The following is a 144,179-nucleotide window of genomic DNA, read 5'->3' on the forward strand; positions in this document are numbered from 1 at the left end:
TCAGTGCTCCCACTGGTAGAAACGAGCCAACGCCTGCTGCCAGGGAGCCCGGGAAACGTCATTCCTACAGCGAAGGGAGGGGAGACGCTGATAGCCAATGGGCACTGCGGGCGCTCAGGTGAGTGGCTCCAGCCCCTGCCTCCAGGAGCTCCCAGGCTGAGTGCGACCATTGCAAGGATGCCTGCAGGTGAGCACGCCCCCACGGCACTGTCACCCTACCTGAGTGTCACAGAGAGAATGTGATTGGGAGAGGCCATCTCTGGGTCTCTGGAGTGAACGGAAGAAGGAAGAGGGGAGGGATCATCATGAACTGACCCCTCCTTGTGCCGCACAATACACCAGGTGCTGTCCGTATGTAGACCAGTCTCCGAATCCTCAACACAGCCTTGCATGGTAATACCATCCCCACTTCACAGAGGCTTGGCCAGTAGGGAGGGGAAACGTGCCCAGGGTGACAGGCAAGACATGGCAGGGCCAGGGTGTGGACACAGCCTCGTGGAGCCCAGTTTCTTGCTGGTGTTCCCAGTGCAAGTGGCTGCCTTGCCCCAGCCACCATCTGTCTTTGGGTAAATGTGACCCTTTTCCAATGCAGACAAACCTGAATCCCAATCTTAAGGGACACTGAAGTTAATAAAAGAAAGCACTTATTGAATCAGAACAAAACAGACTGGCTAATTACTTTTAACTCCTATTAAGTACTTACAAGCTCAATGGAGATGTTTTATTTTATTAAAGTTCATTGCTTGAAGCTTATAAAGCACTGAAAACCTCTCTAAAACTTCAGAGCTCAGCTCCTCGGCCAACCGCAATCCCACAGGCCCAGCCCCGGGCAGATGGTCTCAGCTGCCCACGGCTGGGGGTGCTTCTGTGTGAGGGATGACACCTGTGCTTTGCTGTAGTGTTCACACTTGCAATTATTTAAAGATTTGTGACTTGTGCTCACTGTTGTTCCCCCCCTCCTGGACCACAAATTCCACAAGGACAGAGGTGACATTAGTTGGTGGACCACTCTCCAAAGCATCTGACACCTGCTGGTGCCTCTTTTCCCTGCCTGACACAGTCAGCCAGGAAGTATTCTTTGGGAACCTATGGGTGCCAGTGCCTGTTACAGATGCCAGACATTTTCCTCCACTAATCTATTCATCCAAGGAGCATTTATTGATCATCTACTATGAACCAGTGACCAGGCATGGAGGAGGTAGTGATAAGCAGAGCAGGTGTGTTCCCTCTCCTCAAAAATTTTGTTTCTAAGCCTCACAACCTAGCAAGGCAGGTATTCTTCTCATTTTATAAATGAGGCTCAGAAAGGGTGAGAAGGATTCTAAAACACGTTCCTAAGAAGTGACAGAGCCAGATGCTAATGATTTCCCCTTGCCAACACTAGCCCTCCTCCTTGCTGGGTAAGGTGGGAGGCAGAGGGAAAACCTCCAAATTCACTAGAGAAATCAAAAAACCCTGTTGCTTTATGTGTTTCTCATAACAAGAGAAGAAAATAAAAGGCCCTTTAATCCACTGGTCACAGTAAACAAGATCGTGTCGGTAAGGCTCTTAACAGTGCCCGGCATGTAACAGTCACACAACAAAGAGTGGCTAAAACAACAGTTCTTAAGTACTTTTTTAAAAAAAAACAAAATGGGATTGTTGGTTTTTTTTAATAAGACCATTTTGTCTCTAGGGGACATTCAGCGATGTCTGGAGATATTTGGAGTTGTCATAACTGGGGGTGGGGTGCTACTGACCTCTAATGGGTAAAGGCAGGGATGCTGCTAAACATCCTACAACACACAGCATGGCCCACAACCAAGAAGGACCCAGCCCCACATGTCATAGTGCAGAACAGGAGAAGCTGGTCTAGGGGGGACTTTTCTTGTGTCATTAATTATTCTCTTATAACATTATTTTCAGTGGACACAGTAAATGACCACATGGATAATTACCTAGAATATATAGGAAGACTGTTTTTTGTTTTGTTTTGTTTTGATTTTTTAGTAACCCAAGGATAAGATTAATCTACTTATCCGAATTTCCTCTGAAGTTCCTTCACAGACCAGCTTTGGGGTGCTGCCGCTGTTTGGCTCATCCCATCCCTCTCGGTCTGGTTGGTTCTCTCAGGAACATGAACGAGCTAACCAAAACCTACCTGCTTCTTTGCAGAGTCTGGATTCCAAAGATTTTATCAATATTTTTAAGTGATCACCCTCTCAAAGTTTCTTCTCTCCCATCACAGACCTGGAGGTCCCTTCTTAGCCCCATCATGTCATCTGGGGATGTTAATACGCTTCCAGTAAGGGGAGCTCTGGAGCCAGGAAACAACCGTGCTCTTCGCTCCCCAGGGTGAGGTTCTGGGGGTGGCAAAGGCATGGCCCAGAAGCAGCTACTTTTCTCCAAGTCAGAACCCCTACTATATTGTACGCCGATTGCACCTCAATAACGCTTTTTTTTTGGTCAAGCCTACAGTGGGAACCTGGTTATAACTCTGGCTATAAGGGTAAGGAAGGAGTTCAATAAAATTCACAGAACTAGAGCCAGGAGGGGGCTTAGTGGTGATCCGACCCCTCCCTGCTTTCTGCTTCTAGAAGCCAGAGAAGGAACTTGCTAAGATCACTTAGTGATGGGGAAGCTGGAACTCAGACTCGGGTTTTCCTGATTTTCACTCCAGAGCTCCACCCGATTACGATGGGCCTATGGAAAATAACCAGCCCACTGAAAGCCATGCCCCTCCCGGGGCCTTACTTCCGAGTGGGGAGCAATGACAAAGCACAGCAGGGGGTTAGGGATCACTAGAAGAGTCACCTTTCCATTTATGACATGATTTCTAGTGTGCATGGCGTTTTCATACTTGTTAGCATCTGTAATCTTCATAAAAACCCGGAGAAAAGGCAGATATTATTAAAATCCCCTTGGCAGATGAGGAAACTGAGGCACAGAGGGATTACTTGGTTTTCCCCAAGTTGCCCAGGTAGCTAAGGCACAGCAGGCACTTAGCCACAGTTGTCCTGACCAGTGGACAGGACAGTGTTCCAGAGCTCCCCCCACAACCCTGGGACTCACATTTATTGCAGATCCAGGAATTCCTAAAGGCAGAAAAACATAGGGTATCTAGAAATCCTAGTAGGGCCCACCCAAGTTTGGAAGACTCCCTTTGAAAAAGGAGAGAAGGGGCCTGGCCGGTGTTGCTCAGTGGTTGAGCATTGACCGGTTCGATTCCTGGTCATGGCCCAGGCCCAGGTTGTGGGCCTGATCCCCAGTTGGGAACATGCAGGGGGTGGCCAGTCAATATTCTCTCTCATTGATGTTTCTATCTCTCTCTCCTCTCCTCTCTCTCTAAAAATCAATAAAGAAGAAAATTTTTTAAAAAAAAAAAAGAGAGAAGGAAAAGAGCAAGACACTCAGGTGGACCCTGATGCCACCTATGCCTCGTGGGCCTGGAGGGTGGCATCACAATGGCCAGAGGGGCCCACGCCTCTCACTGGCCCCTGGGAAGGGAAGCCTTCTGGACTCTGGTTTCCCATCAGAATAAGAAGAGAGAGGAAAAGGCCACATCCCCCCATCTCCCTGCACCCCTACAGGAGCCAAGGTTAAGCCCCACCGGCCAGCAAATGGACTCTGCCCCTTGGCTACTTTGAAAATCAGCTTGTCTGGAGTCCTATTTCCAGTCCCTTAGTTTGCACCAAATAGCAACAAGGAAACTTCTTGGAAGGAATCCCATCTTCCAATGGACAGATCAGTGTGTTTGCCCAAAAGGAGTTCCAGCTGGCAACACCTGGGCCGTCCTACCCAGGTCTGCTCAGATGGCTTCACCACCATGTTGCCTCTGGGAGCTGCCACCCCCTCTCTGCATAGGAATGTCCTTCCTCTCTCCCTTCTCCAAGTCCCCTGCCTGTCACACCCACACAGGGAGGACTGTGTCATTAGCTGATAACGGGAAGGTCTTGGGACAAAGGTCACATAGAAGCAGGAAGGGAAACTATGAAAAAGCAGCCCTGTGGGCAGGAGGCAGGGATGGTGGCGGGGAAAGCTGGTGCCAGAGAGCAGCTGGTTGGTGGCTGAGGGCTGGGCCTGGGGGGCAGGGGGGAGTCGAGCACATTGCGGGGTGGTTCCTGAGTGGATTGTTACATAGCACTCCAATCACAGACAGAACAAGCAACTCAACCCCTCCGGGCCTCCGTCCTGCCCTCTGGGCCTCCATGGGATTCTAGACCACAATTCAGCTCTGAGTGGGTGGGGAGGGGGAACAAGGACCTGCTGCTGAGCCTCTGCCTGTGTGATCCTGAATCAGTTTCTTAACCTCTCTGAGCCCTTTCCCGGCACGTAGACAGACTAATCCTTGTCCACCTCTCAAGGTTGCCATGGGTCTTCAAGGAGCTCGAGGATGTCGCAGTCCTGCAGACGTGGCGTGCTTCCCGTGTGCTTCCCGTGTGCAGTGTGCGGTGTGTGTTTGCTGGGACCTGCAGAGACGTAGCTCGCGTACCCAACCCACAGTCTCCCCTGCTCCAGAGGGAAACCATGTCATTGGTCTGGGGTGTCCTAAACTGCCCGGTCAGGCTGGAGGGAAAGATTCCCACTGCGTGGTTGGTGAGAGGTCTCTTGCGCTTGTCCCCCGCCTCACAAGGAAGCAGGTACTTGCCACTTTCCCTGGCAGCAGTCTTGAGACTGAAGAAAAGCATCTTAGGAGGGTGTCCACAGTGAGGACACAGAGCTGAGACACAGCAGAGCCTGCTTTCTTGATGACGCCATTGGGCCATCTACAGTCCCCACCGTGGAGCCTGCCTTACTGCTGACTTTCAGAATTGTGAGGGAAAATGCTCCTATTTTTCAAGCCCATTTGAATTGGAGTATAACTTGCAACCGAAGTAACGGAACTGCCTATGGCGAGGGTTTCTTCCTTACACCAGCCACTGAAGCCAGGACAGGTGCTGCCACGCTGCTGGTCACACCGGGAAGAGAGGCAGAGAGAGGTCAAAGTCGGCCCCCGCCCCGGGTCAGTCACTCGCAGTGCCAGCTGCCACGCCGGCCTCCTCTCCTGCCAGCCTGCCTTAGGTCTGGAAATGCCAATCTGTTTCCTTTCTGTCCCCGAGTCTCCCTAGACCTGGATGGAACCCTTACCCTGACCCATGTAGGCCCCAGACCCTTTCCAACCTTACCTCCGCCAGGTGGCTCAGAGGGACCCTCTGCCAAGCATGAGGCCCTGCTGATGTCCCGTTGTCAGTGGCAGCCAGTCAGTGGCAGGCAGGTGGTACGAGAGAGATGCTTAGGGCTCCGTTTTCAGAAAGACCTCCTGGAGGCCATGTGCAGGGCGGGTCATACCGCGGGCCCATCAGCTGTGCCTCCGGCGTCTAAACTGAGCAAGGCTGAGGGTTTGACAGATCTTCTCTGGAGGCCCAGCATTGACACTGAGCCATCCTTTTGTAAAGAATAATAAGTATATGGTAATAAAAGCTACCAACTGTGAGTACTTCCCAGTGGTAGGCCCCTCCCATGCATTTCCTTATTTAGTCCTTACAATGTCTTTATGGAGAAGGTACCATTTCTATCCCCCTTTTACACACAGGCTCCCTGCTGCTGAGAACGTGTAAGTACCCCGCCCAGGTCCCCTCTGTAGTGAAGCAGCAGATCTGGAAGCCCCTCCTCCCCCTTAAGCAATCATTGGTTCACGTCCTATAATACGACTGTTAGAGACACCACATGTCGCAGTGCGGGGGAGCAGAGTGCTGGCCAGCGGGGCTTTCTCAGGAACACCATGTCCGATAAGCTCGCATCTGTTAAATGTTCACTGGGCGCGGAACCCTCCCCGGGCTCTGGGATCTGAGCTGCCACGAGGCAGAAGGGGCCTGTCCGGGAGTTCCCGGTGCCCTTCAAAATCCTGACTCCCCTTGGCCCCTTCTTTCTGAGCTCAAGGATGTGAAAATAATCGTGTGGGAACCGCGGGCCCCACTGTATTGAGGGTTGTGCTGTCCTTCTGGGTGGGCAGTGGGTGGGCATGATGCCAGGAGGGAAGAATGCCCAAGAAAACCGAGGTTCTTGTGCACCCTGGAGCTGGGCCTGAGCGGGCCAGCAAGTCAGTCCGTGAGACTGGATACTTAAAAACCAGGAGGAGGAAGGAGAGTTTTCAGGTTCTGTTCCCGTCTTGGATGTCTGGGTGCCAGCAGGAAATGCTGACAAGACCCCAGCCAGACCTCAGTGATGTTGAATCTTTGGAGCCTGAGGTTTTGCTCATTTTCGCTTGTCTTTCATTTTTGCCCATACACCACCCTGCTTGGAAAAGAGACCTTTAGCTGATTGCACGGCGTCCTGGATGGAGCCAGCCTTCCTGGCCTGCCCTGCCTCCCCCTGCAGTATGTCCTCAGATGCAGAGACCAGGCAGGCCACCCGCAAGCCTGAGAAATCAATGAAAAGCTTGTCTAGCTGAGCCCCCAGCTTCCAAGCACATTTTCCCCCTCCCTCATTTCAACTTTGTTAATTAAGGAAGCACACTCAGGCTTAGTGTGAGGGACACTATTGTGCCTGCCTCTCCAAAGCAAAGGCACCACAGTAAGAATCAGTTGGCATCATGACCAAGCCAGGAGGATGCTTTCAAAATGGGCAATTTAATTTAAAACGATCATTGTGTTTTTAACTGAACATCACATTCCCATAATTACGAGGACAGCTAATTGGGCAATTAGTTGTTTGGAATCTTTTATTTCTGGTCTCTTATTCCACTTAATGTGAATGCATGTGCCTACACACACACACACACACACACACACACACAGTCGTTTACACTATGAGCCAAGTTACTAGGTTATCAGTGACCAAAATTATGAAGAGCTTGGTTTCAGTGCTTGACCATTTGGAGGTTATTAATTCTTCAGCATCATCACTTCCTAATGGTGTTCAACCCATACAACCCCCTAGAAGCTCTCTCATTCCCCTCCTCCCACACAAAGGATGTTTGTGAGGGTCAAGATGTTGCCAAGGTCCCCCAGATGTACACCCACCTGACAGAGGTGAAATGTCCCTGGTAGAGGGACTCTGACTTAGGAAAGTTATGACATGGATCTTCATACATTGTAAAATTCTGAAGCCTTTGGCCTAAGCACAAGGTTCATTTGTGTATCCATCTTTTCTAAACATTAACCTCAATGAGAAATGCAGACGTCCTACAGAAATACAGATGTGATCCGAGGGAGAAATCGACTGGACTATGTGCAGACATGTTATTTGTTCTGCTTACTCCTGGATTCCATGGCCACATGTTTGGTGCCTGAACTGGAACTCAGGTCTCTGAGTTCACTGCTTTGACATACCAGTTGGCATAAAATATTTCTTATTTTAATTGTTCTTTCCAAAACTCAGATCCAGCGAGCAATCTCCTTTTGCTGGGTTCCTGTGTTAAGTTGACTTCAGAGAATGTTTCCATCACACCCTAGGACAGATGGTCCCTTCAAACACAATATGAAGGGCTGGTTCCCTCATCTTAATTTTTCTTTAAAATCTGCATTGCTGTACTGAGTGAAACGGAAGTAACCAAATGTGCTCCACTTGCCTTTCGGCCCAGGACAGCGGGCTGACTGCTGTTGAACTGAGCTGAAACCAGGGATGAAAAGCTGGAAACCAGGGTCCGTCACCCTGCAGGGACACGGAAACCCTCTTTCAGTCTCGGATGAAAAGCTGGAAACCAGGGTCCGTCACCCTGCAGGGACATGGAAACCCTCTTTCAGTCTCGGATGAAAAGCTGGAAACCAGGGTCCGTCACCCTGCAGGGACACGGAAACCCTCTTTCAGTCTCGGAGGGCAGCTGCCTTCTGACCTTTCTGCTGCTGATTGCGAACCTTTTGAGTGTGAAGCATTCCCTTGTGTTCTGATTTTCTGACAACTGTTTAACCACGTTCTATTCACAGGAACAGCAGTGGAAGTCTCTTGTTTCCCACATATCAAATAAGATATGCACCAGGAAATCAAAGATCTGGACACATATAATTGAGTTGTTAGACTCCCTCCACGGGTGAGATCCTGGTGTGTGGAAGGCTAAATGTGTGGGTGAGGACGAGGCCCCAGGGAAGCATTTATCTTTCCACAAACATTTCCAAATAAGTTTGCCCTCAACCTAAGTTTCAATCATCAATAAAATGAGAAATCTAATTTTAACCACACAAGGGAAAGACTTTGAAGAGGGAAACTGAATATCTTTATAAGATATTTATCGAATATCTTTTACATATATTATTTTATCTGATCCCTATAATGTAAGTTTCACTCACTCTATTTTATGGACAGGGAAACTGAGGCTAGAGGGGTAAATAATTGCCTGAGATGGTCTGGCCAATAAGTTGCTGGGCGCTTACTCTTCTATGGCCCCGCTCTGCTTTCCAACACAATTCATCTGCCACAAGTCCAGTGTCCCAACAGCTGCCTGCCCAGCTAGCCATTAGTAGCTTCAAGTCAATCGGCTATTGCTGAGACTCCCCAAGGGCGTTGCTGAGACTTCCCAAGGGCATGGGCTACAGACCTGTCCTGAGGCCAGGTGTTTGGCCACTCACTACAAAGCTAATAGGACCTGGTTTCATTCCATCTCTTCTACCTCATCCCAGAGTACTTCAGGTACTTTGCAAGGCCCCTGAGCTCAAAGAAGGCAAAGCTTTTTTGTCTCTCTTTTTTTAAAAAATAAAATCAATACATATATGATGTTTTTAAAAGACGTCAACTCAATACAGAACAGTTTAGAGAAGGGTCAAAACTTGGAAATCCCATGAAAAGACATAGGAGCCGTTGCTGACGTCTTGAGAAAACACTTCTGTAGGAACTTTTATGCACAAAAGCACATGATCACAGGTAAGCAGATCAGCATCAAAGGGGTGTTCCTGTATGTGTTGCTCCATAACCTAATGATTTTTACTCAGAAATAGAAAATGCTGGTCCCAATCTTCATTCTCAACACTGCATGGTATTCCAAGACATGAATTTCTACTGTCTGCTCAGCCAATCTCTGACTATATAAACCTCTTTGTTTACTACTGTAAACAAGAGTAGAACTAATATCCCTGAACAGACATCATTTTTTATTGTTTGGGGCACGCCTTCGATTTTCTTAAGCGGTAATTCCCAGAAGTAGAGAGTTAATCAAAAATCCAAGGCCTTTTCTTCCTTTTCTTTTTCTTTTATTGCTATGAAAAGCTGGTGAATAGCTAACTAAACAAAAACATCCTCGGAAGGGCCAGAGGGAATGTTCCTTTAGTCCTTGGGTTTTCTTCGCGGCGGCGTCCCTCGTCCGCCCTCTGCCTTCCGCGTATTGCTTGCTTTCATGCTTCAGATGAATTCATTTTTATTTTGGTCGTTATAATGCAGGTAGCTCTGAAAAAAAAACTTTCCTTATGGACTCTGTCCCGCTGTACCCCAAATCTATTTGTCTTCTCCAAGCTCTGGAAGTTGGAGTCATGCAAGTCTTTCCAATGTTTTATATCCTGAGGGTGCAGTCGGCGGAGAAGGTCTCATGTATAAGTCATGTGAAGCGTGGAGGACTTGGGCGCTCTCCGCTGGGATTTCATTAAAGCCACAGGCAGACCCCATACGATGTTACAACAGTACCCACGTTTGGAAAGGAGCCCGAGGAATGGTGAGTCCTATTGCCAATGAGACGTTTCTAGGGTAGTCTGGGGCTTCTGCTTGAGGCATTTTCATTTTGTTTAAAATTTTTAAAAGAATATCTGCTCATTATCTCAGTGTTGTCAGATTTAACCAAAATAAAATAATAATCATAATAACAACAATACCAGGACTCCCAGCTACATTTAAATTTCAGATAAAGAACAAGTAATTTTTTAGCACAGATATTCCCAAATACTGCATGGGCATACACTAAAGAAGTATTCATTGTTCCTTGTTCCTCGAGTGTCACAAAAGTAGGGTCTCCCTTGCAGTGTTGACAAGTCGGGGTGAGGCACCCAGAACTGCTGCAGCCACAGGACCCTCATCCTGAGGCTAAACCCACGCGTGGATTTGAACGGAGCAGAGGCCTCGCAGAGCCGCCAGGTGCCCTGATGAACTGGGCCAGGAAGCACCTACCTGTGGAATAAGTCATGTGAACGAATACATTTTCCTATTTCCTCAGTCAGTTTCAGTCAGGATCTTCTGTAATCTGCTTCCAAAAGCATCCTAACTGATAGCTACTGAAAAGGCGTTACAAAGTACATAGTATAAATACTGTTCAAAATTTATCCACTCATCAGCTTTGAAATGATGGAAATTGTGATGATGTACTTACCGGGGACATTTGCATTGTTTCAAATTTGGTGCAAAATTAATATAATTGTATGACACCATTTTAAATTCTTTTAGCTCAAATTTGCAAAAAAAGAAAAGTCAATTGTTCTCAAACTTGAGTGTGCATCAGAATCACCTATGACTTATTGAAACATCCCCGGGCCTCCCCCAGAGTTTCTGATTCAGAAGATCTGAGGTGAAGCCTGAGAGTTTGTACTTCTCACCAGTTCCCAGATACTGCTGCTCAGGGTACAACACTCTGAGAACTGTTGGTCTAGTAAAATCAACCTTGTTGCACCCCAAACAATCTGGTATATGCAATCCTTTCCTGTGTTTGGGGTCTACAAACAATCGTAAGAATAGTCCCCGTTTATGGAGCACCCACCACGTACAGAGCACCACTTTTGTTTTGTTTTTTTGTTTTTTTTTATCCTCACCCGAGGACATTTTTCCATTTTTTGTTCAGGTAGAGTGGGAGGGAGAGAGAGGAACAGAGAGAGAGAGAGAGAGAAACATCGATGTGAAGGGACACATCGAGTGGTTGTCACCCGCACGACCGACCAGAGCCGGGGACAAACTGCAACTGAGGTACGTGCCCTTAGCGGGAACCGAACCCGGGTCTCTCAGGATCGCAGGCCGACGCTCTAACCGCTGAGCCAAACCGGCCAGGGCACAGAGCACCACTTTTGTGTTAATTTCTGTTACTTCTCCCAATGACTCCTCCAGGTGGGTTTATCAACCTCAGACGAGACAGACACACAGAAGCTAAGGCACTTTTCTAAAGGAAAAGAATCGGGATCTGAACCCGGGCCTGCGTGACTGTGTGGTATTTTGATAAAATATGTGCCCATCAGAGACAAAATACAGATCTAGTTGAACTGGGGACCAAGGCAACAGGCCAACTTGGAAGTTACTGTGTATCACAGCTTAAAGGAAAGGGCTTATCTGATTGAGGCCAATCACCCTCAGCTCAGGGGGGTGAATGTCCCTTCTTTGGCTCTTTTCTGCTCAGCATCCTACTTGGAGAGTCTCCCAGGAGGCTAAGGTCACAAGATAGACTAGGGTGCGGTACTGTTTCCTCCTCACACAGCGGGTGCTGCTGGCCAGTGGGGGCCGAGGGCCATGCAAGAGGCCTGTGCAGCCAGCCACATGCCCAGGGATGCTGAGCTTGCTCTGCCCTTCGCTGCCACAAGAGTTGGGGCTGGCACCTCACTTTTCACTGCAGAGACCGAGCACTGCTTCCTGGGGCTGACAGAGGACCGGAGATCTGGGAAGGCAGACCCTGTCTGTCTGGTGAGTCCCCGGGTCTGGGTCGCTCCCAGAGCAGCAGCTTATTCCCACACGAGATGTCTGAGTTGTCCTGAGGACTACAGCTGAGGAAGGAGCCACGTCTCCATCGGATTTCCCACTCGGCAAAGACATGCCAAAAGGTGTAGCACCCCCCAAGAGGAGGCAGCTGAGAAGTTAGATTGGTTTTTGTTTGTCCATTTGTTTTCTTTTTACTGCTTTTGTAGCTAAATCATAAGAAAACTGGAAATCCAAGAAGATGGGATGCTTCCAAGTGCTATTGTTCTTTGGAAGCTAGTGATGAGTCTGCTGTGCCGGGGAGGAGAGCAGGTCAGCATCTCAGGTTCAGACACTCAGCCCCCTTCCTGGGAAATGATTTTCCTCTGAGAAAGGACAGCGCCCCCACCCACCACACCACGCTTTGCTGGGTGGGGGTTATGTGGAAGGGAAACAGGAACCATTCTGAAGTCACCATCCCTCTCCTCTAGACTCTAGACCGACTTTCCAAAGGTCCCCTTTCCACTCATGGCCGGACCACAGGCCCAGGCCAGGGCCCCGGTGGACCTGTCTTCTCTCTTGAATGTTCATGTGCACTGCTTCTTGAGTTCTGCCATTTCTTCATTCCTGGACTAGAATCCTGGAATGAAGGAGTTGAATTGTGGCCGTAGCAACCATCAGGCCCAGAGAAGGGAGTTGACTTGCCCAAGGTCACACAGGATGTTGATGGCCAAGGTGTGTTGAAGAAAGACCCAACTGAGGGCTGGTGTTGGAAAAAAGCTGACCAGAAGACACATATTGACCCAGCTTAGGTTTGTGCTCACATTTCTTACAGAAGAGAAGCAGAGGGAAGCGGCAAGTCACATGTCAATGGGGAAGAAACCAGCAAGGAAGGGAATTCATCTTCATAGAGCTCCATTTCTGTTCCATGGGAGACACCTCACCTATGCCTCCAACGTGCCTCTCACTCTACTTGGCAGTCGATATTTATCCCTATTTTACTGATGAGAAACTGAGGCCCAGAAAGGTTAAGTGACTTGTCCAATGCTTCGTGTTCTCTCTCTCCCTTCCCGTCTCTCTTAAAAAAAAAAAAAAAAAGCAAGCTACTCCAAACAGATTTCTTAAATATTCTCACATATTTTCAATGTTTACATTTAATACGTTAATGCTCTCAACCCAAAAGTTATGAAGGTACAGTGATTGTAAGTAAAACCTCATTTGTTCAAATTATTTCAGGGTCCTTGTGGACAGACCCTATACCAGCCTGCCCCCCCTCATGCCTGCTTCCATAAGCCAACTTCTAGCTCCCTAGGGCCTGAGCTATCATGTCCACATTCTCTGAGCTCCCCAGGGAACTGATGGTCTGCAGGGGCTCACAAGATGGCCCTCAGCACCAACACATTGGCTACTGTTTGTGGCAGGCCTGCCGTTTTGCCTGTAGGTATTACCATATCCATATTAGATGGCATGTACAAATGGAACATTTGACTCTTGCAACAAATAACATGTTGCTATCCTCATAGTTGCAGAAACTGAAACCCAGATGTTTTGAATTCCTTAACCAAGGTCACTGAGAGATGAAACAGCAGAGAAGCTGGGATTTGAGTCCAGACACACAAAGACCAGAACTCTACACCCCACCCCTGACCATCTCTCCACAGATCCAGGCTTCATACTTGTGCTCCCACTAATGAGGGTTCCTGAACCCCTGCTTCTGGGATCATTGAAGCTGAATAGAACTGACTTTTGTCGTTTTTATGAGAATAAAATGGAGGCCGTGCTTCATATAAAACAAGACTCGAAGACTGTAAGGTAATTCTTCCTCAGGCTTTTTATTTTGGAAAAATGTAAACATACAGAATACTGAAAGAGGAACAGTGTTATATTATCTAGATTTAACAACTGTTAACCTTCTGCCACATTTGATTTACTCTGTAAACTTTTTTCAGAATTATTTGAGAGTACATTGCAGACATCAAAACACATCATTCCTAAATTCTTAAGCATGTTATCTCTTAAGAACAAGAATGTTCTCCTATAGAATGATAACATCCTATCACATGTAGGAAAATTAATAATTCCCTGGTGTCTAAATCCAGTTCAAATTCACATCCCCTCGATTGTCCCCAAAATGACTTTCATAATATTTTTAAAAGCAGGATTCCCATCAAGTATCAACACATGTATTTGGTTGGTTTGTCTCTTTGGCCTCTTTTAATCTATAAAACCTTTATCACTTTTCTTTGATGCTTTTATGACATTGACTTTGTAGAGTCCAGGCCAATTTTCTTGTAAAATTCCACATTGTGAGTGTGTCTTGATGTTTCCTAGTGATAGTCTTTCACTTATTCCTTCTCTGTAGAGAAAACCATTTTCTGCTTAGATGTTCTGGCTCTTTTAACAAACCTCATTTTCTTTCAAACCATTCCTGCATGAATAAGAACTAGGTTGCACCTACACTTTTAAATTTTTATTTATCTTACTTTAGTTTTTAATTACAGTTGACATGCAATATTAATTTGTTTCAGGTGTATAACATAGTGATTAGACATTTATATACCATATGAAGTGACCACGCCCGTAAGTCTAGTACCCATCTGACACCATACACAGTTATTACAATATTATTGACTGTATTTCCTATACTGTATTTTATATCCTCATGCCTATTTTTATAACTGGCAATTTATACTTCTTAATCTCTTTCACCTCCAACTTTTAAAAAGCTCTAGCTGAAGAGTGAGATCTCAGCTTACTTTCACAGTAGTATAATAATATCAATAACAGTGACCTATAGATTTACCTTCCCTGACGGCCTTCCAGGGGTTAGGGAAAGACGCCCAGCGCCACCAGAGAAGGCCGCCCATGGCACGTGGTTCCGGAGCTGTTAGGCAGAAGTGGAGAGAGCCCTGCCTGCTAGCCTCTCGGCCAACCAGTAGCCAGCTGTGCCCTGGGAATCAGAGGGATGTGTGCGGTTACGTGAATTATGTGAATTTCTTGGTAAACAAAAATTTTGAAATATGGAGAGGCATGGTGCCTTAGCAGAGAGCAGAACAGACATTCAGACACTCTGAGCCCAACCACTCCCGACAGCAGTGTGACCCTGGACTTTTCCCCCTGTGTATAGTGGGATGTGCCCAGGTGATCGCTATGGTTACCAAGTATGACCTTATGAAAGGGATCAAGAAAGGATCGGGCACATGACAAGACACACAGCCCACTTGAAGTCAATCCCATTACCAAATGGAACAAATTTAGAAAAAAATAATATAAATATTGAATTATAATCCATAGTGATATAAATGTTTTACTTGCATGCATAAATGGGGAAGAAAGAAAAGTTCTTCTTTACAGAACAATTCCAATATGTAAAAGTAGAAGAAATTAGGAATATAAAAAAATCACCATTAGGGAAACACCACCATAATAATTATTACAGGCAAACTCTACTGATGAGTGCTCAATTAGTGTGAGAAAGTTAGAGGAGAAGCAGAATATTTGCACAGTCTCAAAGTATCTTCTTTAAGATATTTATTAATTATAAAGGGAAAATAGCAATTTCATAGTGGAGAAACCAGCAGGCATCACCTTAAACAAGTGATCAAGGTTAATTATCACCAATAATAAGATATATTTGACATCATGTACCCCCTGATATATATGCTGCGAAGGTCACATCACTCTGTGGTATTCCTGCCAAAAATCCATAACTCAATCTAATAGTGAGAAACATCCAACAAAACCCAACTGACAGATATTCTACAATATATCTGACCGGTATTCTTCAAGAGTGGCAAGGTCACCAAAGACGAGGAAAGACTGAGAACTGTTACAGATTGGAGGAGACTAAGGCGGTTAATGTAAGGTGAGTTCCACATTAGTGGAAGAAGTGGTAAAATTCGGATTAGGCCTGTAGTTTAATTAATAGTAATCAATAGCATTAATAGTAACAGTCATAGTATCAATGTTAATTTCATGGTTTTGAGCATTGTGGCTATGTAAGATGTTAACATTAACACCAAGGAAGCTGAAAAATTGGCCCTTCAATTGCAACTCGATGCTAGCTTTGTTACAGTGGTCTGGAGCTGAATCTGCAAGATCTCCAAGGATGTCTGCACCATTCTCATGAATTTATATGTGATGACTCAGTCGAGCCCAACCCTATGAGGTAAGGTACTATTACTGTCCTCTTTCACAGGTAAGGAGACTGAGGCGCTGTGGGTTTAAGAAACTTGCCTAAGGGCTTCCAGCTGGCATGTGGTGGCGCTGGGCCAGGGACCCAGACAGTTTGGCTCCTGAGTCTGTGCACTAACACCCACACTCTGACACCTCCCAGAGCTAAGGGAGGACACCTTAGCACAGGGAAGAAGAGTGCCACAAAGCCAGGACCAATGCCATCTCTGGGTCTAAACAAGCAAAAATATTTCCTGAACCTTATTTTGGATGAGTGCCTCCTATGTATTGGGCATAATACCCGGTGCTTTCCATGTATTAAATATGTAAGTCATATTTTTGAGGTGCTATTTTTCCCATTCTACAGATGAGAAAACTGAGGCTTAGAGAGATTAATTATTTTGCCCAAGGTAACATAATTTTAGTAACAGGTGAAGCCAGGATTTAGCAGACTTGTGGAAAGTTTTAGATTTGGCTGCCTCGGTCTCACCCTTGGCCTGCACTAAATAAGGTATTTCCCTCGCTCCCTCCCTCCTTCTCCCACACTAAAGTTAATTATTTAATATATAATATATAATATATATCTTGAGTATGGCATTTTGCAGCACTGAGCTTTAAACAGTGCACATTTAAATACATTTAATCCAATGAATATTTCAAGGAAATTAATCTCCACGGGGTAAGGGAATGCTCAGATTTCCCAGCACATCATAATATATCTGAATCAGCTGAGGAAATGATTTGTACACTCTACAGTAGGTTGAGAAAGAAAGATTCACTTAAAGACTTTTAGATCTGACTCGTGGTGCTAGCTAGCAAAAATGATGCCACTAAGAAGAATTAAGGCACCGCCTAGTGGATGAAGGTATTTATGCAAGGAGAGAGTATGGCGAACTATGGGCAGGCAACATACCTAGTTGTTTGGGTTTTCTGGAGGGAGTGCCCTGTAAATGTGTGTTGTGTGTGCACTGCACACACACACACACACACACACACGCACGCGCAGGACCCAGTGAATTTCCTCCTTCACCTCTCCCTTTCTCTAGGAATCCTTTCCTAATTTCAGAATCTAGAAGCTTTCGGATGGCTTCAGTCCAATCGCATGAAAACACCAGACTGTCATGAGGAACATTCACCAAAACAACTGATCTTTGGCAATGTTAAGGTCATGAAAAGACAAAGAAAGACTAAGGAACAATTGGAGCTAGTTAGAGAAAAGGGAGAAATGACAACTAAATACAATGTAGGTTTCTTGAATGGAATCCTGGAACAAAAAAAGAACCTTAATGGAAAAACTGGTGACATTTGAATGGGATCTTGAATTTGGTTAATGGTATTGGTTCTGATTATTGTACTATGTTTATACAAGATGTATACAAAAGATGTTTACAATTGGGAGCATATAGGTGAAGGATATATGAAAACTCTATTATTTTGCAATTTTTCTATAAGTCTAAAAGTAGTTTAAAATAAAAAAAGTTAAGTAAAAAACTACTTAAACTTCTAGGACAGTAGTTCACAATGAATGCAAGTTGTTTTATAAATAATAAAATACATTATTTGTACAAAGTACTGATATTTTTCATTAAAATTTTTCTGTTAAGGTAATTGTAAATTCACTCCTTGCCAGTTTCCCCCAATGGTAACATCTTGTAAAACTATAATACAATGTCACAACTAGAATATTAGCATTGATACAGTCAACATACAGAACTTTGCCTTTACCACAATGATCCTATTGTGTCCCCTTTAAGCCACACCCTCCTCCCTCTCACCCATGATCTCTTTAACTCCTGGCAACTACTAATATATTTTCCATTTCTAGAATCTTGTTTTTTTCCTACATACATATGTAACCTTTGGGAATTGGCTTTTATTTTTTTCATTTAGCATCATTCTCTGGAGATTCGTCCAGGTTATCACCTGTATCAATGGTTCATCCTTTTTTATTGCTGAGAAGCATTCCATGGTATGAATGTGCCATGGATTGTTTAACCTCACTTGTTGAAGGACATCTGGATTGTTTTCAGTTTCAAGTAAAGCTGCTATAAATATTTGTGTATAAGTCTTCATGTGAACGTAGTTTGATTTCTCTGGCATAGAAGCCTAGAAGTACAAAGGCTAAGTTGTATGGTAGATGCATGTATAGTTTTTTAAGAAGCTACCAAACTGTTTCCTGAATTGCCTTACTATTTCACATTCTCGCCAGCAATGTATGAGTGGTCCATTTGCTCCACATCTTTTTCAGCATTTTAATCATTCTGATCAGTGTGTAATAGTATCTCACTGAGATTTTGTTTTTAATCCTCACCTGAGGATATGTTTTTATTGAGTTGAGAGAGAGAGGAAAGGAGAGAGAGATAAACATCAATCATTCAGTTGCCTCCCATACGCACTGGACTGGGGATTACTGTAACTAAAAATAAGCTTTAAAATCAGATAGATTATTCTTCTCACTTTATTCTTTTTTTCAAAATTGTTTTAACCATTCTAATTTCATTGCCTTTCCATACAAATTTTAGAATAAGCTTGTCTATATCTACAAAATACTTTGCTAGGATTTTGATAAGAATTGCAAATATATACTAATCTGTATATCAATTTGGGCAGAGTTGAGTTCTTTACTATCTTGAGTCTTCTATCCATGAACAGGATGTCTTTTCATTTATTTTAGATCTTCTTTCATTTATTTTATCAACATTGTATAGTTTTCAGCATATAAGTCCTGTACGTGTTTGGTTCATTTACATCTAAATATTTAATTTTTACGCAATTGTAAATGGTATTATATTTTTTATTCCAGTGTTCATGTATTCATTGCTAGTATATAGCCATATATTATTTTTATGTGTTTATCTTGTATTTTTGCAACTTTGCAAAACTCATTTATTGGCTACAGTTTTTAGATAGATTCCTTGAGATTTTTCTGCACAGATAACCATGTCTGCAAGTAGAGATACTTTTATGTCTTCTTTTCCCATCTGTATGCTTTTTGTTTCCTTTTCTTGCCTTATTGCATGAGTTAGAACTTCTATCACTATGTTGAGTAAGAGTGACAAGAATGAATAGCTTTGCCTTCTTCCCAATATAAGGAGGAGAGCATTCAATCCTTTGCCATTAAGTATAATGTTTTTGTAGATTCTTTTTATCAAGTTAAGGAAATTTTCCTCTATTTCTAATTTTCTGAAAGATTTAACCACGAATAGGTTTTGAAATTTGTCACATGCTTTTTCTGCAGCAATTAATATGATCATATAATATTTTTGGTTCATTAATGTGGTCGGTTAAACTGATTGATTTTCAAATATTGAACCAACCTTGCATCCTTGGAATAAACCCACTTGGTAATGGTGTATAATTATTATTATATATTGCTGAATTATTTGTGCCAATATTTTGTGGGAGTTTTTAAATTAATTTTTGTTACAGATGTTTCTCCTTTTTCCTTCAGACACCCTCCTCCCAATCCCCCACCCTCCAAGTACTGTTGCTTATGTCTATTGGTTATGCATACATGCATATAAGTTCTTTGGTTTATCTCATCCCTCCCCCCTTACTCCCCTCCTCTGAAGTTTGTCAGTCTGAATTGTACTCCTTTCTATGTCTCTGGGTCTATTTTGTTCATCAGTTTTTTTGTTCATTATATTACACAAATACGTGAGATCATGTGGTATTTTTCTTTCTCTGATTGGCCTATTTTGCTTAGCATACTACTCTCTATGTCCCTCCATGTCATCTAAAAGGATAAGAGATCTTTCTTTCTTACAGCTACATAGTGTTCCATTGTGTATACGTACTACAACTTTCTTATCCACTCATCTACTGATGGACACTGGGCTGTTTCCAGATCTTAGCTATTGTAAATAGTGCTGCTATGAACATAGGGGTACATATATTCTTTCTCATTGGTGTTTCAGGCTTCTTAGGCTATATTCCTAGAAGTGAAATCACTGAGTCAAATGGCAGTTCAATTTTTAATTTTTTGAAGAAACACCATGTTGTTTTCCATAGTGGCTGCACCAGTCTGCATTCCCACCAGCAGTGTACTAGAGTCCCATTTTCTCCACACCCTCGCCAACCAACACTTGTTGTTTGATGGTTTGTTGATGGGATGTGCCAATATTTTGTAGAGTATTTTTGTGTCTACATTTATAAGAGATATATAATGGTCAGCAGGGTTATTTTTTTTTTTTTTTTTTTTCATTGTCTTTGTTTAGTTTTGGCATTAGAGTAATACTAGCTTTATAAAATGAAGTAGAAAGTTGTCTCTTTTCTTGCTTGTAGAAGTGATTGTGTAGAATTAGTGTTAATTCTTCTTTAAACATTTGGTAGAATTCTCTAGTGAAATCATTGGGGCCCAGAGATTTCCTTTTTAAGAATTTTAAAATTACAAACTCAATTTCCTCAATAGTCATAAAGTTATTCATATTTTTTGTTACATATTAGGTGAGTTGTGTTAAGTTGCATTAGTTCAAAATTGGCCTATTTCATCTAAGTGGTCATATTTATGTAGAGTTGTTTATAGTATTCCTTTATTATTCTTTTGATGTCTGCAGAGTCTGTAGTGATAACCCCTAATCATTTCTAATACTGGTAACTTTGGTCTCCTCTCATTTCTTTCTTTGTCAGTCTTGCTAGAGGTCTTTCTATTTCATTGATCCTTTCAAAGAATCAGCAGTTTGTTTTATTGATTTTTCTCTATTATTTTTCTGTTTTTAATTTCATTGATTTCAGCTCTTATCTTTATTATTTTTTCCTTCTGTTTATTTGGGTTTTATTTTGCTCTTCTTTTTCTAGGTTCTTGAGCTGGGAGCTTAGATAATTTATTTGAGACTTTCTATTTGTTAATGTGTGCATTTAGTGCTATAAATTTTCTGTGGGCACAGCTTTAGTTGCGACCCACAGATGTTGATATGTTTTGTTCTCATTTTCATTTTATTCCATGTATTTTTTTTTTTTTTTTTTACATTTCTCCTGAGACTTCCTCTGTGACCCATTGATTATTTAGATGCATAATGTTTCGTTTTCAAGAGCTTGGAGATTTCTCTCTTATCTTGCAGTTATTGATTTGTAGTTTGATTCAATTGTTGTCAGAGAATACATTCAGTATTATTTCAAATTTTTTTCTTTAAAATTTTTGTTCTATGACCGAAGATATAGTTAATAATGCTATATATTCTGTGGGCATTTGGTAATAATGTGTGTCCTGGTATTGTTTGGTGGAATAAAATATATATATTGACTTGATCCTGCTTGTTGTCAGTGCTGTTGACTTCACAGAGTTCTTCTATGTCCTTGCTGACTTTGTCTAGTTGTTTTATCAACTGTTGCAAAAGGGGTAATGAAGTCTTCAACCACAATTGTGGATTTTTCTAATTCTCCTTTCAGTTCTGTCTGTTTTTGCTTCACATAGTTTGTGGCTTTATTGTTTGATGCATACACATTTAGGATTGCTGTGTCTTTTTGATGGATTGATCCTATTATCAATATACAATGTCCCTCTCTGTCTGAGCAAATTTTCTTTGCTCTGAAGTCTATTTTATCTGATATAATATAACCACTTCTATTTTCTTCTGACTAATATTTGTATGATATATCTTATTTCATTCTTTTACTTTTAAGCTGCCTATACCATTATATTTGACATGAGTTTCTTGTAGATAGTATATAATTGAGTCAGTTTTTAATCCACTCTGCCAATTCTTGTCTTTTAATTAGCATATTTAGATCATTTACATTTAATGTGATTATTGATCTAGCAAGATTTAAGTTTGCCATTTTATTTTTTGTTTTCTCTTTGTTCTGTTTTCACTTCTCTGTCTCCATTTTTCTGCCTTACTGTGGGTTTTCTAAACTTTTTTTTTTTTTTGGTATGTGCCCCTAGCAGGAACCAAACCCGGGACTCTCTGGTCCACAGGCCAATGCTACAACCGCTGAGCCAAACTGGCCAGGGCGGTTTTCTAAACTTTTTAAAGAATTTATTATGGTTTATTTATAGTGATTTTAGTATATTTCTTTGCATAGCTTTTTAGTAGTTGGTCTAGGTATTACACTATGTGTACATAACATCACGGTCTACTGATATCATTATTTTACCAGTTCAAAGTTAAACATAGAACCTTTATCTTCCTTTACATAATTTTATCCTCTCTCACCTACAATGTAATTGTCTTAACTATTTCCTCCACATTTAGAACCATATCAGACAGTGATATAATTTTTTTTCTTTAATTATGAAACATCATATAGAAAACTTAAGAGGAAAAGGAAGTCTATCATTTTGTTTACCACATTCATTTTTCTTTCCTGATGCTTCAAGTTTCCTTCTCTTATCATTTCTTTTCTGTTTAGAAATATGAAACAGTTAGTCAGTGTTTAACGACAATAAGGAGAAAAAAGTTGAGAATGGCTGTTGGGTCCACCACCCTGCAGGTTTGCCATACTCATGACTGTTAGCCAGGGACGCCTTCCCTGTACAGCCTGACCCAAATCTCCAGGCAGTCTACCTCATTTCCAAAAGGCATGTGCACTATGCTTCCATATTTGGAAGCTTTAAAAATGAATGAGTTTAAAGAAAATTAAACTTAACATCTATTTGACATCCGAGGATCTGTGAAAGATGTAGTGTTTAACCTATGGGATGAGAGAATTTTTTATATTTAACTAAAGGGGGCATGAATTTATACAGGTTAAAAAAAAAAAGCATGATATCAGGAAGTGAGCACCATGGACACTATTAAGCGACACTACCTATATTAGTCAGGGTTATTCATGAAACAAAACCAATATAAAAAGATTTATTATGAGGCTCATGCAGTAATGGAGGCTGAGAAGTCCATGATCTGCTGTTTGCAAGCTGGAGACCCAGGAAAGCCAGCGGTATAATTCAATCGGAGTCCAGTCCCTAAGAACCAGGGGAGCCAATGGTCTCAGTCCAGAGGGCCGGAGATCGATGTCCCAGCTGAAACAGTCAGGCAGAGAGCAAATTCTCCCTTCTTCCACCTTTTTGCTTTTTCTACTCACATTGGGGAGAACAATCTGCTTTACTTTTCCAATCCAAATGCTTATCTCATCTGGAAACACTATCACAGACACCCCCAGAAATAATGTTTAGACAAAAGGCTGGGGGCACCCTGTGATCCCATCAAGTTGACACATAAAATTAACCATTACATTATCCAATACCCTGAAAATTACAGGAACCCTAATAACCACATATAAAGATGAACTGACCACACTCTTGGTCAGCGTCAGCTAATCTATTGAAAGGGGCTGGTGTGTTCTCTGGCCTGTCTAGAGTCAAGTTGTGGTAGGGAGAAAGGAAGACACATGCCGCCAACAATGACCAGGGCGATGAGCTTTGTTTGGCTATGTTTTCTTTCAGGGTCACTTGGCATCCGGAGCAGTCAAGCTCAGGTAATTTGAGAAAAAGATCTTCCACTCCACATGATTAATTGCTCAGGGAGCAAAGCGCAGTAGAAATAGCAGGCAGACATGAAATTCCAAATGTTGGTGAAAACTGTATTTAACCTTTCCTAAAGGAACATTAAAGATGCTTTAATACTTTGGTTGGGGGAACCCCAATGTGTGAAAAAAGAAATAGCAATTGCTGACAGAGTCACTTTCCACTGAAGGAACCGTGCCAGAATCAATTTCTAATAGGAGGGAAGGGTAATGAGAGTTCATTGTGGATTACAGTCACATTTTACATCACATTCTACATCTCTAAAAGTTTCTCCGAACAGACTGTAAATTACCTTGACCTTAAAGAAAATGTGCACAACTAAGGTTTTGGTTTTTATGAACATTGCACCTGGACAGTCTGATCTGGCTGTAGATAAAATAAGAAATGAGCCAAGAAACCAGCTGAGCTACACAGAGCCAAGGGTCAGGCCTTGTTTGATTATTGATCTTGACTGTTTTCTTACCACCCATATATCTAGACAGAAAATAGCATGAAAATAACCAAACCCCAGGCCAATTTGGAATGGTTATTTGCTCTCCCCAACTTGCTCTGGCTATTGTCAAAATCAATGTAACGTTTGTGGCTTTCCTTCAGGTTTCAAGACTGCAGTTGAGAGCACCACACCACACCATCTTCTGTTTGTGGGCAGGTTACTGGATACTGTGCTAGGCAGAGCTCTTGATTGAAAACAACAGACAGTACCTCTAAGTACAATCAGAAGCATGTTGGCTGGGGAACAAGCCTAGCCATGATCTCACACAGCATCCTGGGCACTACAGGTACCATGGGTATCACTGTCCCTGGATCCTTCCATGGGCACTACTGTACTTCATGCCCTGGACATGCCCTCTGTGCTACTGGACTCCAATGCAACTTACCACCAGCTGACCTGCCTCTCAAGTTCAGTTCAAACAGGAGCACCCTGTAGACTGTGTTGAGGCCATATGGCCATGTTTAAACTCAAGCCACCAGGGAATAGGGAGTTCCCCCATATAGGAAGGGTATACTTGATAGACTGGGCATCCGAAACACTACCACCCACTGTAGATGAGCTAGAAAAAATAAAAATAGCCATTCCCATGTGGTAGTGATATCCAAATTTATAACACACACTCTATTATATATATACATTTTATTAGTATTGTGTATATCTCTATATCTATATATGTATTTTCTAGAAATCAATCAACAAATATGTATAGATGGGTTTGAGTATCCCCGTGAAGATCTTATTTTCAATTCCGCAGTAATAAAAAAACCAGCTACAAGTCTTTACATGGGATTTGCACTGGCTCCTCTTCCAGACGGGCAGGCCCCAGTGATCTGTACCAGTTTCCTGCCCTGCACACCTCAAGTCCATCCTCCAGCCCATTTCTTCCTAGCCCTTTTATTAAACATTTACTGCTGAGCTACTTGCTCTAGCGGGATACAATATAGAAAGAAGGGAAGGGAACTGACATTTACTAAGTGCTCATTGATTATTGCGTGTTCTGGGAGCCTAGCTAACATTATCCTTATAATAGGCAGAGCTGTTACCTTACAACACCCATCTGGGTTTGAGGCCCAGCTCTACCACATATTGTGGCCTTGACCAAGTTATTTAATCTTTGTGACCACCAGATTTCTCATCTATAAAATGGAGATATTCCAGGGTTGTTGGATGAAGCACCAAACTCTGTGGAAATGGCAACTGTTGTCATTATCAGCGTCAGCTGGAATCCAGCCCACTCTTAAGTGCCTCCTCCTCCAAGAAGCCTTCCTCAATCTTCTAAAGCAGATGATGTCTCACCCTCCTCCTTTTGTCTTTGGTTTTCACCTTCTTCCTAGAGCTCAATACTGGCAGTGAAGACTGTTGGAAAGCAGGAAGCTTCATTGTGTCCCCAGCAGCCCCTAACAATTCCTTGCACACAGTAGGTCTTCTATAAAAAGTCGTTGAATTGAAATAGCCAAACTGAATTTTTCATGGCAAACTACCCATTTAGCACCTTAAATTTGCTAGTTAGTGTCTAAATTGCTCTTCCTCAACAACAACAACAAAAAAGAGATATTTTACATTTATAGTAGAGTCACACAAGCAAGGTTTGGGTTCTATATTTAGTATATTATACAAAATCATGACAAAATAGCCATTAAAATGTTCTTAGGGAAGGAGCCATGATAGAGACTGGCATATTGCCTTTCAGTAAATCCAACACAGCCCTTTTCCTTCAAGTGTTGATTCCCGGGTTGATACCAGGTGGCACAGATGGATTGCTTTTGGAGGTGTGTGATAGGAAAATTACCTGTTTTTAAACCCCAGCATCTCATTCAGGTTGTCATTATTGACGGCACAAGGGAATTGAAGTGTTTTGAAAGAACAGCAGATTCACTTCTACTTTGTGTTCATTTCATGAGAAGGAAAAAGATACTGTTAATATTAAAGTATTTCTTTATTTCTAAGCTCAAATAGCTGAATTTGTATCAATTTAAATATATTATATGATTCTGCTACATAGTCATAAGCTAAGGAACTCACCTCACCTTAGCTGCTGGTGAATCCTACACAGGACTGTGTTGTACACACTAGCTTTTCAGCGAATTGCAATTGCGAGTAGGCGGGGATGAGACAAGGGGAACATCTGATCTGTGGGAAATCTTCTAAAGCAGCATTCCGAGCCCTCTTCCCAGTAATCTTGACTGTTGGAAAATGAGGCTAAATTTCTGGTCCTTCTGCCTTCTCCCCCCAGTGCCAAATGCAAGATTGATGTTCCTCCTTATCCAGGGCTCTTAAGCGGTAGAGTTCAGCTTGCATATCTCTGATATCCCGAATATGCTCTCTTACTGCCATTGGCCCAGCTCCCTGTGGGAACAGGGCCCTCCATGTCCAGGGTCCTGGGGGAGGGGCCCCTAGCGTAAGCACTGCTCACACCTGTCGGGTGACCACTGCACTGACCTTCATTCCTTACTTGTTTGGCCATGTGGCTACAGGTCACTAAAATCTATAGCTAGCCCCCCTGCTTTTGCTGCAGTTGGAATTTATAGTCCATCCAAACTTCCTGGGGTTTTAGGGGGGTGGTTGTTGTCAATTTTTAAACATGCAAAATAATTTTATAAATGTTACTCTCTTCAAAAAGTAATCATTATGGATATGTTTGTGAGGACAATTTTTTTTATTATAGTATAATAAGCTCAGCACCTTTAGGATAGAAATAGCGTCTTTATCTAGTTGCAGAACTCTACATGATTCATAACACATAATAGATCATCAGGAAATGTTATTGAATTTAATGGTATTGTCTGCATAACAGGCTTGGTGCTCGGGTTTTTAACATGGATTCCAAGAAGTCTTAAAATTGTTTGGAAAAGTATATGAGTATGTGCCTTTTTTCCCGGGAAAAGATCCTGCTCTGATCTGGGAATACGCGTGACTGCCGAGAACCTTTCCTTCATATTTTGATCCAGGTGAGGGTGGCAGCTGTGGTGGAGAGACTAGAGGGAGAACTTGAGGCTGTTGGAGAGCAGGGATGAGAGAGACTGGGAGAAAACAGACGTGTTAAAAATAAAAAATAAAAAAAATAATGCTGGGTTTGGTTCAGTGGTAGAGCGTAGGCCTGCAGTCTGCAGAGACCCGGGTTCGGTTCCCGCTGAGGGCATATACCTTGGTTGCGGTTTGTCCCCGGCGCCGGTTGGGGTTGTGTGGGTGGCAACCAGTCAATGTGTCTCTCTTACATCAATGTTTCTCTCTCTCTCCGTCCCTCCCATTCTATCTGAAGATAAATGCAAAAATGTCCTCGGATGAGGATTTTAAATAAATAAATAAATAAATAAATAAATAAATAAATAAAGAAAGTGATGGGCTATGGGATGAGTTCATCAGACTGGTGTCTGAGACAGTTATAGAACAAGGCCCTGCAAAGGCACACAGAGTTGGTGGGACAGGGGGAAGGAGGACCTGAGAGGTTGGAACTGGCTGCCAAACACCAACCAGGCCTACCTTATAATTTGTCCTACTCTGAATATAGCTTGTTGGTGGAAAACCCCTGCATTCTTCTTCCATCTATTGATGCATCAAGGACCAGTTCCATATCCTACTCTTACAGGCAGGGTTGATAGAATATTTAACAAGACTAGGGCACCTGCACCCATCGGTCAAAAAATATTCCCACTGTCAGACCAGTTGCTGGTTGTTGTACAAGATCAGGGTCCTGGAGGCCCCGAATGTGTAAGATGTCATTCCTTTAGTGGCTAGAATATGGACAAGCCCAGAAGAGGGACCTGATCGCCTAGGATGGCAGAGACATTCAAGGCAGCAGCTATCTATCAATTGGTGTTTTAATACATGTGTTAGCAGTACTAATACATATCCACTGAACATGAGCCTTGCTTACGGCCCTTCCACTCGGCTACTTGGCAGCTTTCATTCTTCCTCTGTTCCCTGGTCACTGGTCACCTTTCTGGGACCCTTGCAAACGTAAACCATCCAACAAAGCTACTTCCGTTCTAGTTCTACCGGGAATACCTTAACAAAAAGCCATAATACATCTTCCTAGCTCAAAATCTGGCCCTGAGTTCCCTTGAAACACTCAGACAGATACTACATTCTCTTTTGCCTGTTCCTGGACATAACTGTTTCATTTTGTTGCACCATAAATGGGCTTTATAAAATAAAAATCCAGATTTATTCAGGAATAAAGAGGCATTTCTTTGCTTTATAGTCAGATTCAAAATACGCTTCCTTCAAATGACAGGCTCCTTTGCTACATTTTATAGTTATAAAATAATTTATTTCCTTTATTACACAGTATAAGTTTATAATAAAAAGCTAGAAAATACAAATAAACAAAGCCTCTGTAATCTCCTTCTACTTCCCTCAGATATTGACTTTACTTCTGTGTGTGTGTATCTGATCCAGTTAACTAACACTCACTTTGTATAGAAACCTTTTCAGGATAAAGTTACATCTGTATTCATTGTCAATGTCATATGTGCCAAGGTATGGCCATATTTAGCCAAAGAAACAATTTATTCTTCCTGGAGACAAACCCTTTATTGGATTCGAGGGAATGGATCAAGCACTATCAATGTGAAGTTGCTTTGACATCAAACAAAACATCCTGTAGTACTGCGACTCAATATGATTTGGATTATCATCTTCAGTTACAAAAACATATCAGAAGTTCAGAGCCCAAGGACTTCATTTTTAAACCTTGAGGCTTGAGCTACATTTGAATTCAAAATCAGTAATGCCTTTAGATCAACTTGAGCTGACAAATTCTTTAGAAGAAAGTGGAATAAGGCAATTTGATGGAAATTATATTGTGCGGTGCCTTGTCACTCCAGATATTTCACATTTACATCAAATTTTTTTCAATTAATTTGAAAAAATAGCCAGATATACAGGCTATTTGTCATTATTATTCATTTATTTATATGCAGCACTGTCATTTGCAAGGACATAATTCTTGAGGAAACATAATTGCTCTAAACCTATCATTTGCTTATATAAAACTTTGTAAAACCTTTTCTCTGGAAAGAAAGTTAAGCATTGGTTGTCAGAGAATGTTCGCCAGGGACCTCAGCATACAATGCACCTTGGGCCTCTGCTCCTGGTGTCCTCACACTCAATAGGCTCTTTGCCCGGAGGCCCAGGATGATCAGGTTTATACACTATTGTTCCAAGCATAATTAAGCCTCAACAAAAATGATCTTTTTTAAGGTGGCTTCCAGAGAAAAAGAGCAATGCATGCTGGGGAATATATGGGAAGAACAACTGTGTCAGCACATGAATGAAGTAAAAACAAATGTCTATTAATACATCCTGCAGCCACTCCCTTCGCCCATGTCATTTAACAAGAACATGGAATCACAGACTCAAAAGTCTAAAGAAGTTTGGAATAGAAGAAGACTTTAGAGTTTATTTTATCCAAAGTTATTTTGTAGGCAATGAGACTGAGACCCAGAGAGGTCATTCCATGGACAACCCTGGGAAAGAGAAGTCTCCAGAGCCTGCTGGTCATGACTTACCATGGGTGGTCTTAGCATCCCGTGTGTGAAGAGCCAGGTGAGGAGTGTGGAACACTATGGAGGTCACTGAAGGACAAACTCCCCGAACCGTACGGCCTGCCATGTTTCCATCTGTGAAATTATCTCCATGTCTTTCAAAGCTCACTTTAAACTGTGCCTCCTCTAAAATTGTTCATTAAGGCAACATGAAGTTAATGCAGTTTTTTAAAAGGTAAAATTATCCCCACACCAAAAACATGATGAAAAATCTGGATTTTTATGCTTTTAGGTAAGCAAAAGTGAAATTCCCTCCATCCCGAATCCCACATCAAACTCACATGGAGTCGATTTTTGTTAACAAATTTTAAATTCTTAGAAGGCAATTATATGAATTGCGCAGCACATTGTACTTGATCAGTGCTTTTGCGATCGGTCAAAGCTTGTGCCTCTGTGTCGGGCAACCACAAGCTTCACTCTTCTTGGATGACAGCTTAGTAGTTCTCCAACTCAATTTAGTCTGCTGATGGTTGGTATGTCATTATGTGGTCAAAATTCTCACTTTCATTCACTGCATGTAAAAATCCAACTGATAACGTTAACATTTCCTTTAATGGGAAAGTAACTGACATGCAATGATGAATCAGTAATGGAGCATAAAGATCACCCTACTTCACAGTCTTCAATGGTTCCCTAGAGCCTTCGGGGTAAAGTCTAAACTCCTTAAACGGGCAGTCATGGACCGCCAGGATCTGAGCATCATCTATCTTTCTACTTCCATTTCTCAGTCTTCTCCCTCCTTCTCTTTGGCTCAGGCATACTAAATTACATTTAGTTCTCTGTAGAAATCAAACTCTCACTCTTCCCTCTTCTCAGAATGCCCTGCATGTACCCTCCTGACATGCGTCTGCTCAGTTCCTACTCACACTGTAAAGGTCCATTTAGTTGCATACATCCATTTGGAGTGTTATCATAAAGTAGTTAATGTCAACTATACCTAAATATGGGAACAATCAATCCACTTTCAGTGAGACATCAACATTTGCCTTTCCTTTACAAATCTTCTGGTGAAATAGTTTACTCTCACCACCTCTGCTTCTTGATCATTTCAATCATTTCTTAATCCCTTGCAAATCTGCTTTCCCTAGCATTATTCAACCGAAAACGTTTTGAAGGCCACAAGTATCCTCACAACTATTTAATTCATTGGCAACAGGTGGTGTTTTATTTCCCCCCAAATAACAAGCCTCCTTAACTTCTCCAAAGCCATCTAGACTTCTAGTCCCCCTACACAACAATGTCCTCCCTCCCTTTTCCTTCCGTGGCACACAGTTCTCTTCGCTGTCCTACTCTAATTGTTCCTTCTCTGTATCATTAACTGGCTCCACTTTTCCCTCTAATTAAAGATATTCCTCTGGGTTCATTAGATTCAAAACATTAGCATTAGGACTCCTTCCAATCTCTTAACTCCTGACAAACTCAAATGTTTGTGTATCCTGTTGATTTTAGCTGCTCAGTGAAAAGGGAAGTAATCACATTCTAGTAAAAGAGTGTTAATTTTGGAGATTGACTTGGGTTCAGATCTCCAGTCTGTCACTCGTTCTTAAGTAGTGTGGCATGGAGCATATTACTTAATCCATTGAACCTTCATTTTGCATCTATAAGTTGGAGAAAATACCTGCCTTTTAGGATTATTATATGAACTGCAGTATGCAAAGTGCTGCTAGGTACCAATGCTGGGTACATAGTGGGCACTCGATAAAAGTTATTCATTATTACTGTTATTTTCACACCCACTCCCCCTAAACGTGTATAGTATTTCACTGTCTCAATCTGTTTCTTCATACACATCAACAATAGGTACATATGTCTTACAGGGTGCAAATATGAACGGGTTTCTTTTCTGGCCTAACGGTTTCCAATTACTTACCGAAGCAAAACCCAAGTCCTCCCTATTTAAAAATCTTCAGGCTTTAGCACCATCCTTCTCCAGCCTTCTCCCTCACTGTCCTTCTCAATGAATACCATTCTCCAAGCAAACTGGACTTCTTCTGGCCCTCAAATATACCATGTATTCTTCAACTCAAGGTCCAGCTTAAGTTGTGCTTCCTTTAGGAAAATTGTTACCTCCCTGGCCAGGTATTTTATCCTGAGTATTTTATTGGTACTTCTCTCGGGGTCCTCATATTCTATCTGGTATTCAGTTATTTGTGCAAAACCGACCTTTCCTGCTTATAGATTGTAACCTCTTTGAAAAAGAAAAGCTAGATTCTTATGTTCTTACTAACCATTTTGCTAAGTGATATGTCACATATGTATTTTTCTTTAATTTTATTTATTGATTGATTTTTGAGAAAGAGAGAGAGAGAGAGAAACATTAATTTGTTGTTTCACTTATTTATGCAGTCACTGGTTGATTCTTGGTTGTGCCCTGACTGGTGATCGGGATGATGCTCCAATCTACTGAGCTACTCAACCAGGGCTGTATATATGTATTTTTAAGTACCAATTAGACTTTTCCTTAGAAATTATTTTCACCTCTTTAACTTCTTATGAAGGGGTGGGAATAGAATGAGGAGTGAAGGGTGTATATTGGGTACTGATAGAGGCACTGCTGGCCGAACTTCCACTTGGAATTCTCCCAGGAGCAGCAAAAAGGCAGGGTTGAAACAGTCATCCTAGAAATTGATCAGATAAGACTTTAAGATCTGTGGATCAATTGCAATCAACCTCTTGGGAAACCCTTTACCAATCTGCTGTGCTTGTGCATATTTCTTTTCTTCCCCAGAGCTACTTTCCTAAACTTTCCATCTCCTCTAAACCAGAGTTATCAAAACAGTTTATTTTAAACCCACGATTGAACACACAGAAATATACACACATATATTTAATGATATTTTATGTAGTAGTTCATATTTGAGAATTCTATTTCTTTAAAATGAAATGTCTTTCAACCAAAATCCAAGACTAGATTTTTATCGGTATAATTTTCAGGTAGCACCTAGTGTAGCACTTTAGATATAGCACACATTCAGTATATAATGGTTGAAAGAAGAATGAATTTACAGTGCACCACTGCAGAACTTAATGTTGGTTAACTGCAGTGGAAAGAAATGAAAAGACACTGTCGTGAGTGTGACGCTTGGGGGCTCAACCCCTCTTCAATACCAGCTAGACAAGTATTCCCAATTGAGTTCCTTGAGAATAGAGATGATATATCATTTCATTTTGCGTTACTTGGTACTCTGCCAAGTCCGAAAATACTTGTTCAAGTGCAAAAGTATCGAGGAATCGGAAATACTGGAAGCTTCACTATTCAAGCATATTAAGTATAGTTCACATTCGTATAATTTTCAGCTCTTATGATGTGATCCTCAATTACTTCGAAGCATAAGCAAAGCATTCAATTAGTCTCAATTTACATGCCGTAACATCACACTGCTGGCACTAAAATCCAGTTCCAGACCCACTCTTCTTTCTGTTAATAAAAATCACAGAAACACAGATTGGTAGAAAGGGAAGATTTTTAGAAATTATCCTACTTAATCTTTTTTTTTTTTTTTTTTTTTAATAAGGACAATTGAGGCCCACAAAGAGGTCACATCAGCAGCAAAGCTCCTACTAAAGGGCAAATTACTTGATGCAGCATCTAGTTCCTCTGAATATAATTTTCAACACACGTTTTTTTATTTTTGCTTTTCTGAAAATCTAGACATCTAAAAAACTCTAAGGTTTCTCTCAGGCCAGAGGTACTCATTTATAAGTAGCCAGAGGGCAAGTTTTATTTGGCCTACAGTGTTTTGATTTTATCTTTTTCTTTTTTTAAAAGCAGAGATGTAGAAAAGTGAAGGGTGGTAGGCAAATGCTCTCCTATTTTATTTTGTAATCCCTATGGCACAAGTCCTTTATTCTAAACTACCTTAATGAAAAGATGTTTTGATGTTTTAAAAAGAGCACAGGACTTTGAGGACATGTATTAACAACGTAAGAAACATTCAAACCTGTGCAGAATTTTTGTGAGTTTATTTGAGCCAAAATTGTCGACAATTGCTGAGAAGCAAAACCTCAACAGATTGAGATAATACTCCAGAGAATGGCAGTTTTGCACCTTATTTTATACATTACAACCAAAAGAGAAGACATAAGTTGTTTACATGAAATCCATTGGTGATAGATTAGGGAGGTGGGAGAAATCGAAGCAGGGGTGGGGGGAACCTCTGGGATTGGATAAAAAGTAAAATGATAGACACATGCATCTTTTACATAGGTGGGTACAGGGTAGTTAACAATTAACTCAGTAACAATGAGGGGCTTCATGGTCTCCACAGAGTGGTGCCTGTGCTTTGAGGGATCCAGGGAGGAAAATTACTCTGACATTCCAAAGATGTTATCGTAGATGCAAAAAGACAACCAACAGGCTCAGTTAAGGTAAAGACTGATCTTTGTCAGGGAAGATGCTGGCCTAAAACATGACTACATGCAATAAAGTGCTTTCAGTTAAAAAGTTTTTATTTCAGCCCTGGCCAGTTTGGCTCAGCAGTTAGAGGGTCGGCTGTGGACCAAAGAGTTGCAGGTTCAATTCCGGTCAAGGGCATGTACCTTGGTTGCAGTTCCATCCCCAGCCCTGGTCAGGGTCTTGCAGGAGGCAACCAATCCATGTGTCTCTCTCACATTGATGTTTCTCTCTCTCTCTCTCTCTCTCTCTCTCTCTCTCTCTCTCTCCCCCTTTCTCCCTCCCACTCTATCTGAAGATAAATGGGGAAAAATATCCTCAGGTGAGGATTTAAAACAAAAATAAAGTTTTAATTTCAGACCAGCCTTTGTGCTTACTTTAGGTCTTTAAGTTTACAAGGCCTCCATGCAGGCCTTCCCTGAGCTTGTCAGGTTAGCATACAGCTCCTTCGTCCACACATCCATCTGGGATCAAATCCTGACACTACTACCACTTAATATGCAGCCCTCGCCAAGACGCTTAACTTCTTTAAGCCTTCGTTTCCCATGAGTAAAATGGAGATAATTTAGATTTGATGTGAGTATTTGAAAGAAAAGTATGTCTGGCACACAGCTGAAGATCCATTAAGCATTTGTCAAATGAATGAGTAACACAGTGGATGCTCAATAAAAGGTAATCATGTACAGCAGGGTAGTCCCATCTTCCGGGGGAGTCTGGAACTGAAGGCTCTTGGCTCCCTGTGACCTCAGAGGCCTGAAGCTCAGCCCAGAGTAGGGCCCATACCTTCAAGTCTCAATCAGTGCCAGGTCCAGGGCCCGCAGGGCTATGCTTTCTAGCCCATCAGAGTATTGTAGGCTGCCCTGCATCGCCTTCTATCCTCCTCCCCCTCTCCTTAGAGTCAGAGCAGGCCCCAGAGCGCTTCTCAGCTTCTGCACACAAATCCTCTTTGTGGGGAGCGCCTTCTGCCTTAGCGTCCAGCGGGAGTTAATCTTTTCATTTTCCCCATCCTTTCTATCTCTTGGTTTTCAGGTTCTCGTTCCCGATTAGCAACGCCAGGCCACTGCCCCCGGTGGCGGAGGCCACACCCCGCCTGCCCACAGGGCGCAAGGAGCGATGGATGCGGGTTGGAGGGCTATGTTGCCTAGGAAACTGGGGAGGGGCTTGGGAAACGTCAGTCGTGCGCCAGATTTGCGCAGGCGCTCGCGTCCTAGCCTCCGCTATCGCGAGAATCGCTTCCCGGAAGTTCCACGTCAGTCAGTCGGTCGGTCCGCAGGTCGGTGGGGCTGTTTGGGAACTTCGTTGCCGGTTGCAAGTAAGGGCATCTGGGCCCGGACCGACGGAGCCATGGTAGGTCCAGACCCTGCAGGAGGGAGCGGAGGCCCCTTCGGCTGAGGCCAATTTGTGGGACTCCTGGACTGGGGGTCGCGGTTCCCGGCGGCCGGGGGACCCGCAGCGGCCACCGCCTCAGGCCTTGTGGGGTCCTGGTGCAGTTTGAGTTCGTGAGCAGGCGGTGGGACCTGGAGTCCGGGGTGGTTTGGGGCAGCCGTACTCGGAGTTGCGAAGTCCCTGCCCCCTCCGGTGCCTAGGGCGTTAGACCGAGCTCCTGAAGGCTGCAGCGGGATCCGCGGTGGGGACTTACAAAAGGCCGACAGCCGACTTCGTACAAGGCTGTGGCAGAATTACCTCGTTATGCCCTTAAACGGTGGCAGCTGGTCTTGCACTCAGGTTGCATTTGGCCCTGGTGTGGTGTGCTGACCACAAACAACGAACTTAAGCAAAGAAGTCAGTAAATAAAGTGCATATGGAGTCAAAAGTGGAATTTCAAATACTTTGAGATTCTAGCTTAGGTTTCTAAGGAGGAAAGGAGGGTAAGAGAGTTGTTCATAAAACTGGCCTGTTTTTCGGCATTTGCAAATATGGTGGCTGGTAAGAATGGCAGTCACGAGAGCACTTTTTTAAATCCTCACCCTCAAAAATGCCCAGAAATATTTAAAATGCAATAGTGTGAAAATATCCTTTGTGGAAAAATAAATGTAAGAAAGGCAGTATTTTATATTTAATCATTTTCCTGTCTTTTTATTTCTCTCTGTCTCTTTTTGGGGGGCGGGAGCTTGTTATGAAGCACAGGTTCATAACAGGTTCAACGATTTTGGAGCTTGAAGAGCTTATGAAATCCAGGTTCCTCATCTGGCAGTTAAAAAATGAAACTTTTTAAGTCTGTACCAGGTTAATTTAGGCAGTTAGAACTACAACAGAGATTGCTTCCTTGGGTAACCTGGTGAACGTTCTGGATATTCCCAGAAAAAGGCATAAACAGTGTTGCATAAAATTTCATTGGGTTCACTCACAGACACCCTATCCCCCAAGCTCATCCATGAACTTTCTTGGGTCTCCAAGGTATGAGCCCCTGAGCAAGACTCTTTAATTATACCACCTCACATTACCAACGACCTGCTCTGGTCTGGGGTCTGCTGTGCTCTCAGTAATGGAGATTTTTGGAAAAGATCCTTGGCTCTGCCTAATTTCGTTTTCTTTTGCAGTCTTTACATTTAAGAGTGTATTTTTATAATGAAATATTTCCTTCATTCTTTAACACATTTTAAATCTTTTGTGTGTGATACAAAGTGAATTTATTCATTCATTTATCATATAGTGTGTACTATGTTCCATCTACCTTACTAAACTTTTGCCTCCTAATTCCCATAACACCTGAGAGAGTGAGTTATAAATAAATAGGCCAAGCACTGTTCTGTTTAATACTGAATTTATTTCTCATAGCACTAAGAGATAAGTAATGTGTTATTATCACTCTTCTACCTGTATTGAGCCTGAGAAAAGTTAAGTAAACTTGCCCGCTGTTACACATTTTAAATGAATGGTGGAACTGAAATTTGAATTCAGCATAATTCTCTAGACCTGGATTGTATTGTCTATCCTTAAACCCCATACCCAGATACAGGCATACCTCATTTTATTGTGCTTTGCTTTATTACACTGCACAAAAACTGTTGTTTTTTTTTTTTACAAATTGAAGGTAAGACCCTCCATCAGCAAAAAGATTACAACTTGCTGAAGGCTCAGATGATTAGAATTTTTAGCCATAAAGTATTTTTAATTAAGAAATGTACATTGTTTTTGAGACAGTGTTGCTACACACTTAATAGACTACAGTATAGTGTAGACATGACTTTTACTTGTACTGGGAAACCAAAAAATTTGTGTGACTTGCCTTATTGCAATGGTCTGGAACCAGACCACCATGTCTCTGATGTATATCTATAAGGTGCTGTGGAGATAAAGACAAGAGTAAGCAGTAACCCTGCCCGTAAGGAGCGCTTACTCTAAAAATCAAAAAGTGAGATTTACACATTTTCAAAGGTTAAAATTTAATCTGCAGGAACCCATAGGAAAGGATACTTCTGGCTAGGGTAATCAGAAAGATCATATTGCTGGCAATAGCATTTTAGTGAGTCCTAAATGAATCCAGCTTTTGGAAGATGGAGAGAGACACTTAGAGTTGGGGGTACAGTATGAGTGTCTTAATCATCTTTGTATTCCAGACTGCCTACTACAGTGTCTCATTCAAAATAGTCACTTAAATGTTGGGATAAATATAGCAAGAGCTCTTGGCTGTGCTTTTGAAACTAGGATTTGTTCATCGGGGGTAGGTAAAGGTATAATGGGGATTGCTCAGTCCCCTAGCCCACCTTCCTGGAGCATCACTTTTGTTCAGTAATCAATTATTTAAAACATTTTATGATCAAATTTACACAGTTGTAAGTGTCCGATTTCCTCATTTAGTGGAGGAAAAGTATGAGGTGTGCTGGCTTAGTGAAAGCCCCCATCATGGCTCCTGGCATATAATAGACATTTCATGTTTGTTTACTCTGAAGAGATCAGAAAAAGTAGCCCATACCACAGGTTCAATTCCAGTCAAGGACACATACCTTGGTTGCAGTTCAGATCCCAACCAGGGCTGGGGTCATACGGGAAGCAACCAGTTGATGTGCTGTCTCACATTGATGTTTCTCTCTGTCTTCCTCCCTCTCTCCCACTCTATCTGAAGATTAATGGAAAAATATCCCGGGTAAGGATTAAAAAAAAGAGAGCGATCAAAAAAAGTTAAAATTTAGCCCTGGCCGGTTTGGCTCAGAGGTTGGAGCATCGGCCTGCGGTCCCGAGAGACCCGGGTTCGGTTCCCGCTAAGGGCATGTACCTCGGTTGCAGTTTGTCCCCGGCCCTGGTTGGTCGTGCGGGTGGCAGCCACTCGATGTGTCCCTTTTACATCGATGTTTCTCTCTCTCTCCCTCTCTCCCCCTCCCACTCTACCTGAACAAAAAATAGAAAAATGTCCTCAGGTGAGGATAAAAAAAAAAAAAAGTTAAAATTTGAATGTGAAGATGATGGTTTGAAAGTAGAAAGTTTGAGATGGAGAAGAAGGTATGGCAGGGAAAACATTTTTTGTGGTGATTGTAGAGAAGAGCCAGAAACCTCTGATCATTTAAAATAAATTAAGAGATATAGGTTGTTGCTAAAAGTAGGGGAGGCATGTACAGAAGTAAGAACAAGGGTCAAAGTAATCAGTGACCCAAATTTGACACAGATGCAAAAAGATGAATAAAAGCCCTGTGAGGTGTTTGCTTTGTCTCAGGAAATTATCTGTTTAAATTATCTAGTGATCTTCATTTTGTGTTGAAAAGTAACCTTAAATTTCTGTCCCATTCATGAACATCATGAGAGTTCCCCAAAATAAAAATATGAATGACGGTAATTCAGCTTGCCAGATAAATTTTTAGTTTGTGTTTAAGACCTGTTGAAAAGCCCTGGCCAGTTTGGCTCAGCAGTTAGAGCATTGTAAGGGCATGTACCTCAGTTGCAGTTTGTCCCCTGCCCTGGTTGGGTCATGTGGGAGGCAACCACTTGATAGTGTCCCTTACACCTAGATGTCTCTCTCTCTCTCTCTCTCTCTCTCTCTCTCTCTCTCTCCCTCCCTCCCTCCCACTCTATCTGAACAAAAAATGAAAAAATGTCTTCAGGTGAGGATAAAAAAACAAAAAGACCTGTTGAAGGGGAAATAGGTTTTAAATAAGTCTTCCTCAGTTTGCTTTAAAGAAAGAATTAAGACTACTGCTGTAAGGCATCATGTATATAATGAATTAACTTTTCTCCTAGAATGTTATCTTTTGGAGAATTAAGAAAATCGTTATTTAAATCATTTTCTGTTCTGTGGTTTAGATGAGGAATCCAGGTTGAAAAATGCAATTTTAAAATTGTATTTTCTGGCTTGAGAGAGTATTTTAGTTCTTGTTTAAAACTGTTTTACTTTCCATCAGGTTCCTGTAACTTGAATTCATTTAAATAATATAAATACTCTCATTTGACTCCAAAGGCCTTCATGGACACAGATGTGGCCTGTATTCATCATACATGACATTGCCTAGCATTATTGCCAAAATAAATGTACTTTCCTCTAAAGAACTCAGTTTATTTTTGTTGAGGTATAATTGACATATAACATATTAGTTTCAATATATAATTGAAATATAACAATAATTACAATATAGCGATCAGATATTTGTATATACATATTGTAAAATGATCGTCACAAAAAGTCTAGTTAATACCCATCACAATATACATGTGTAAAAATTTTTTTCTTATGATAAGAACTTTTAAGATCTCTCTTAGCAACTTTCAAATATGCAGCACAGTTATTAACTATAGTTACCATACTGTCCCCATGACTTGTTTTATAACTGGAAGTCTGTAATATTTGACTTCCTTCACCCATTTCACCAACCCCCATCCCCTGCCCCTTATAACCACCCATCTGTTCTCTCTGAAAAGATCTATGAGTTCTAGTGGTGGTATTTTTTTGTTTGTTTGTTTTTTAAATTAAATTCCACATATAATTGAGACAGTGTTTGTCTTTTTCTGTCTGACTTATTTCACATAGTGCAATGCCCTCAAGATCCATCCATGTTGTCACAGAGGCAAGGTTTCATTTTTTTTTTTATGGCTGAGTAATATTCGATTTTGTGTGTGTATATGTGTATAATATTTACCCATTGATGGGTGCACATATCTTTCTGAGTTGCTGTTTTTGTTTTCAGATAAATCCCCAGAAGTGGAATTGCTAGATCATGTGGTTCTAGTTTTATTTTTTTGAGGAACCTCCATACTGTTTTCCATAGTGGTTGAACCAATTTACATTCTCACCAGGAGTGCACAAGGGTTCCCCTTTCCTTATGTCCTCACCCACACTTGTTATTTCTTGTCTTTTTTTTTTTTAATTGTTTTCCCTTTATTGATTTTAGAGAGAGAGGAAGCAAAAGGGGGAGAGAGAGAGAAACATTGATGAGAGAGAACATCGATTGGCCGCCTCCTGCATGCCCCCCACTGGGGATTTGGCCCACAACCTGGACATGTGCCCTGACCGGGAACCTCTTGGTGTATGGGTTGATGCTCAGCCGCGGAGCCACACTGGCGGGACATTTCTTGTCTTTCTGATAGTCATTCTAACAGGTGTGAGGTGATATTTTATTGTGGTTTAAAAATTTTTTTTTTCTTAATTCTCACCCAAGGATATGTTTCATTGATTTTTCGAGAGAGAGGGAGAGATGTAAGAGAGAAACATCAATTGGTTGCCTCCCGTACTCACCCCAGTTGAGGATTGAACCTTCAACCAAGGTATGTGCCCTGACTGGGAATTGAACATATGTGCCCAGAACATTTTGGTGTATTGGATGATGTTCCAAACAAATGAGCCACGTGGCCAGGGCTCTTATTGTGGTTTTGATTTGCATTTTCCTGATGAGTAGTGATGTTGACCATCTTTTCATATACCTGTTGGCCACATGTCTTCTTTAGAAATGTCTGTTCGGATCATCTACCCATTTTTTTTTATTTTATTTTATTTATTTATTTATCTATCTATTTTTTATTTTTATCCTCACCCGAGGACGTTTTTTCATTCTTTGTTCAGATAGAGTGGGAGGGAGAGAGGAAGAGAGAGAGAGAGAAACATTGACACGAAAGGGACACACCGAGTGGCCGCCACCCGCAGGACCAACCAGGACCGGGGACAAACTGCAACCGAGGCACGTACCCTTAGCGGAAACCGAACCTGGGTCTCTCCGGACCGCAGGCTGATGCTCTAACCGCTGAGCCAAACCGGCCAGGGCTATCTACCCATTTTTAAATTGGCTTGTTTTTTTGCTATTGAGTAGTATGAGTTTTTTATGTTTTGGCTGTTAGCCCCTTATCATATGTATGATTTGCAACTAATTTCTCCCATTCAGTAGGTTGCTTTTCCATTTTGTTGATGGTTGCCTTTGTTGTGGAAAAGCTTTTTAGTTTGATGTAGTCTCACATGTTTATTTTTACTTTTGTTACCTTGCTTTGAGTGTTAGATTTAAAAACAAAAATAATCTCTGCCCTGGCTGGTGTATCTCAGTGGTTAGGGTACCATGCACCGAAGGGTCTTAGGTTCAATTCCCAGCCAAGGGCACGTACCTGGGTTGCAGGTTGACTCCCAGCCCTGGTTGAGGTGCGATTTGTGCAGGAGACAACCAATCAGTGTGTCTCTCACATCCATGTTTCTTTCCCCTTCCCCTCTTCCTCCCTCCTCTTCTCTCTCTAAAAATCAATGGAAAAAAATATGCTCAGGTAAGGATTAAAAATATATATATATATGGATGTCAATGTCAAGGAGCTTTTTTCCTGTTTTCTTCCACGAGTTTTATAGTTTCTGGTCCTATTTAATAGTTTTTATTTTATTTTATAGTTATTTTATAGTATTTTATTTTATAGTTTCTGGAACTCTTTAATCCGTTTTAGTTAATTTTTGTGGATAGTATAAGATAGTTGTCCAGTTTCATTGTTTTGCATGTGGCTGTCCAGTTTTCCCATCACCGTTTATTGAAGACTGGCCTTTCCCCATTGTATATTCTTGGCTCCTTCATCATAAATTACTTGACTACATATATGGGTGGGTTTATTTCTGGACTATTTTGTTCCATTGATATATGTCTGTTTTTATGCCAGTGTCATACTATTTTGATCAATATTATAATTTAGAGGTACTAAGATGTCATGAATAACTCTTCTTAAGAATATTTTCTTATGTGATACTAATGACATGGACAGAAATTTTGATTTGGTAGATATATTATTTAACAGGTAGTTTATAAACCAAGGGTCTGAAAATGTGATCCACCATCTTGGAGGAGTTCCCCATATTTTTTCAGGAGGTCCACAAAACTATTTTCCTGCCCCGGCTGCTTTGGCACAGCAGTTAAGAGTGTCGGCCCAAGGACCAAAGAGTTGCAGGTTCGATTCCAGTCAAGGGCACGTACCTCAGTTGCAGTTCGTCCCCAGCCCTGGTCAGGGTCATGCGGGAGATAGCCAGTTGATATGTCTCTCTCACATCTATGTGTCTGTGTCTCTGTCTCTCCCTCCCACTCTATCTGAAGATAAATGGAAAAATATCCTCAGGTAAGGATTAAAAAAACAACAACTATTTTCCTAATAGTGAGATACTATGGGCCTTTTTCACTGTGTTGATATTTGTACTGATGCTGTAAAAGTAATGAAAGGTAAAACTGCCGGCACAGTGTCACCAAGTTGTACTGGTAGTGTATTTTTTTTAAAAACCAGTTTCATTAAGAATGTCATTGATGAAGCAGTGCTAATTTATTAATTTTATCACATCTCAACAGTTGTGTATACATCTTTTAATTATTCTGTGATGAAATGGGAAGTAGGCATAAAGCACTTCTGTTGCATACTTTTGTTTAAGGTGCTAGCTTTACTTGAAACAATAGCTGACAAACTGTGGTTGTTCAGACTTGATTATTTGGCAGACATTTTTTAAAAACTGAAGGAATTTATTTGGCCCCTGACAGTATTTGTTGCTGATAATAAAATTAGAGCTTTCAAGTGAAAGTTAGAATTTTAGAAAACTTTTATCACTGACCTTAACAGATTTCTAATACTTAAAAACTTATCAGTTAAGATTGATGGTGATATTAATGAAGGTGGTTGATACTGTGTAATGAAATGTGTCAACATTTGGAAGATCTGCATAATTCAGTGAACCAACAGTTTCCAAATGACCAATGCATGATGTTACAAAATGATACATGGATCTATTAAAAATACAGAATAGCCCTGGCCAGTTTGTCTCAGTGGTTAGAGTGTCGGCCCGCAGACCAGAGAGTCAGTCCTGAGTTCAGTTCCCGCTAAGGGCATGTACCTCGGTTGCAATTTGTCCCCGGCCCCTGTTGGGATCATGTGGGGTGGTAGCCACTCAATGTGTCTCTCTCACGTTGATGTTTCTCTCTCTCTCTCTTCCTCCCTCTCTCCTTCCCAGTCTATCTGAAGGTAAATGCAAAAGTGTCCTCGGGTGAGGATTTACAAAAATACAGAATATACCAATGGATTTTAAGTAACAAAGAAAGTATAAAAAGTTCATTTGTATGGTTTCAGATTTCACATTGCATCTAACCTTTAAGAAATTACCACTTCTTAAGTTTTGGTGTGATATCAAAGAAGAATGTCCACAATTATTTGGGGAAAAAAGTTAAAATTTTTCTTTCTAAGTACATATCTTTGTGAGACAGGTTTTTGTTTTTGTTTGTTTTTATCCTGTACATCAACCAAAACAACATATTGAAGGCCGAAGCAGGTATGAGAAACCAGCTGTCCTCAGCTGTCTCAGTTTTATTTTTTAACATAGTAAATATCAATAGATATAACCCATATAAAAAGCTTTTCTAGGGCCCTTAGAATTTTTTAATAGTATAAAGTGGTCCTGAGGCCAAAATGTTTGACAGCTTCTGCTATAATTAAATTTTTTTTTAATAGTCATATTTTTTGTGTATGTGAGTGAAGAAGTAGAAGACCTTACCTTGTGAATTCCTTTGCTTTAATGCAGGTAATATGCATTCTGGGTTTTGTTGTTTTTGGTCTACTCCATCCAAATGTTTAGACTTGAAACTGTCTACAGTTCAACAAAGCAAAAATTGAATTGTTTTGTAGACCTATTAATAGGCTGTTTTTAGTTATAATCTGAAACATTTTGTTTGGCATACCAATTTAATTTTTTTTAATGTTTCTCAGCCTCTACGACTTGATATCAAGAGAAAGCTAACTGCTCGTTCTGATCGAGTTAAGAGTGTGGATTTGCATCCTACGGAGCCATGGATGTTGGCGAGTCTTTACAACGGCAGTGTGTGCGTTTGGAATCATGAAACACAGGTAGGAGTTTTAAAGGACTTTATTAGAAATACTGTGTTAGACAGTGTTTATAATGAGAGAGAAGAAATATCATAACAGAGTCCAATAGCTATATACAGGCTGCTTTCTCAAATTGGTACAAAGAACTTTCAATAAAGAGGAACATAGCCTATGAGAAACACTGTTCTGGTCTTGTATTATACAGTATTTAAATGTTAAATTCTGATGTAAGTAGTAATAGCTTGTCTTTGAGATTAAGGAAACCGACACCAATATAAGATTACTTGCTCTAGTGCAGTGGTTCTCCACCTTCCTATTGCCGCGACCCTTTAATACAGTTCCTCATATTGTGGTGACCCCCAGCCATAAAATTATTTTTGTTGCCACTTCATAATTGTAATTTTGCTACTGTTATGTCTTAGGTGAACCCTGTAAAAGGATTGTTCAAACCCCAGAGGGGTCGCGACCCATAGATTGAGAACCGCTGCTCTAGAGAAAGTATTTAATTTTCCATTCAGTGAATATTCTAACAATCTTAAGAATGGGATTTTTAATTTAATTTTTTCCCTAGTACTTACAAATTATAAATTATATCAGAGAAATATTTGTAGTCAGGTTTTGATTACACATATGAGAATATGCATTTTATAGAATATTTGCCTTAAATTCTTGTTTTGTTATTTTTTTTCTCTTTATTGATTTTATAGAGAGTGGGAGCGAGAAGAGGGGGAGAGAGAGATGGAAACATCAGTGAGAGAGAACATTGATTGGCCACCTCCTGCATGCCCCTCACTGGGGATTTGGCCCACAACCTGGGCATGTGCCTTGTCCAGGAATCGAACAGGCAACCTCCTGGTGCATGGGTCAACGCTTAGTCACTGAGCCACACTAGCCAGGCTTGTTTTGTTCTCTTCCATATGAGTAAATGTCTCCTTCAAATTAGTTTATCTCATATTTGAAGCGTTTCTTAGCCATCCTTAATTTTTCTCTTGCAAAGTACAAGACATATAATCAGCACTATACCATACAGGTATGTGTTTGCTTATACAATAATTACCTTCAATATCCAAGGTTAAGTTATTAAAATACAGATAAAAATTCACATTTGAATAATTTAAGATGGCAAAAATAGACTTAGGGAACCAAGGTCAGGAGTAAACCTAAAAACACTGTTACAGCCTTACATCACTATAATGAAATAGTAATAACTGCACACTGAATCAGGACCCCATTGGTGACACGTTATGCACATTAACACTTTGTTCTCTTCTGTGTCCAAGTGCCTGTAATATTACCTGACACATAGTAAGCGCTCAATAATTATTTATTGAACTAATGAATAATAAACATTCCATTTATTGCTATATACTATTTCAGGGTTTCTGTCCTCTGCAATTTCAAATCTTGACCTTGTGAATGACTTTTGCCTTAATGCAGATAATGTGCATTCTGTTTTATGGTTTGTTTGTTTTATTTTTGGTATACTTCTTCATCCAAATACTTGAAACCTTTCTGATTTTGTTTAGTGGGTATATTGATGCTTCCCCTCACCCCCACCACACTTCCTAATTCTTTCTAGGGATCCCCTCTGTCAGCTCCATTTAGCCATCTCTCAGCTCTGTCATTTCACTAGCATATTCTAAAGCCCAGTGTATTTCCCTTATCTTTCTCTGGGCTTTACTGTAGCACAACTCTGCTTTATCTGGGCCATTTATTTTGCCTTGTTTTTCTCATCTGTACCCTTCTGTGCTCTCCTGCAAGGCCATATGCTTGGCACTTGTGTAATTTATCTCCTTGGTAATACCTTATTTTTTTTTTTCTTCGAGAATGGAGGTACTATGAGGGCAGGGATTATCCTAGTCTTAGTTCCTGCTGTTCCTACAAGGGCATGCCTGGCAGTTAGGCTCATAATGCATACTCTGTCTTTGTTGAATGGTTGATCTATTTTGGTTCTCCCTGGTTTTTTTTTTTTTTTTTCTATTTATCACCAATAGGAGTTACTTACTACTCATGTATATTAGGAGCACAATTCTTGAAAAAGGCAATAGGTTTTTGGAAATAAATTCAAATGTACTTGAATTTCAAGTAAGGAGATATTATATACTCTTTAAGGCAGTGGCTACAATGGTTACAAAATCAGTATGTTAGAATTTGAAGTCATCCTGCTAATTAAATGATATGGGCAAGCCTTTCAACCATGTTGAAGCTTATTTTACTTATCTAAAATGAAGATGAGATTGTTTTCTTCCCTATATCACAAGATTGTCAGAAGGATAAAATCAAATTAGGTAAAATTGTGTATGAGACCTGTGTGTTAGTCATTATTTTTCTAACTTACATTGGGTGTTTGTATGTTGAGTGTGTAGCATTTCCTCCTCTTTAGATTGTTTACCTTTTAGAGTACGGAGACCAACCTGCATGTCATTTGTGTCAGCCTCAGCACTTAATGTGGACCTGGACCTTGACTTTTGTTCTGCAGCTGCTTTATTCTTATTGCTCAACAGATCTCTGGATTTGTTGGCTCCTCATGAGCTTTTGTGGATTTGTTTGTCATCTTATGGATTGCATTTCTGTCTGTTCTCAGTGTCTATATCATAGTTGACTGGTAGTGGTTTTACAGGTTGGAGCTGATGTCACCATTTATTCAGTATTTGTCTGAAGAAGCTGCCTAAGCCAGAGCAGGAGGTTCAACAGTTCTAATGAACTAGTTCCTATTCTTTTTGTTTAGTTCACATGGTTAATCAGTAAGATTGTGCTGTTTTTATTACTCTATGGCATGAAAAGAGAGATTGAAAAATGATAGTTTGATTTTTCAGAATTTTAAAGAATGAGGGATCACAGTGGGAGAACAAAGAAATGCATTCATCTCTGCTCTTTCTAGGAGTGACTCCTAGTTTCCTACCTTTATCCGGTATATATTACTCCTTTTGGAGCAGCTTGAAGAAACATCTGAACATCTCTGTTTCTCATACTTCACTAAAAAGAGTTAAATAATATTCATATGGAAGCATATGCTAAAGTGTACAAAATAATTGTACCTTGTTTGTGGGTTTATTTTATGAGTTTATGGGTTTCATTTTAAAAAGAAGAGACTAGGAGCTAATTCATTCAACAAATACAACACACTGGTTGTTTTCCAGTCATTGTTTTAGGCTCTGAGGATATAGTAGTGAACACGATTTCTGCCTTCAGGGAGCTTAGCAGGAGGGATTGACATTAAACACATAATTATGAAGGTGCTAAATTATGAAAGAGAAGTGTAAGGTTCTGTGCGCGGGTTTTCAGGCAGAGGGAACAGGAGCAAAGGTAAGTTTGGGAGTAGCCTAAGATGGGAAGGGCTGGAGCATAGAGGATCTGGAATTCCATCTTGTGGACATTTACTTTTTTTTTTTTAAATCCTCACCCGAGGACATTTTTCCATTTTTTTGTTCATATAGAATGGGAAGGGAGGGAGGGGGGGGGGGAGAGAGAAACATCAACGTGAAAGGGACACATCGAGTGGATGCCACCTGCACGACCCAACCAGGGCCGGGGACAAAGTGCAACCGAGGAACATGCCCTTAGCTGGAATGGAACCCGGGTCTCTTTCGACCGCAGGCCAATGCTCTAATCGCTGAGCCAAACTGGCCAGGGCGACATTTACTTTTAAAAAAAATCTTTTGTGAGTATTTTAATTTTGAACCTGTTAAAAAAAAAAATAGATTCATTTTTTTAACTTGACTGTTGAGCTTTTATGTTTTAACCTGAGAATATTTTTAAATTAGAAATGATCTAAATAATTATATGTTTAAAATGTAACAGGGCAGATTTTTTCAGTTATTCTTGTTAAATTTTAAAGACGCTGGTGAAAACATTTGAAGTGTGTGATCTTCCTGTTCGAGCGGCAAAGTTTGTTGCAAGGAAGAATTGGGTTGTGACTGGAGCGGTAAGTAATTATATGAATTTCTAATTGCATTTTCTGAATTGGTCAAAGATTATGTAAATGAGTTGCAGAATTCTGATTCTTGATTTGCTTTGTAAATTAGTGTAGTGTTTTGAAGCATGGACTTTAAAACCTTGAGCCTATAGTATACTTTTTCGTGCAATTTACTTCATTACTGTAATGATAGTTTTTAAATTTCCATTTCTAGGATGACATGCAGATTAGAGTGTTCAATTATAATACTCTGGAGAGAGTTCATATGTTTGAAGCACACTCAGACTACATTCGCTGTATCGCTGTTCATCCAACCCAGCCTTTCATTCTCACTAGCAGTGGTAAGAGGTGACCTCTTCTGGTCATGTGCATCTCTTTGAGTGATTTATTTTTATTTTGTGAGACATGCAATTCTTGACTGCTGTTACAAGTAGAGTTCTAATTCCAAGCAGCCTTTAAACTATTTAAATTCATTAACTTGATATTGGTGCTGCTTGCTTTTATATTTTAATGAAATATCAACTCTATTTAGGATTTATATAGCAGAATTGCTTTAATTCCTGTCAGGGAAGACCTAAAGGTCTAGATGCTTAAACATCTGCTGAACAGAAAGCTCATTTACATGCTGATGAGTGAGCTTTTGGCAGATTGCCATGTACCCTAGTGAGTTTTACCTTTCTATTCAGACTAGTTTGCTCTTTGGTGTTAAGTATAAAACAGTGGACATTTTGGAGGGCAATTAAAACAAGTTGCACTGAATTGGTAATAGCTCTTTGAAACATTTGTGTGTGTGTGGAGAGAGGGAGGAAGAGAGAGAGAAACATCGATGTGAGAGAGACACATCGACTGGTTGCCACCCACATGACCCCAACCAGGGCCGGAGATGAACTGCAATTACTCTTTGGTCATTCTATAAAAAGCCCAGAGTCTGTCTGAAATTTTCCCATGAAATTTTTATATTTTTTATTAGTGATTTCTCTATTTTATCTCTTCTTTTTAGAGAGTTAAGTTTATTCTTAGAATAAATAAGGATTTTGAAAAATTGACTCAATTCTGATACTATTTCTGTAAGTCATGAAATGTATGATTCGTGTTAAATCTGCTGCCTTAAAAGGCACAGAGACTTCTTATTTCTGAATGAAAGAAATATAAACTGCAACTAACTTGAGACTTTCTTTTGGCCTAGATGACATGCTTATTAAGCTCTGGGACTGGGATAAAAAATGGTCTTGCTCACAAGTGTTTGAAGGACACACCCATTATGTTATGCAGATTGTGATCAACCCCAAAGATAACAATCAGTTTGCCAGCGCATCTTTGGACAGAACTATCAAGGTAGGGTGTTTATTATTTGTGTCAGTTATGATTATTGTGGAATACAGTTGTTTTAGGTTATTTACTACCGGCTACCCAGAAAGTTGTTTTCATCTTAGAAGTTTCTCTCAGAAGCACATTTTGAAGTCAAAATAGGACTTCAGAATAGGACTTCATTTTGATCCAGAAAGGCACATTCTGTTTAGAAAAATATGTGACAACTCAGTATTCTTAATGAATGTTTTTCCATGTGGAAGCAATATTTTGTAAGAATTTTAAACCTCTGCAAACCCAGAATTTTAAAAAAATGCCCACATCATCTTTAGGTTACTATTTCCTCTTTTTTTAGTGTACAATATTTGTTCTTGACCTCTACTGATTATGAATCTGTTTTTTATTTAAATTTTATCTGCCTCCATTCTCTTTTTCTTACTCCATTTCTCCATATGCTGCGAGTTATCTTGCTAAAACCCGGATTCTATCTTATCAGTTGCCAACCTGAGGATAAAATTCAAATGCCTAGTATGGAATACAAGGGCTTCCAAGACTGCCTCAGCTAATATTATGAGATCTTGTCTATAACCCTGATCTAGTCACCATTCTCTAGAGATGCCATGAATGTTTACAGAACCTACCTTATTTAGCTGTTCCCTCTGCCTACAGTACTCTTTATTCTCCCTTTTTAATGTATTTTCCTCTGGTGAATTACTCATCCTTCAAGGCTTAGCCTAATTATTTACTCTGAGAAGCTCTCTTCAGACATCCATTTCCCCTCTAGACAGAGCCAGTCATGCTCATCTCATTCATTCCATTGCTTTTTGCCTCTCTTAATGGTCTTCACACTGAATAATAATGTGCCTTTGGAAATTTTTATCCCTTGAAATGTTGATGTTTGGGGCAGGAACTGTGTGTCATCTTCCTCCACCAGACAGGCATTCATTAGCAAGCAGCACAGTGCCTTGCCTGTACTAGATGCTGAATATGTGTTGCAGTCAGTGCAGCTGTATTCCTTTTTCTATTAAAATATTTAGGGTATCTCTATGTGCATAGATTTAAAATGATACATTGCATTAACTTCTGCTTACACGTGTATGCTTATAGCTATATAACATTTTTTCTTTAACTTATACAAAATGTTATATGTTTACTGTTTGACAGCTTAATTAGTATTAAATGTTATATATCTGAACATCTTAGGGTTGTAGAGCCACTAAATCATAATCTCTAGGGATTAAAGCCTAAAAACTGGCATTTTTCAGATTATACCATAGTGATTCTGCTCCCTGGAAATTTAGGTAAAGTGACAAAGAACAAAAACAAATGGGTGGAAAAAATGAATGTTCTCGAGCTTCTCTTTTTTGGGATTTCACATTTTATACATTATGTCGGAGGTGTGGTAGAGCCATCTTCTGAAAAGTAAGACCCCCATATTGACTGGCAGATGCTGTTGCTCTCTGAAGGTATGGCAGCTGGGCTCCTCATCACCAAATTTCACTTTGGAGGGACACGAGAAAGGTGTGAATTGCATTGACTACTACAGTGGTGGCGACAAACCATACCTCATTTCAGGTGCAGATGACCGTCTGGTTAAAATATGGGACTATCAGGTACAGTTCTTTTATAACTTTACTCGCCATATGTTAGTCATGCTTCTTACTGTTTCTTTTGAACAGTTAAAACTTGGATTGTTGAATTCTGTGCATAGCATAACTTAAGGCCTCAGTATTTGTGCCTAAACTTGCTCCCAGGATTCCCCATAAAAATGAAAACAAATACCTAACACAATTTAAAAATAAAATGCTGTCATATTCATTTAATAGTAGAAATTAGAAATTCTAGGCTCCTGTCTGCTGGTGGACACATGTAGGCTTGCAGAAGTTGTCACATGGGGCTCCAAGGATCACAGTGCGTGTGGCCCTAGTGGCTGGTGTGGGGTTAAGTCAGTTGTGAGATCCAGAGCTCCTGACCCAGCCAGCAACCCACCAATGCTGGCGACATAGCAGCAGGTGTTGGGATGCAAGAGTTGTGAACTGGCCCCATCATAGAGCTCGGCCAAGCTATAGCCCCCATGGTCTTCTTTCCCTAGGCAGCAGACTGCTGCCCCAGGCACGTCCCCACTCTTCACTGTCTCTCTGATGGCATCCACCTCTGGGTTCTAAGCGAAGCATGAACAGATCCTGGTCTCAACCCTCCCACAGGCCTCAAGTTCAAAGACTCCTTACAGATGACACTACAAATCTTAAGTTGCAAAATCTATCAGGTAGAAAATACGTTTCAAAGTGAAGACTACAGCACCTCGTCAGTACTATGTGAGGCCCAACTGGAATTATTGATCTGGGTTGACTGTGACTGTTTCAGTAATGCTACAGCCTTTTGACTATGATCCCAGTGAAGAGTAAACACAAGTTTATGTTACAGTTTTTGTTCCACGGAACATTTCAGATATGGAAGCTGTATGGAAAGAGACAAAATCTGATGAATTAATGGATTCTAAATTGAGATGTGTTTTTGAAATGCCCAAGGAAAATGATAAATTGAATGATATGGACCCTAGAAAAGCTGTTCCGCTGAACGCATCTAAACAAGATGGACCCATGCCAAAACCACAGTGTTTCACTCAATGATACTGAAACAAGGAAACTCTTGGAAGAGTGTAAAAGACTTCAGGGAGAAATGAAGCTACCAAGAGAAAATCGACACCTAAGAGATGAAGGCTTAAGGCTCAGAAAGGTAGCACACCTGGATAAACCTGGATCAACCTCAGCTGCATCCTTCAGAGAGAATGCCACCAGTCCTCTTCCTTCATTTCTTGTAACTGCAGCCCTTTTCACTGGATTCTTTCTAGGGACATTCATCTTGTAGGATGAAGCGTGCAGAGTGTTATTTCTTTTACTTTCTGTTCACCAGAAGATTTGTTTATCTACCCTTTCATTGGTAGTGCCCACAATGACCATTTTTGTGTGTGTGTACAGCATCTTATAGGCTTTGCCTCTAATGATCTCTGATGGTTAGAAAACACTATAAAAACAAGTGTTTGACTACTGGACAAGTTATATGTTACCAGATCATCACTGGCAGATGTCAGCTGCACATTTAGTCCTTTATGAAGTTCCTTAAAATAGAATTGTTCTTTGTTTGTGGTTCTAGTAAGAGTTCAAGAATTGTTCAGAGTCTTGTAAATATTATTTTACTAATCCATTTAAATTTTACTTATTGCTATTACTTCTTGAAATATGATTAATGTAGGTTGCTAGTCCCACTCATTCAGGAAATGCCAAGAGGTATTCTGTGGGGAAATGGTGCCTCTTACAGTGTAAATTCTCTCCTTTATCTTTGCTTCTATCAGGGCAGAATTTTTCTTAAATCATTTGTGAGGCAGTTGTTGACTGAGTACAATCCTGGCCCATGGTAGTACACATAAAAAAATAATAAAACTATTAACAGATTTTAAAAAAAAGAAATTTTAACATTTTAATTAAAGTGGATTCTTACATTTTAGCATCATCATTGGCAGACTTTGTTTATATTTGAAAATGAGCAGCTCAAAATGACTAATGTCATGAAACAAGCATGGTACAACCAGTTTGCCACATAGACTCTTTTAAACCTAGTTATGAACTCTTGCTACTATCTTGTTTTAACTTCAAGATTTTGTTAAATTTTATTTTTTGTTTCTCACATAAAAATTTATCCAGCAGTTAATAAAATGAGGCCTAGAAAACCAGTTTTGTATTTAAATACAGAATAAAAGCTTTAAAGACATTATCCTAGGAATTTGGGGAAAAATACTCAGATGCAAACCAGAGATCTTTTGTGTATGTATGTGTCTGATCATTTTTACCTGTTATATTTACATTTATATTTGCCTGTACTATGAAATAATAGGAAACCCATACACATAGATAATTCTATATCAAAAATATCTAAGTACTATTTAGATTGTCATGCCCACTATAATTTATAATATATCTGTGCACTGGCAAAATTAAGGATGAATTACTTGTTTTTCACTAATAAAAATGTTTTCTGTGTCTTGATTACAGAATAAAACATGTGTGCAGACGCTGGAGGGACATGCCCAAAATGTGTCTTGTGCCAGTTTTCATCCTGAGTTGCCGATCATCATCACAGGTTCAGAAGATGGTAAGTTGGAAATGTGTGCTTATTCCTATGCTTGTAATTACTAAGTGGATAATTAAGACAGGGAGAGTCCTGCATTGTAATTGGAGTTTTCTAAGGATTTTTAGTATTTTTATTAGCATAGAACTCTTAAACTATAAAAGAGTAAAGGGATATCATCATCATTCTAATGTGTTTTAAATCTTTTACTTAAATAAGAGGATATCTGGAATTCCTAGAAAAAAACTAAAAAAGCCTGTGCTTTGAGTCTAAAACCTGGGGTCAGATTCAGGTTCTGACACTTCATGGACGTGTGGTTTGGACGAATGACATATTGGGAACAGACATATCCACCTCACACGATTATGGTGAAAAGATGGGAAGAAATCACATGTATAAAGCATCTGGTACACAGTAAGCACTACAGCCAGCAAATCCTGTTATTAGTTCACATTTGTAATTATATTTCTTAGTTGTCGTTTCTTACAAATTTTCTGTTGCTTTATTAAACCACTCATTAGACTATAGATTTTTAAAAATTAAGCTGCCAGGAAGTGTTTTCTGTTTGAACATAAAGATTTCCATGTGTCTGGTTCACCTGACATAGTTCATTGTTGGATGTTCAAATTAAAAGGGAGTATTCACATTTCTTCTTTTTAGGAACTGTGCGTATATGGCATTCAAGCACATATCGCCTTGAGAGCACATTGAATTATGGAATGGAGAGGGTGTGGTGTGTGGCCAGTCTGAGAGGGTCCAATAATGTCGCTTTGGGCTATGATGAAGGGAGTATCATTGTTAAGGTAATCACTAATTATACTGTCTCTGAATAGGTGGGCATAGGGGAAGAAATCATTGTTTTACTACAGTCATTTTCCAAGTCACCAGTTTTGTTAAACTGATACTGCTTTTATTAAGCACAAGAGATTAAGCACTGGAGACATGAAGCAGAAGAAAATAGGAAATGTTTATTTTGTTGTAGTTTTGCTTTTCTCTTCATTGCTAAGAATCATTTGTCATTCTAGCTTGGTCGTGAGGAACCTGCCATGTCCATGGATGCCAATGGCAAGATAATTTGGGCCAAGCATTCAGAAGTCCAGCAGGCCAACCTAAAAGCAATGGGAGATGCTGAAATTAAAGATGGAGAAAGATTGCCACTGGCAGTAAAGGATATGGGCAGTTGTGAAATATACCCTCAGACAATTCAGCACAATCCTAATGGGCGGTAAGCTATCACCAAAATCTCTTTGTGAGCTTCTGTGTTATGTTAAAACAGGGTTTGCAAAGCCACAGAATATACATGCCTGCCCCGTGGTGCGTATCCCTCATTGAGCTTTTGCCCAGGCCTCACAATCCTCAGCACAGCTGCAGGTAGCCATACCAGTGGATCAAGTTGGCATGCAAGGTAAAGCATATTTGCCTTCCTGGCCTGGTCCCACAATGCAATTTTGAAGTTACATAGTTTTGTGCTTATTCTTATTTCAATTGTTCGGGTTTGTGTCCTTGTGCTCCTTTTCGGGCAAGGATCATTTCTTACCCTGAGATTCCATCGGTGCCCTCTCAATATTTGCTGACTTGTTGCTCTTAAGAGGAAAAGCTGGTTCTGAGGTATATATATGTCTTTTTAAAAAGTTTTGGACCCTGGAGGTGTGGCTCAGTGGTTGAGCATCATTCTATGCACCAAGAGGTCGCAGGTTCGATTTCCAGTCAGGGTACATGCCCAGGCTGTGGGCTTGATCCCCAGTAGCAGATGTATAGGAGGCAGCCAATTGATGTTTCTCTCTCTCTCTCTCTTTCTCTCCCCCCCCTCCCCCCTTCCCCTCTCTCTCAAAAAAAATTTTGGGATTGGCAATATTTCTTTTTCTTTTCTGTAATTTGAACCATCACTTCTTTTCCTCCCTTAAGATTTATAAGTCACCAAACATATTGTGAGAGAAGAGTTGCTGGCACAATGAATTTAAGCCTGTGGAGCTTTAAAATTATTTTACAGTAGATCTGGGCATTTTATAATGCTATCCTGGGTATTAAAAAAGACAAAGTATATAAACCAAGTATGCTGCCTAGTTTAGTAAATGGTATTCGCAATTTTTCATAATAGTCTTTTTATGAAGATTAAGAACACATTATATATTTTCCCCTTAATATCATAAAATGTTTTTGCTGTAAGTTTTGCATTTCACCTTCGGCAGTCCAATAGCAGCCAATACAGTAATCTAAATTGGAATTTTTAAAGAGTTGCTTTAGCCTGGCTGGTGTGGCTCAGTGGTTGAGTGTTGACCCGTGCACCACGAGGTCACCGGTTCGATTCCCGGTCAGTGCACATGCCCAGGTTGTGGGCTCGATCCCCAGTGGGGGTCATGCAGGAGGCAGCCAATCCATGTTCTCTCTCATTTATGTTTCTGTCTCTCTCTCTTTAATAATCAATAAAGACAAAAAAAATCTTTTAAATAAAGAGTTGCTTTATGTCTATTGAGAAATTTTTGACTGTGCAACATTCTATTTATACTCATTATTTAAATGCTAAAATGTCCTATTTATTTTGATGAGTTTAAATCATTGAAAACTGGGGTGAGATCTTTTTATTCACTTTAATGATCCAGGTTTACAGTGAAGATAGTCTTACAGCAAGATGCCTCTTATGGTGTAAATGTAATAAGAAAATCTAGGCATCTTTTTGTTCAACAAATACTGGCTGAATTGTTGGAATCCTCCCCCATGCATCTCCAGCCATTCTCATCTTCCTGTCCCCAGTCTCCTCTCTTTATAAGAAAAAGCCGTGGCAGCAGTAACCCCATCTTTATAATTTGCTTTTGGATTTGTTGGGTCAAATGTTTATATCTGGCTATGTGTGCAAATACATGTATAACTTTAAAAGATATTAGGTTCAGTTGTAACAGACTACTGAAACAACATTTGTTATTAGAAGTATTTTACCATAAATATGAATCATTGTTTCTTGTACATGTCATTGATCCTCTAATTCCCTCCCTGGTTTCTATAATTTCTAGGTTTGTTGTGGTTTGTGGTGATGGCGAGTATATCATCTACACAGCAATGGCATTGAGAAACAAGAGCTTTGGGTCTGCCCAGGAGTTTGCATGGGCCCACGATTCTTCAGAGTAAGTAGGCTGTGTGATATCTGGCTTGCCCTGATTGCAAATGGTGTTCTTTGTGCAGCTGGGTTAAAGAGGTTCTTGAGGCCCAGTGTATGCTGTGCTTCTCCAGGTTAAAGAGCATCTCTTACCAGAGCTGTCTGTTGGAAAATTAGAGTCAGAGGCAGCTGTGCAGCCTGAGCTGCCTTTGCCCTTTCTATATTCAGTATTGAACTAGCTCCCTCAAACTGATCTAATCATCCTGTTAACTGGGGACCCTTGCACCCATTTCCTTGATAGGAGCACATGGCAGGGCCTGGTGCTTAGGGCACAAGGCAAAGGAGGCCCTCAAATCAGGTCCGTGGCAGGTGACCTAAGGTGACCCTGTGACCTAGTGTTCTGAGGTGCTTCTCCACATTATGAGCTGCCTGGGAGAGATGCTATAGTCTGTTGTCATCTTCAGAACTCCATTGAATCTTAAAAAATTCATTTTCTGTGATGTTACCTTTCATTCTTAATAAAACAAATTCTGTCTGAATTCATAATGTCCATAAAATATTCTCATTAAAATCCGGAAAAAACATTTAACTCTGGATTATTATACCAGAAAGTCTCTGACTGGTTCCTTTTTTATTCCAGTTTGGTTCATGTAATAAACACTAGGGCTTTGGTCATTTTCAGACCACACGTGGAATTATATCTTCAGTTTTCTTCGTTTTGTTTTCCTGTATTTTGTGTTGTCTCTGGCTCCAACATTGGATAATTTAAGTCTCAGTGTTGTGTAATAAGATACATTTAAAAAAATTTTTTTAACAAACTTATTTGCTGAGAGATAAGGAACTGTTTTGATCTTTTCATAAATTTCCTAAATACACTCATTTATGCCCAGTTCTATACACTAAAAGGTACTCTATTATCATCTTAAGGAAAATTATAGTTCGTGAGTTTGCCTTACCTCTGTCAACATACCACTGCCTCTGGCTTGTAGTTCCCTTTTCCACTTTATCCAGCCAAGAACTGTTCAGTATCTTTTCTGTCCTGAGCACAGCACTTGTCAGTGACTACTCTTGAATATACAGCAATGGCTACAGCCCAGCCCTCTTTTCAAGGCAGAGGCTGGAATATATGCATTTTCTTAAGTGTTTGCCAGACATGGCTGACCAGTGAGCCACTTATGAAAGTTAATTTTTTAAGTCACTTTTATTGAGGTGTAATTTATACAGAATACTTATTTTAAGTGTATATTTCAATGAATTTAAACGGGTGTATACAAACTTGAACCACTAGCACAATCAAGATACAGAACATTTCTATAACCTCAAAGAAGTCCCCTATATTTCCCTTAAAAGTCAGTGCTCTGCCCCTACTCTCCAGCCCCAGGCAGTACTGGTCTGCTTTTTTGTCATCATCCAAACTGGATTTGTCTTCTTTAGAGTTGCATATAAGTGGAGTTATATGGCATACACTCTTGTCTGGCTTCTTTTGCTCAGCACAGCGCTTTTGAGATTCATCCATGTTGTTGCGTGGATCAGTAATCAGTTCTTTTTTGCAGAGTGGTATTCCATTGTACAAATACACCGCCATTGGTTTCATAATTCACCAATTGATGGACATTTAGGTCTTTTCGGTTTCTAAAATAATTTGTAAGCCCTCGTAATTTGTGTAATAGTATGAAACCTATTAATAATTTGCCCAACTGCAAGGAGTTCACTTAACTCTTAGGAAAATTTGTATTAGTGAATCTTTAAATATTTTATATTTTTGCATAATTCACTACTTAAATATATTTGAAGATACTTGTAACATTTGAAGGAATTATGGTTTAGTATATAATATGCTGTGTTTGTCTTCTGTTTTTCCCCCCAGATATGCAATAAGAGAAAGCAACAGTGTTGTAAAGATATTTAAGAATTTTAAGGAAAAAAAATCATTTAAACCAGATTTTGGAGCTGAAAGTGAGTGTTATTTATGTATGATACATTTTTAGAAGCTTTGTAATAGCTCAGAAAACATCTAAACAAAAACCTTTTTGTTCTTCTTAGGTATCTATGGAGGCTTCTTATTGGGGGTCAGATCTGTAAATGGCTTAGCTTTCTATGACTGGGACAATACAGAACTCATACGCAGAATTGAAATTCAGCCCAAACATGTGAGTTCCTGCCATTGTTCTTTGGAATGTGCATCTTTGTGATGAACTCTGGGTCCCTGAGGCCAAGAAAGGTCTCTGTACCTTACTGCCCCTGTTCCATTAGGTTGGACATAGTGCCATGTACCTCAGGACTACTTAGAAACTCAGAATCATGGTTTTAAAATAAGGCAATAGATACTGGATATTTTGAAAAATATAAAAAGTTTTACAAATGCCTAGTGCTTTTCATATTTTAAATGGCTTCTGACTGAGTAAAAGGAGCATGCTTTGAAGACAAGAAGGTAGGGAGTTCTTCACTTGGAAAGGCCTGAAAAGTTCCCACTCATTTCAGAATGTCTTTTCATACTTACCTGCTAATGGCTGTTTAAACTTTAGGTAACAATCTTCAGTGACAAAAGTTTTCTACCTTTAGAACTGCCTGCTTCTTGGAGAGCTTTCATTGTCAGGAATGTATCTTTGGAGAAAATCCACCTTCCTAGGTCCTGTTTCTGTCTTATAGAGCATGCACTCATAGTGAGCTAAGGGACAAAACTCAGGTCATGACGGGTAAAAAAAAAACTCTTTTTATCTATAATGTAAGTATTCATATGTATATACGTGTCATGTAAATATGTACTGTATGTGTACACATTATATATGACTAAACATACAATAGTATCTGTGGTATTAAATTTTCATAGAGGAAGGTGATTATGAAAACAATGTCTAAAAAAGTTCAGGGTGGAATTGACAGTGGGGGGAAAGGGGTGAGAAACACTAGAACAATAGGGAATGTGCTGCTGCTCCTCGGAATTACAGCACTTCTAGTGAACATGGACAGTGCTCCTTCCTGACCCCTGCGCCTTTCCATCTCTAGGCTAACTAGAACAGCACTGCCCACCCACCCTCCCAAATACATGAACATGCATACCACATTAAATTGCTAAGTATATACTTAATATAAGATAAGTCTTGTAAGAAACAAAGTATATGCAGTTTATCATTTCCACTCAAAAATCCAAAATCATTTATCTGTGTTTTTGGCTTGTTACAGATTTTCTGGTCTGACTCTGGAGAACTAGTCTGTATTGCCACTGAGGAGTCATTTTTTATCCTTAAGTATCTGTCGGAAAAAGTCTTGGCTGCACAGGAAACACACGAGGGAGTTACTGAAGATGGCATTGAAGATGCCTTTGAGGTAATTGCATCAGCACAACTTTAGCTTTGTTTTTAAGTTACTTATATTCTTATAACAGAACTTTAATCATTGAACATTTTAGTATAAATTCTGTTTGGGAAAACTAAGCATTAGTGAGTTATGGTAAAATGTGAAAATTAAAATCTTGGCTCAGAGATCAGGGTCTAAAAGTATTATAGTTTTTAAAAATTTGAGCTTTGATTTTAGGAAACCTTTGACTAACTTTGATATCTTTCAGTAAGTAAATTAGGTGTTTTGGTCTTAAGACAGTTTGGCCGGAGTGATTTAAATAAGCTCTCAAATGGTAAAGGTAAATCATCCATTGTGGAGACATCCTGGAAGATTTTATAAAATACTTATGCCAGTTTCATGTGTATTAGGAGTTTAGATCAGCACATTTTAAATCACAGCTTTGACACAACAATGAGATTTGATTTTACATTACAAATAATCTAGGATTCTGTTCTTAAATGAAGAAAGAAGACAGAAATTCCAAAGATAGATTTTCTTTCTTGAAATAGGATTTTGCTTTGCGTTCCTTATTCTGCCTTATCTTAATTATATTCAGGTTGTTTTTTTTTTACTGACATGATTTCTAATGCTGAGGAAGGTAATAATAGACTTTCTTTTCTTCTTGTAGGTTCTTGGTGAGATTCAGGAAATTGTGAAAACAGGGCTGTGGGTAGGCGATTGCTTCATTTACACAAGTTCTGTGAACAGATTAAATTATTATGTCGGAGGAGAAATAGTCACCATTGCCCACTTGGACAGGTAGCTCACTATTTTGCTTCTGTCTTAAGCATCCTAAATTTAAATATGTATTTTTTGTTTTTTTAAACAAAATCTGTTGCTGGTTTATAGGAATGATAGGCCTGGTTTTTCAGTGTTATAGTTTTAGTAGGCTGGCAATTGCTAACTGTAATTACATCAATCAAATGGAAAGATTTTGAGCAAGAGGCAGTGTGTGTGTGTGTATGTCTGTGTGTACCGATTGGGGCGTCTAAATTAGTTTCTGTTTCTAATACAGAACGATGTATCTCCTGGGCTATATTCCTAAAGACAACAGGCTTTATCTGGGGGATAAAGAACTGAACATCGTTAGTTACTCCCTACTGGTTTCAGTGCTGGAATACCAGACTGCTGTCATGCGCAGGGACTTTATCATGGCTGATAAGGTCCTTCCTACCATTCCAAAAGAACAAAGGACCAGAGTTGCACACTTTTTGGAAAAGCAGGTAAGAGGGTTTTATTTGCTTATTTTATTTTTGTGGTGGTGTTTTTTTTAACCAGCAATTTAAAAGAATGTTAGTGTAAATTTGAAAAACTTTATTTCTTAATTGCCACTGGTTTCCTTGTGGCAATGGAGTTTTCCTGGAAATTTAAATCACTTGTTATACTCTTCCTTCTCCTTTTTCAATGTCCTTGGTACCCCATTTAAACATTGGGGGTGATCATCAGTCTTTCTGTCTACTTCTTTTCCATTTTATTAATATTTTCATTTCTATGCTGCATCTTTCTGTCTTAGCTGGCTTTATTTTTTTATTGCAAAGTACACAGTAACATAAAATTTACCATGAGCATGTAGTTTTACAAGGCTTAGAAAATTAACAGCTCTCCCCTCCCTCTCTCATTTCTACTCTGGATAATCACTTTTCATTCTTTTGGCTGACCCTTTTGGTATTTATTTCCACATTCTAAATAACATGCTTATACTGCTGTTTCTTAGCTTTAGGCATTTCTTATGACTTCCCACTCTAACAAGATGAGGATTTATCTTTCTTTCACCCCCTCTGCTTCTGCCACATACGTGCTCATTTTCCTATTTCTGTCCTTCCAATATAGTTATGTCATGATTTTGATTAGGTCAGTATTTGATGTTTACATTATTATGGCTGTGGAAACTCTGTGCACATCTGAGCCACGTGCTGTATTGTAGCTTTCCCTTCCTGCAGTTTGTTTTCCATGAAGTTAATAATTGTCTCTTTAAAACATTGCTATACTTTTTTGTAGACTTATCTTTATTGTTGAATGTACTACAGATGTTTCTCATTTTTCCCCCATTGAACCCCTCCTCCCCATTCCCACCCCCCTCCTGCCTTTCCCCACACTGTTGTCTGTGTCCATTGGTTATGCATATATGCATATAAGTTCTTTGGTTTATTTCTTACAACCCCCATTCCCTTTGAGGTTTGTTAGTCTAGCAACCAATTTGTATTTCTTAATCCCTTCACCTTTTTACCCATTTCCCTAACCCCCCTCCCATCTGGCAACCAACAAAATGTTCTCTGTATCTATGAGAATGTTTCTGATTCTGCTTGTTCATTTTGTTTGTAGATTCAGTTGTCAATAGATAGGTATTCATTGCCATTTTGTTCATATTTTTTATCTTTTTCTTCAAGAAGACCCTTCAATATTTCCTATAATAATGGTTTGATGATGATGAACTCCTTTAGCTTTTCCTTGCCTGGGAAACTCTGTATGGCCATCGATTCTAAATGACAGCTTTGCAGGATAGAGTAATCTTGGTTGTAGGTTCTTGCTTTTCATCACTCTGAATATATCTTGCCACTCCCTTCTGCCCTGCAAAGTTTCTTTTGAGAAATCAACTGACAGTCTTATGGGAACTCCCTTGTAGGTAACTAACTGCTTTTCTCTTGCTGCTTTTAAGATTCTCTTTGTCTTGAACCTTTTGCATTTTGGTGATGATGTGTCTTGGTGTGGGCCTCTTGAGGTTCATCTTGTTTGGGACTCTCTGTGCTTCTTGGACTTGTATGTCTGTTTCCTTCACCAAGTTAGGGAAGTTTTCTGCCATTACTATTTCAGATAGGTTTTCGGTTTCTTGTTCTCTCTCTTCTCCTTCTGGCACCCCCAAGATGCAAATGTTGGCATGCTTGAAGTTGTCCCAGAGGCTCCTTACACTATCCTCATTTTTTTGGATTCTTTTTTCTTTTTGCTGTTCTGATTGGGTGTTTTTTGCTTCCTTATATTCCAAATTGATGGTTTGCTTCTTGGCTTTACCTACTCTACTATTGAATCTGTGTAACTTATTCTTTATTTCAGTTAGTGCCTCCTTCATTTCTGACTGGTCTTTTTCTATGCTCTTGAGACCCTCACTAAGTTCACTGAGGTTCTTACTAAGTCCACTGAGCATCCTTATAAGCAGTGTTTTGAACTTTGCATCTGTTAGGTTGTCTATCTCCATTTTGCTTAGTTCTTTTCCTGGAGTTTTGTTCTGTTCTTTCATTTGGGACCTGTTTCTTTGTCTCCTCATTTTGGCTGCCTCCCTTGTTTCTATGTATTACTTAGCGAGAGGTATGGGGCTGGCTGAGACCAGATGCTGTTTGTTTGAAAGAATTTAGGAAAACCTGAAACAAGATCCAAGACAGGCCAATCCTATGGTAAAGCAACTGGCAACAGCTTGGGTGGGCTTGAAAGTTGGGTGGGGCGGGGCCCCAGGGTATCACCAGGGCGGGACCAACAGTGTGAGCCAGGTTGCTGGAGTCCCAGATATGGAGGCTGTCTGCTGCCCCAGGGAAGGGCTCACCAAAGGAACAAAGGCCTCTGATAGCACGTCTGTCAAGGAGAAAGCTGCCTCTCCAGCTCTCACTCCAATGCCAAACAACTCAGTTCTTCCCATATGACTCTTCTGGCCTTTCAAGCTGCCTCCCCTACGCTAAAGCCTGGAGCCTGGAGGGTATGAGTGTGAGGAAGTCCGTGTGCGGGCCCTTTAAGAGGAGCTGCCTGGGGCTCCAGCCGCCTCAGCCTCCCTGAGCCTCAGTTACCGCAGGTTTTTCCAGCCAGAAGTGATGGGGATTCTCTTCCTGGCACTGGAACCCTGAGCTGGGTGCATGGTGTGGGACAGGGACCCCTCAGTCCTCAGGGAGGACCTTCCCAGCCAAGGTACCCGACCTTCCCAGCCAAGGTACCCTCGGGATTTTTATCCGCCACACGTGGGTGTGGGACCAGCCCGTCCGCCTCCACCCCTCCTACCAGTCTCAGTGTGACCGCTTCTTTAATTCCGTAGTTGTAGGTCTTCCATTCAGCTCCATTTCAGGCGGTTTTGAATGAAGGTTGTTCTGTAGTTTGGTTGTAACTTTGATGTGGTTGTGGGAGGACGTGGTTCTGTGTTTACCTACCCACCATCTTGACCGGAAGTCGCTTTTTTTTTTTTTTTAATGTACTTAAGGTTATCCTCCCTACTCTGCTGGTTCTCCAGATTTCCTTAAAATCTCCTTTCAGTATGTTTAGTCAGTTTCGGCCTGAATTGGTTTTTCTGCTCTCATCACGGATATCTCCCATCATGTTGGGGCTCCCCCTTTACTTCTCTCTTGAGTTGGATCTGTTGTTTCCTGTATCCCCTTTCTTCTTACCTGGTTTACTTCCTCATTTTGCTGGAGCATGTTCTTCAGTAGTTTCCTGAGAAGGAGATTATTAATGGGAAGTACGTTTTTTGTGACCTTGACTACCTCAAAGTGCCATTCTACCTTATGCCATAATTGACCACTTAACTGGATATAGAATTTGGGGCTGGAGGTAATTTTCTCTCAGAATTTTGAAGACATTGTTCTGTTGCTTTCTAGCTTCTAGTTATTATTGAAGTCTAAAGCCATTTATATTCCTGATTCTTAACCCTTGATCTGCCTTTTTTTCCCTGGAAGCTTTTTTTGCCCTTGTCCCTATTGCTCAGAGATAGCATGATGGTGGGCTTTGAAAGGGGTCAATTGTAATTCATTCTGCTGAGTATTAGATGAACTCTTTTAATTGGAAACTCACATCCTTTATTTTTGAGTCTTAATTATTTCTCTGATGATTTCCTTCCTTTGTTTTATATAATCTCTGTTTGTGGAGTTGTTATTCAAATATTGGTCCTCCTGAATTGGTTTTCTCATTTTGTTATTCTTGGACTTTTAAAATCTTATTTATGGGTAAAGTTTCTTTTCTTTCTCTGAGGATATGAATGATAGTTGTGTTATTGTTTTGAAGTTTTCTTTCTCCCCCTAAATGTTAGGCTTCCTTCAAGCCTGTTGGTTCATTTTGCTCTCTCTTTCCTGTTAGGGATTTTCCTCAGATGCCTGATGATCCTTGGGTAGCCATTTCAGAGTGGAGGTCTAAGAAGCAGATAAAAGCTCTAAGTTTGTGGGTGGGCTTATTGGATATGGACTCACAATACGGCTGGGCCATTTGGTTGGGGAACCTCAATGTCAGTATCTTCATCTAATAATTTAACGACTCATTTATTCACTGGAATGAGAATACTTACTGATGAATAAACTGGACATGAGACCAATACTTACTGATGAATAAACTGGAGATGAGACCAACACATAGATAATGATAGCATCAAGAGCTGAAAGCAGATGTTTGCTAAATGATCTACATATGATAGAAAAGAGGAAGGTTTTACCTTTGACTTCGTTTTCTTTGAGGGACTGGACTAGATGATCTCTAAGACCCAGTTTAGTGAGTAGGTTACAAACAGTTAGGTCTACACCACTGTGTCTTTTTTTGAAATCTTCAGTCGACTTTCTAAAATCCCTTGTTTATGATTTTTACTAGTTTTACTTGAGTTTATCTAGCATTGGTCAACTTCCACTGCTTAGAGAACAGTAGGCATTGTGTGACTGAATTTTCTCTGCTGTGGTTCTTATCAATTAATTTAATGACTCCTTGATTTTTCTCAGTCTTCTCATTATTCTGTTATTTGTTACTTTTGTTTGAGTCAAGTAATGGGCTTTCTATGTCAGCAGGGTATATCTATTTTAGTTTGCGATGGAAATGGACGATTTGCTGAGTGCATGTGGGTGCACTGTTTACATACCACACACATTTTTTAAAAATGTTTTATTGATTTTTCTTAGAGGAAGGGGGAGAGAGAGAGAAACATCTTTGTGAGAGAGATACATGGATCAGCTGCCTCCCACACGCCCCCTACTGGGGATTGAGCCCGCAACCCGGGCACGTGCCCTGACCAGGAATCTAACTGGGACCTCTCAGTCCATGGGATGACGCTCAATCCACTGAGCCACACTAGCCAGGCCCACACATATTTTTATATATAGAAATACACACATGCATGTTTTTTAATGTTTAGGGCTTCAAGCAGCAAGCTCTTACCGTATCCACAGATCCTGAGCATCGCTTTGAACTTGCTCTTCAGCTTGGAGAACTAACAATTGCGTACCAGTTAGCAGTGGAAGCAGAGGTATGTATTGATAAGTCAATAGGTGTTTCTATGTGTTTAGTATAAATTACAAACTAAACTCATTTTGCTGAGGTTATTGCCTCGTTGGTCTTGTTAAAAAATGTATTATGTTTAATTTTTGCATAAATCACATGGATTATGAGACACTACAAATGACAGATAATATTTATTGTTAAATACTTAAGGACATAAACAATTTTCTAATCTTTCCAAAAAATGGTATTAAATCACTCATTAAAATGATGGCACAATCTAATTACCTTAAAACTTCTATTAGTTTTTTATTTTCAGTATATAATTACAAAATAAAAATGTAATGGATTGATGATTATTCATGTATCATTAAAATTGATTTGTGTTTGAATTTTGTTTATGTGAATAATTTCCATTTCCTCATTATACATTTTGTCATTCCATTTTATTTTGATTGATAGAATCAGCTTAATTAACCACAGCTCGACATAGCGTGGGGCAAAAGTAGGTTTACAGTTATATGTGAAAATGTTTATTCTTGTATTAATTATTGCATTATTTCCCATATGAATAACTGTAAATCTACTTTTGCCCCACCCTATATATGTTTCCCATTGTCAGCACAGAATTGTTCAGGTTAAAAGAATAATGTTGATGTTAGAAATTCAGATGTTTATTTCCAAAGATTATTTTAACTCGGAAACTTTCTTACAGTCAGAACAGAAGTGGAAACAACTTGCTGAGCTTGCCATTAGTAAATGTCAGTTTAGTCTGGCCCAGGAGTGCTTGCACCATGCACAGGATTATGGGGGTCTCTTGCTGTTGGCTACCGCCTCTGGAAATGCTTGTATGGTGAACAAGCTAGCAGAAGGTGCGGAGAGAGATGGCAAGAATAATGTGGCATTCATGAGCTACTTCTTACAGGGCAAGTAAGTATTAATCCAAGGTCTAAAAGACCTGGGCATAGTAATTAAAAGCACTTCTTCATTGACTTTGAGGCTGGATTTTGGAGAGGATTGTGAAGACTGAACCCTACAAAAAGAGCTGATGGCTGGCCAAGTGGCATTGCTAGTGGGGGTAGTGAGGACAGTGCTACCTTGATGGCACTCATCTTCAGCAAAGGATGCCCTTAGCACACTGGGGCTGAATGTTTGAGGAAAATGAGCTATTCAAGGAGGCTCAATAGGGAGAAATTTCTCAACAGCCCTGCCCCTTACTGGCTGAAGTATTTTATGACAGCAGGTTACTTGTGCTGCTCCAGTTGGTATCTGAATGGCAGATGACTTTACCAAACTGGATTTTTCTGATCTGTTCATAGTAAGAATAAAGGGACATGATGCCAGTTACTTTCAGATTTGAGTGTAACTGTAAAGCATAAACATGTCATATCTAAAAGTTTGGGATGAAATAAAACAAAAAAGTATTCATTAACCTTGCTCTACATGCTAACTTTTTTAACCCCACACCACTTTATCATAAAATCTTTGAATGTGCACCCCCCAGTATATGTATGTATTGTATACTTAATATTCATGTATTTAGTATATATTACAGACAATATTTATAAATGTATATATCTCTAAAAATAGGTCCCATTCTTCCTTACCTATAATTCAAAAATCCAAAAATATTCTGAAAATAGCTTTCTTTAACTTGGTTTCAAAACAGGACCTGAACTCTGAAATACTATTAGTTACTTTTATGCCACTAGGTGTGTCTTTATAGCATATTAATCTTTGTGATTTTCATTTGATACTGCTATTAGGTAATATATATAGTATTACCTTTCTAAAATCCAAAGCGTTCTGAATTCTAAAACACATTTATCAAACTTAAAAAGAAAAAATGAAATTAAAAAACAGAAAAAGTAGACACTTGGGTATTTTCCAATTGGGCACCATTGGATTGTGCAGCACAGCCCATGTTGGAGACACTGCCTTCAGTATTCCCACTTGGGAACTGCGGTTTTTATTCCCCTGTCTCCTGAAGCCTTTAAAAGGTACTCATCTCAACTGCTAAATTGTCTTGAAAAGCCCCTTTTGATTCTGTTTAGGGAGTTAAAACAAGGAGATTGAAAATGGTCACAAAAGCTTTCTTACTGTTCATAACTCCTGAGTCCACTGATTGAGGAACATACCAGTGATGACAGGTTAATGGCTCAGTGACAAAATGTGTATGTGTGGGAGTTGGGGAGGGAATGCTGACTTTGCAACACTAAATCCACATTTCTTTAATGTATTAAATGCCGGTGTTACAGCGATTATTCTTGGCAACAGTGCCTTTCCTTTTCAACCTTTAGGCTTGATGCCTGCCTGGAGCTCTTGATCAGGACTGGACGACTGCCAGAAGCTGCCTTCCTGGCCCGGACTTACTTACCCAGCCAGGTGTCAAGGTATAGACTTTTAATTTTAGGAAGAAATGTTTCAAATAAAAACAGCACACTTATTTAGTCTCCCTTTGGTTCCATGATATCTATATTAGGGTGGTTAAACTCTGGAGAGAAAATCTCTCAAAAGTCAATCAGAAAGCAGCGGAATCCCTTGCTGATCCAACAGAGTATGAAAACCTTTTTCCTGGATTAAAAGAAGCCTTTGTTGTGGAAGAATGGGTGAAGAAAATGCATGCTGATCTGTGGCCAGCTAAACAATACCCCTTTGTCACGGTGAGTGGCCAGGGTGCCAGGCCTCATTTGTTGTGACTGCGGGGTGAAAGTGCATTCATTACTCAGGGTTTTGAACTGTACTACATATGTTATTATTGGAGTAAGAGCCAGTGACTAGGATGTAAGCCAACTTCCTAGATGAATTACAACTTCAAAATATTTCACTTTATTATTGCTTTATTCTGATAGCCAAATGAAGAAAGAAATGTTATGGAAGAGGCAAAAGGCTGTCAACCCTCAAGATCTGCAACTCAACAGGTCGGTGGAATGGTACATAAGATGACCTGGTTGAGATTTGTTGATTAAGTACTATCTCCCACTTAACTAATTCTGATCAGCCTTTCCTTGGGGGAAACTGTTAAATTCCTGAACAAATTCCTGTCTTTACATGTATCTCCACTTGGCTTTTCAGGAGCTTGATGGGAAACCTGCTTCTCCTACTCCAGTTATCATGGAGTCCCATGCAGCCAACAAAGAGGAAAAGGTATGGCCACCATCCCCAAACTTCCCATTGGAACCCCAGCCTCACCCCTCCCCGGACACATCTGGAAGGTGTGCAGGCCTCTGTATTTTAAGTGATGTAATCAGTTTCAGAGCAGGGATTTGGAAATAGGAAGAAACCCTTTTTGACTGACTAAAGGCATATATCATATTATTGTACTTCACAATTACTGTATTTTTTAAAATTTGAAGGTAAGCCCTCCTCATCCCCCAGCAAAAATATTACAACTTGCTAAAGGCTCAGATAATGGTTAGCATTTTTTAGTAATGAAGTCTTTAAATTATGTACAATTTTAGACAATGCTATTGCGAACTTAATAGACTACATACAGTCCAGTGTAACCATAACTTCTATATGCACTGGCAAACAAACTGCTGTCACTTGCTTTGTTGAGTTATTCACTTTATTGTGCTGGTCTGGAACCAAACCTGAAACAGCTCTGAGGTGTGCTTATGTTGTTTTAGTTCTCTTTGGATCATGAATCAAAGCTAACTTTTCTTTAACACAGCCCTATATGACTCACCCTCTTCCTTGTAGAGTTTACTTGAACTGGAAGTAGATTTGGATAATTTGGAATTAGAAGATATTGATGACACAACAGATATCAACCTGGATGAAGATATTTTGGATGACTGAATGTAATGTTTCCCATTTACCCAACTAAACAGATCATTATCATGGACAGGTATTGTCACCCCGACCGTAGTACTTTGGGACTCTGAGAAGAAACTCCTTGAATTTTAACATGTAAACACTGCCCTCCTTGTCGTCAGAGAGTGTATATTGCAGCATCTACATCACTGTTTCCTTGTTAACTAAAATAGACATGGCTTTGATTTTTTTTTCATACTACATTAGACCATTATTTCATAAAATCTTTTGAATTAATGAAGACACTTCAAAGCTTCCTTTTTTAAGTAATGAAAATAACATCTAGTTTTAGAAGGCTGGACCAGGGATATACCTTATACAGTTCAGTCTGCATCACTAAATCATATTTATACATATCATCAATTACATTGTTCTTGCCGAGGCATCCACACTGCACTTAAATACTCTTCTCAATTAACTCTGGTAGCCTGGGAAAGTGAGTGGGTAACAAGTTTTCTTTGTATTTCTGTTAGGGAACTCCATTTCAGTACCTTTTAATTTTGAACACTCAGCTCAATCAATGTTAACAGAAAGCTAGTTAGTATTTAGCAAAATGAAATTTATTTGAAAAAAATTTTCAGGAAGCTACAGAATGACTAATGAATGCTTCTTGATAAGCTTGCAGTGTTAATTCTATATATGCTCCCTTCTGTGCTTCTGTTTTTGCAAACACCTGTTTAAATTAAAAAAAAAAAAAGTCTTAAAGCAATAGAACATATACTATTTATAAAGCTTTTAGTTTTAAGACATCATTAGCATCCCTCTAGTAGCAAAGTACCAGTTTAAAAAGCCAAGTTTCTCAATTATTTGTTTTCTGATTATAAAGCGATAAACATACTACAAGGACAGAAAAACAGTACCCAGCATAGTTCAAGCAATTAACATGGGAAGTATCCTAGTAAGAAAACTTGATGTTGCACTTCCTGTTAGATCAAAATTAAAACCATTATGTTCAATAGAAATATGGAAGATCAGCAAACTACATTTCCACTTTAAAGACTGTTTTCTCCAAAGCATTCTGCTTTATCTGGCTTATCACAGAAAACCAGTGTTCATACTGGAGTTTCTCTCTGCTCCTACAGTGTTCATCACTGGTCATTTTAGTCTAAGCAAGCTTGATAACTGCTTTGCAAGCAAATGCATAAGATAATACTGAGATAAAAGCCAGATCCACAAAACCATGTCTATTTCTGAGCATTAGAGGAGATGAAAATTATAGAATGATCTCCCCTTCCTAAAAAAAAAAAAATCAACTCTCAACATCACAGAGGAATATGTGTAATTGCACAGTTTGAGAAGACTACAGTTCAAAACAATATGCAACTGAGGCTTGGATAATAAATAGCACCACTACCTCCCCTTCTGGATTCCTGGGCAAGAATGTGACCACACTGGGCACATGTGCCACCGAATCCTCCACCATGCCTTGCTGGTGACTTGATCAGCTCAGACAACAGTACTCTAAGGAACAAGGGGGCAGCTGCCCCAGCCCTGTCCAGGCTGAAGAAATATGGGGGCTCTAATCACTGTTTCAAGACCACAAATCTGTTAAGTTACTGTTAAATATGACCTACTTCAGAATTCTTCCCAACTCAATTATCTTCACACAACAGCCAATGTGGAAAAGTCCCTTTACCTTAATTAAATGTAATCCCTCAGCAGCCTGCTCCTTGGCCTCTTGAGCTGATGGGCCATCTGGATGGAGGATGTGATACAGCTGAACCAAGCTGGTGGCATCATCGACTCTGGAGAATGAAAAAGTTTTGTTTTCTCCATTTGCTCAGTCCTATAAAAGGGTGTGCCAACTTGAAACTAAATTACATTTCAAGTTTCCCTTGTGCCAGAAATTCTATTAATCCTTCAGTTTTATATTTTCAGGGAAATTAGCTAATTTAGGCTTCATACCAGGTAGGTAGGGCGGGTGTCTCTACAGCCAATGCCCAATTTATAAAGTGACTATATTCTAAAAGTGGCTGTATTTTTTGAGGAGGAGCAACAGCATTGCTAATGGTAGATGATTTCTAGGACAGCCCACTTCATCTGCAGACAATGTAATCCAACTCAGAGGGCAGGAATATACCTTCATCCCACGTAAGACAGAGGCTGCTGGTCAGGGATGCTCAACGCCACTGCCTGTAAGTATTTGCAGTGACATCTATTAAAAGTTTCGTTGAGACTCTGAACTGGTGCATAAATAAAAAAACCTCTATAAGAGGTCTCCTAGGAGTCCAAGGAAAGACTCCCAAGCCACCTGTGTATTCACAGGAACCCATTAGTTAAAAAATTAGTGTCCTAGTGAAGCAAATTTGAAATCATGCACATCAGATGAAGGAAGGCCAGGTTCTACTTCAGCAGTGTAACGAGTCACACACTGTCTCTGATGAGCAGAACAAGAATACAATCCAGGATTGTACTTAAATTTTCAGACAACTTTTATCAATGTTAAAACTTCCCTATTCTTCACCAATCACTAACTTCTCAGATATTCAACACCTTCCTATTTGCCACCTCAAAACTGAGGGGATATTTTAAAATAATCGTTCTAATATGCTTGTGTTTTTGAGGTTCTGCTGTGTATTGGCTTCTGGTTGGGGTAGAGTGAGGACACCCTAAATCAATGCTCCCCAGCTATCACCCTTTGACATGCCCCGCTTTCCTATTATTCCAATAAATGTGGCAACAAAATATAAAAGTAATTCCCTTTAGAGCTTTGGCAGATGATCTCATCAACAACTTAACTGGGTTTCTGTAAGTTAGAATCATGTTTAGGGCTTCATTACGTTCTTGGCAAAGTATAATGCCTACATCCCACAGAACAAGGTAGCTTCACACCCAGCCATATTTGAAATTTAAAAATCTGCATGTTCAAAAAGATTTTAACAGAATTCAAAACCAACAGTGGGGCCTGGCCAGTGGTTCAGTTGGTTGGAGTGTTGTCCTGTATACCAAAAGATTGCAGGTTCAATTCCTGATCAGGGCACATACATACTTAAGTTGTGGGTTAGGTCCCTAATCAAGGTGTGTATGGGAGACAACTGATCGATGTTTCTTTCCCTCACACTGACATCTTTCTCTCTCTAAAAATCAAACGTGTCCCCAGGTGAGGATTAAAAAAAACTTACGTCTGAAATGTTTGCTGAATCCGAATTCTGGCCTTTTCCATTCAGTGAGGACATGCACCCTCTACTGGCTAACCTGGGATTTGCAGCAAGCTATTCAGTCCCACAGGAAGTTTTTTACAAAAGGTTAACTCAGTACACAAGACTCCTTCCTCTATGCAAATAAACTGCTTCAGATGTAAAGCTTACATGTCATAATTACTATATTATCACATATTAGTACACCTCAGTAAAGAATTTTAACTTTTAGCCCTGGCCAGTGTGGCTCAGCGGTTAGAGCGTCGGCCTGCGGTCCGGAGAGAACCGGGTTCGGTTCCCGCTAAGGGCACGTACTTCGGTTGCGGTTTGTCCCCGGCCCTGGTTGGTCGTGCGAGTGGCAGCCACTCGATGTGTCCCTTCGCGTCGATGTTTCTCTCTTTCTTTCTCTCCCTTCCACTCTATCTGTACAAAAAATGGAAAAATATCCTCGGGTAAGGATAAAAAAAAAAAAGAATTTTAACTTTCAAAGACATTTCTGTGTTGCTGTAATTTCAGAATGATTACATTTGAGACACTTTAAGAAACTTCATTCACAGGTGATGTCAATGCTAATGCACCTAAAGGCAATTCACTTTGAGCATCCTCATGGCCACCAGCCAGCCCCCTGCTTATGTGGGATGTGTATATATATATTCCTGTCCTCTACACTGGATTACAGTATACATTACTACCATTAGGAATGCTATTTCTATGACAAATGATGCTGTTTCCAAATATGGGCTGTATTACTAGACAATGCCTACAGTGCCTTCTAGTTACAAATGCCTTACCTTTGTATGAATGGTTCGGATTACATGCTGTGAGTCAAAACGCCTTAGTTTGAAGGTGGCATTAACACTAAACCCCCTTCTTGTAGCTGACTTTCTTAGTACAGCCATGCTAGTTTTTTTTTTCTTGTCATCTTGGCCTTTCTAACTCAGTCAACAGAAAGACATTCAGAAACAAACTTCTCTTCTGTGCTATCACAAGTTGTAAAGTATGCTATTATTTCAGCTAGAAAGCTGGGAGCTCACCAATCTGCATGCTAAAATACAACAGACAGTCTTTGTTTTATGCAACTTTGAAAAATGTAACCTTTTCAATGCCTAAAATTATTGCAAAAAGCAAGGGTATTTTCATAAATGATGAGGTGTAGTCCTACCAGAAAATAAGCACAATGCTTCCCCCTTCCCCTCCAAGCTATGCCAAGCTCAAAGTTTACTGAGCTCTGGCCAGTGTGGCTCGGATGGACCCGTGCACAGAAGGGTTGCTGGTTCGGTTTCCTCAAGGGCACATGCCCAGGTCACAGGCTCTATACTCAGTGGGAGGTGTGCACGAGACAGCCGATGGATGTTTTACTCTTATATCAATGTTTCTCTCTCCCTCTTCCTCTCTAAAAATCAATTAAAAATCTTAAAAAAGCCCTGGCCGGTTTGGCTCAGCAGTTGGAGCGTCGGCCTGCGGTCCAGAGAGACCCGGGTTCGGTTCCCGCTAAGGGCACGTACCTCGGTTGCAGTTTGTCCCCGGCCCTGGTTGGTCGTGTGGGTGGCAGCCACTTGATGTGTCCCTTCACATCAATGTTTCTCTCTCTCTCTCTCTTCCTCTCTCTCCCTCCTGCTCTATCTGAACAACAACAACAACAACAAAATCTAAAAAAAAAAAAAAAAGTTCACTGATACACATGAGCATTGGCCACACCAGGGATAAGTCAACATCCAGGTATACAGAACAGATCCAAAGCCACTTAGTTTTTCAAAGAATCTAGCTCTGTTTACACAACATGAAAGCAAACACAGAAAATTGGGTTATGCTGGAAGAACAAACCCATAAATAAACTGAAGTAAATTAAAACTATCATTGGGTAGTACAATTATCAATGGAAAAATAGCATAGCTTAAACACAGACTTACTATAATGGTAATAAGAATTTCTTTCATTTATGAATTAAGGTCATACTTACAAATCTCTCTGAATCTGGTCAATCAGTAAACCATCAATCTTTTTCTTATTTACAAAATACCAAGCCATTCCACCAAAATGTCTTGTTGAACGTAAAAGATCATACTTTCCATGTTTATCTATATCTTCATAGGTCTGATGATGAACCTATCCACATAAGATGCAATTTTTTCAGAAACATGAAAATAAAAAGTGAGTGGCATTACTGGATATACATTTACTAGCATGAGTACTGCCCAAGAAAGTATCAGTAAAATCAGGTCTACTTATACCTGCCTCTACTGTCATTAACCAGAAGATGATTTAGACCAACCCTCCACTGCAGACATAAATGGCAGCCTGGAACAAGTCTGCCAAACATTTATAGACAGATCAATTACCTTTCAGCAGCCAGACCCTTTTTATGAAGTACATATATATAGTATAGAACACTGGAAATACTGGACCGCTATTTCTTAGTCACTAGGGGAAAAAAATGAAATCAAGACTATTTCACTCCTCCCCCTTTCCCCCATCTTATCAACTACCCTATCCCATCAACTATTCCTTTCCATCTTATTAACTAATGTTCCTTGAGTTCTTGATCTTCCAGAATGAAGACTTGGACTTGGACAAGGGCATTCCTGTACTCAAAGGCTTTCAAAAACCTTCTGTTTGAAGTCCAGGTTCCTCAGCCTAGCATCTGAGGTCACCTGTGACAGGGCCCTATCTACCCCTCTAGTTTAATCCTGAACCACAGCCTACATATACACTACATATACAAGCACACCAGATGAGTGGCTATTTCTCAAGTATACATTGTTTCCTGCCTGTACATACTGTCCCTTATGCCTAAAACACCTCTTCACCCAACTCCACCCACCACAATGTTCCCTGCCCTTTTAGAGCCCTCTTTAAGATCCCTGTGAAGCCTTTCCGGAGAGCACTTGGTTACCTTCTCTTAGCACCTACCATCTTAGACCTGAAGTGACAGTCATCTGTGTGCTTATGTAGCACCCTCCCCACGGCCATTTCTGGACTGCAAGCTCGACACAGCACGCCCTATCCTAGTTCATGTCCATCACCTAAACTACCTTACACGTAGAAGGTACTTCACGATTACTTATTAAATTGAATTGTAAGACACACACACTGCATTTTGGTAAATTTCAGTAAGTAACTTTGCTCCTGTATGATACATTGAAAAGATAATAGGCTTTGTCATCAACTTTGGACCCTGACTCTACCACTTACTAGCTATGCAACTTTCAGCAAGCTACTTCTCAAGATTAAATTTTCTCATCCTTCTTCAAGGGCTGTAAGGATAAAATATCTATCTGGTAAACATCAGGCCCTTGACAGGTATTAAGGTATTTCCCTTCTCTTCCCCCTGTATCAAAGCTTGTAACTTAACTCATTTTGCTAGATTAAAAATCTTATCATAACCATACTTAAGCCCATACTTTAGAAACTAGAAAATATACTCACTTTGATATATTCAGCAGAATCTGGCTCAAACTGGGCAACGCAGAGATTGAGGACATCACCATGCCGGTCCTGACTATACATGGTCTAGAACCGCACAGCAGAGGAGGAATTAGATGAGCACGGAAGTTCAACACCTATCCTGACGCCATGACAGGCTGCCAGCCACATACAGGCCACACCTGTGCCCATCAAGAGGTACACAGAAATAACACAGCTTTGTAACTGTTACACCTGGGTTCAAATCCCAGCTACAAGATAAATAACCCTAGTTATCATTAGAAACGTTTATCTGGCCTGGCCGGTGTGGCTCAGGATCGAGCGTTGTCCCGTGGACTGAGGAGTCCCAGTTTGACTTCCGCTCAGGGCACATGCCCAGGTTTCGGGCCTGATCCCCAGTGGGGGGCGTGCAGGAGGCAGCTGATCAATATTTCTCTCTCACATGGATGTTTCTCTTTCTCCCTCTCTCTCTAAAAAAATCAATAAAACATTTAAAAAAATGTTTACCTGTGTTTATCAAAGCAAAATGCACAGCAGCACCAGAGACAACTATTTCAACAAAGAAACTGTCACCAGGGACTCTATGAAACCAAGTCACCTTACCTTAAGATTTTCTTCCTTGAAAATTATTGGAGTTAAAGTTCTCCGACCTTCTTTGGGGAAATAAACTTGTATCATCCGATCTCGTTCTTCCCAGGAGGCTTTGCGTAGTATGCCACTTGGTTCTCTGACAACAATAAAACGCTCCTGAAATAGAAAACATAATCAAGGATGAGTTTATGAGGATTTATTTTTAGTTCCGGCATCCCACTAAACACCATTAGAAGAATACTTTGCAATCAATAATATGAGGTACACTAGGAAACATAAAATGCAATCATGTGCATGATTTCAATGATAATTTTAAACCTCAAAGACTTGGCTAAGATTTGATACTTCCTTCACTAATCACTGTGTGCCTCTGACGATCAGAAATCTAAAACGAAAGTATTTACTAAGTGCCAACTATGGTCCTAAAGTGGGTTCAATACATAAAAAGCTTCAACTAAGAAAAGGTGATCTGAGATTCATCTAAATGCATTTCAGAAGAAAAAGTGCTATAAAACCTTTTCAAATTGTTTCATTTTCCCATGCCAAAGTCTCACCTAAACAGACTTTCCTATTTGATGATCCATGTTTAAAGACCTGGGGATAAAAGGAACAAGCCCAAAAATGTGTCAGACTGACTGGTCCACCTGCCTCTGGTCTCTCCACTCTTCCAACTGCCATATCTGAGCCATGGGATCACCTCTTCTGAATTCCAACCACTCTCTGTACCACTCAAATGACAATTTTCATATGCAGAATTTTTTCTTTTTTTGGTACGTGCCCCTAGCGGGAACTGAACCCAGGACTCTCTGGTCCGCAGGCCGATGCTCTAACCGCTGAGCCAAACTGGCCAAGGCCAGGTGCAAGATTCTTAACACCTCTCAAATACTGTTAATATTGTTACAGAACTGGAAAAAAGCAGGAACTTTGGATTATAATTCTTTGTAATACCCAGAGAGACACAGAGCTTTGCATATAGCAGATAATTGATACATATCTAATTAAATTAACCAGGTGGTACTGACTCAACCTTTCAGAGGTAAAGAGTCTCTGAATGTGTTTTGAGGATAATATAATTTTCATCAAGCACTGCAAATAGAAAAAAATATAGCAGATGTCAAAATAACACAATTGTTCCTTAAAATTATTTTGGTAATTTGATATTCCAAGTTCCTTCTTCCCTTTCAGATTATAGAATGCTCTCACAAACCAGCCTTCACAGCGTTGCGAACATTTATTAAAGGACCCTAAAGCAAAAATTGTAATTCAAATGAAAATCTACGATGTGTATACATCAGATACATGGGTGGTTCATGTACAGACATGGACATTGCTCAAATCATGTCTTCTAACCTAATCATATGTGTTAAAAGGATTAATGTGGGGTGGCCCTTTTCTCAACCCTCGCATTATATCATTTTGTGGGCTGAATTATAAATTACTTTTTCCTCTTTACTTGAGAAGGCTCAAAGAAAAAACTGACATACTTTATAAGTACTAGAGTGTTCTTTTGGAACTGGCAATTGAGGGAAGAAGAATAGCAAATAAAAACTACATCAGAAATGGTGCTATCAGAATTACCTGGGAACACATGCCATTCTTACTGCAAATTCTGAAAAATGAAAATCCTGTGGGAATTTTTTGGCATCATCAAGTACTTACAGGAAAGAAACACTCTATCTTTTCAAGGAACACATCAGCTAAGGGAGTCAGTCCAACCTGGGCAGAAAGAATTTCCCTCTTCCCATGTTTGAAGACATCTGCCCCTTGTTCTGCCTCAGCACACCTATCTCCGTCTTTGCAGTCAACCTGGAACACACTGTGTTCGTAATCTGCGGGGAATGGGAACATGATGTGGGGCTGGTCTGCATTTCTCTTCTTCCTTAAGCTGTATCTTCCAAAAGGTTCTTACCCAGGCACAGAAATCCTGGTTCGGAAGATTCAGACAGCTAGGTCACATGATGTTGACCCCTGTCCCTAGTCCCACCTCCACATAGTATTTCAAACAAAGATCATTTCGTGATCAGACATATACTTACCCGGTGCGGTATGCTATATGTTATATCAGTAAACACGTATTTGGCTGTTTCTGTTCCTTCCAAAATCTTATCTTCAGCAATCACATCATTTATTGGTGTACGCTCTTCCAGAACTGGTGGCATTTTTAATCGTACTTTAGCTGCCTCAACTGCCTGTCTTGTAGCCTAATGAAATAAAATATTTCTTAAGGAAAGCTACATGGTTCCAGACCAAAGGATCATCTGACAAAAGCAGACAGCAGTCAAAAACACTAAGGACGACAAGGAGAAGAAGCCATAGCTATGAACCAGTGAGTGAACCAGTGAGTGGGCTCCTGGGCCCCGGCTTTGCCTCTGTGGCATGGCTGAGAGCACCAGCTATAGGCTCAACTATTCTCAAAACAGCAAAGGAATGCTCTGAGGCAGAGCCAGGCCACAAAAGCTGCTTGAGTCTGGCTGGTGTGGCTCAGTGGTTGAGCATGGACCCTTGCACCATGAGGTCACCAGTTCGATTCCCAGTCATGATACATGCCCAGGTTGTGGGTCAGATCCCCAATGGGGGGCCTGCAGGAGGCAGCCAATCAATGTTCTCTCTCATTGATGTTTTGCTCGCTCTCTATCCCTCTCTCTCTAAAAGCAATAAAGAAAAATAAAATTAAAAAAAAAAAGAACGTCTCTTTAAAAAAAAAAGCTGCTTGAAATAGGATAAAGGATCTCATTTATTGGGTGCTTGCTATGTGCCAGATATTGTTCAAATTCTCTGAATATATTTGGCCCACAACTACCTTATGGTGCTATTGCTACCTCATTTTATGGGTGAGAAGACAGAGGTACACAAATGTCAAGTAAACTGCTAGGAAGTTGCAACACTGGGATTTGAACCTAGACAACTCAACCCCCGAGTCCATGTTCTTAACCACTGACCACACCACGCTGTTAACAATGATTACCGCTGAAAGGTGTAAGGGAAATGTTCATTCTTCATGTGATATACTAATGGATATTTGAATTTTTGCTATGATTATAGATTAGTTTTGAATTAGAGCAATAATGCTTCACGTATTCATACATCAAAACCTTTTCCACAAAGCACTCAATACCCATGACTCTAGGAGGACCCTGCTGCCTAGAGCAGGATGCTGTTCAGAAGGCTCTCATCTCACCAAAATTTCAGCCTCACAGCAGCTCACAACTGTCTCTCCACGAAGGCAGATGGAGCAGGCAGGACAAAGGAAGGATGCTCAGGCTGGTTTTGCAGCACAGGAGGCTCTACTTGACCCACAAGCCCCACTCTGCCTAATTTGGGCCATGCTCCCTGATCCTCCGCCTGCCTGCTAATAGTTCTTTCCTCAGTTCTGTGCTTGGGATTCCCCCTTCATTAATGCCTGTAGAAGAGCAAGTATCAACATCTGGAGGGGCCTCTAGAAATTTTTTTTAACCCTTTAACGAAAAGTATTCTACCAACATTCCTGCATTCACATACCTCTTCCAACTGTGCCTGAGTCATTAGCTTATAGGTTGGTGGCTTTAGTTTTTGTACAGCTGGCTTAAAAGTTTTCTGCAAATTCAAGCCTGTCATCTTGATGAGTATGCTTTGGACTTCTTCATCCATAAATGTAGGTTTCTTGATCTCAGGGCTACCAGATTCTGTTAAAATAATTTAAGAAAATAAGAAATGGAAAAAATGACAAGCCAACACGACCTCTGAATAGGAAAGCTAAAGATAAAAATGATTAATACCATGTCTACCTCAATACACATAATGCTAATAATACCTATGAGATTCATTTACTGATTCATTCCTTCATTTAAACTTTACTGAATATTCACGATGATAAGGATATAGTTTCTACCGAAAAAGCACTCAAAGTCTAGTGGAGGAAGCAACAGGAAAAAAAGTAATTAATATAGTAATATTAATAATAACAATTGCTTTCATTTACAAAGTTGTCTCCTACATGCCAGCATTACATACAGGAATGCTTAGAACAACCCACCAAATAGGTATTAATATCCCAATTTTATAAATGAGGATACTGGAGCCTGCCTAAAGACCTAGCTATTAAGGGATAGAGCCAGGATTTAAACCAAGCCTAGATCAATTCCAATCTATCATGGTGCTCCTCAGTGCAAGTGCTACACACCAGGGAGGCAAGGAGAGTTGTGTGACTATTAAGGAAGGAATTAAACACAGCCTGGGAGCATGTGGGGTATGATGGGGTCAAAGGAACCTAAATAGGGCAGAGAAAAAAAGGGAAGAAAATTCTAGGCTGAGGGGCTGCAGCTGGGGAAGAAAGGCCTGGATTGGACATGATACTAAAAGGCCACGTGGTGACATGGAACAGCCTTGAATGAGAGAGGAGACCCAGATCTAGTTCTGCCCCATGCAGTTCACCTATCCCTTTGCCTAACCTCCATTTCCACTTCCATTAGGGGGGAAAAAGCAGTTTCTTCCTGGCCAACTCTTCCTCTGCTAGTCCTATAAATGTTGGTGTCCCTGAGGATTCTGAACTATATCCTTCTTTTCTCTCTTCTCACATTCTTAGTGGATGATTTCCTAGCCTCCTATAACTTAATTACTTCTATATGCTGGAAACGCTCAAATCTGAATCTTCAGCCAAGATCATCTTCCATCCAAATACCCAGTGGACATCGCACATGCACTTCGATATTACTAAAGCAGACCCCATCAACCTGCTCCTGTCTTACACCTGCATTTCCTACTATTCCTTATCTTACCACCTCTCAATAGGTCATGTGAGCCAGACACCACATAGTCATTCTTGACATGTCCTTTACCCTCCACACCTAGCCAATAGCAGCAGTAGTAGTAATAGTAGTAACAGCTGACATTTGTTAGATATTTCCAATGGGCCAAGACTTACTGAGCTAAGTACTTTACATACTTAGCACATTTAAAACTCACAACAACCCCATACATACTATGATTATCCCCATTTTACAAAGAAGGACACTGACACAGAATATATTGCCTGTCAACCTCATACATTTTCTTTAACCCTCCATTTCCCACTGCCACTGCCCTAGTCAAAGCCATCCTCATCTCTTGCCTCAGCCTCCTCAAGTCTCCCTGCCTCCATTCTGACTCCACTACATAAACCATTCTCCACAGGATCACCAGAGTATACTCTTAAAAATGTAATCTAAATAGAAAAGATTAACGAAAGAACTGGTTCTTTAGAAAGATAAACAAACTTGACAAATCTGTAGCTAGACTAACCAAGGGAAAAAAGAACCCAAATCAACAAAATTATAAACAAAAAAGGAGACATTACAACTGGTATCACAGAAAACACAAAGAAAAAAGCATGAGGATACTATGAATATGCCAACAAACTGGACAACCAAAAAGAAATGGAAAAATTCCTAGAAACATACAACCTACCAAGACTAAAGAAGATAATCATACCTTTACAAAGTGTTCCCCCTGATATTTCCAGTACCAACCTAGCACCGTACATAATTATTACAATATTACTGACTATATTTCCTATGCTGTACTTTGCATTCCCATGACTATTTTCTAACTACTGATCTGTACTATGCTGTACACCTGAAACTAATACAAAATAATACTGAATGTAAACTGTGTTTAAAAAGAATTTTTAAAATTTTTTAATTAAAAAAAAAAAGAAAAGAAAGAAAATCAGAACAGACCAATTACTAGTAAGGAGACTGAATTAGTAATCAAAAATTTCTCAATGAATAAAGGTCTAGGACCAGATGATTTCACAGGTGAATCTTACTAAACATTTAAAGAATTAACACCAATCCTTATGAAATTTTTCCCGAAATGGGAGAGGAGGGAACATTTCCAAACTCATTTTACAAGGCCAGCATTAACCTGATACCAAAGCCAAGAAAGGACACTGACAGAAAGCTACAGGGCAGTACGTTCTGCAAAAATTATCAATAGCAAATTGAATTCAGTAGCACACAGAAAAGATCATTCACCATGATCAAGTGGGATTTATCCTTGGGATGCATGGATGGTTCAACATACTCAACTCAGTGCGATACATCACATTAATAGAATGAAAGAAAAAAAATACCATGATCCCTTCCACGGAAGCCAAAAAAGCATCTGACAAAATTCAACATCCATTCATAATAATAACTCTTAACAAATTAGGTATAGAAGAAACATACCTCAATATTATAAAGGCCATATGTGGCAAACCCATAGCTAACATACTCAGTGGCAGAAGGTTGAAAGCCTTTCCGCTAAGGTCAGGAACAAAAAAGGAGTACTCACTCTCATCACTACTATTCAACAGTACGAGAAGTCCTAGCCAGAACAATGAGACAAGAAAAAAAAAAGGCATTGGAACTGGAAAGAAAAAAGTAAAATTATCTCTATTTGCAGATGACATGATTTGATGATATATAAAAAAATACTATCCTTATCGAAAATACACCAAAAATGGTACATCAAATAAACAAATTCAGAAAAGTTGCAGAATATACAACCCCACCCTGTGGGCACTGATTATGCAAATTGAGGCTTGCTAACAACCAGCATCTGCCCCACCCTCGGGATATCCCCTTATGCTGAGCACCTGAGGGAGTTTTTCAATCAACTGACAACCCAAAACTCATCAAGTAACCTGGACTGCTAGCCTCCAGGCAAAAAGCTAGAGGATAACAGTACCATTCCTGGGCTAGCAACCCTAACTAGGAAAGTAAGACTTGACAATGGTGTTTAACATGGGTCCTCCCTCGCTCATCTAAACCCAGGAGAGGGAGCCACAAACAGCAGAACACCAACACCCACAGGAAAAACTTGGCAGGCTCCAAAGCCCACTGTGATAGCCAAAATGGTGAAACACAGAAACAAAAGCCAAATGAAAGAGCAAGAGACCTCCACCGAAGATGAGATCAATGTGGAGCAGTTAGGCAAGTTAACAGAGCTAGAATTAAGAGCCATGATCTTGAGGAAGCTCAACAGCATGAGTAAGGACATAGAGACGCTGAAAATAAACCAAATGGAAATGAAAAACCACCAAGAAGAGATCAAGAGTGACATGTCAAAAATAAAGAACACACTGGAAGAGCTAAAGAGCAGAGTAGAGGAAGCTGAGGACTGGATCAGCGAATTAGAAGACAGGGTAGAAAAAAATCAACCAATCAGAAAACGAAAAGGAAAAAATGATTAAAAAACAGGAAGACAGCTTAAGAGAATTGTGGGACAACTGGAAACGGAATAATATTCGCATCATAGGAGTCCCTAAAGAAGAAGAAAATGAGCAAGGGTTAGAGAATATATTCAAAAAAATAGTGACAGAAAACTTCCCTAATTTGGTGAAGGAAGAAGACATTCAATTTCAAGAAGCACAGAGAGCCCCAAGTAAGAAGAACCCAAATAGGCCCACACCAAGACACACAGTAATTTAAATGCCAAAAATTAAAGACAAAGACAGAATCCTAAAAGCAGCAAGAGATAAGCAACAGGTTACCTACAAAGGAAACCCCATAAGGCTCTCAGATGGCTTCTCACAAGAAACACTACAGGCCAGAAGGGAATGGTATAAAGTAATCAAGGTCATGAAAAACAAGGATCTGAATCCAAGACTACTCTACCCAGGAAGGCTATCATTCAAAATAGAAGGTCAAATAAACAGCTTTCCAGACAAAAAAAAGGCTAAGGGAATACATTAGCACGAAACCAGCACTGCAAGAAATGTTAAAAGGACTGCTGTAATTAGTAGAAGAAATAGGAAGAAAAATATAACCAAACTAAACAAAAATGGCAATAAATAAGTACATATCAATATTCACCTTAAATGTAAATGGACTAAATGCTCCAATAAAAAGACACAGAGTAGCTGATTGAATAAGAAAGCATGACTCATCTATATGTTGTTTGCAAGAGACCCACGTCACAACAAAAGACTCACATAGGTTGAAAGTGAAGGGATGGAAAAAAATTTTCCACGCAAACAGAAAAAAAAAAAGCTGGGGTACCAATATTCATATCTGATAAAATAGATTTCAAAATGAAGACCATGACTAGAGACAAAGAAGGGCACTAAATAATGTTGAAAGGATCTATCCAACAGGAAGATATAACCTTGGTAAACATATATGCACCCAATATAGGAGCACCAAAATATATTAAAAATCTTCTGGAGGACTTCAAAGGAGAAATCGACAGCAATACAATCATAGCAGGGGACTTCAACACCCCGTTGACACCACTGGATAGATCCTCTAGGCAAAAAATTAGCAAGGAAACAGAGACTCTAAATGAAGCACTAGACCAAATGAATTTAATAGATATCTACAGAGAATTACACCCCAAAACTACAGATTTCACATTCTTCTCAAGTGCACATGAGACATTCTCAAAGATAGACCACATGATAGGACACAAACTAAATCTCTATAAGTTCAAGAAGACTGAAATCATATCAAGCATCTTCTCAGATCACAATGGCATGAAACTAGAAATCAATTGCAACAAGAACATGCAAAGACATTTGAACACATAGAGGCTAAATAGCATGTTATTAAACAATGAATGGGTTACCGAGGAGATCAAGGAGGAAATTAAAAACTTCCTGGAAAGCAATGAAAATGAACACACAACAACACAAAATCTATGGGATACAGCAAAAGCAGTTCTGAGAGGGAAGTTCATAGCACTACAGGCCTACCTCAAGAAACAAGAAAAATTTCTAATTGACTGTCTAACCTCACAACTTAAAGAATTAGAAAGTAAACAAACAAAAAAAACCCAGAGCAAGTAGAAGGAAGGAAATAGTAAAGATCAGACCAGAAATAAATGACATAGAGACCAAAAAAACAATTCAAAGGAGCAATGAAACAAAGAGCTGGATTTTCGAAAAGATGAACAAGATTGATAGACCCTTAGCTAGACTTACCAAGAAACAAAGAGAACCCAAATGCACAAAATCAGAAATGAAAGAGGAGAAGTAACAACTGACACCACAAAAATACAAAAGATCATTAACAGCTACTATGAACAATTATATGGCAACGAATTCAACAATCTAAATAAAATAGACAAATTTCTAGAAACACACAGTCTCCCAAAACTGGACCGGGAAGAGATAGAAAACTTGAACAGACCAATAACAACTAAGGAAATTGAAGAAATATCAAGACTCTCCCAGCAAACAAAAGCCCAGGCCCAGATGGCTTCACGGGGGAGTTTTACCGAACATTCAAAAGAGAACTAACACCCATTCTCCTCAAACTATTTCAAAAAATTCAAGAAGAAGGAAGACTTCCAAACTCGTTTTATGAGGCCAGCATAATTCTAATTCCAACACCAGAAAAAGACACTACAAAGAAAGAAAACTACAGGCCAATATCCCTGATGAACACAGATGCCAAAATCCTGAACAAAATACTAGCAAATCGGATCCAGCAATACATCAAAAAAATTATTCATCATGACCAAGTGGGATTCATCCTAGGGATGCAAGTCTGGTACAATATTACTAAATCAATAAATGCGATACACCACATAAACAAAATGAAGAATAAAAACCACATGATCATATCAATAGATGCTGAAAAAGCATTCAACAAAATCCAGCATCTATTTCTGATAAAAACGCTCAGCAATGTGGGAATAGAGGGATCATATCTCAACATAATAAAGGCCATACATGAAAGACCTACAGCCAACATTATACTCAATGGGCAGAAACTAAAAACATTTCCCTAAGAACAGGAACAAGACAGGGATGTCCACTTTCGCCACTCTTATTTAACATTGGACTGGAAGTCTTTGCCACAGGAATAAGACATGAAGAAAAAATAAAAGGGATCCAAATTGGAAAGGAGAGAGTGAAACTGTCGTTATTTGCAGATGACATGATCTTATACATAGAAAACCCTAAAGACTCCATCAAAAATCTACTAGACTTAATAAATGAATTTGGCAAAGTAGTAGGATACAAAATTAACGTCAAGAAATCGGCGGCATTCTTATACACCAATGATGAACTCACAGAAAGAGAAACTGAAAAAACAATCCCATTTACCATTGTGGCAAAAAAATTAACTTAACCTAGGAATAAACTTAACCAAAGAAGTAAAGGACCTATTTGCAGAAAACTACAGGACATTGAAAAAAGAAATAGAGGAAGATATAAAAAAGTGGAAGCACATACCTTGTTCATGGATTGGAAGAATTAACATCATTAAAATGTCCATATTACCCAAAGCAATCTATAGATTCAATGCAATCCCCATCAAAATACCAATGACATATTTCACAGAACTAGAACAAATACTTCAAAAGTTCATATGGAACCAAAAAAGACCCCGAATAGCCACAGTAATTTTAAAAAAGGAGGACAAAGTAGGTGGGATCACAATACCAGATATCAGGTTATACTACAAAGTGACTGTAATCAAAACAGCCTGGTACTGGCACAAGAACAGGCATATAGACCAGTGGAACAGAATAGAGAACCCAGAAATGGACCCAAGGCAATATGCTCAATTAATATTTGACAAAGGTGGCAAGAGCATACAGTGGAGTCAAGACAGCCTCTTTAATAAATGGTGTTGGGAAAATTGGACAGCTACATGCAAACAAATGAAACTAGACCATCAACTTACACCATTCACAAAAATAATCTCAAAATGGATAAAAGACTTAAATGTGACCCGTGAATCCATAAAAATTCTAGAAGAAAATGTAGGCAACAAAATTTTGGATATTATATGCAGCAGAATTTTCACTGATACATCACCTAAGGCAACAGAAACAAAGGAAAAAATGAACACATGGGACTACATCAAACTAAAAAGCTTTGCACAACAAAAGAAACAACCATCAAAATGGAAAGGCAACCCACTGTATGGGAGAACATCACTGCCAATGATACATCAGATAAGGGGTTAATTTCCAATATGTAGAGTACTCATACAACTCAACAAAAGAAAGACAAATAACCCAATTAAAAAATGGGCAGAGGAGCTGAATAGACACCTCTCCGAACAGGACATACAAATGGCCAAGAGACCTATGAAGAAATGTTCAACATCACTAATCATCAGAGAGATGCAAATTAAAACAACTATGAGGTATCACCTCACACCTGTCAGAATGGCCGCCATCAACAAATCATCAAACAACAAGTGTTGGCGAGGGTGTGGAGAAAAGGGAACTCTAGTGCACTGCTGGTGGGAATGCAGACTGGTGCAGCCACTATGGAAAACAATACGGTGTTACCTCAAAAAATTAAAAATTGAACTTCCATTTGACCCAGTGATCCCACTTCTAGGAATATACCCTAAGAAGCCTGAAACACCAATCAGAAAGAATATATGTACCCCCATGTTCATAGCAGCACTATTTACAATAGCTAAGATCTGGAAACAGCCCAAGTGTCCATCAGTAGACGAATGGATAAAAACGCTGTGGCACATATACACAATGAAGTACTAAGCAGATGTAAGAAACAAAGACCTCTTATCCTTTGAGACAACATGGAGGGACCTGGAAAGTATTATCCTAAGTGAAACAAGCCAAGCAGAAAAAGACAAATACCACATGATCTCACTTATATATGGAATATAACGAATAGAATAGTCTGAGGCATAGGGTAGACCCAGAAACACGGAAGTAGGGTACAGACTGACAACCCTCAGAAGAGGGTGTGGTGGGGGGTGGGAAGAGATAAACCACAGAAGTTATATGCATGTACGCATAACCAATGGACATGGACAACAAAGCCGGGGACGGGGTTGGGGTGGGGTGGGGAGGAGGGTGTCAATAGGGTAAAAAAGGAGAAACATCCGTAACAAAAATAAAATTTAAAAAAAAGTTGCAGAATACCAATTAACATTAAAAAATCAGTAGCCCTGGCCAGTTTGGCTCAGAGGTTAGAGCGTCGGTCCACGGATCAGAGTCGCTGGTTCAATTCAGCCAAGGGCATGTAGCTCGGTTGTGGTTCATCCAGGTCCTGGTCAGGGTCCAGGGCCGTGTGGGAGGAAACCAATCGATGTGTCTCTCTCTCATCGACGTTTGTTTCTCTCTCCCCCGGCCCCTTCTCCCTCTCCTCCCCCCGCCTTCCTCCCTCCCACTCTAGCTGTAGATAAATGGAAAAATATCCTTGGGTGAGGACTTAAAAAAAAATTTTTTTTTAAATCAGTAGCATTTCTATACACTAACAACAAATTTTCTGAAAAAGAAATTTGAAAAATGATCCCATTTATAACAGCATCAAAAACAATAAAAAAGTAAGGAGGTGAGCCCTGGCCAATTTGGATCAGTGGTTATAGCATCGGCCCATCATCTAGAGTCCGGGGTTCACTTCCCGCTAAGGGCATGTACCTTGGTTGCAGTTTGTCCCTTGCCCCGGTTGGGGTAGTGTGGGTGGCAGCCAGTTGATGTGTCTCTCTTACATTGATGTTTCTCTCTCTCTCTCCCCCCCCCCCCCCTCCCGCTTTATCTGAAGATAAATGCAAAAATGTCCTTGGGTGAGGATAAAAAAAAAAGCAAGGAGGTGAAAGATCTCTATGCTGAAAAAAGACACTGAGGAAATAGAAGAAGATACAAATAAATAAAAAGGTATCCCATGTTCAAGGATTGGAAGAAATAATATTGTTAAAATGTCCATACTACCCAAAACCATCTATAGATTCAATGCAATTCCTATCAAGACTAACTGCATTTGTTACAGAAATAGAAAAAAAAATCCTAAAATGTATATGGAACCTCAAAAGACCCTGAACAGCCAAGGCAATCTTGAGAAAGAACAAAGTAGGAGGCATCACACTTTCTAATTTCAAGGTATATTATAAAGCTATAGTAATCAAAACAGTATGTTACTAGCATACAGACACACAGACCAATGGAATACAGCTGTGAGCCAAGAAATAAACCCAAGACAAGGGAGCTAAAAATACACACACAGAATGGAATATTCAGCCACAAAAAAGAACATCCTGCTATTCACGACACCATGGATGGATCTTGAAGGTATTATATTAAGTGAAACAAGTCAGACACAGAAAAACAAATAATGTGCAGTCATCCCTTACCAATTCATGCTTCGACTTTCGTGGCTTCACTCTATCGCGTTTTTTTCAAATATGTTCATTAAAAAGTTGATCGAGACAGTAAAAATGATACAGCATGTGCTTGGCTGTTTGAGTCAATTATACACCCCTGTATTACAATTTAAATGAAAATTACTATACATATGGACTATAGGCCTATGTATTCCAGCACGCCAGGAATCCTTCAATGCCAGGTGCAACTGCTAGAGTCTGGAAGGGATTAACCGCGATAAATGAGGGGCAATTGTATGATCTCATTTGTATATGGAATCTAAAAAATAAAAAAACCCAAACTCATATAAAAAAAGAACAGATTTATGATTACCAGAAGTGGGAGATGGGGTGGAGGGAGGGATTAGATATAGGTGGTCAAAGGTACAAACTTCCAGTTACAAGATTAAATACTGGGAATGCAATAATGTACAACATGATGACTACAGTTCACATTGCTCTATGGTATATATGAAAGTTGTTAAGAGAACATTTCCTAAAAAACGGTTTTTCTTTTTTTTATCTATGTGAGATGAATGTTAACTAAACTTATCGTGGTAATAATTTCATGACATATGTAAGTCAAACCATTACGCTGTACACTTTAAACTTACATGCTGTCAACTATATCTTAATGAAACTGAAAAAAAATCAATGCTTAAAGATGTAATAAAGGTCACTCCCATGCTTAAAACTCACCAGTGGTTCCCAATATCATTTAGAAAAAAAGCTAAGGTGGTCTGCTTATTTTACTGTCCTCCACTAGATGACGTGATTTCCCAAGATCAGGACTCTTTCTTGTCCTCATCTCTGGCACCCAGGGTCCCTTAAAATAGCCAGTACACAATAGGTGCTCAGCATTACTCTCTTCTCAGACAATCTGACCCATTCCCCCAGCTTCAGTTACCACTCAGTGTCCAAGTGTGCATTCTGTACACCTCCACATAATGTATCCAAAACAGACATTGAATTCTGCCTCTTTTCCCATCTCCTCACCTCATCTACTGCCCTTTCTTCCCTCTCCTCCTCTACCTCCCCCTTTAAAAACTGCTCCTACAATGAATCTTCTGTCTTGGTACAAGTAGGACCACTCTCCACTCAACTGCTCAAGCTACAAACTGAGAAGCAACACTGATTTCTTCTTTTAAACCTAGATACAAAGTCATAACCAACCCTTCTCATCAATCCTACCTCCAAAATGGGTTCCCAAACTATTTCTGGACTTTTGCTTATGCTATTTCCTCTTCTCAGAATGCTTATTTTCTCCCTCGCTTGGTTAACCAAGTCTCAGCTTTGGTCACAACCATTCCAGAAACCAAAAATGTTCCAGGAACCCCCTCCCCTGCCTTTCCAGCCTAGTTTGAGTTCCACTCTTAAGTGCGTACCCCTAACACAGCCCGGGTCACAGCGCACGGCCACTTCCCCACCGAGCCACGAGTTTCTTCGGAGAAAATCCCGTTTCAGTGTTAGTTTGCAGTAACCCCTAACCTAGCACGGTGCTTTGCAAAGAGCAGACCTCGAACTGCTGTTAAATGGGTCAACGAAGGAATAACGCGGGAGCAGACAGACCCTGCAGTTACAGAGAGTGCCGGCAGGGTGGAAGGGGGCGCGGCGGGGCTCCGCGAGGGTCTTGTCAGCCAGAAGCTAACTTAAGTCTCCTGGAACCCCCCAGCGGACCTCGGGCAGGTCACTTACCGGCCTCGGAACCGAGCCGACGGCACGGCGTTCCCGCCCCGCATGGCCCAGGCAGCGGCCGGTGCAGGACGCCGGGCCGGGACCGAGCTCGGGCCCAGAAACAGACCCGTTCCGTGCATGGAGAACCTCTTAGGAGGCTCCACGGCGACAGAGACGCTCTGAGGGACGCCATAATTGTCCGGAGCCGCGTGCGCCGGAGGCTGCTGGGAGCGATTCGCGGTCTCGCGCGGTTCCCACGGCATTCTGGGAAATGTAGTCTGGAGGAGGGAACCGAAGCCACCCAGCTTCTGGGCTTTTTATAGATCGTTTCTGTAAACTGCTTGCTCCCACGGTGTTCGTGTCCTTTTCTAGGCGTAGAGCCCTCTGAGCTATTTTTCTGGGCCTTCCTTTCGTCCCCATGGTTCTACATAACAAATTTCCTATCCAAAACTTTTCTCCCAGCCCCAGGTGTCTATCCAAATGTCTATTCAACTTCTCACAGACCCCACAGACCCCCAAATTTAACTCCTGCGTCCAAACCCTGATTGCTACCAGTGCCATCCATCATCTCCCATCAACTCATATACTTTATTCTGTCTCTCGGAACATTACTCCTTTCCTTCGCACTGGCCCTTTTCTCAATGTGTGATTATTTTTCTCATTTATCTGTATTTATTTTTCTCACTCCATGAAGACAATGACTCTATTTGATTATAACATCACCTAGCCTGGCACACCTATGTCCACAGCAAACGTCTGTCAAATAAATGACTAGATGAATGATTAAATGATCCTGTTATTTTCATTCCTGCAGTCCAATGTACAGGACTTATTCTCCCCTGGACTACCGGTTCGTGCCTGTGTTAAGAACTTATCCCAGGTCTGGCTAAAGAAGTGTGTTAAGTAAACACTTGTTTGAATTAGTGGGACAAGTAGACTCATCATCTTTTTTTAAAATTCTCATCCCAGGGTTATTTCTCCATTGATTTTCAGATAGATAGAGAGAGAAACATCGATGTGAGAGTGACACACCAATTGGTTGCCTCCCACACAACCCCAACAAGGGCCGGGAATTGAACCGCAACTGAGGTGCATGCCCTTGACCAGAATCAAACCTGAGACTCTGGTCCATGGGCTGACGCTCCAGCCGCTGAGCCAAACCGGCCAGGGTAGGTGGACTCACCTTCTAATTTTACCTCCTTTCTCCCACTGTCCAGTAAGAGCTGTTTATTAATTCATTCCCTGTGGGTGGGGAAGGAGAGGGCCCAGGATTGGTGCTGCATTCAGGCATGACTGCTTCCCAACACTTCCTCTTGCACCTAAGTGAAAACAGGTGTCAGGGTAGTGGGGTGTATGCTCTGTGTCCCCCAGCCATGCCCTTTCTCTAAGAATCAATCACCTACTTCCCCAAAGCCACTGATGAGAGGATAGGCCTCAGTGGCTGTTTTCCTAGTAACATCCCCAGGACAGAACTGATTGGAGAAGGAGTGGACACCTAACGCAGGAAGAATGAATCCATTGGCTGCTGTATTAGTTCCCCATTAGCCACTGTAACAAATTACAACACAATTGGTGGCTTAAAACTACAGGAATTTATTCTCACAGTTCTCGATGCCATTGATCTGAAATCGGTATCACGGGGCTGAAACCAAAGCGTCAGCAGAGCTGTGCTCCCGTCAGAGGCTGTAGGGAAGAATCTGCTCCTCTCACTTCCAGCTTCTGGTGGCTGCAAGCACTCCCTGGCTCGTGACCGTATCACCAATCTCTGCCTCCATCTTCATGTCACCTTCTTCGGCTGTGCCCAGCCTCCCTTCGCCTCACTCTGATACCAACGCCTATGACTGCTGTTAGGGCCCACCTGGATAATCCAGGATAATCTCCCCATTTTAAAACCCTTAACTTATTCCGCAAAGACATTGTTCCCATATAAGATAACATTCACAGGTTCCAGGGATTACGAGATAAATATCTTTTCGGGAGGGAGAACATTTTTCAACCTACCCCAGCTGTCCAGGCACCAAACAGATTTTTTTTCTCAATATTTCAAACTAAGAGACACAGAAACTACAGTTGATGGTAAATGCTTGATGTGAATAACCTAATAATTAGAGTTAGGTTTGTAGCCTTTTTCAGCAACATGCTCTCTGACGAGTGAGCAGAGAGCGACAGGAAAATGGAGAGAAGCAGAGAGGGTTAACTGTGAGGTTTGGGAGAAAGGAGGAGGAAAGCGCTACCTTGGCCGGAGCCCCTCCCACTTTCCTTTCATTGGCCTCCTTTACCTGGGCTACTCTAAGTTTCACTGACACGGAGTAACCAAGATTCCTGGTTTCAGCTATAGCCTTGGCTAGATGCCTACATCTTTCAAAGCCTCAGTCCCTCACCTGCAAAGTGCGTAAAGTGGTAGTATTTCTTGCAGACTTTGAAGATAAGCACTTTCAGGATCTGATGCCTGGAGCAAGACAAAGGTGCAAGAAGGTCATGGCAACAGGTCAGTGGCTTTTGAAGATCTGCAGAGGGAGAGTTTAAAGAGTTACATGTTTATCAGTTACTATTCTCTTGTAAGCAACAGGGATCTTTGCCGACTAAAACAGAGATGGAGGTTAAGGGGAAGATGTTGAGTACCTCCCGAGTTGAAGGGAAAGCTGACAGGCAAATCTCAGAAGGTTCTTGAAAACTGGAAACACCAGGGTCCCCCGAGGCAAGAACTCAAGAGAAATCTCTCCAGGAGGCTGTTTTCAGGGTGGCCTGGGTCCAACCACAAGCTTTCCGTCTAATTCGAGTTCCTGGTGAGAGAAGCTGGTTGGCCCGGGTGGGGTTCTACTCCCCTTGGGGAGTGCGGGGAGCTGGCCCTCCGAGGGACAAGCCCAAAGACACGTTGCTGTATCTACTACTAGAATTCATCAGGCCACATCTGGGGGATCACCAGCTCTGTGGAGCAACAATGGGTCCTATTATTTGTAAAACGAAAGTATAGTGACTTTTCCATTACCCAACTGTCAGGAATTTTACAGGGTCTGAAATTTTCATTGTTTCCCTAAAGGGACTAGGATTTTGCTTGGGGCTTTAAATTTTTTTTTTTTCTTTATTGATTTTAGAGAGAGAGGGAGAGAGAGATAGAAACATTGATGAGTGAGAACATCAACTGCCCGCCTCCTGCACACCCTCCACTGGGGATTTGGCCCACAACCTGGGCATGTGCCCTGATCAGGAATCGAACCAGCGACCTCTTGGTGCATGGGCCGGCGCTCAACCACTGAGCCACACTGGCCAGGCTGCCCAGGACTCTTGGAATTCTTCAAGATGAGGGTGTGAGAGCAGAAGTCGAGGAGAGGAACGGAAAGAGAAAAGACAGAACCTGAGGGGGAAGGGTGACAGTTTGGACTATCAGAGAACTCTCACAATCCTCAGCAACACCTTGCAACTTCTATATAGTCTTCAAAACCTATCTTTGGAGCCTTCACCAAGGGCCACCTCCACCCCATTTTTATCCTCACCCAGAGTGTTTTCCCCCTGCCCCTGTTGGGAATCCAAATGCCCAACATGTTCCTACAGACACAAATTCCATGGCAAGTCCCCCTGTGTTCTGAGAAAAGGCAGGGAGCAAGGGAAGAGTAAAGTGAGAAGGGACAAGTGATGATGGGAGGTTCCCCAGGAAGCTGCAAGGTAATGACATCCTAAGTGGGGACATGGGCCGCTGATGGCAAGGAGACTTTGTGCCAGGATGCAAGGAGTTAAAGATGGGTAGAGTGTGGACAGGTCCCGAGGAGGGAATCAGAGCTCCTTCCTGCGTCTCTGCCTCTTGTCTCTGAGCAGTGAAGAGCCAAGTCATTGGCTGAGAAAAGTTAGCGTTGTGTTGGGAGCTGCAAGGGCAAGAAGTTTGAAGTCGCTGCTGGGGGCTGAGCACATGGCTATGATGCTAGAACCCAAAGTATCACCAGCCCACAGAGAAGGGGGACAGTCTGCAGCAGTGCAGGAGAAGAAGAACCAGGATCTGGAAGCCAGGACCCTTTTCTGACAGTTCTAGAGCAAAACAGAAACATTTGACAGTGTGCCTGGAGCCTGTGCGAGCCTGTGCCTGAGCAGAAACCCCTGGCGCGACGGAGAGGCTGCTGAAAGGTGGCAGCAAGTCCCCCCTTCTCACTTGGAGCACACTGCCTTCTCATTAGTCCTGCTGCTCCCCTGGCAGACTGGCGAGGCGACGGGGGCACTGCTACTCCCGCCTTCATATGCATAAAGCGAGGCTCTGAAGTGAAGGGTCTTGCCCCAAACCATCTACTTTATTCAATGCAGACCCAAGGCTAACAGCTGTTATGGAGGAAAAACTTCATCCCCGTGTTTGATGGGTGAGGGAAAACACTGAGACTTCCAGAAACGATACAGACTGTCTTCTGAGCCCAGTCGGTGGCCCAAAAGAGAACAGGAAGGGAGACTGTCCTCCACCACGAGACGGTGGGAGTGGATGAGTCAGCTCCTCCGACCCTGGAGTTATCGGTTCATCTCCAATTTTCCACACGACACTCTGTCTCTTTTCTTCTGACAGCACCTACTAAACTGCAGTTCTACCCCAAACTGAACACTCGAAACAGAAAACGGTTGCCAGAGGCCAAGGCTACATCTGTCAATGATGATAGGCAGACCCTCTGTCCTACAGCACAGGGACATAAATGTCAAAGGCTGCGAGGCTGGCTCTGTCCAGATGCTCCTGCCACCCCAGAGGCCCCCACGGCGGCGCAGGCCCAGAGCAACCCCATGTCACAGCCACCGTGGATACGATCTGTAATAGCCGACACTTGGCTCCCCTGTTCCCGAGAGCTGGCCGCTGTCAGGGCCGGTATGTGGAACATTTTGTCTGAGGGACATGCTGGCCTGGGTTGAAAGTAATTCCCGTCAGCGCAGAACCGGGTGGTCTGTCACAAGGTTATTTTTCAGTTCGATCTGGACTCAGGAAGTCCTTCGGCGTGAGAGCTGGTATTTTCAAAGGTTAATAAGCCTGTCAGATATTTCTTTCATGAGAAAATGTGATGCATCCGATTGCCCTGACTTGCACGCAGTCCCAGATCAGAGGCCTGAACATAATTTCACTTTAGACTCAGGACTGGGGCCTGGGCTGGGGTGGGGTGGGCGCTGGGGGAGGCTGGCGGCAGAATGCACTGGTCACTGCTAATGGGAAGCCAGAACCCAAAGGGCAGAATGTGTGCTCTTAGGTTGTTCTAAGTATGTGTGTCTGTGTGTACGTGCACATGCAATGTGTTTGGCAGTGTCATGAAAATGTGTGTGTATATGTTTCTGTCTGTCTTAGGGGGCATGTGGGTACCCATACATATGTGTATGTATTGGTGACCATTTGTATGCATGTAAGTGTGCCTGTGTGTTCTAACATGTGTGTGCACATTCATATGTATGGTGAGCATGTGCATGTGTGTTTGTGTGGTCTTGTGTGTGTGTACAGTGGACATGCATGTGTTCAAACATGTATATTGGCCTGGGAATGGGGGAAGTATAATAGTAAGAGCTTTGAAATCAGACAGACATGGGTTCAAATTTTAACTCTACAGTATATGAGCATATGAGCCCTTGCTCATTACCGTGGTTTTCTCCTCTCTAAAATGGGATGATAACAGCGCCCATGTGGGACTAGGTGTGGTTAAAACATGGAGCATACAGGGCTCCAGTACACAGTCAGGGCCCATCACGTGGTTAATAGATTATCACTGTCATTGTCATTATCATCATCATCCTTTCTCATCTTATTCCCTGGCGTTGTGGCATGCATTCCTTCTGTCTTCTGTAAAACCCATCCAGGGCTGCAAATGTTTCAGATGGAAATGAATTGATTTAAACTAGCCATCCAGGAAATGAATGACTGGGCAGATTCCCCCTCACCCCCTGTGAATTTGGCTACATCAGTAAATCACAATTTCCCCATCAACTAAACAGCACCAGCAAACATCCTTCCTCAACGAGTTACCTTTCTCCACTGGTATGCCTTGTAGAGATTAATCAAATGGTTGTTTGCCACCTTCTGCATACCCAGGCCTGGCAAAGGCGTGTGGAAAATAGGAGACGAGAATACACATAGCCTTGAACTGAAGGATTTCCCAGTGGAGCTAACTTGTTTTTTTTTTAAATAAATAAACAAGAGAATAAACAGGCTTATTCAGGTATAACTAGGATACAATAAATGGCACATATTTAAAGCATATAATTTCATGTTTTAACCTATGTACACACCATATAACCATCACCACAATCAAGATAATGAACACCTCCATCTCCCCAAATGTTTCCTGTGCCCCTGGTGATCCCTTCTTCCCACAGATTCTTCCTGTACAACTCCCTCCACTGCTTTCTTTCCCTACAGATTAGTTTGAATTTTCTAGAGTTTAATTAAAAAGACATCATATGCATGTGTTCTTTTTTTTTTGGTCTGACTTCTTTCACTTAGCATGATTATTTTAAGATTCACCCATGTTGTCACATGTATCAATTATTTTTACTGCTGAATAATATTCCATTGTATGGACATACCACAATTTGTTATCCATTCACCTATTGAGGGACTTATATGTGTAGGTCTATTTCTGGAACCTGTTCTGTTTCATTGATCTGTTTTTATATCTTTATGCCAATACTACACTGTTTCATTACTGTGGCTTTATAAGAAATCTTGGTATCAGGTAATGTTAGTTCTCCAATTTTATTCTCTTTTTTTCAAAGTTATTTTGGCTATTTTATGTCTTTTGCATTTTCATATAATTTTTTTGTCATTATTGGTTTTAGAGATAGAGGAAGAGAGATAGAAATATTGATGAGAGAGAACATTGATTGGCCGCCTCTTGCATGCCCCCCACTGGGGATCAGGCCCACAACCTGGGCACGTGCCCTGACCAGGAATCAAACCAGCGACCTCTTGGTATCTGGGTTGATGCTCAACCACTGAGCCACACTGACCAGGCTCCATATAAATTTTAGAATCAGGTTTTCAATTTCTACAAAAATTCTGCTGGAATTCTGACTGCGATTAGATCAACTCTCAGATAAAAATCAAAGATTTGAGATCAAATCAAATATGCTCTCTCCAAACAAATCAATTTGGAGAGAATTGATATCTGGACAATATTGAGTCTTCTAACCCACAGACAAGGTTTCTTTCTCCACTTATTTAGGTCTTCATTAATTGTTCTCAGCACTGGTTGATTTTTTTTTCTCTATTGTTCTTCTGTTTTCTATTGATTTCTGTTTTGATCTTTATTGTTTACTCCCTCGAGTTTGCTTATTTTTCTAGTTTCTTAAGGTGGAAGCTAAGGTTACTGTTTTGAGACCTTTCTTTTTCTCCAACATAGGTGTTTCATGCTATAAATTTCCCCTTTAGAATTGCTTTAGCAGTAACCCCAAAATCTTTATATGTTGTTTTCTTTTTCATGCAAATCAAAATACTTTAAATTTTGTTTTTTTTTATTTCTTCATTAACCCATGAATTATTTACTAGTGTGTTACTTAGTTTTTCCATATTTCATGTTTTTTAAGATATCTTTCTCTTTTTCATCTCTATCTAATTTAATTGGTATATTTTGACCATTGTTGTATTTCAGACCACTGCAATTTAAAGCAATTATTGACATAGTTGGATTAATATAGACCATATTGTTACTGTTTTCTATTTGCTGCTCTTGTTCTTTGTTCCTACTTTTGTCTTCTAGTCTTTTTCTGCCTTTTGTGGGTTTTTTTGGTACGTGCCCCTAGCGGGAACCGAACCCGGGACTCTCTGGTCTGCAGGCCGATGCTCCAACTGCTGAGCCAAACCAGCCAGGGCCTTTTGTGGTTTTAATTGAGTATTTTTATATAATTGCATTTTCTCTCCTTTCTAACCTATCAGTTATATTTATTTTTTAATGTCTGCCTTAGAGTTTGCAGTATATATTTACACTAATCTAAATCCACTTTTAAATAACACTACACTGCGGGTAGTGTGACTACCTTACAGGAAGAAAATAGTCCTAGTTTCTCCCTCCCATCCCTTGTGTCATCACTGTCATTCATTTCACTTATACATACGCACATATAAATACATATATTAGCACACATAATCTAATATATTGTTGCTATTATTATTTTCAACAAACTGTTATCTGTTAGATCAATTAAGAATAAGAAAAATAAATTTTTCTTTACCTTCACATATTCCTTCTCCAATGCTGTTTCTTTTGTATGTAGATTTGTTCTGACCTGTATCATTTTCTTTCTCTCTGAAGAATTTCCTTTAACATTTCTTGCAAGGCAGATCTACTGCCAAAATATTCCCTCAATTTTTGTTTCTTTATTTCGCTTTCACTTTTTTTTTTTATCCTCACTTGAGGACATTTTTTCATTTTTTGTTCAGATAGTGGGAGGGAGAGAGAGAGAGAAACATCGATGTGAAAGGGACACATTGAATGGCTGCCACCCACACGACACAACCAGGGCCAGGGACAAACCGCAACCAAGGTACATGCCCTTAGTGGGAACCGAACCAGGGTCTCTCCGGACCGCAGGCCAACGCTCTAACCGCTGAACCAAACTGGCCAGGGCTCACTTTCACTTTTGAAGGATAATTTTGCAGGGTACAGAATTCTAAATTGATGTGGATTTTTTACTCCCAGCACTTTAAATATATCACTCTACTACCTTCCTGCTTGTATGGTTTCTGAGAACTCTGATGTAATACTTATCTTTGCTTCTCTATTGGTAAGATGTTTTTCCTCTGGCTTCTTTCAAGATTTTTTTTTTTTTATCTCTAATTTTATGCAATTTTTATATGATATGCCTACCTGTAGATTACTGGACATTTATCCTGCCTGGTATTCTATGTAGTTCCTGGATCTTTGGTTTGGTATCTGACATTAATTTAGGGACATTCTCAGTCATTATTGCTTCAAATATTTCTTATGTCCCTTTTTCCTCTTGTCCCTCTGATATTTCCACTACATGTGTGGCCCACCTTTTGTAGTTGGGCCACTGTCCTTGGATATTCTGTTTTGTTGTTTTTAGTCTTTTTTTCCTCTTTGCTTTTGGGAAGTTTTTATTGACATATACTCAAGCTCAGAGATTCCTTCTTCATCTGTGCCCAGTCTACTGAGTTCATCAAAAGCATTCTTCATTTCTGTTACAGATTTTGTCTCTATTTTTACTTTTTCTTAGAGTTCTCATCTCTCTTCTATTCTTGCATGCTCTCCATTTATCCATTAGAGCCCTTAGCAGATTAATCACAGTTGTTTTAAATTCCTCTTCTAATCATTCCAACATCCCCTCCATATCTGAATCTGGCTCTGATGCTTGCTCTGTCTCTTCAAACTGTGTGTCTTGCCCTTTAGTATGCCTTGTGACTCTTTCTGACAGACGAGCATGATGTACTGAGTAAGAGAAATTGCAGGAACTAGGACTTCAGCAAGGTGGTGAGGAGGCGTGGAGGGAGAAGCGATTTGTGGTCCTAGGATTGGGGCTCAGTCTGTTCCTGAGCCTATGCCTCCGTGAACCCCCCCTGCACTTCTCAGACTCTCCTTCACCCCTTGGGTGGGACAGGATGGCCAGTGGGGGCTGGTGCTGGGTACTTTCCTTCCCCTGGTCACTTTGGCTCTGATAAAACCCCAGGTTAGGCTCTGGTTAAACAGTTTCCCTTGAAGGCAGGTCTTATGAAAAAGAACAGAGAGCTGTGGCATATGTCAAAGTGGGTCCTTTCCGCCCTTCCCCAGAAGGCATGAGGGGATATTTCTCTGACCATCACTGTGACAATCTGGTCCAGTTCCTGGAGATAGACTCACAAAAGTCTGGGGGTTCTCCTAAGATTGGGTCCCCCTGAAAATTTTCACCCTCATACCTGTCCATACTGAGCTTCCAGCCATTTGTCGATTACATTCAGGTTTTCCTGCCTCTGCGCCGGTTCCCGTGGAGGGTTCTGCTCCTGTGTGTTTTGAGTCTGTGTGTCCACCTGTCTGTTTTTCCAGTTTCGTGGGTAGCAGTTTGCCTTGTGACCTCACTTCTCCGACAGAGCTAAGAAGAGTTGTTGATTTTCCAGTTGTTCAGTTTATTTGTTAGTATACAGAGAAGATTTCAAGCTCCTGGTGTGCTGGGCGGATAACATATTTGGGTTTTATTTGTCCAAACTGTTCATAATCCCTATTCTTCAGCTTTTTCCAAATTAGTTGAGTATTTTTCATAATCCATTTTATATCCTTTGTTGGCTTTATATTTTTATTTTAGTGATTGTTTGAGGATAGTATATAATAGAATACTTTCAAGTGATATTAGACTACTTCATATATAAATATATATGCTTATATACATATATATACTTTCACGTATACATACTTATATGTGAAATACTATATACTTCTGTTTTCAACAGTATACTTCTGTTACAATAGTATAAACTCCTGTTTTCCCCTCAGGTCTTTATGCTATTTTATCATACATTTTACTTATGTATGGGTTATATACCCCCCCCCAATGAATTACTATTTTTGTTTTAACAGCTAGTTATTTTTTATTCTAATAAATTTTATTTTTTAGAGTAGTTTTGGGTTTACAGGAAAACTGAGCAGAAAGTAGAAAGTTTCCATATACTCCCCCCCATTTCCCCTATTATTAACATTTTGCATTTATTACCATTGATAAACCAGTCTTGATTCATTTTTAAAAACTGATACTCATAGTTTACACTACAGTTCAGTCTTTATTTTCTGAGTTTTGACAAACCTAATGCCATGTATCCGCCTCTACAGCATCATTCAGAATAGTCTCACCACCGTAAAAATGTCCTGTGCTCCTTCGTATCCATCCCTTTCTACCGCCCCTGAAGCCTTGGCAACCACAGCTTTTTCTAAAATGCCATATCATGGGAATCATGAAGTATGTAGCCTTTTTAGACTGGCTTTCTCCACTTAGTAATATTCATTTAACACACCTCCGTGTCTTTTTGTGACTTGATAGCTCACTTCTGTTTATCACTGAAAAATATTCCATCGTATGGATGGACCGCAGTTTGTGTATCCATTCAGCTATTGAAAGACATCTAGAATGCTTCCAATTGGTGATTATGAATCAAGCTGCTATAAACATTCAAATCTGGGTTTTTGTGGAGACATAAGTTTCACATGATTTAGATAAATGCTTAGAAGCACAATTGCTGAATCACATATTAAGAGTACATAAGTTTTTGTTTGTTTTTTAAATTTCTTCTTCCTTTATTGATTTTAGAGAGAGAGAAGGGGTGAGGGAGAGAGAGATAGAAACATCAATGAGAAAGAACATCGATTGGCCGCCTCCTGCATGCCCCCTACTGGGTATCGGGCCCACAACCTGGGCATGTGCCCTGACCAGGAATTGAACCCGTGACCTCTTGGTGCATGGGTCAATGTTCAATCACTGAGCCACACTGGCTGGACGTAAGTTTTGTAAGAAACTACCAAATCGTCTTCCAAAGTAGCTGTATCATTTTGCATTCCCCAAAATTATGTTTTAAAGATACTTAAGTAATAACACAATTGTGTATATATTTTCCAATGTATGCCATTTCCAGCGCTCTTCATTTGTGTTGATCCAGATTTCCATCTGCTCCTTAGGAGGTGTTTTGAGTTCCTGTCCAGCACCCAACTCTGTGGGGTAAGGAGACACGCGTTCTCCCAGACGACACTAGGTGGCACTGTGGGACCACTGTCGGGACCCAGGCCGTGGGTGTTAGGTCCTCCCAAGCAGCTCAGCCCTAAAAGAGCCTTCTCCACCTGGCCCTCGGTGGAGCTGGGGCAGCAGCCTCTGTTTTCAGTTTTTCTCTGAATAATACAATGTGTCCTCCCTTTTCATGCAGCCTCTTGGTTCCTTCTCTACCAGCCCTGCAGACAGAGAGAACCTCCACCTCCCTCCTTCCTGCCAGAGACCTGGAGTCTCCCAAGATAGAGGAGTCAGTGGGGAGCAGACAGGAGACCGGGTCCTGAAAGAGGGTGACCATGCTGTAGAGACCTCGTCTACTTCCTAAATGCCAAAAGCCCATATCTAGGGACACAAACTCCTTTTTCTCATTCTGGGAGCTTGGAGATACATCTCTGCAACCCTTTCTCCGGAAAGACTTGCTTTTCTGAAAGAATCTGTTTAGTAGAGCCCAAAAGCCAACTCTCCTCCCATCTGGCACTTAGGAACCCCACTTGTGGCCAGCGGCCTTTGCTGCGAACCTCTCAGTGTGGGGCGGAGGAGACTGTGAGTCAGGAAACATCAGACCTGGAAAGCAAGCTCAGCCTCCCCAAACCAAGTGACTGGGAATCGGAACCAGCGGGTAACTTCCCTGATGCTCCTCTGCAAAGTGGGGTGTGTGATCCCTGTGTACAGGGTTGCAGCGAGGAACACATGAGTGTGATTGGTGGAAGTGTTTTGTTCTCTGGGAAGCTCTGGGCACCTGTGAGATGTGGTTATCACAAAACAATAACAAACTTGGACAGCCTTGGGGCATGTGCTAAGTGGCTGGTGTGGGTAGCGTGGCCAGAAAGGCCAGAGGAGGGGAGAAGGAAGGGGGGTCCTTGAGCCAGGTGGCGAGGATTACAGGGACTGGGTTCACGGGAGGACAGGATCCGAAAGTAGGGGGTGAGCGGGCCGGGTCCACAGGCTGCAAGGAGAGGACAGAGCCAGGTGGGGGCACCTGAGTGCCTGGCTGCACCTGAACCAGCAGGCCAGCCATTAGGAAACTTCTACACAGCAGGGCAGCCCTTGGAAAGACCCCCTCCCCCACCGGGTGAGAGAGTGAGGGGAAGCGGAGGCTATTGTAACCGGTGTGCATTTCACCGTGTGCTCAGTTGTGATTCCGGGAGCACTGGCTCCTCCTCTAAGTTTTCCTGACCATTGAAGTGCGCCTGAGAGTTGAGGCTCACTCAGCTGTTCTGTCTGGAGGACAGAACTGACCAGGCCACAGCAGGCAGCGCTGACAGGGGCCAGGGCTCTTCACACGTGTGCTCCTGTCTGCACTGACACCAGGAGTAGGGTCCTAAGGCGTCACCCCTGCTCCCAGCAAGGCAGGCAGCCCAGCTGAGGCCTGACCGGTCTCCAGGAGAGAAGCTGGTTACAGAACCCATGGCAGCGCCACCGCGCGCGCGCGCACACACACACACACACACACACACACACACACACCCTTGGGGAATGAAATGTATGGAGGACAGGGTCATCTTCACTCGGAGGGAATGCCATACAGACCACAGGGCCCCGTGGCGTGCCAATGTGCCACTGGGCTTGATCTCCTCTACCACACACTAGAGCAGAGGGCTCCGCCGCCAGCCAGCCCCTCCCGCAGTGTGGCGGGACCGCTTCCTCAGTGTCTCCCTCCACAGCAGCCTTATCACCAAGCCTTGGAACTGTCTGCCAGGAGACCTTGGCTGGCCAGAGGTCTGGGGCAGTAGGCTCCTCTGTTGGGGAGTAATGAGGGCACCTGAAATCGCTTTCTTTTCCCTGCCTGTGGCTGGTAATCTTTCTGAAATACCAGCGCTCAGAGTTCCTATCATTGCTGGTGGCTTTGGACAGAATGTGCCTTGAATGTTAACTCTGAAGCCCTGCAAGAGAACAACCGCAGAAGGAGGAGAAGGGCGAGAAAGCAGGAGGGGCTGGTCTGGCCTGAAGGTGGATGTGCTGCCTCTCTAGAGGAAAGTTCAAATCTGTTGAATTCCAAGCATCCTGAGCCTGCCTCCTTCCCGAAGAAGGCGGAGACGGTGGCCAAATCTGGAACAATGGGAGCCTTGGTTTGTTGGGTTCTGGCTTAGTGAGATTTATGTTCTGAGATCCAGGGTCAATGCCCCGTGTCTCACAATTGTCCCCTCCCCATGGTAGCCTGGCAAGGCCTTTGAGCGAGAAAAGAGGCTGAGAATCCAGCGCACTCTGTGTGCCCTGGCCAGCCTCCAAAGTGCCTCGTGCTCAATGCTTCCATCTGTAGTATGGGAACAACCGTACGCGAAGGCGTGGCATGGGTTGCCATGAGAGCTAATGAACAGATGTAAAAAAATTGACAAGAGGGCCACACACCACTTAGTGAAGGTAGTATTTTCCTCCTAGTGGAAAAACAAAGCAATATCTTCTCACTACATACAAGTAAAACCTCAGTTGCCAGAGCCAAATGAGTCCAAGAAATTAAGCCAAAAGCAAACCTGGAAGGCTGTGGCTGGAATTCTCGGACGAGGCCTTTGAAGTGAGGACTCTCCCTCCCTCCAAGGGCTCGGCAGCTCCCCCCGGCCATGCCTGATGAAAGGGAAGACAGGCTCTGTTGTGGTTTGACACATGCCCCAGATGTCAGGTTGCAACTCCATTCAGCAACTCGTTCTCAGAAGGGGCAGCTGTGTGGAGTGGAAGGGACCTGAGCTTGGGATCGGGTCCACGGTGCCAGTGCCAGCCATGCCCACACATTCACCTGCACCTCCACTCCCTGTGGGTACCGTGGGGACGATACCAGCACAGGCCTTGTTCTTAGGGTTGCAAAATTTAACAACTGAAAATATAGGATACCCAGATTCATTTGAATTTCAGATAAATGCAATACTTGGGACATACTTATACTAAAACAATTATTTGATATTTACCTGAAATTTAAACTTAACTGTATATCTTATATGTGATCTGGCAACCCTGTTCCCCCTCAGGAGACTTTACCGGGGTCATCTGGGTGAAAGGGCTTCGGCTGTAAAGGCTTTGAAAGAACAGGGTGGGAGGAGTTTGGGGAAGACAGTGGACAGTAACTTTAGCCACCAACATGGTCTTTCATTTTGAAACTCCCGAGGCCCCCGCCCACTCCAGTGGGTTCTCTGTATCTCCAAAGGGTGCCCCTCTCTCCAGCCCCTGCTCCCTTCTGGCTTTCATGCCTGCCCCCGCCCCCACCCCTGGGGTCTGGAGAAGCTCGCATGGGTTCTTGCCAGCTGACCTCGTTCTCTGCTCTAGGTCCTGCCCACCAGTGTGAGTGTGCAGTGGCTTTGCCTCCAAGGACTGTGGAGTGGGAGGCTTCCAGACCCACTCATGGCCGGGCTGGAGTTGTGCTCTGCTGTGGAAGCGGAGACCTTGGATAAGCTGCTTCCTCTCTGAGCCTCAGAGTCCTCACCCCAGTGGGAACAACGCTAACCTCAGCTCAGCTTTCGGACAGGAAGATGAGATGAGGCCAGGAAAGCACCTAAAATGGTGCCAGGCACACAGTGGGCTGTGCGGGCGTGTGCCTGCCGGTTACCTCTACCACCTGGCCCCCTGGCACCACCAATGTCCGTCTGAGGGAAGGCTCCCCTCGCCGCTGTCTCCCTCTTCCCACTCCCACACTCTCAGGATTCCAGGCTACCAACCTTGCTAGCCTCTGTGTCTCCAATGCCCATCTGTCTGCTGATGTGCTCTTTTGTGATGGGAATTTGGTCACTGTCGCCGTCCCCAAATGCAGCAGAGAACCAAACAAACGCAGTTTACATGGTAGGTGTGCCTGTCACACCGCCATCCCAGCCCCTTCCCTCCCCAAACAAGACCTTCCAGAAACCCAGCACCAGGGAGGCAGGGCAGGGGCCCAGCGAAGCTCTCCTCTGCCTCCTGCTGGGACCCCACGTGGCTGTCAGGACAAAGTATACTTGGGGAGGGGGATAGGAAACAACGAGGAGCAGTCACTGGGAAGGGCAGGGCCGAGTCAGAAGCCTGGGCCTGTCCCTTATCCCCACTGGGCTGCAGCTTCTCCTTTTGTCAGAAGGAGAGACTAACACCCATGAATTATTCACTCGTTCATCCAATACACAGTCTTCTGGTGGGCTTGGGGAACACAGAAGTAAAGGCACATCCCTGCTTCTGTGGGGCCCCTGTAGGCGTGAGAGAGAGGGCAGAAATGAGGCAGGTACAGTGCAGGTAGGGAGAGCCAGGATGCAGGGAGTCTCGGCACTCGGACAGCGCAGCATACAGGCTCCCAGCAGTGTGCGGACAAGTGGGATGTGGAGAATAGGAAATGTACATACACAGCAATTGACAACGATTTGAAAGTGGGCCATCTCAAATGTTGGCAAAGATGTGGAACAATAGGAATGTCACACCCTGGGAGGCCAATTTCGTAAACTGCTCCAGACACCTGGGAAATGCCCATTCCCTGTGCCCCCAGGGAATCGCCTCCCAGAGAAACACGTGCCTGGGCACAGCAGGGGAGCGGTGTGCTCGCCACAGCCCCGGGCTGGAGCGGCCAAGGCTGCGAGGCTGGACAGTGGCCTGTTCCCAGACAGCACTGCTCAGCAATGAGACGCACGCAGGCCACTACACGCAGTGGTAGGGACGGGTCTCACGAGAGCACAGACACGAGAGTGATGTGCGATTCCATTTTCACCGAGGTCTAGGACAAGCGGAACCAAACAGTTGCTTTAGGGATATGCCCATGGGTGTTACAAAGCTAAATATCAAAACACTGACTATCACGTAGTCAGAACGGGGGTTTCCTCCAGACGGGGCAGTTCTGCACACACACACCAACCCCAGAGGTATCGGGCAGTGACTGCAGAAGTATGTGATTGTCATGATGGGAGGATGGCGGTGTGCTACTGGCCATGGACACTGCTAACATGCTACAGTGAACGGGACAACCCCTACACCTCCACACACCCCAAGGAACCATCCTGTCCAAATCCTGATACACCCTGATCTAGGAGACAAGGGGCTGCTCACATAGGGCATCTGAGACCCTGGTAACAAGCAAGAGTGGTCACGTAATATGTCCTATAAACTCTCCGAAAATAATCACAGAGAGTGCAGTTTGGTATTTGGGGGATCATCAGGGAAGCCCGTGATACGAGGTCAGCCTTGGCCTCCAGCTGCACAGGGAGCCCAGGGACTGGTGCTGTTGCTGGGACATCCCCCAGATGGCATTCCTGACACATAAACAGCTCAACACCCCTCCAAGAAACAGAAACATCAAGGGGCTCCCTGTGCCAAGGGCAAGTGCCCTGCCCAGTGAGGCGAGTTCTCTGGGCTCCATTCTACTGCAAGTGCAGCAGAGAAAGTGAGGGGCCAGGTGAAGAGCAGACCTGGCCAGCTGCCACCCCTCCTCCCTGCTCAGGGGGGCCTGGGGCACCAGGGCTTCTAGGGGGTGCCAGGAAATAGATAGTTTTGGTCCTTGGATTCCACAGGTGGGGCCACCACCCAGACAAGTTCTGAACTATTATGCCCCAGGATTAGTGAGGGAGAGCAGCAGTCAGGTGTACTGGAATTCAGACTAGGACCCAGGTTCGAATCTGAATTACCAGTTTTAAATGGTACGACTTTGGACAAGTTAATTTTGTTGAACTCAGCTTCATCATGTGTAAATAATGAAAATAGTGGAGTCTCAGTCATAGTGTTGACTTTATTTTGTTAATGTGAAATATCATGTTGATTGATTTATGGGTGTTGGAAAGATGAAATAATATAGATAAAATGGCCAGACCAGCATGAGGGCATAGTAGCAGCTGTTAAGTGGTAGCCATAACTGTGGCAACCCGAAACCACTACACCAGCCATATTGAATAGTGTGGCAGGCTGTAGCTACCATGGGCCCTCCAACATGATCTATGTCACCTGTAGTGGTTTAGGCCTCTTGTGTCCTCTCTTTCCCTGCTAATGTCCCTTGGTATTAACTAATTTAAAAAATTATCAACCCCTTTAGAAAACCAAGAAAAGGAATTTGGGTCCTGGCCTAAGCCAAGGCTTTGGAAGAAAACTAGTGTTTTCTTGAAAATAAATGTAAAAATCCTCAACAAAATATTAGCAAACCAGATTCAACAATACATTAAAATGATTATATGCCATGACCAAGTAGAATTCACCCCAGGGATGCAAGGATGGTTCAACACCCATAAATCAATCAACATGATATTTCACATTAACAAAATAAAGAATAAAAGCCACACAATCATCTCAACAGATACAGAAAAAGCATGGAACAAAATCCAACATCCTTTTATTTAAAAATTCATAATAAAGTGGGTATACAGAAAGAACATGTCTCAACATAATAAAGGCTATAAATCTGATCTCACAGCTAGTACATACTTAAAGGTAAAAAGCTGAAAGCTTTTTCTTTAAGATCAGGAAGAATACAGGGAAGACCACTATCACCACTTCTACTCAACAAAGTATTATGGATTCCACCCAGAGCAATCAAACAAGAAAAGGAAATAAAAGCCATCCAAATCAGAAAGAAAGAAGTAAAACCCTAATTACTTGCTGATGGCATGATACTATATATGCAAAACCCTAAAGACTTCACCAAAAAACTATTAAAAGTATTAGATGAATTCAGTAAAGTTGAAGGATACAGAATCAATATACAAAAATCTGTTGCATTTCTATATACCAATAATGAAGGATCAAAAATAGGAATTAAAAAAAAATTCCATTTATGATTGCATCAAAAAGCATGAAATACCTAGGAATAAATTTAACCAAAGAGGTGGAAGACGTACTCTGAAAACTATGAGACATTGAAGTAAGAAAAGTGAAGAAAATACAAATAAACGAAAGGCTGTATCTTACTCATGAATTGGAAGGGATAATATTGTTAAAATGTCCTTGTTACCTAAAGTGATATACAGATTCAATACAATCCCTATTAAAATACCAATGGCACTCTTCTCAGAAAAATGAATCCTAAAATTATATGGAATCACAATGGACCCCAAATAGCCAAAGAAATTTGAGAAAGAACAAAGTGGGAAGTATCATGCTCCCTGATATCAAACTGTAATATAAATCTACAATAATCAAAACAGTATGGCATTGGCATAAAATAGATATATAGATTAATGGGATAAAATAGAAAGCCCAGAAATAAATCCTCATTTATAAGCAAGTTCATCTACGACAAAGGAGAGAAGGATAGACAATGGGGTTAAGACAGTTTCTTCAGGAAGTGGTATTGGGAAAACTAAACAAATACATGTAAAAAAATGAATTCAGACTACTTTCTTACACCATATACAAAAATAAACTCAAAGAATTAAATGTAAGACCTGAAAACATAGAACTCCTAAAAGAAAACATTGGCAGTAAACTCTTTGACATTTTTCTTAGCAATAGCTTTTTGGATATATCTCCTTGGGCAAGGGAAACAAAAGAAAACAATAAACAAATGGGACTACATCAAACTAAAAAGGTTTTGCACAGTGAAGGAAACCATCAACAAAGTGAAAAGGCAACCTACTGTTGTCTTTGACAACCTAATGAAAGAAGATATTTTCCAATGACACATCTAATAAGGAGTTGATATCAAAATATATAAGGAATTCCTACAACTTAACACCACAAAACCCCCAAACAATTCAACTTAAAAATGGGCAGAGGACCTGAATAGCAACTTCTGCCAAGAGGACATACAGATGGTCAACATCACTAATCATCAGGGAAATGCAAATCAAAACCACAATGAGATATCACCTCACACCTCTCAGAATGTCCATCATCAATAAATCAACAAATGAGTATCTGACGAGGATGTGGAGAAAAGGGAACCCTTATGCACTCTTGGTGGGATTGTACATTGATGCAGCCACTATGGAAACCAGTATGGAGTTTCCTCAAAAAATTAAAAATAGAGCCTGTCATATGAGCCAGCAATTCCACTTCTGGGTATTTATCCAAAGAAAACAAAAACACTAATTCAAAAAGATATATATGCACCCCTATGTTCATTGCAGCATTAGCAGTAACAGTCAAGATATGAAAGCAAGCTACATGTCCATGAACAGATGAATGGATAAAGATGTGCTACAGGCTTCCAGTCAAGATGGCAGAATAGGTAAATGCTGTACTTGCCTCCTCCTACAACCACATCAAAATTACAAATAACTACCCAATAACCATCACTGAGAACTGCCTGAAGTCTAGCTGATCAGCAGTCCTATAACTAAGGATATACAGAAAAAGCCACTGGTAGGAAGGAGAGAGATGAAGAACGAGCTGGTCCCACACCTATGTGTGGTGGTTAAAAATCAGGAGGGATATCTCGGTTGCGAAGGTGTCCCCTGAGGAGCGAGAAGAACCAGCCCCACACCAGGCTCCCCAGCCCAGAGTTCCAGAGCCCAGAAGAGAAGTCTCCATAACTCTGGCTGTGAAAACCAGCACAGATTGTGGCTGAGTGAAACGAAGGGCTTCTGGAGTCACAAAAGATCTTCTTAAAGGGCCCACACATGCACTTACGTGATGTGATGACAGATTCATTCACTCTGAGCTCCAGCACTGGGTAGCAACTCAAAAGGCTCCAAAGACAAATAGAAAGAAACTGAATAGTCTAGCTTCAAGGTGAGGGCTGGAGGGGCAGTTTGCTCCCAGACAGAAGTGTTGGCAGAGGCCACTACTTCTTTGCTGAGCCCTCCCTCTGTCGGTATAGGCACAGGTGGGCACCATATCTGAGTCTCCATCAATCTGGCTAACACTGTTTGCCCTGCCCTGGTGATTTGAGACACTGTCCCACCCAACTTGCAGGCTCACCCAAGCTGCTTCCAGTGGCTTTTCCATACAAACAGCCTATCTCGGCTCATGCTGCACATTCCTAAATAAGCAGCATCTGGCCTTGGCATGCCCCATACCTCTTGCTAAGCAGCCCCAAGCCCAGCACTAGTGACAGCCAGCCTCAGTTCATAGCTTAGCCTTTCCCAGGCACCCCCAAGACCAGAACAAGTGGCAACCATCTGTAGATCACTTTGTAGCTCATTCCAAGTGGCCTGGGGGACTGAAGGCACAGGCAGCAGCTAACCTTGGCCTGCACCTCCCAAGAGGCCTCACCCAGTGGCCAGCTTTAGACACACCAGAGCACCACTCAACCTCCTCCACAAATGACACACTCGAAGGGCAGACTTGGAAGGCACCAGAACCCTACTAAAGCAAATCCTGCTCCACAGAGTGATCCCCTGCATAACAGCTCCTCCAGTGTAGTCAACCGCCAGTCCTTACAACCAATCGACCTGAGGGTCAAACCATCTCACTGATGTGCCAACAACAATCGAGGCTCAACTACAACATGAAGGCACACACAAACCACAAAGGGACACAGCTGGAATACCTGGCCCAGGTGACCAGGGAGACTGTGCCTTTGGGCCCCACAGAACACCTACTACATAAGGTTACTCTACCAAGACTGAGAGACATAGTAGCTCTACTTAATACATAGAAACAATTATACAAAAGCAGCTAAAATGAGAAGACAAAGAAATATGTTCCAAATGAAAGAGCAAAACAAAACTCTAAAAAAAAGAACTAAACAAAATGGAGACAAGCAGTCTACCAGATGCAGAGTTCAGAACACTGGCTATAAGGATTCTCAATGATCTCAGTGAGAACTTAACAAAGAGACAGAAAACACAAAAATGGAGATAGAAAACATAAAAAAGAATGAGTTGAAATGAAGAATACAATAACTTAAATGAAGAACACATTAGAGGGAATCAACAGTAGACTAGATGAAGCAGAGGATCACATCAGCAATTTGGAAGACAAGGAAGCAGAAAACACCCAATCAAAACAAAAAAAGAAGAATCTAAAAAGATGAGCATGGTTTAAGGGACCTTTGGGAAAACATCAAGCATACCAACATTCACATCATAGGGGTACCAGAGGAAAAAGAGAGAGAGAGAGAGCAAGGAATTAAAAACCTATCTGAAGAAATAATGACTGAAAACTTTCCTAAACTGGTGAAGGAAACAAATATATAAGCCCAGGAAATGCAGAGTCCCCAAAAAGATAAACCTAAAGAATCCCACACTAAGATATATCATAATTAAAATGCCAAAGGTTAAAGACAAAGACAATCTTAAAAGCAGCAAGAAAAAAGCAGTTAGTTACCTACAAGGGATCTCCAATTAGAGTGTCATCTGATTTCTCAACAGAAACTTTACAGGCCAGAAGGGAGTGGCAAGAAACATTCAAAGGGATAAAAAGCACGGACCTATAACCAAGATTACTCCACCCACCCAGCAAAGCTATCATTTAGAATCGAAGGACAGATAAAGAGCTTTCCAGACAAGAAAAGCTAAAGGAGTTCATCACCACCAAACCAGTATTACAAAAAATGTTAAAGGGACTTCTTTAAGAAGAAGAAGGAAAAAACATACATAACTACATATCAATAATTACTTTATTTTTTTCTTTATTGATTTTAGAGAGAGGAAGGGAGTGGGACAGAGAGAGAGAGAGACATCATTGAGAGAGAACATTGATTGGCCGCCTCCTGTATGCTCCTCACTGGGGATTTGGCCCACAACCTGGGCATGTGCCCTGACTAGGAATCGGACCGGTGACCTCTTGGTGCGGGGGCTGATATTCAACCACTGAGCCACACCAGCCAGGCTATCAACAGTTACTTTAAATGCAAATGGATTAAATGCTCCAATCAAAAGACATAGGGTAGCTGAATGGATAAGAAGACAAGATCCATATATGCTGCCTAGAAGAGACCCACTTCGGAACCCACACAGACTGAAAGTAAAGGGATGGAAAACGATATTTCATGCAAATGGAAATGAACAAATAAAAAAACCTGGGGTAGCCATACTTATATCAGACAAAATAAACTTTAAAACAAAGACTATAACAAGCGACAAAGAAGAACTCAGCAATTCCACTTCAGAGTATTTATTCGAAGAAACACAAAACACAAATTTGGAAAGACATATGCACCCCTATGTTCAATGCAGCATTATTTACAATGGCCAAGATATGGAAGCAACCTACCTGTCCATCAATACATGAAGGGATAAAAAAGAGATGGTACATATATACCATGGAATATTTATTATTCATCCATAAAAAAGAACAAAATCTCGCCATTTGCAACAACATGGATAGACCTAGAGGGTATTATGCTAAGTGAAATAAGTCAGAGAAAGGCAAATATTGCATGGCTTCACTTATACATGGAATCTAAAAACACAAAGAACAAACAATTGTAGGTCCCCAGGGAGCCAGAGGGAGAAATCTGGGTCCAGCCTGGGCCAAGACGGTGTTTGCAGACTGGTACTCCCTGGGACGACAGTGTGAGCGCTGCCACACTGATAGGAAATGCAGGTCCCATGACTCTGCCTCGCCCACCTCCACCTGCACCCCGGGTTCTCTGGCCGGGGTTGGAGCCTCTGTTTTGTTTCACCCGCCACAGGCATCTCCTTACCGAGTCCTCACGACCACCTGTGTGTGAGTCATTGTCCCCACTGAATGGATGAAGACTCTGAGGTACAAACAGGTGTGTCCATCACAAAAACGAAACGTGTTTTTGACAGAGCAGAACCGAAATGGCCAAAGGGAACGCGGGGCTATCACAGAGGTAGTGACGGCAGGAATATGTAAAAAGCGACAACTCAGTATTAAGAAAGCAATCACATTTCTAAAAACAGGCAGATGATTTCAACAGACACTTCAAAGAAAATACAGAAATGGCAAATAAGATGTTCAGCGTCAGTAATAACCCCTAGCGCCGGGGGAACGAAGGTGAGACTTTGGGCTTGTAAAGACCCAGACTCTTGGAGGAGGGGCCGGTGAGGCTGCGTGCAGACGCTGAGCGGGCCCAGTGGGGCCGGTTCCACTGTGGAGGGAACACGCGACCAGAACCAGCAGCTGCTGCTGGGGGGCAGAGGCGCTGCTGAAGGGCTGAGCAGCCCCTGCTCCCCGTCCAGCCTTGCAGGACCCCTCGGGGGCTGCCTCCCGGGATCACTGCCAAGGCACACCCTGATCTGCAGAGTCCCAGAGCACCAGAGCAGGACGGAAGGGCAGGTCTGGAGCTGAGACAAGAGCTTACGGAGCCGCACCACAGATCAAGTCACTCACTGCCCAGGTAACACAGCTGGTACGTGGTGGAGTTTTCATCCGGCAGCATCTGGCTCTGAGGCTCATGCCCAGCTGGGGACTGAGAGGAAACACTTGGCAAGTGCCAGCCCTGGAGGCCAGACCAGAACCCAAAAAGTTTGATGTGTTGGGCACTGGGACTGGAGCAGAGGGCTAGGGCAGCACCGTTGGGTCCTGAAGCACAGAGCCAGGGCTGCTGGGGAAGCTAGTTGGAGCTCGGTTCTGGGGCTAGAGTCTATGGGGGAGATGATACATGTTCCTGAGCCAGGCCCCTATTTCGTCCTGCACAGGGCAGCAGGACACCCAGAGCAACCCGATGTCCTGGCTCTGGGCCCCGCCCCCACGCGTGGGTCCTGAGCGGCCCTGCCGGAGACACACTGGCTGGCTGCCTGCGCCAGGGGCTCCCGCCTGGCAACCAGTAAAGCAGAATCCAGGGGCTGGTCAATCTGTCTCTCTAGACACAGCACCCTCTTCAGCTGCAGTCTTCCCAAGGCAAGGCCATTAGGATCCCAGATGGAACGGACATCTGTATTATTTGCAGTTTTCTTCTGAAACTAACCTCTTTGTTACAACGACCACCAGCCAGCCACTCGCTTCACCTCTGTGAGTCCTTTGTTTCTTTCCAGAAGTTCCTAGAGAAGGGGGCCACAGCCCATATTCAAGAGTGTTGGGAGAGGTGTGAGATGGGGAGTGTGGGTCGCTCCTCCCTGGCCCTCAAACCTCCAGGGCACCCCCAGGCAGGTCCCTCCTGAGTGATCACCAACAGGAGACCCCGCCCAATGACCCTACTCCTCTCTGTCAGTCTCCCCTGGGTGTGCAGCTGCTGAGCCAGGGATTCCCACACATGGAACTCCTCTGAGCCAGCCTCCCCCACAGGGCCCTGCGCCCCAACCTCCCAGGCCCCCTGATCACCACTCCTGTGAGAACACACCCAGTCTGATCTCTGAGCAGTGGAACACATGGGGATTAGGAGTCCCCACTTTGGGCTCACACAGCCATGGGTTCAAATCCCGACTGTGCCACAAGTTGGGCACAGCACTCAGTCTCTCTGCACCTCATTGTGATATTTTTCAAACAGGGAAACACTCACATGCCACCCCCGAGGCCTGTGAGGACACCCCTGGCATGGCGCCAGGTACGCAGCTTGTGCTCAAGCAAGGTAGCGGTTGTAATTACAGTTAGCTTCAGATTTGGGGCTTCTACGGTCTCCTTTGGTCCTCCGCCCACCTCCCGGGAATAACTACCATCCAGGCTTCCCAATTTCCCACCTAGCCTGGCAGGCTGCCCCCTCCCGTCTATGGCCTTACCCCACCCAGCCCTGGCTGACTCCCTGGCCCGGCCCAAACTGCTGGGACCTGGCTTTGGATGAGAGGAGTCACTGACCCACCTCTGACACCTGGACACAGGGCTGCCCAGGTGCCTCACTGGTCAGCAGCTCACGGACAGCACCCCAAACCACTGCAGCAGGGCTGTCGGCCTGCTCCCCAGCTGGCTCTCCCATGTCTGCACCAGCGTCCACAGCCAGTGGGGTGTCTGCCTCCTCCCTTTGATCAGGACAGGGGGGTGCTCAGCAGTTGGTTTGGGACCATCTCTATGATGCATTTTGACAGCCTTGGCCAAGCATATGCTTTAAATCCTTGCGGGAAAGGGTCTCTCTGAGTGGAGAGGGAGCCCGCAGCAGCCTTCAAAGGGCTCTCTGGGCAAATTCGGCAGGATGAAGCCCCGGCTCTGCGTCACCCTGCTGCCCCGATCAGTGTGCTCGGGAGGAGACCCCTGGCCTGTCCTTCGATCCAAACGGCGACAGGGAGCTGAGTCACAGCCCAGCTCAGTCTCCCCTCCGCAGGCTTCAACCCCTGAACCTTTTTCTCCCGGGTTCCCTGTGCCCATCCTCCCAACAGGCCTCTAAACTGGCCCCCTGTATTCCTTCTAATGGCTCCAGAAGGAATTAGATAATTTTAACTGACACACCTGGAAAAACTTAATGAGATTTTTACTCAGTACTTTGAAAAACCAATGCTGTCTAGCCACGAGGACTCGGAGGGTAGACAGATCGTTCCAAACAAACAAAAAGGTTCTCCTTTTTAGTCTTTTGTTTTTACTCCCCCTAGTCCCACTGATATGAACATAGCATCTGGATGTCACTGCCACCTTGGGGTCACAGCTCTGTGGCTGAGCTGGGTCAGTCTTTCTCCCTGAAGGTGCTCAGAGCCAGACTGGGCCTCCAGGAAGGCAGGGAAGGAACCGTCCCTAGAGCTGGTGTGTCCTTCTGTGTTTAATTTTCCCATAAGTCAGCTCTGATTAAGGGGGATGGCCTCAGGTTTCGTGTACTCCGAGCCAGTTCTGAGAGCACCTTGAGTGAGTGGGGGAAGCCCCCTGGCTGGCGGGCGGGGGCAGAGGGGTAGCTGCTCACCAGGTCACCCCCAGCGCACATGTCTGCAACCTATCAGATCTCATTGGAGGAATGATCCGCCGAATGCTGAGATCATCTGACAGCCTCCTCCTAATGAGACCCAGGGCTGCCCCCGAGCTTGTGCGGGAGGCTGGTTGGAAAGGAACCCCCACCAAACTGGAGAAACACCTCCAAGGAAAGATGTCCCCCTGCTCTGCTCTGTGACACGGCAGAGCCCAGAACTTCAGAAGCCCTCATGCTCCTTTTCAACTAGAACAGTTGCGTCCCACGTCCCTTCAGGTCAAGACGGGAACTTTCGATATTTATTCATGACAACTGACATCTCTGTTGCTGGTTCACTGTTGATGGCTCCAGGCAGGTGCAAGAGGAGGTGAGTTCAGTTCTCACCTCTGAGAACTTGCAGTCCTCGTGGGGAGACACGCTGGATGCCCACCGCACGGAGTGTCAGCGTGCACCATGGACGAGGGGGACTTCCGCGCACAGAGGTACCCGTCTAAAAGCATAAATCAGATTGTGCATTCCCTGCTGAAGATGCTCTGCTTCATCTCACATCACTTGGGGAAAAAACAGACTCTTCTCCAAGACGCTCCAGTCCCTGCCCAGCCAGGCTCCAGTCAGGGTGGCTTTCTTTTCTTTTTCAAATGCTACCTGCAGCCCCCAAGCCTGCATGCTTGCTGTCCCTCTGCCTGGACTTTTCTGCCAGGTAGTCACGCAGCTGTGCCATCTCACCACCGAAGCTGCAGCCAAAGGCCATCTCCTGAGAGCCCTTCCCAGACCACTCCGTGTAAACGAGGCTCTCACTCCTGGTGCAGCAACTTGTCGCAATGTCCTACTTAACCCTCATCATAATATCTTTCCTACTGACAGACTGCTTTCTGGATAGTCTCCCATACTTCCCACTAGAATGTAACTCCATAGAGGCAGAGACCTTGTCTGTTTTATTCTCTACTCTATCCTAGAATGTGAGGATGCTTGATGAGTCTAACAGAGGAGACTGTTAAATATTTGTTGACTATGTGATGGAAGAGGGGAGAAGGAATCTACACACAGCAGCTGCTTTGAAATGCTCCCAACAACCCTCAGCAGCAGCCAGGGTGGTGAAATAATGACCTCACTGCCACCACCTGCCAGCATGTGGGAATGTGTCCCGATAACAGAATGGTCATGGAGATTAAGTGTGGATGCTTAGTGAGGATCAAGTGTGGCACATAGTAAGTGCTCCATAACTTGTAGCTTCATCACCACCACCATCATCGTCTACACTGCAGTTCAGCATCTACCCACTTTAAATTCTATTTGTTGTGTCCTCTTAGCTTTTGCTGCATGAAACTTCCTGGATTCCTCTCCTTGCCTGGTGTCACTTGAACCACTGACAAATAGTGTTGGTTTCCTGGCCCAAAGTCATCCCAACCTTTCCCCCTGCTAATAGAACCCTGAGTATCGAATAATAGATGTCTTGATCTTAGGGAAGGTAGGTGCAGAACATGGTTTGGAGAGTAGACACATGAGCTATCCCTGGTCAAGCTTCTAGGAGAAGTTTTCCTACCAGAAAAGAAAGGCACATGAGCCAGACTTGAATACAGTTGTACGAGAATGTGATGTCTGGAGCTGTGGCAGCTATGTTGTGACTGTGAGGCAGCAGGCATGAGGACAAAAATGGTGACATGCTGAGGATAGGGAAATAGAGAGCTACAAAGAGCCTTTTCCTTGATGATATCCTCGAGCCACTGAACTGACTTTGCTTATGTGTTTCTTCAGTCTTCCTGTTAAATATGTGTATTTTCTGTCACCCTTAGTTGTTACTTGTAGCCAAAAGCTAGGATAGCAAATGTCATTGCAGGCTGTCTACAAAGCTCTGTCTGGCGCTCCTTGCAGCACTCTGTGCTCCAGGGCCATGCACCCTCCCTATGGGACACTGGCTAGGCTGGCCCTGCTGGAGAACCCATCCTTGCCCCCCCTGGAGAGTGTACAGGAACTGGAATGGAAGAAAAGAGAACACAGCAAGGTGTTCCCACTTGCAGGGAAGAAGGAATGGGGTATAACTGTCTTCAAAGGTCTTTGTTTCCAGGTGTTTAAGAGAATAAAGAATGGAATGATTTTAAATAACAAATGGTAAACTCTCTGAGAGAGAAAAGAACACCTTCACTGGTGAATACCATGCCCTCAGCATAAATTTATGACCAAACCTGAGGTTAACCTTGCTCATGGTCAAGAATTTTACACGCCACACCCTGGACTATGCCCGAGGGGAGGCTTTCTGTTCCGTTCTGTAATGGGTCTGCTCCACAGGACGGCGGAGGGGAGCAGGGCCACTGAGCTCCACAACGAAAGGAATCCCATCCAGTCTCTTCTTCCCAAACAGCTGCTAAGAGCAGGGGGAAGCTGATGTGTCCTCTTTTGGTAGAGGGAGGGGTCCCAGGAAAGTGAGAGATGAGCCTTGGAGTTGTTCTCACAACCCACTCCTGACCCCCTCTGATGGAGCTCAGGCCCGAGACTCCGTCTTTCCTTCAGTACGGCCAGTGCCCACAGGGCTCCCCCGCCCCAGCCCCTGGTCCCATCCTCAGAACGCTACAATGTCTCAGCCAGATGCGCCGTCTGGCCCCCGCCCAGCCTCCCCCAGCCTGGTCATCCTCTGGGGTCACTGTGATCCTTACATTGGCCGCCCCCTGGCTGCTCCCTGCTTCCCACACTCTCAGAGGGAGCTGGTGGACAACGCCAGATTCCTCTAGAGGAGCCAGAGGAAGTTGTCCACGATCGGTGTGGCTCCCTGTCCAGTCACTGCTGACTGTCCCCTGGTCAGTGGCGCCATGTAGCACTCCTCTAAGAGGACTCAAACGTGTCTCAGTCCTCCACGGGAACTATAAATCAGCCCTGAAATCGGAAATGCTCTCTGTACCTTCGTGCACCACATCTCTCTTAGGTTTTGGGGGGAAGGCTTATGGGGAAACTGGAGGACTTAATTCGACCGCTTATCCTGCCTTCCTCCCTTTTCCTTCTCCCTGCCACTGGAAGGGGTTTTCTTCCCTGCAGCTGGCTGGATGCCCCTGGGCAGGTCTCCTCCGCCCCGGGGTCTCCACCTCGCAGGCCGTGCCGGCTCACCCCGCCCCCGAGCACAGACCTCCTGGCTTTGTCTCAGGGGTAGGTGGGCCTTCAGAGAAAAAAGCCAGTGAACTCACTGTAGACTACATCTTGAGAGGCACTTTAAATAGTATCCTGTTATATTCGCCATCTGCACACTCTTCAAGGAACTGCTTGGTTGCTGTCCTATACAATGTATTTCTAATGAGAAGCCACTGATAACCTTTCCTTCTGGCTCGTTCAGCAGATGACACTGGCTCTGTCTCTCCCAGCTCCCCGTGTCAGCCAGCCGTTTTCTGCCTCCAAGCTGCGGTGTTTCCACCTAGCGGAGCACCCAGTGGGGTCACAATCACCCTGCACACAGGCTGGGCAGGGCCACCCCAAGGGTGATCAACATGGCTGGACTAGACAAGAAGGGCTTCCCGGGGGAGGTGGGCACGGCTCAGACTGGGAAGCGGATGGGGCGGGGTGAGCTTGGTGAGAGCAGGCACCTGCCCTGGAGTCTCCTTGGTGACCCCCTACTTGACCTCCAAGACTCAGATCCAAAGGTCTCCAAAGTTGGTCAGCATTGCTGACACTGTGCCGACAGTGGGGAAAGCATGGCCCCCTTGATCAGATGCGCGGGCACCCAGCCAGCTTGGACCTGGCAGCCCCAGGTCCACTCTGAGCTACACTAATGCTCGAGTGGAGGCCTGGCCCCTTGGTCCCGAGTAAGGAAGGCCTCTCTGTGGTCCTGGAAGGCTCGTCCCCTGGGTTCAGACTGGTTGCCCTTGCACTGCCCCGCTGAGGGCTCCGGCTCCAGTCCCTGGAAGGCAACCCACCCTTGTCCGATTCATGTTTCCGTGTTCATCCACCTGCTGTGTGGCCCCTCTGGACCAGTTTCCTCACTCATCATGTATCCCTTGCAAGGGTCTGAGGATTACACATGTTCATGCATGTAACATACTTAGCATATAGCAATTGCTCAGCTAATGGCAGTTATTACTATATTTCTTCATATTTCATCATTAAGGCAGGTCCTGCTTTTATAAGAAATGTGCCTTTTTTCCCTGTGGGTCCACACAAGTCTGTGCCAGGCTGCCCGGAGGCCATGACTGAGTATATCACGAAGGGGTGTGTCTGCCTCACAGAGGCATCACCCAGCCCAGGGCCTCCAGGATCTGCGCCCCCGCTGGGACTCCCTGTGCTTGCTCCGCTTTTGTCCCTTGTGGGGTGCAGCAGAGAGCCCTGGGAACACTTGCTCCTGTCATCTCCTGGAGACCCGTCCTACCCATCACCCCAAGTTCCTTCTGACTCACCCTCCTGTTCTAGTCTCCCACCTCTGCCCTCCAGCACACTCGCACGTAGCCACATGCTCGCACACACGTGCACACACGTGCACACAATCATAGTCACAAGTGCTCTCGCACATACACACAGAGCAGGCTCACCTGTGCACGAGTGACTGTCTAGAAACCACAGGCTGACTCCTGACCACACTCAGATGCCTTAAAGACAGTGATAAACGAGTTCAAATGGCACTAGGAGATGAAGAGGCCAGGCCCCTTCCCTGGGAGGCAGGGTCAGCCAGGCGAACAGGGACGGAGGCACCACAGCCGGATGAAAGCTGGCCCAGGGGAGGCAGCCTGGAGACAGAGGAGCAGTTGTTAGGAACACGGGCACATAGATAAAGGGTCCAAGTCGCTGCTCTGTCATTTTCCAGTCGTGGGCCTCTGGAGAGTTCCTTAACTTCCCTGGGTTTCCATGGTCTCAACTGAGAAATGAAGACAAGAGGACCCACCTCCGAGCAGGGCCAGGAGAATTCATCCAGATGACATGTAAAATCCAGGGCACAGGGCAGGCATACTGCAAGAACCTGACAGGTGAGGCAGCTTTTTATCACCACTGGACCCGCAGAGACTGTGAAGGCCGGAGGAGTCAAAGAGGGCTGACGGGAGGGGTGGCCCCTGAACCGGCCCCCAAGGGGGCTCAGGGCGGTGGGAACACAATGTGGGCCCAGGAAATGGAATTCACACAGGCACGTGCCTGGTTGGCTCAGGGTTCGTCCTGTGGTTTGGAGGCATTTAGAAGACATTCTAAGCCTGGATAAATCGTATTTTGAATCCTCTCCCCCTAACCTCCTGTGAAACTGGTTTGGGGGTCTCGGAACCAGTGAGCATTCTTGGCTATGTTACGATGAGCAGCAGTCTGCATGGTGAGGCGCTGAGGCCTAGGCCCCGGGTCACAGCCCCACTGGAACACCCCACACTGTCTGCCTCACAGCGAATCCAGAACAGCAGACGCTCTGCAAACCCCACTTTGATCCCAGTTCCCCTTACTGGCCACATGGCCCAGGCAAGGCAATTCGCCTCTGTCGGCGATGGACAGACAGCAGGTCCTCAGTGATGGTTGTGAGCACCCACCGCTCCAGTGCCATCCGCCTCCCAGTCCTGTTTCCTGCCAAGCTTTTCACCCCCTCTCTGAGGCCCGCTGTCCGCGATGTCCCTCCCCTCCATGTGAATGCTAACGTTCCTCTCCTCTCCGGAAGAATTCAAAGGGCCTGGAAACTTGTTTATTAGGAAAAGCTGTGGGAGTCTGTCCTGCTTGGTGGAGGTGCTGACCTCTCCCATCCTTCCCTGCATATTTCTCCCCAGTGACATCTTTTCATGTTCCCTGGCTCACTTGGGTGAGTCACAGATCTGTAAATCCCGACCACAGAAAGCTTGGCAAAGTATGCTAGGTGTTTATTGGAAGGGGAAGGAGGCAAATGATCAAAACATTGGCTGTGGCTCTCATCTCTGAAATTTGCAAGAGCAAGTTTTAAAATCTATGTTTGAAGCATCTAAACAGATTCATGGAGCACTCTTAAAAAAAATAATAACCACAATGAGAATAAGATTGTATGTACTCCTCAGATGCAGTCAGATCTTTGGGCTGCCTTGGTATGGTGCCAGATATTTCAAACCCAGAAACGCAATTTCGTTTTTTGTTTCCCTACTGGTGCAGACATTGTTTAGACGCAGCCGCATTGACAGGAACACCGGCTGTAGCTCTCTGCACGCCCGTGCAGACTCATGCCTGCCTCTGCAGCTCCGCACATGCGGTGCCCCGTTTTCAACTCCTTTCCACGCACTTCGGGGAGCACTGGTTGTTACTCTGTGCCAGGCACTGGGCTGGGCGCTGGGACACACAGACAAATCCGACCAGTTTCTGACCTCAAGAATCAGTGAGAAAAAGGCTAACAGAGGAGGCCCAAGCTGGGTGTTGAAGGATGAGTAGAAGTTCTTCAAACCGACGAATATGGGAAGGCCCTTTTCATGGGAGCACAGCTACTCGTCCTCAGAGACCCAGCTCATGTCTCCTCCTCTGGGAAGTGTCCCCGCTTGTGGCGTTGGTGGCGCCCTCTGTGTGACCACACCGTGTGCTCTCTCCCTTGCCCAAGCACCTCCTGGGTTATTTATCTGCCTGGTGGTCCTGCCTGGGGTTTTGAAGCGCAGACATCATTTAGTCTCTGCATCTCTGGTGCCCGCTCTGGACCACTGCCTGGCAGGCCCACTCGGTGGTCGGTGCGGTTTTGCAGCCGAGCTTCGCCATCCTCAGGTGAGAACTGCAGCCACCCCGCCGCACCGAGAACACTGGCTGCTGCTTTGTCGGAAGATCCGTACATGAACCCCTGTTGCTTCAAGCATCTGAGCCATGAAGGGGTCTGGGTGGGATTAACCCCAGGATCCCAGCCTCATTCCAGCATCCCTGGTTGGGTGGTGGTAGTGGGGGGGCCCTATTCAATCAAGGAAGAAATATGCTTTGAAATGAAAACACTTCTCTTTCTGATCTGCCTGGCTCTGGGTTCTCCTGCCTTCTTAGTATGCATGAATTCAGCCCCCATTTCAGACTCACCCTCAGCATCTTCTCCACGCTGATGGGGCTGGAGCCGGCTCCCGCCCCCACCCCCTCCGTCCTCTCCAAAGACAAATTGCTTACATCTGTCAAGGCTTTTCTGATTAATAGAGGAATACGCCATGGGATGTCATCAGGGGTTCAGAGGCTTTTGATCAAAGGGGGAGGGGGGCCAGGCCACACATCCCTGTTGGTTCATTTATCAGGTCAGTTCAGCACCTTTCCTCCCGAGTGCCCACAAAGGCGCATCCACCAGCCCACCAGCAGCTCCCATGCCCCTGAGGGAAGGGAGCAGAGGAAGTGTGCTCGATCAGGGGGCCGTGGGGGCCGAGGAGAGGAGAGAGGAAGAGGAGCGAGTCTGGAGCCCAGCCTGGGCATTGATCCGTAGGGCAGCAGGCTCCGGGGTTTTTTCCTGGGCAGACACTGGGACAGGCATCTACCAGGCAATTCCCCAAAGCGTGGCAATGAGGGGCAGGGCAGGGAGGGAGGGGGGCACAGCCAGGGAATGAGTACATCGGAAAGGGGATGAGGGAGTGAGGGAGTCAAGGAAAGACTGAATAGGGGAGGGGAGGGATGGTTGAACTATTGAGTCACTAAATGTTTGAATGGGTGAAGGAATTAACGATTCATGACAATCCTTTACAAAGTTGGATTTATGGCACAGATTTCTCTCTCGTGTCTCCCAGTTACCCATTGGTTGGTGTCAACAAGACGCAGCTTGGAGGAGCAACTAGAAGGCAATTTTGGAGGAATTGTGGCCTCCTCTCCACACCAGCTCCTCCCAGCCCTGCCTCTGATAGGCCCTGGGAGCAGGGCGAGAGCAGATGAGGTCTGGGCAGCTGGTGAGCCTCGCAGGGGCAGGGGCAGGGGCAGCACGAGAACCCGGCCCGCCTCTCGGCTCAGAGCCAGGCCCCAGGAGTGGCTGGTCCATCACAGGCTCTGCAGGTCCTCAGGCTGCGAGGCCGCTGCCCACCGTGCCCCCAACGCTTGCCTCTGCCAGGACTTTTCGAGAGGAGCTCCGGAGCCATGTAGGGTAAGGCTTCAGTTGCCCTTGGAAGCTGCTAAATTAGACCCTGAGGATTCAGATTAGCCTTATTTAATGACACGGATGGCTGGCTGGATTGAAGTTCCAATTTTTTGTCTTTCAACTCATTCAACAATTATTTCCCTCAAGTTGGTTGCAGATGCAGCCTGCCCAGGAATTATAATCCATTCCTTACTGAGCACAAGGAGATCAGGGAGATGCTGGCCACCGCCACAGGCACACCACCCGACAGGGAGCCCAGAGGGCAGGCAGTGCCATGGGTGGGTCTGTGCCACAGTCCGACCTTGGAAGAGCGAGCACAGAGGGTCTTACTCAGCTGGGCCAGCTGTCCTGGGAGGCTGGCAGGCAAGAGACCATGAGATGTAGCTGGCTGGCTCCTGATGGGGTGGTGACTGGCTCTACCCCCCGTTCTCAGCCTGGAGGGAACATCCCCACAGACTAAAACACACACACACACACGCAGTTAGAAAAGACACATCTGGACACATCCAGGATGAGACCCACATGGACCCCCAGTCACAGACACATGTCAGCATACATACCTCCACAACACACCTCCTGCCCTCACACCCATTATCCTCAGCCTCGCTGGGAAGACACACAGGCAAACAGGTCAGGGCATCACCACACTTCGGGGCTGTGCCAGAGGGGCTGAGGAGCCCTGGGTGACGCGGATGTCTTCCCCGAGCAGGGCATGTCTGAAGCCAGGGCTTACATTAAAATGGCAGGAAGGCCCTGGCCAGTTTGGCTCAGTGGTTAGAGCGTTGGCCTGCGGTCCGGAGAGACCCGGGTTCGGTTCCCGCTAAGGGCACGTACCTCGGTTGCAGATTGTCCCCGGCCCTGGTTGGTCGTGTGGGTGGCAGCCACTCGATGTGTCCCTTTCACATCGATGTTTCTCTCTCTCTCTCTCTCTCTCTCTCTCTCTCTCTCCCTCCCACTCTATCTGTACAAAAGATGGAAAAATGTCCTCAGGTGAGGATAAAAAAAAAAAAATGGCAGGAAGGGAATTCCTGGCACAAGGAGAAGCCCAGGCCAAAAGCAAGGAATCCTGGGCGAAGGTAATGTCCAGAAAAAAGTAGTTCATGCAGTGTGGCCAGATCACAAGGAGAGCCCGGTCTTACTGTCCCAGCCCAGCCTCCACCCAAACACGTGGACACTGCTGTGCTTTGTGTTAAAACCCTGTTCCCTTCCGAGTAGGGGCTGCTTCAGGACACCCGCTGCTGGCCTGCCTCCCTCTGCCGGTGTCCAGTCCCCTCAGAGGCTGGCCCAGCTCCAGGAAGCTAGGCCGTCCTGGAGAACCCCCTCTACTGACGGTGGGACCACGGCCTCGCACCCTGCCTGGCCCAGAGGTGGCCGGGAACAGTGCTGATTTCATTTGCGCTGAGCAGATGCAAGGGCTTTGCCAGCTGCGAGGCCCCTCAAGATGCTCTGTTCTTAGAAAGACCCTCCGCTCACATGCTGAGTAGGAAAAGCCAGAGAGCTCCCTGGAGTGCCCCTCCCCACACGAACTCACTGGCCCCCTAGCTAACTCCTGCTGCCCTTCCAGACCAAGATGAAGTGTCACCTCTTCCAAAAAGCCCTTCTGAGCCTCCATCCCACTGCCCAGGGGAGTCAGACCCACTTCCTGGGGCTCCCTTCTAGTGAAGCCTTACTAAACAACCAAGCCATTGCTGTGCGCTCAGAGGCTCCCCGAGACCCGAGGCTCCTCTGGGGGCCCAGCCTCCCCACAGGGCCCACGTATTAGCGCTCTATTGCTGCATAACAAACTATCTCAAAACTTAGTGACGCAAAACAACAGCAGTTACGTATCACTTTCAAGGTTTCCGAGGTCGGGCATTCAGCACAGCAGGGACATCTTGTCCACAGCACCTGGAACCTCAGCCAGGGTCTGGAACTATTTGAAGGAGAAGCTGGGCCTCTCCAGGTGGCCTGGGTTTCCTCTCATCACGGTGGCTGGGTGCCCAAGGCACCCCGAAGAGAGAGACAGAGACAGACAGGAGGAATCTGTACCATTATTGTAACCTAAAATCAGAAGCCATGAGCATCATTTCTGCCATATTCTGTTGATTAGGATAGTCACACACACCTATCCACATTCAAGGGGAATAAGCACAGGTCCACGCTGCTCAGTGGAAGAAGTGATCGCCGCGCTGTAAGAAAGGACGTCGCTATGTTTGGAAAATACAATCTGCCACAATTAGCTACCAGGAGGTGCTCAATGAAGAGCTGGTGAATGAATGAATGAATGAATGAATGAATGAATGAATAAATGAATGAATAATAATATGTTCTGTACTGTCCATTTTCCTTTGTTCTCACACAATTCTTTTCAGCTAAGACTCCAGCCAACTCTGACGAGACCAAGTGGCTGTCAGAGCCCCTCCTCCTTCCATTCTGGAGGCCAAAGGGCCATGAAATCCCTTCTGGCCTCAGAGTTCTCAGACTTCTCTCAGAGCTTCAGTGATGCTCAACGTGGTTTCAGGAGCAGCAGAACGGTGACGGGAACTAGAGAGGCTGCGGAGCAGACCGGGGGAGGCAGTGTCTCTTGCTGAACCACAGACAGGGGTTCAAGAAGCAGATCTGTGGAACTAAAACAATAGGGCAAAGCTGTTTTTAAGGTTGTTAAGATTTAAATAGCTATCTCAGTCATTTAATATTTTTAGGAGAGAAAGTGCTGTTTGCACTAGCTGATTGTATTTTTTGAGCTCCAACTTTTGAACGATGACTATGAGCTTTCATAGATTGTCTGGATAACAGAACGCACCACGATCTGAGCAAGGCAGAGGCTCTGTGCTAAGTGCTTGACAAGCACGATGTCTGTGATGGCAAAAGTGACCAACTTGGAGCATTCAGAGGCTCCCTCACGCACCATGTATGACGCGACTCAGCTGATCAGTGAGGAGAAAACAGCAAGTCCTTCGGAGAGTGAGCACCTTCTGGAGCAGAGGCACAGGGGAAGTGGGGGACAGGAGAGTGGCTTTGAGAATCATTCTGGTGAGTTACAGAATGCTGCAACTGCAATGCTCTTCAGGAGATGCCAGGAGTAAAAGTACTTCTTAGTTGCTTTCGGCTCTTGGACTGGGCTTTCTGGAATGTGACCCTGCACTGAGTCTGACCCACAGGGACACTGGAACTTCCAAGAGTTGCATCCCCCTTGATCGTCACAGTTGCATGAAACACAAATTCTCAACATCTCCTTTGAACAGCGGAGAAAAATAAGATACAGAGGAGGGTCTAAACAATGTGCCTATGGTCATAGCCCCGAGAAGTAGCTAAGCAAGGACTAGAACCCAAGTCTCTCTGACCTGGAGGCCGCTCTCTTCGCCACTATGTCATGCTATCTCTTAATCGTTGTAGATAACTGGGAGAGCACAGGCATTTCAGCAGAAAGGAATTCCAGAGCAGGGAAGTTCATGCCATGTGGCCAGACCACAAGGGGAGCATCCGAAGGGAGTCAGAGACTGGTCTTACTGCCCCAGACCATCAGCCTAAACTTGGTGATGCTACTGCGATTTGTATCATTTCCCAGATGTGAGTGGGTGGGCAAAAAATCCAAGACAGGTACTTCCCACTTTCTAGTTGGGGCCAGAGACTGCTTTTCCTTCTGAGCAAGAACATCTTACATTAGTTAAACCTTTCAAAGAACACACCCTCCAAATAATCCAATTTTAAAATGGGCAAAAGACCTAAATAGACATTTTTTTTAAGATACACAAATGGCCAATGGGTACATGAAAAGGTGCTCAACATCACCAATCATCAGGGAAATGCAAATCAAAACCACAATGAGGTGTCACTTCACACCTGTCAGGATGGCTACCGTCAAAAAGACAAGAGACTAACAAATGCTGGCAAGGATGTGGAGAAAAGGGACCCCTTGTGCACTGTTGCTGGGAATGTAAACTGGTGCAGACACTATGGAAACCAGTATGGAGGGTCCTCCAAAAATTAAAAATAGAACTACGATATGATTCAGCGTTTCCACTTCTGGGAATCATCTGAAGGAAAGGAAAACTGTATGTCAGAGAGCTCTTTGCTCCCCTGTGTTCACAGCAGCATTATTTACAATGGCCAAGACACAGAAACCACGTAGGCGTCCATCAACAGATGAATGGATAAAGAAGACGCATACACACACACACAAACACAGAGAAATGTTATCCAGCTATAGCAAAAGAAAATGCTGCTATTTTCAACATGAATGGACCTTGAAGGCATTATGCTGGGTGAAATAAGTCAGACAGAGAAAAGCAAAGACTGTATGATCTCAATTACATGTAGAATCTTTTTTAAAAGGGGGGGGACTCAGAGAAAAAGAGAGCAGGTTTGTAGTGACCAGAGAAAAGGGGGTGAGGAAGGGAGAATTGGATGAAAATGGTAAGAAGGCACAGACTTCCAGTTATAAGATGACTAAGCACTAGGGATGTGATGTACGGCAGGATGGCTCCAGTTAACACGGCTGTATGGTATAGTTGAAAGATGTTAAGAGAGTAAATCTTAACTGTTCTCATCACAAGGAAAATAATATTTTTTCTTTTTCTTTTCTGTATCTATATCTATAACTGAACTTACAGAGGTAATCACTTTCCAGTCTAGGTAAATCAAGTCATTATGCTCCTTAAACTTGTACACTGCTGTATGTCAATTATATCTCCATAAAACTGGGGGCGGGGCGCACCCACCTCCCCCACGGCACTCCAGCCAGGCCCTGCCCTGTACCAATGTGCTCCCTATCGTCCCCTCCGTTCGCCATGCTGTGCCCTCAAGGCCTGGACCACTTCCTCCAGTCCGCCCCCCTCCCCTCTCTTCCCTCTGCGCCTGGAGTCCTTAGGCAAGTTACTTAACTCTATGAACCTGTCAGTGAACTTAGAACAGGAGTGATAATGTGTGGGGCATAGTAACAACTCGATCAAGAGCTGTGGAATGAATGAACGACTCAAAAATACCTACTCCATAGGGCTGTTGTGAGGATTCGTGGGAATGTGATGCGGAGGGGCAGAGTACACAGTAAGCACTCAGTACATGGTGGCTACTGTTATAAACTGTGTGGAAGGTCTGAAACACTGCACTGACTTGTCTTGCCATCCACAGCCAAAATTTCTTACCTTTTTTTGCATAACTACTTCTCTGTCTGATCTAAGCATTATTAAGAAACTAACAAAACAAAAAACCAAGACAGCCAGCACCAAGTAACCCCATAACTGTCCCTGTGATCACACACATGCCAAGCAAAGCTTAGCGGACCAGTCCAGCCACAGAGAGAAAAAAGTCCTGATGAGACTCAGAGGCGTAAGTCAGACTCCAGCACTGAGACCAAGGCAGCCTGGGAGAGCAGGGCCAGCGTGGGGCCCGCGTGCACATCTGCAGGGAGAGCAGGGCCAGGGGCCCGCGTGCACATCTGCAGGGAGAGCAGGGCCAGCGCGGGGCCCGCGTGCACATCTGCAGGGAGAGCGGGGCCAGCGCGGGGCCCGCGTGCACATCTGCAGGGAGAGCGGGGCCAGCGCGGGGCCCGCGTGCACATCTGCAGGGAGAGCAGGGCCAGCGCGGGGCCCGCGTGCACATCTGCAGGGAGAGCAGGGCCAGCGTGGGGCCCGCGTGCACATCTGCAGGGAGAGCAGGGCCAGCGCGGGGCCCGCGTGCACATCTGCAGGGAGAGCAGGGCCAGCGTGGGGCCCGCGTGCACATCTGCAGGGAGAGCGGGGCCAGCGTGGGGCCCGCGTGCACATCTGCAGGGAGAGCGGGGCCAGCGTGGGGCCCGCGTGCACATCTGCAGGGAGAGCGGGGCCAGCGCGGGGCCCGCGTGCACATCTGCAGGGAGAGCGGGGCCAGCGCGGGGCCCGCGTGCACATCTGCAGGGAGAGCAGGGCCAGCGTGGGGCCCGCGTGCACATCTGCAGGGAGAGCAGGGCCAGCGCGGGGCCCGCGTGCACATCTGCAGGGAGAGCGGGGCCAGTGTGGGGCCCGCGTGCACATCTGCAGGGGGAGCGGGGCCAGCAGGGGGCCCGCGTGCACATCTGCAGGGAGAGCGGGGCCAGCGTGGGGCCCGCGTGCACATCTGCAGGGGGAGCGGGGCCAGCAGGGGGCCCGCGTGCACATCTGCAGGGAGAGCGGGGCCAGCGTGGGGCCCACGTGCGCATCTGCAGGGAGAGCAGGGCCAGCATGGGGCCCGCGTGCACATCTGCAGGGAGAGCAGGGCCAGCGCGGGGCCCGCGTGCACATCTGTAGGGAGAGCAGGGCCAGCATGGGGCCCGCGTGCACATCTGCAGGGAGAGCAGGGCCAGCGTGGGGCCCGCGTGCACATCTGCAGGGAGAGCAGGGCCAGCGTGGGGCCCACGTGCGCATCTGCAGGGAGAGCAGGGCCAGCATGGGGCCCGCGTGCACATCTGCAGGGAGAGCAGGGCCAGCGTGGGGCCCGCGTGCACATCTGCAGGGAGAGCAGGGCCAGCGGGGGCCCGCGTGCACATCTGCAGGAGAGGCAGGGCCAGCATGGGGCCCGCGTGCACATCTGCAGGGAGAGCAGGGCCAGCGCGGGCCCGCGTGCACATCTGCAGGGAGAGCGGGGCCAGCGTGGGGCCCGCGTGCACATCTGCAGGGGGAGCGGGGCCAGTGTGGGGCCCGCGTGCACATCTGCAGGGAGAGCGGGGCCAGCATGGGGCCCGCGTGCACATCTGCAGGGGGAGCGGGGCCAGCGCGGGGCCCGCGTGCACATCTGCAGGGGGAGCGGGGCCAGCATGGGGCCCGCGTGCACATCTGCAGGGAGAGCGGGGCCAGCATGGGGCCCGCGTGCACATCTGCAGGGAGAGCGGGGCCAGCATGGGGCCCGCGTGCACATCTGCAGGGAGAGCAGGGCCAGCATGGGGCCCGCGTGCACATCTGCAGGGAGAGCGGGGCCAGCGCGGGGCCCGCGTGCACATCTGCAGGGAGGGGGGCCAGCGCGGGGCCCGCGTGCACATCTGCAGGGAGAGCAGGGCCAGCGTGGGGCCCGCGTGCACATCTGCAGGGAGAGCGGGGCCAGCATGGGGCCCGCGTGCACATCTGCAGGGAGAGCGGGGCCAGCGTGGGGCCCGCGTGCACATCTGCAGGGAGAGTGGGGCCAGCGCGGGGCCCGCGTGCACATCTGTAGAGATGGTGCTGGAGACACCACGGTGGCCCATGAGTCCGTGGCGGAAGGAGAGATGGAGCTGGAGTGAGCAGAACACCAGAATCACTGGAAAGAGGAAGGCCTTGGCGAGCTCCAGTTTCCACACCGGGGAGCCTCACTGTCAACCTTGCCACATGGAGGTGTCACTCTGTGGGTTCCTGTGGGGTCTTCCTCAGCATCTGTGGCATCTCCAGCTCCTCCTCTTCACACTGGCCCACTGTTCATGGTGGATTCCTCCAGGGGGCAGGCTGAGGGTTGGGCTCGGGTCCCAGGCTGCTCCATTTGTTTATCCTACTGACATCTGTGTGGACATCTGAGTAGTTCTCTCGTGGAGTCCACCACGGCAAGACAAGCACTCCACAGATGGGAGTTACCATTATTGATAATTCAGCCAAGGTTTGTGGGCTGCAGTCTGCTGTGTACAGGCTTGGTCCAGAGGCCTGCCTGGGGTGCAAGCCATTTGGACCCTTGGCTCCACAGGAGGTTGTGGCCTGGATTTGGTAGACCCACCAAAGTTCAGCGCTCTGAACCCTGCCAGGTGTCCTGGACCACAGAGGAGGTCCCCACCCCCACCAGCCATCGTGATGGACATCAAACCAGACTTGAACTCAGACTGCTTCCAGCCCCGAGGCTCTGCGTTTCCCTGCCCTCTCAAAGCACAGCACTGTCCGGGCAACACAGAACTCGTTTGACTTTACAAAAGGGACAAAGGGAAGTGTCAATGCTTGACCAGCTGAGTCTCCTTCTCGGTGAGCCCACTCCTTCCTCCAGAGGTCAGCTATGAGGCTAGAGGGGCTGGGACCTCCCTGAACAACAGGCAAAGCCAGCTCTGCCAGCTGTGTGGAAGAGAAGTGACCTGGACAGAAAAGTATCACCCATCCCCACCCCCACACTGCTCCCTCCAGCGAGGGTGAGCTGGAGTCTGCCCACACACCAGAGCGAGCTTTCCAGGTCAGTTCAGAGCACCAGTGCCCATGACAATCCCTGCTCTCTCCCCTTCCCTGGGCTCCGGGGGCAGAGAAGGTGGGGCCACCCCTGCCCTCCTGGTCTGGAGAGGCACCAACCCCAGAAATGTTCACTTCTATTTATTGTTGTGGCTGGTTGGTTGGTTGTATTTTCCAACTGTACAAGTAGCGCTAAATCTTCAGAGAATTGTAGAAACAGAAAGTTGCAGAGACAGGCAATCAAATTTATGAAATTTTCCCTTCCGGTCTCCTCCACCCTCACTAACTGATTTTCACATCATTGAGATTCTAAAATACCATTCTCCATTCCATGCCAGCTCCCCCCCCCCCCACCCCCCACCGCACCCTTCGGCTTAATCTTTCATCGGCAGGGTTTTCCTCATTTCAGCACACTCTCTTCGTAAACACCCTTTTTAGAGGCTGCATAGTCTTCCTCCACTGGCCTGAACTGGGCTTCATGTGAGCAGTCCCCTAGTGTAAGCTTTGTTTATTCATTCTGTGGTGTTGCAAAAGTCATGACATGACAAACTTTGCCTGCATTCCAAAATATTTCCTTGGAATGTCTCGAAGTGGCACTGCTGGGTACAGCACAGGAGCAGTCTTAGGCTTCGTGGTCTCTTACCCAATCCAGCGCCTCTGGGATAAACAGAGACTTCCACATACTGTGCTCAGTGCCAGAGACAGAGGACCCCTCAACCACAGACCTTGCTGCTTGGAATCCAATTATCTTGCCACCATTATCAATTCTGGGATTTCCAAGTACCAAACAGTCTCCTCGCTTCCCTACCCTCAAAGGCCACCTTCCCCACAAAACAAGAAAATGTTAAACATCTTTGGAAAGAGCGCTGGGCTCAGGAGATAAGAAGAGCAGGTTCCAGAGCCTCTCTATCACCAGTGAGCTGGGTAAACTCAGGCCTGAGGATCTTCATTGCTTGAAGCGAATGGTGCCCAAGGTCCCCAGTGCAGGAGTTAGTGGTCCAGATTGGGGTGTCAGGTTGCCTTGGCTCGTATCCCAGCTTTGCCACTTGCCAGCCGGCAGCACTATCTAGGGCAAGCTATTTAACCGGCCTAAGCCTTAATCCTATCATCTGTAAAATGGGAATAAAGAAAATTAAATGACCTATCAAGTTATCATGAGAATTATCTACTGAAAAATTATATATTTCCAAAAAAAACAAAACAAAGAACAGCTCGGCCAGTGTGGTTCAATTGGTTGAATGTCATCCTGTGCACCAAAGGGTACATACCCAGGTTGTGGTTTGATCCCTGGTCAGGGTGTGTACAAAAGGCAACTGAAGGGGGTGGGGACTTTCTCTCTAAGCATGTCCTTGGGTTAGGATTGAAAAAAGAAAACAGTGACCGGCACAAGGTAAATACACAAAGGGTTCGATGCTGTCAGGTGTGTTTTCTGTGGACTGCAGTGAGCACAGCGGAAGGTGGAGGCAGTGCTCCGAGCCCACAGGGGTGCGAGTTACCCAGCAGTCGCCTTCCCCTCTGTCTGCGCAGAGGTCGGGCCGTGCAGAGCCCCCAGCAGCGGCTCTGAAACTGGACGCTTCCAGGGGAGGGGAGTTGAAGGCCGCTGCGCCAGGTGGTTATCAAAGCCCCAGCCGCCTCGAAGGCTTGGGAACATAATCTCCGGAAAGAGATTGTCTGAACTCACTGGGGAACAAGGACACTGGACTCTGATAAGCCTGTGTGGTAGCCAAGGATTGTACCTGGGGCTGAGGGAGGGCCTCGCTGACTCAGCCCGCAGACAATCCTCAGGGCTTTTGTGAGACAGAAGCCAGATCCGTAGCTCTAGGAGGTGGAGGGTGGCGCAGAGATCAGATCAGGACAGAAGCCTCTCCGGGCTGAGGACGGACAGCCGTGATCGGAAATGTACCTTGTTGTCAGGGGCCAGCCCCATGCCTGGCATTGAGCCACCAGGCCAGGACCTCCCAGGTTAAGCGGGTGGTTGGCTCAGGGGCTGTCCAGGCTCTCACAAGGAAGGGGGCACAGCTCTAGTCAGTGGGTGTCCTTAGCACCCCAGACAGTTTGCTCAGCAGCAATAGGAACCCCTCATTCTAGGACAGGATGTCCTCATAGGGGAGACTGGGTGGGAGTGACGGTCGGCATTTTACAGATGTCAACCGCAAGCCAGGTTGAAGGCGGTCAGAAAACGTGCCTAGGATGACAAAGGGAGTCGGGGCCCAAGCAGCATGTGAACACACGTCTCCCACATCTCCTTCCTGAGAAGGGCTCGCGGGCTCCACCGGCCCGCCAGAAAGAGGTTAAGAACCCCCGGACTAGTTATTGATGTTTTGAACAAAGTCATCTACACGATCCAAGTGGAACGATCCTGTGTAGTAGGAATTACGTTTCTGCAGACAGCAAACTCTGTTTCTTGGTGGTGAGCATTAGCAAGTAGCTGCCAGAAGGTATCTCTCCTTTCTTAATGGCCTTGAAATTCAACATTCAGGCAACAATCATTCATGTCCACTTCCATGGATCCTGTTACCAACCTGGCATCCAATCCCACTCTTTCCCTTTCCAAACAGAAACCTTGTTTTGTTCAGGTCTTTATCCCCCTCGTGCCTGGCTCCACAGAGGCACAATAATTGCTCTAAAAATGCAGGTCCCAAACCACACACCGAGGCACCCCAAGGCGTTGCAGTGAATTCAATGCAGCACCAAGTGGTATTTAAAATTTCCAAGGGGAATAGAGTGACGTCTGTCAGAATCAGGAGAACTACTAGCTAAAACTACTTCACTGTTTTAACACTAACGATACCGTATCTGTGTAAAGCCAAGTTTTCAGTGGTTGCCGGCGTGAAGAGCAAGTCCTGCACAGAAATCAATGTAATCAGATAAAAAGGGCGACGGCATCGGTCTAACCTCGGATATGAAAGCGCAGCGCCCGACAGGCACGCCCCCACCCCCCGCCCAGCAAATAATGGGTTAATTAGGAATGATATTAAAAAGATGTTTTTCATGTATGAGTTTTTTTCAAATGGCTACTAAATTGTTAGCGTATAAATACTTATTAGTTGTTTGCACCTGACTCATTAATAAGCTGGAACCCGAAGGACGAGGAGCAGAGCGGGGAAGAGCTTTGCAGGCGGAGGGCAAAGAGCAGCAAAGGGCCTGAGGGGCACACACTCCGCAGCTGAGGAAAGAGAGAGCCGGCTCGAGTTGGCAGATGTAGTCACACGTGTACACACACACACACACACACACACACATTAAACCTGAATTTCAGATAAACAACAAATACTTCTTCAGTGTAAGTGTGCCCCAAACACTGCAGGGGATATACTTATACCCGCAGAGCATTCGTGGTTTATCTGAAGTCCAAATTTAACTGAGCATCCTGTATTTTCTCCAACAACCCTAGTCCAGGCTGACAGAGCAGAGCAGGAGGGGAATGGCCGCAGAGACCAGAGGTGGGGCTGGGCAGGTCCTGAGGGCCCGGGGTTGCTCTGAGCGCATGGGAGCCAGAGTCGCTGTAAGCACAGGCGCAGCACCAGGAGAGCCGTCTGGCCTGGGGCTCGCTGCGCGGGCTCCGGACAGGAGACGCTGGGTTCTGGCCCTGGCTCTGCCACTGGCCGCTATGTAGGCTCAAGTGAGCTCCGAAGCATCCTGTGTCTCAGCTTCCTTATTTACGAAATGGGCATGACAAAGTGACAATGCCACCCCGCCGGGATGTTGTGTGCAGACGCCTGGAAGAGAATCTGAATCAGTCTCTGCTGTTACTATCGCTCTGCGAGCAGGTCGCCCCGGCTGCTGCCTGGAAGGGTGCAGGGGAGAGGCAGGGTGCAGAGAGGAGTCAGGGAGACCACTGAGGAGGCTGTCCCAGTCCTGCAGAGATGATGGTGACCGCCAGGCGGAGGGAGTGACTGCAGCATGCTCGGAGGTGCTTATTAGGGAGGCCTGGAACCAGTCACTCACACTCCCCAGACTGCTCAAGGCTTCTCCAGGTTGGCAGGATGAAGCTGCCCTGCCCCTTGGAAGGGCCGGGTGGGATGCAGGGGGGCTCTCACAGAGACAGGAGGCCCTGGTCCGCTGACGGGTGGCCCCGCTCTCTGAGGCCTCCCTACTTCTCCCTCCCTCAGAAGCAGGACTCGGCTCGGGGAGCTGCCATCTCTGTGGATCCAGTGGGCTCCCAGTGCAAACTGAGAAGAAAATTAAAACAATTTGGAGCCGACTTGCCTTCTATTTCTGGCACCTCAGTAACTTTAGGAAGTCCTGAAAGATTTAAATGTTCGTCTTTTCAGGAAAATTCCACCCCTCTTCCAGAGTGAGGCCAAGCCTGCCAAGCTCCTGCCCAAACAGTCAGACATTTCTGATATGCACTATTGCCAAAGAAGGTGCAGGCGGGAAACCACAAGTCACCACTCAGTGCTGCAACGCGGCCCTGGGGGTCCTGGGCCTGGCCTGCCCGCCAGCCCAGCCCCGCCCCCTGCGCCCCGCTGGTGGCTGGACTCCAGCTGCACCTGCAGCTGCCGGGCTCTGACTCGGAAACCAACAGGGGGCACCAGAGACTGCTCGGGACAGTGAACGCAGTGTGGACCAGAGCTGGGGAGAAAATTCCAGACCCAGGTCCGAGGAGCAGCAAAGATGAAAACCATTGTACACTCCCAGTTAGCCCTTTCTCCCCATCTGTCTTAAAATAAAAAGTGGAGAGATACGTGCTCTCCAATAACTGCGGTGAACACACACACAGGGTGCATCTTCATGCCCCCACACAGAGCGTGTTATAACAGCTTCCAAGTGGTCTCCTGGCCTCCAGGCTGAGCCTGATCAGCAATGTCTGCTATGGGCACAGGACTGGGGGGAGTGTGCCAGATTTTTTTATTCATGGACAAGACAAATCTTCTTGGAACACAAATGTTATTCACGTTCGTTCATTAGTTCACCGAGCAATGTGGTCCCGACTGCCTCCAGAGAAAGCTGCGCCTGATATTCAAGGCCCCTCACAATCTGTACCTCACCTCCCTGGCAACCTAACTCCACCGGGAACCCCTGAACCCTGTGCTTCAGCCAGACCGGCCACCTCCCCGTGGGCCTCTGGCATGCCTTCAGTGTTCCCCGCGTGCCCTTACTCACTGGGTGCAGCCTGACTGGAACCAGCTTCTTCCCCTTTCCAAAGGCTCCTGGCCTCTCCAAGTGTCCGGCCTCCTGCTCAGCCTCTCCAGCATCTACGTGTCTTGATAAGCCACTGCTTTTTTAAGGCCTGGAAGAACCGCTTGTCTTCTGTGCACACGGAGTTTCTCTCCCCGTCTGGACTATCAGCTCCCTGAAGACAGGGATGCTGCCTTGTTCTTCCTTGAGAAGGGACGTGACATGTCTGTTCCAAGAACCATCCTGGGAATTTCCGTCCATCGTTCCACCCAAGATGGATCACTCTGTCGGGTGAGAATCGCCATCTCCGTTTTAGAAGTGGGGAGATAAAGGCTCAGAGAGGTTAAGTGACTTGTCCAAGGTCACAAACTAATAAGTGTCAGGCTAGGAGTCAGACTCCAATCTGGATGCAAATCCAGTCGTCTTGTGCCCTGTTCCAGGATCCCTCCCAGGGAGAATCACATTTCCACAGAAGACCCCGAAGAGGGTAATGCTCAGCCCCGGTGGATGAGCCTGTGCTTAGCAGACACCCCGGACATATCTGTGGTCTGATAAAGCTCTCATGGTGGTGGGATGTGTGAAGGCAGACGGTGGAGGGGTTTATTCCTGCCCAGCTGCCCCCCACTCTCAGCCCCAGGTGACTACCGATTCCACCTGCGGAAGGCGAGCATGGCCAGTGAGCCACACAGACTGTGACTTCCCGCCTCTTGATTGTATACCCGCCCCTCCCCTCACTCCCAAGCTTCAGCTCTGGACCATCCCGGGTGATTCAGCCTGAGCTGCTGAGGCTGCCACACCGACTGCTGGAGCCACGGGAAGAGCCAGAAATGTCTGTCACTTGTGCCCTCGGTTTATCTTTAGAAGGATGACTGAAAGGACCTCCACTGCCCAGGATGATTGTTTTGACAGGTTTTTATTGTGCATAAAATTGCGTCATTGTTTTGTTTAACATTGAAAGGAGTTAAACTGCTATGAACTTAATGCGCCACCCCCAGTAAACCATTAGGTCCCTTTATGTTCCTGACTTTATAAGTCTGTTTCCCTCAGAGGAACATCTGTTGTATACTTAAATGACCTTAGTTCAAAGGCACGATCAACAAAAAATTCTTAACTCCACTAGGAAGCATTTGCGGGTATCCGTTACTCTGGGCTGGTCGCAGTCTTAGGGGCTTCTCCGTTAACAGCTGTGCACATCTGCCCGTGTGGGCAGAGGCCCCTCTCTTTCTACACGTCATTAAAGATGCTCAGGCCTGCATTTCAGCCTCATCCCCACTCCGCTGCATGCAAGTGACTCTCGCCAAAGTCTCCATTTTATGGGCATCAATAGCCAGGGCTCTGCTCAAGGACAGTTTTCACCCCGCACGCGGAGGGCCTGTGATGAAAGACAAGCAGAGGGTGTTCTGCTAATCCTTGGAAAGAACATGAATGAGCATTAGGAATTTCGAGCAACTTGACCAATGTAGGGGAAACAGATTGTTCTTAGCCAAACACGAAGGAATCTGAGGAGAAAAATGAGCCTGTTGCAGAGAAAGATTACAAGGAGACACCATCTCGGAGGCCGTAAAAGTCATATTGGAAACAGAGACAGCAAGGCAGCAGGCTTTCTGGCTCTCGCACTGATTAGCTCATCCTGACGTTATCCCCATTTTCCAGATGAGCCGACAGGCACTGAGAGCTCCTGGCTTGGGCAGAGGAGAGCTCAGGTGTCCGGCCGCTCTGCTGATAAGTGGCTCCTGCTCAGGTTCACGTGAACCAGGCGGTCTGTCAAGATGACAGTGATAGTGCGGACAGTCCTGCTGAGGCTCCTCCTCCACGTCCTTTGCCACAGGCTCCGCTCTCGGGGGGTCACCAGAGTCAGCCGTCTCCTTTTTTCTTAGTGCTCGGTCAGGTTCTCCAGGGAACGTGAGGTCCACCGGGGGGATGCAACACGGAATTTCTCCGGGAGGCTGCGGAGAGGCGGGCTGTCTGTGCAGCAAAGCTGGGCTTGCTGGCGGGCCTCCTTGTCCAGCCTGGCTGGGGTGTCGTCCTGGGGACGGGACAACTGGGCCTCAACTCAGGTTTCAGGTTCTCTGGGCCCCTCCCTAACAGGGCCACGGGGGCTTCCTGCACATGTGAATCTTCTCGAGTTGTTGACATTGTCTGGACGTTGGTGGGTTTCTGCGAGGCTAGTTCATGGAACTGTGCCTTTGTGCAGTTGGAGAAATCGTCGCTAAAAATAAAGAAAAGCTGGCTTTTGCCTCGTTTTGCGAAAACTGGCACCATTGTCTCCCTCTTCCTGTGTTTTAGGGAAAGCTGAAGGGTTTTGTTCATAAAAAAAAAAAAATAGTGCTTTGAAACCGTACAGATCAAATTCCATTGCCGAGAGTTTCGGAGACTGTAGCATCTCTTTGCTGGACCCAAATGTTGCAGTGTTTTTTCGATGGCGCTGGTAGCACGTGGACCCATCTGGGCCTGAGGAACCTCAAGGGCTTTGTTTGGTTTTGGTCATCAAAGTTTTAGTTGAAATGGGATGTGACCCATACCCCTGCTATTCTTTCATCTTCCAGTCAGTCAGTCAGTCAGTCAGCCGAAGATGGCCCAGGTCCAGTCTGTGTCCAGCCCCATGGCTTTAAGGACGCAAAGATGGACAGTCAGCAATTCGCCCTGCAAGCCCGAGGGCTACGTGCCTGGGGGTGGGGGACTAGGGGACAAAGAGGGATTCTAACCTGCCCTGAGGGTAAGGGAGGGGCTGCCAGAGCCGAGTTTTAGAAGAGTTTTAAAGGTCAGGTGAAGAGCAGAAGACAGGAGAGAGTTCTAGGCAGAGGGGACAGCACCGCAAAGGCCGGGGTGCGTGGGGGCCTCTGTTACCGGGGCCCAGGGCGATGGTGGAGAACGAAGCGGGCACCTCCAGACACGGGGCTGGCATGGGAGGCCCAGACAGAGACAGGATCTGACCACGCACCTGTGCGACTCACCTCACTCCCCTGACCTTCATCCTGGCCCGTCAGGTCACGCCTTCATTCAAAATTCGGATATTTTGTTTATCATGGGTTTTGGCACTAATTTTGATTCCACAGAAGACTGCATTAAACATGATGTATCTTGGTTACTGAGTTTTGGGGCATCCTTTTACATTTCACAGCAGAGGTAGATGCCTCGCTCTCCCTGCCCTGGTCCTGGCTCTTCCAAGGCAGGAGGCTGGGGAAGCGGCAGGACGAGCGCCCGCGGCAGCCCTCGCCGAACTTTGCCTTTTACCTGAAGGCAGCAGCGAGCCCGGAGGATGGCAGAGCAGCGAAGCAACGCCATCAAGTGTGTGTTAGAAAATCTCTGGGCAGCCGCAGGGCAGGCGGGGGAGCGAGCAGGCAGGAGAAGAGCCATGGAGAGGGAGTCCAAGAACCCCAGGCGAGGGCTGGCAATGGCCCGAGTCAAGGCTGGGGAAACGGGGTTCGGGAGAAGGACCCGGACAGATGGGAGCTGCATGCACTACGGCATCCGCCCAGCGGTCACGGCTTCCAGCCTCCCTTTGGCAGGGAGCAGAGGGAGAGTTCCTGGACCCTCTCGTGGGCAGAGGAAGGCATGGGGTGGCCAGATGAGCTGGCTGCAGCTGCCGGGGGCAGAGGTGAACCCTGCTGTGCCCACCCCACAGGATGGAAATGACCTGCTCCCTGCAGAGTAGGGGCCACTGGCAGGGCTCTAACCCCCCTACCCACCTCCCTGCCTGGCCCAGCAGAGGTAGGGGGCCTGGGCCTGAGGCAGAACACAGGTCCCTGGGGCAATGCCCTCAGCTCAGAGCACAGGCATGCAGACACAGGAGGGCAGGCGGCAGGGCAGGAGGAGGTCTGGTCCCCATTAGGGGCGATTTGCTTGTGGTATCAGGCCAATGGCGCTGCGGGCTGGTTAACAGGCATGGCCACGGGCTGCTGGGAAGGAGCGCGGCCTTGAAATCGCACTGATTGCCTCTAATTTCCCCTGCTCCACGCAGGCGGCCCGAGGGCAGCCTAATGCAGGGTGGCAGCCGTGACAGCCCGAGATAGGACATCTCTCCTGACTGAGAAAACACCAGAGGTTTCTTCTCTCCAACTGGTTCTCATGGGTAACGCCATTTACTGTCACTGACGTCTCGGCCGATCAAATTCCCCCTCCTCCAAGAAGCCTTCCTGCCCTGTCCTGACCCCTGGGCTCTGGCATCAGACACATCTGGGTCCCTTCCTTCCCCATCTCTGCCCCTCCCCCTATGACAAAACCTCTTAGCCTCTCTCAGACTCTGTTTCTTTAGTTGCAGATGGACAGACAGACCCCCGTGGCAGACATGTGGTAACAGTGATGGGGTGCCCTGCTCAGTAAAGCACCCTCTTCTGAAAGCAAGCATGGCTTCCACATCCGGATGGCACTGTGCTCCACACCACGTCCAGTCTGAGGCACTTCTCTGAAGCTAGAGGAGCCAGCACCTCCTCTCCCCCCAAAAGAATCCCGACCTCAGACCAGCCCCCTACTTCACACCGTCCCCTCTCCAGCTGCCACTGCTGAGGGAGAGCAGGGACAGAGCCCGCTGGGCCGGGATGCCCTTGCTGGTGCAGGCACTCGGGCGGGAGTGAGCCTGGGCAAACCCCTCTCACTCCCCCTTGCGCACTGCTGGCTGCTTCCTTGTCTCTCTCCCTTCTTGCCTCTCCCTTCCCTTCCCTGACCTCCTGGGGGCACCTCGGAGCCGCTCAGCGCCTCGCTTCCCTTTCTGGCATTTCTCGGGCTGCTGCTTCACCTTGTCTTTCTCTAGGAACCCTGAGTCCCACGGGTCACGCCTTCCCTCTTCATGCAGTAATACCTGCTGCCTACCCTGAACACCTGCTCAGTGCCTGGCCCTGGGCGTGCAAGGGGAGGCTGGCACAGGGAGTGTCCTGGGGATGTCCTCTGGCTCTCTGCCGTCTTCTGTCTTCCTTTAGGGTTCTTTCTTTCTTTCATTCTTTCTTTTTTTTTTAACTTATCTTTATTGTTGAATGTATTACAGATGTTGCCCTCTCCCCCCCCCTATTGACCCCCTCCTCCCCGCCCCTGCCCCCCTCCTGCCTTTCCTCACACTGCTGTCTGTGTTTTAGGGTTATTTCTTGAGCTAAGAGAGAGACAGGGCTGCCCTGCAACCAGAGGAAAGCAGACGAAGCCAGGCCCTTGGAAGACCCTTCTCTCCTCCCTCCCACGCCTGCGGGGGGTGCAGAGGCTCTCCTTGGCACTCCCTCCCTCCCCCTCCCCCTCCAGGGCTGTTCCTCCTCCCGTGGTTGGGGAGTGAATGGAGAGGT

The 144,179-nt window shown here is 44.1% G+C and overlaps 2 protein-coding genes and 1 pseudogene across 4 annotated transcripts; 2 read left to right on the plus strand and 1 right to left on the minus strand.

Annotated features, from left to right (window-relative positions):
• The first annotated feature begins 34,840 nt into the window (after positions 1–34,840).
• On the plus strand, positions 34,841–76,342 carry COPB2 (COPI coat complex subunit beta 2). 3 transcript variants are annotated; one of them, XM_036266436.1, is made up of 23 exons: positions 34,841–34,943; positions 43,719–43,856; positions 47,674–47,760; positions 47,966–48,092; positions 48,938–49,086; positions 50,526–50,672; positions 53,109–53,208; positions 53,845–53,987; positions 54,210–54,409; positions 56,193–56,303; positions 58,143–58,231; positions 58,319–58,425; positions 59,459–59,602; positions 60,243–60,373; positions 60,630–60,837; positions 65,694–65,804; positions 66,492–66,706; positions 68,077–68,169; positions 68,259–68,439; positions 68,629–68,697; positions 68,852–68,923; positions 69,479–69,626; positions 76,170–76,342. In XM_036266436.1, exons 1-22 carry the CDS (start codon positions 34,941–34,943, stop codon positions 69,575–69,577), a joined length of 2,724 nt encoding a protein of 907 aa, XP_036122329.1. In that variant the 5' UTR covers positions 34,841–34,940; the 3' UTR covers positions 69,578–69,626; positions 76,170–76,342. The 3 variants fall into 3 exon arrangements, with proteins under 3 accessions (XP_036122329.1, XP_036122330.1, XP_036122328.1); XM_036266437.1 differs by having other exon boundaries at positions 76,173–76,342; XM_036266435.1 differs by lacking the exon at positions 76,170–76,342 and having other exon boundaries at positions 69,479–69,829.
• LOC118633028 lies at positions 50,881–51,927 on the plus strand (annotated as a pseudogene).
• Positions 70,137–91,683, minus strand: MRPS22 (mitochondrial ribosomal protein S22). The gene is made up of 8 exons (XM_036266439.1): positions 91,512–91,683; positions 80,242–80,405; positions 78,780–78,944; positions 76,756–76,899; positions 76,156–76,239; positions 74,690–74,835; positions 71,229–71,337; positions 70,137–70,265 (listed from the first exon to the last, which is right to left on the minus strand). Exons 1-8 carry the CDS (start codon positions 91,681–91,683, stop codon positions 70,170–70,172), a joined length of 1,080 nt encoding a protein of 359 aa, XP_036122332.1. The 3' UTR covers positions 70,137–70,169.
• Between the last annotated feature and the right edge of the window lie 52,496 nt (positions 91,684–144,179).

Source organism: Molossus molossus, unplaced genomic scaffold, assembly GCF_014108415.1.
Source record: "Molossus molossus isolate mMolMol1 unplaced genomic scaffold, mMolMol1.p scaffold_m16_p_18, whole genome shotgun sequence".
NCBI classification, from domain to species: domain Eukaryota; kingdom Metazoa; phylum Chordata; class Mammalia; order Chiroptera; family Molossidae; genus Molossus; species Molossus molossus.

Coding starts and splice junctions, on each gene's coding strand:
- MRPS22 (XM_036266439.1), bottom strand. CDS start 91,683: ATGGCGTCCCTCAGAGCGTCTCTGTCGCCGTGGAGCCTCCTAAGAGGT. Junction 76,900..78,779: donor CATATAGCATACCGCACCGG/GTAAGTATATGT, acceptor TTTCTATTTCAG/GAGCGTTTTATTGTTGTCAG. Junction 76,240..76,755: donor TCAAGGAAGAAAATCTTAAG/GTAAGGTGACTT, acceptor GTGCGGTTCTAG/ACCATGTATAGTCAGGACCG.
- COPB2 (XM_036266436.1), top strand. Junction 43,857..47,673: donor TTTGGAATCATGAAACACAG/GTAGGAGTTTTA, acceptor TAAATTTTAAAG/ACGCTGGTGAAAACATTTGA. Junction 53,209..53,844: donor CATCACAGGTTCAGAAGATG/GTAAGTTGGAAA, acceptor TCTTCTTTTTAG/GAACTGTGCGTATATGGCAT.